This window comes from Artemia sp. Qi Xiang Cuo, chromosome 1, assembly GCF_049724085.1.
Source record: "Artemia sp. Qi Xiang Cuo chromosome 1, ASM4972408v1, whole genome shotgun sequence".
NCBI lineage: Eukaryota > Metazoa > Arthropoda > Branchiopoda > Anostraca > Artemiidae > Artemia > Artemia sp. Qi Xiang Cuo.
The window spans coordinates 91004756-91148934 of record NC_142794.1 but is presented as its reverse complement, the minus strand read 5'-3'; the positions used below and the strand labels follow the sequence as shown (position 1 = coordinate 91148934).

Here is a 144179-nt window from a genome sequence, read left to right as displayed (position 1 = left end):
TACGTAAAAAAACAAACAAAAATAAATAAAAAAAATAAATAAAGTTGAATAATTTCGAAGTCCAAAAAAATTTATTTGAAAAAAAGTGCTACTACAAACAATATTTTTCTAATAGTAAAAGTCACGACTAACATTTCTATATCATTCTCATTTTGAATTTGGAAAATATTAAATGTGATTTATTCTTATGTTGTAAGTATGTTACATGTCCATCTAAGAGATGTAAAAAAAAAGTTGAAAAAACATATCATTAAAAAAAAAGTTGGGGGGGGGGGGTGCAAAAAGTTGGGGGGGGGGAGGGGCCCCTTTGAGGTTTGGGGTATGGGGAGGCTTCTGAGGTTGAGGTCCTTGGTGGTTAATGGTGGTTACGGTACTTGATGGTTCATGCTCATAATCACCTCACTACTTGATTTCTAAGGATTTCTAAAGATTTATCTGAATTTCTATATTAAAATCTTTTCTTGGCATCTACAACTCTATTTTTATCAACTTTTTAGTATACTACAATGTTAGAGCATATTTTATATTGACAACACTGTTCAAATGGTACTTGTTTATTATACAGAACATGTTCGAGAAGTGAAGCTAGGTCAAGTCACAGTGTAATCTTGTCATCGTTAATCACCTCGTCATCAGGGTTTTTATACCCGTGTTCAAGACTAAACATAAAACAACCACGCCTAAAATATTGCTTAACAGACAGAATTTCATAGCCATTAACTTCATTCAACCATACCATTAAAACAACCATCGATGTATGCATGATATGGGAACAGCCATGACTCTATCACAAACATGAAATTTAATACCAAAATCATTGTTTCGTGAACAACACGAATTTTCATGGCATGTTGATTTTTAAGGCATGGTGATTTCTATCTGTCTGATACCATAGATTAGCACTATAAAGGAGTACTGTCCGCTTCCTTTAATTAACACTATAAAGGAGTACTGTCCGCTTGAATGGTGGGGGGACTGTCCGCTTCCTTATACTATAGCTACACTACTAATATAGGCTACTTAAAAATTAGCGATAAATAGTAATTTTGGTAAGATATCCTTGTTAATATTACTACAAAATAATTTCGGTCGGAAGAGCAGAAGTATTATTATTTGTGTGGATGGAAATTCTGTGAGAATTTTGATCTTCTACATAACTGAAGCCATCACAACCTCTAAAATAGGATTTTCTTATCGGTAAATACATTACATAGATTTGTTTAAGTACATTGAAGTACTTCATATAACTAAAAAAAGATAATAACACCATTTAAAATTGCTGAAAACGAAGTGCCTTGCAGTATTTGCCACCCCAAAGAAATTTCCTGGCGATGATGACCTGCCTTGCTATCCACCTCTGTGCTGGTAGAAATGGGAATGTAACATTTTCGCTGTATAGCGAAAAAATTTAATTAATTCCTACATCCCTTACCTCTTTCAACATTTATCTGAAGACTCGTGAAGACTAAGCAGTTTGTCCATTAAAATGTACTTTTTTAGGAATCTACCCTACCCCTACCTAAATAATGACTCACCCCCCTCATTATAACTGATCCGCAATTACAGATTGCCAAACGTAGCCTCATTTCATTACAAATAAAGCGAATCAACTTGGTTGAATCCTTTACTGCCACCGTGTGGCATTGCTTCTTTTATAACTGGAAAGCCTAAAATATAGTTATTCATACTTTTAAATCAATTAGCTTCTCAGAATTTTAAATTGATTGCAAATTCATCCTCTTTGGGGTAAAGTTGTAGTTTTGTGCCTTAAAACAGCAAGAAAACAAGACTTTCACCTGGTCCAATCTGTTTGGCCACTTAAAAAGGAGCGTTTGAATGAGCTCCCTCCCAATTATCTTTGGTGTGATAGAATCACCCCTGGAAAAAAAAACAAAACAAATAAACATCCATCGACGATGTTTCTTTTGAAAAAAAAAATTCGAAATTCAAATTTTATTATAGTGGAGATTGGACCAACTCCGGTATGTGTCTATGATATAATTTATAAAATATAGACATTTTAAATAAGATCACTTGCTTTTTTTTGGGGGGGGGACTATTTTAAAAAATAAGTCTTATGTACTCATAGTTTTGGCGGGGGGTGTGCAAAAATAAACTGAAAGAATTCTAAATATTTAGAATTAGCATAAAATTAACGAAAAAGTTTTTTGAACTTGTTCATTTTTTTGTTGAATAGGCTAATAAAAAGAAAGAGGGTCAATTTGACAGCTGGAAAGTAAGTTTAAATTTTGTTTTTCTTTCGCTATTCTATTTTTTTTTCTTAATGTATAAATATATAACGGATTTAAGTTCGAGGGGAAGATTTGTCCTGTTATGAAAGAGGTATATCTTACGAAGCCGTTATAAAATCAAAACGTGGTATCTGTGTAGGCAGGATGATTTTTGAGTATCTCTACTCCTTGTGTTAAGTATTCTAAGGCGTAGGAAATTGTATATAGGGAAGTCTACAACTGTTATAATCTACGAAAGCAATCTTTCTGTAATTTTGGTTTGAGTTTGATTTTCTTTTAAAATTAAATGCATAATAATTGAATATATTATTGATTAAACAAATTGATAATTTTCCCACAAATCCCTGCGGTTTAAAATTTACTGTATTTTGTTTCATTTTGCGGGCAATTTAGTTGTTTTTTTTTATTTGAGAGTTCTTTTCTAAAAGTATTTAAAAATAAAACCTATTCCTAAGAAAAAAAATCATGAAATATATTCCATGTCACCCAACCACCACTGATATTTTGGCGTTTGCCCCGCCCCTGGGAAATTTTCTGCCGGCACCCTTGTATTTCACAAAGCACTTTTGTGACCTAACTAGGCCAAGTTCTTCTTTAATTGCCTTTCTCTTCTTTCAAAATCTTTGACTGCAACCTAATTTGATGGAGCATTGCCATTTGCATAATATCTTGGAACATTCACTTATCATGCCAGCCGATACAAGTTGAAACCCTGACTGTTTATCACCTGAAGACTGGTATTTATACCCGCTTATTGAAACTAAATATGCAAGAGTACAGGAGTTTCTAATATAAGACTGATGGTAACAACTTTTAGTAGCAATAAATAAACTTGTGAAAATTTCTTTTTTGAATTAATTAGGAAAAACAAATTAAAAGTCAAGTTGTTCCTTTCAAAATCCTCTACAAGTCCTGTTTAATTTTATTAAACTTGTATGTACTGTTCTTTTATGAAAGTTTAAATGGCATTTTAACGAAAAAGCCTAATTTAGAAAGCCCAGAAAAACAAAATAAAAATTAGAAAACTCAGATTATGTTGCTAGATCAGGGGAACAGATAGGAACCAAAATTGATGCCTTTATGCGTCTGTTGTCGCCAGACAAGCTTAAAATATTTAACATGGAAGAGATAGCCGGGAATTTTTCTATTCAGTTCCCCCTTAAAAGAAATATTTCGGGAGCGGGCCAAATTTGTCAAATGAGTAACTAACTGTGCTGTATGAAAATTTAAGCCAATCAACTGAAATATTATGATAATAATTAAGTTTCAGGGATGTGCCTAACACTCTTCAAAGCCGGGTTTGACAGCTCTGGAGAGAAGGTAAAGAAGACCGTAAGCCGAAGGGCCAACTACACCTGGATGAAAGCAGAAGCTCATTTACTGTACTGTATATCTAACAAGAAAAATTTGTTTATTTTGAGGAGCCATACTAAGTATGTAAATTTAAGCTTAGAAAAAGAAATAAGCAAGCAAATAGATTCCTATTACTAGAATTGTGGATGGATATTTACACACTCAAGCAGTGAAGGAATCTAAGAACCAAAAAAATTATAGCCCTAAAACTAGCCTACTTCATATAAATAGAAAAAGAAAATATTACCATTTGAAATTGCCGAAAACTAAGTTCCTAGCAGTATTTGCCACCCCAAAGAAATGTACTGGCGTGGCTAATGATGACCTGCCTTGCTTTTCCCCCTATCTGTGCTGATAGATATGGGAATTTAATATTTTAGTTGTATTGAGAAACATTTTAATTAACTCCAACTCCTCTCTACCTCTTTTAACATTTATCTGAACCCTCATGAAGAGTAAGCAGTGTGTCCATTAATATGTACTTTTTAAGGAATCTACCCTATCCCCACCTAAAGAATGACTAGCCCCCCTCATTGTAGCTGATACTCAATTACATATCACCAAACATATCCTAATTTCATTACAAATAAAGCGACTCAACTTGGTTGAATCCAGTACTGCCACAGTTTGGCATTACTTCTTTTGCAACTGGGAATTATAAAATATAGTTTTTGGTACTTTTAAATCAATTAACTTCTCACAATTTTAAATTGATTGCAAATTCGTCCTCTTTGGGGTAAAGTCGTAGCTTGGGGTCATAAAATTGAAGAAAACTAGACTTTCCTCTGGCCCAACATGTATGGTCCTTTAAAAAAGAGCTTTCAATTTACGTTTGAATGAGCTCCCTCCCAATTATCTTGGACATTCGCTTTGATACAATCATCCCCTGGGAAAAAGCAAAACAAATAAACAAGCATCGGCGATGTTTCTTCTGAAAAAAAAAAATGAAAAACTCCACATTTTGAAGATTGGAGCTTGAAACCAATATCGTAGAGTAGTGTGATGTGACTTTTTTTTTAAGGGATTCTCAATAAGATCGCTCACATTTCTTGAGGTGTTCCCCTTTTTTTTCGAAAACTATGCAAATTTTCTCAAATTCTTAGTTGTGGGTGGGTAACAATAAACTAAAATAATTTTATATATTTAGAATCAGCATAAAAAGCCAATACTGTCGGTCTAGCAATTGTCAAGAGAATTTCATTTTTAGTTTTGGTGGACATTGGCCCAAGTCACTTTTTACTTCTAGTTTTTTTTTATCACAAACTATTTGAAAAGATTCTCCTGTGACAATTTTTTTTTTAACCAGTTCATTTTGTTTAGTTGAAATATTTAGTTGAATAGCCCAAATGTATTTCTAAAGTAACGAAGAGACTAACGAAAAAATCGGCGTGTTCTCGAATTTTACATAGCGTAAACCTGAGTGAGTGACGCATAACACCCAAGTACCAAAATTCCTTCCCCCTACGGAAAAAAAACTCAAATAAAATGCTCAAATTTGGAAAGCCTTATTTTCCGGGGCTCGGGGGGGGGGGTATTATCCGGGGGAGTTATTTTCCGGGGAGTATTTTTCGTGGGGGGGGGGAGGTATACGTCTAGAACTATGAAGCATAGTTCTGAATCGTGGGCACGCTGAAAAATGGAACCCGAATAACTGACCATATCTCAAACAGTTAGGTGGACGAAAAAATATGATTCAATCTCGCTTTTTAGGGCTATAATGAGAGAAAGGTTGACTTTGCTAGGTTGACTTTGACGCTAAGTGCGTTCAGTTTTGTCAAAAGGACAAATTTGCTATATCTCAGGATATAAGGCTAAGGGAATTAAGTTAAAACTGTCATTGTATGTTGAGTGGGAATTAGAATTGAATCAAAATACACTATATTCACCCATAGTTGTCATAAAGGTTTTTCTGCGATACTTCAGGAAAGATTAAGGGAATTAAGTTGAAACTTTCATTGCATTTGAAGTTTAATATTTTTCTAGACTGAAGGTTGCAACATAATAGGGTTAGAAGTCGGTTAACCCTACAGATCCCCAAACGTTATGCTTATTTACAACCCATTTATTTGAATATAACTCCCCGTTCCCGTCCATCTAAAGCAATATCGTTTAACTATTAAAAATTTTGTCCAACATATCTGAAATCTGAGTAAGCCAAGGTAAGCCAAAATCTGAATTCTTATAGTGAAAAACCAAACAAATTTAAAATATTCTTTTCTTACCCAATAAAAGAACTATGTCAATACCAACAAAAATTAATTTTATGAAAGAAATTTAATAAAAAGTTTTTAAAAGAAAATTAAAGAGCTTAACCAAAGATGAGCAGAAATAAAGTCAAATAACATCTCAAGATTAAACTGACAATCAATAAAAATCAATAAATAAAAGAAACCCAATACCAATATAAATTTCAGTAAATAATGAGGTTAAATTTAAAACGAGAAAAACAACCACAAAGAGGATCAGAGATTGCGCCCTCCGTGCCTTCTAAAGATCAGAACATAACTCGCACTTTACTGAAAACAAAATACATTTTAAACGTTTTCCTTTTATAACTTTAAGAATATCAGCATATGTTAGACTACCAATCCATTTTCATGTGATATTTTTAGCAGGGGCGAAGCTAAGGGAGGGGGATGGGGTGTCGGCGCCGACTCCTTGGAATTTATTTGCTTTTAGTTTTATTTAGATTATGTGTCAGCATTTGTTGTCACACAGAACGATTTTGTCGGCATATTCTTTATACTCCGTCCCCAAACTCGAAACCAAAGCTGCGCCCATGCTTTTCAGTAATCTTGGTTATTGTGGTCATTATTCAGTAATCACAGAGCCTGAAATAAAAGTTATTTAATGAGCAACTGATATGCATTCAAAATTCCAAAATTTCTTTTCGCACACTCCTTCATCCCAGCCTTTTTAAACCCTCCCTCTTTTCACTCTCCCGAGAAGTTTGAGTTTCCTTTAAATCCTGTCTACAAATCTCCTCCCTCCCCCCCCTTCGGGGACAGGCTGGGATTGGGTGGGCGACGTATTATGATTTTCAGATTTAATTGTCAGAATGCAATCCGTCAAATAACGAGTCATTTCAATTCAGCTGGGGTAAAACGAAAAATAAGACGTTCTTAAATAAGATGAGAAGACATTGCCCGATATTGCACGACAATTATCGGCTTCTGGAATCATATGCTTTGGTACTACGTTACAATTTTAGTAGTTGTAATAGCGTCAAATTTAGTATTTCTCCACAAGCATAGATAGTTCTACGCTTCAAGAGAACTTATTCAAGTTCCCTCATACACTATTTTTAGCTAAAAGATTACTGCCTCACCGTTGCAAAAAAGAAACGAAACATGATGGTAAGCAAAAAGATTCGTGTTATTTTAAAATCAACTGCTTAATGAGAAATGAAAATGTAATAATAAAAAAAGATCATATCGAAAAAACAGTAAATTACTCATAATATCAAGTGCTTGCTGACGAGTATGATAAACGTACATATTTGATATAATATAAGTGCAATAATGAGGGGAAATTTAAAAAAAAAGTCAAATCCTTAAAAAACGTAACCATCCAATATTGTTGTTTAGATTAACTGAACCCTTTTTAACAAAGGAAAAAAATCACTATTTGTGTTGTTATTTACAATTATAACATTAAAAAATTTTCCCACAATTTATAAGAAATGCATTCCTTGCGGCGCGAGGGATTGAACCTAGAAGCCTCTGAACGAGAAGCTTGGTCTCATCCCATGTGCTACCGCAAGGTATTTTCATATTTAGTTTTCAGTTTAGAAGGTAAATCTGAAGAACTACCTAAGAGCACTTTTTTCTTAAATTAAAAAAAAAAAAAATTCCAAAAAATAATTTTTTCAAATAAAAGTAAAGGCCATTTTAAACTTAAGCTCAGCAGATACAAATACCTTTTAAAATTCAAACTCAAAACGACCAGAAATTACTATTATAGAATAAATGAAACCCAAAACGAATAGAAATTAAGTAAACAATCATAGCAAAAACATACAACAATTAATAATATAAATGAATAAATAGATCTTAAAGCGAGTAATTCTTAGATTGAATATGAAAATCAAGCTTAAAACGAAAAAAAAGAAATTCCTATTGAAGTATAAATGATACTTAAAAGGAACAGAAATTAAATAAACAATCAATGCAAACAAACATACAATAGATATTAAATTAAAATATAAATTTTAAAACGAGTGAAACTTAAACTGAATATGCAAATCAAGCTTGAAAAGAACAAAAATCAGCCCAAACAAGAGTTTGGGTATGACCTCCTTCTCTCACTGTAAAAGTCTACAACCTACTGCGTCATTGGTGCTTTAATGAAAACCAATTTTATGACAAATATTTTCTTTTGCGCTTAATATTGAAAATAAACATTAAAATTAAAGTAACATTTTGAACTGATGAGCTTTCAGCAATTAATATCATTATTCATCAAATAGTCAGTTTCATTGATTAGATCTTTTTAAATTTGTTAAAGGCAAATATAGTTTCACTGCAAACAAGTGTTTGTATAGTTCCTCCTTTCCTAACTGTAAATAAAAACCAAAGCCTACTGCGCCAATGGCTCTGAACAGAAAACGGATTATACTGAAAATATCTTCTTTTCGAGTTCTTGAAGCATTAAATATAAACAAAAAATTAAAGTGAAATAAATTCTTGAACTAATGGATATTTAATAATTTGATATAATTATAAATAAAATATTCAATTTGATGTTTTTTATACTTTCCAGGACTGTTCAAGACGCATGTAGTTTTCAGTAAAGCGCCAATGACGTTGTAGGTTTTAGGCTTTTACAGTGAGAGAAGGAGGTCATACCCAAACTCTTGTTTGGCTGATTTTTGTTCTTTTCAAGCTTTATTTGCATATTAAATTTAAGTTACACTCGTTTTAAGATTTATTTATTAATTTACATTAATATCTATTGTATGTTTGTTTGCATTGATTGTTTATTTAATTTATGGTAGTGTTAGGTTTCATTTATACTTCAAAAGGAATTTTTTTTTATTTTTAAGATTTATTTTTATATTACATATAAGCAGTACTCGCTTTAAGATATATTTATTAATTTATATTATTAATTTTTTTATGTTTTTGCTATGATTGTTTATTTAATTTCTGTTCGTTTTGGGATTCATTTGTTCTTTAAGAGTAATTTCTGGTCTTTTTGAGATTGAATTTTAAAAGGTATTTGTATCTGCTGAGCTTAAGTTTAAAATGGGCTTTACTTTTCATTAAAAAACTTATTTTTCGGAAAGTTTTTTTAATTATTTTTTGTTCGTTTTTATTTAAAAAAATTTAAATTTTTTAAAAATTCATTATTAAAAAATAAAACTAAAAAAAAAAACGAAATATTCATCAAAGTATCAAATCTGATATCAAAGTAACAATATCAAAGTGAAAAAATGGGTTTGTGTCAACCTCGGAGTTTTTATTATCTGGTGTTTGAACTATTTTAAACAAAATTGCTATCTCAGAATTCTTATCGGAAGGGTTTGGGGAAAAAGGGCGTTGGGGGACTAGATTAAGCTTCGGTCTCTTGTGACTCTTTAAAACTGAACTCGAACTTTCTATTTTCAATCCACTTAGCCCTCTCTGAAGTTTATACGAGTATCACTTCTATAAGAACCCTAGATCTCCCCAGAGTATAACTCACACCGCCGGCCCCCGTGCCAGGGGGGGGGGTGTAGACCGTCGATGTGTAATCTCGTTTGTTTGATATCTTTTTAACAAAAGAGTCACCTGAATTTTTTATGGGATGTGTTTATTTCTCTGATACACACAAAGGCGGGGTGGGCGGGAAGGGCTAGTTGCCCTCTGATCTTTTTTCACTCTGAGAAAATGAACTACAGCTGCTTAGGCCCATTCAACTGAACCCTCTCTCAAGTTTATACGCGCTACCCGTCCATCAGAAAAACAGCTTACACCCGAGAAAAAATTACACAGCCGTCCCTGGGCCTGGGGGGGGGTGTGTCGACACAGGAGTTTTTATTATCTCACCGTTGAAATATTTTAACCGAACTGACCAACCTTAATGGAGTTTTTGTTAAATTAAATTTTAACAATTTTTGACCAAAATAGTTACATCAAATTTTTTATCATATGTATGGGGGGACCAATGGCTTGGGGGGGGCAGTTACCCTCTGATCACTTTTGACTCTTAAAAAGGGCACTAGAACTCGGGCACTAGGATTCTCGATTTGCGAGAATATAATGGGAGAAAGATTGACATGGCAAAGACAAGTTGTGCAGATGAAGGATGACAGATTGCGGAAGATTGTCCTTGTAGACCAATTGTCTAAGGCCAAACGAAAAGCAGATCGTACCCGAATGGGACAAAAGGATGTCGCAAGGAAAGATGTAAGGAAAATGGTTTCTTCTTGGAGGGTGTAAAGAGGAAGACTTTGAATAGATTAGGGTGGAGGAGGAGTATGCGTAGCTATGGTGGCCTCAGGTGTTCTGGTGATGCAGTTAGTTGTTAATAGTATTAGTAGTAGTAGATTCAGGGAGCTTTGAAGGAGTTGTTTAGCTAAATAGGGTTATTAAAAGGGCGTGTCCACAATATCTCTGGAATTTTAAACGTTCAAAAAAATTTAAGTGAGATGAAAACTAAATCACAAGAAACTATTTGTATCCAGATCAAACAGTTCGTGGTAACGAACTGTAAGTAAGGAGCGACCCGGCTCAATGGTAACCGAAACTCTAAAAAACGGGATTTTGATACCAATAGATACATCAAAAGAATCAGATTTTAATTCTTATTTCAAATATATAAGTTTCATTAAGTTTAATCTTACCCATCAAAATTTACGTGCCTGAGAAAATTTTGCTGATTTTTGAAAAAAGGGTGAAAGACCCCCTAAATATTCTAGAACCTTAATGAAAACCACACCATCATATTCAGCGTATCAGAGAACCCTACTGTAGAGGTTTCAAGCTCCTATCTACAAAAATTTGGAATTTTCCATTTTTTGCCAGAAGAAAGATCACGGATGCGTGTTTATTTGTTTGTTTGTTTTTGTTTTTTTCCCCAGGGTTGATCGTATCGACCCCGTGGTCCTAGAATATCATGGGAGGGCTCATTGGAACGGAAATTAAAAGTTCTAGTGCCCTTTTAAAGTAACCAAAAAAATTGAGGGCAACTAGGCCCCTCCCACGCTCATTTTTTTCCCAAAGTCACCCGATCAAAATTTTGAGATATCCATTTTGTTCAGCATGGTCGAAAATATGATAAAAATGTCTTTTAGGATGACTTTATCCCCCACAGTCCCCGGGGGGAGGGCTGAAAGTTATGAACTTTACTCAATGTTAAAATATAGTTTTGTTTATTGGTAAGTATCCAGACTTTGTCCGAGGAGTTGTGGTCGGGGTGGTGGGGGCAGGCGAGGGTCGGGGGCTATATGGAAGGATCTTTCCATGAAGGAAGTTGTCATGGGGGAAGGGACATTGCTATGAAGGGGGCGCCGGATTTCCCAGCATTATTAAAGAAAAAGATCAGGAATTAAATATAAAAAAAACAAGTTTTTCAACTGATCAACTGATTGTGATTAAGAGGTCGTTTTTAAATAACTGGAAAAAAAAATTCGAACTATAGTTTAAAGAGAAGGGTATTGACTAGGGGGCAAACCCCCTAACATACGTGTTAAAAATTTATGAATATAGAATTTTGTTACGTAAGTTAATTCTTAGTTATGTATATTTATTACTAATAAAAACGTTCGTAAATAAAATTAAACAAGTTTCTAGAAAGCCATTTAACCAAATATAATATGCAAATTTTGTTTGAATTATTCATGTACGGTGAGCCAAAATCAAAACCTGCATTAATTCAAAAACGTTCAAAAATTAAATAAAAAAAAACAAGTTTTTTAACTGAAAGTAAGGAACGACATTAAAACTTAAAACGAACAGAAATTATTCCGTATATGAAGGGGCTGTCCCCTCCTCAACGCCTCGCTCTTTACGCTAAAGTTTGACTTTCTCACAACTCTATTTTTTAAACAATAAAAAAACTTTAGCGTAAAGAGCGAGGCGTTGAGGAGGGGACAGCCCCCTTCATATACGGAATAATTTCTGTTCGTTTTAAGTTTTAACGTCGTTCCTTACTTTCAGTTAAAAAACTTGTTTTTTTTTATTTAATAGTCAAAAGGATATATGCAATACCTCAGCAAAAGCTAAGGGTAGCCTATTACGCTTAACATCGAGGTATGTTGTTGGGGATATTGAAGTGATTCAAAAGACGCTAAGTGCGTTCGATTTTGTCAAAAGGACAAATTTGCTGTATCTCAGGATATAAGGCTAAAGGAATTATGTTAAAACTGTCAGTGTATGTTGAGTGGGAATTTGAACTAAATCACAATTCACTATATTCATCCATAGTTGTAACAAGGGTTTTTCTGCAATACTTCAGGAAAGATTAAGGGAATTAAGTTGAAACTTTCATTGCATTTGAAGTTAAATATTTTTCTAGATTCAAGGTTGCAACATAATGCGGTTAAACGTCGGTTAGTCCTACAGATCCCCAAACGTTATGCATATTTTCAACCCATTTATTTGAATATTACTCCCTGTTCCCGTCCATTTAAAGCAATATAGTACAACTATTAAAAATTTTGTCCAACATATCTGAAATCATTTCTAAAATCTCAGTAAGCCAAAATCTGAATTCTTATAGAAAAAAACCAAACAAATTTAAAATATTATTTTCTTAACAAATAAAAGAACTATGTCAATTAAATACCAACAAAAATTAGTTTTATGAAATAAATTTAATAAAAAGTTTTTAAAGAAAAATTAAAGAGCTTAACCAAAGATGAGCAGAAATAAAGTCAAATAACATCTTAAGCTTAAAACGACAATTAATCAAAATCAAGAAATAAACGAAACCCAATACCGACAGAAATTACAGTAAATACTGAGTTTAAATTTAAAACGAGCAAAACAACCACAAAGAGGATCAGAGAGTGCGCCCTCCGTGCCTTCTAAAGATCAGAACATAACTCGCAATTTACTTAAAACAAACTACATTTTAAACGTTTTCCTTTTATAACTTGAAGAATATCAGCATATGTTAGACTACCAATTCATATTCATGTGATCTTTTTAGCCGAGGCTTTCAATTTTTATTGCACAACAATTATCCGCTTCTGGAATCATATGCTTTGGTACTACGATACGATTTTAGTAGTTGTAATAGCGTCAAATTTAGTATTTCTCCACAAGCGTATTTAGCTCTACGATTAAATGGAAATTATTCATTTTATTTAATAAACTTTTTTTAGATAAAATATTACGGCCTCTTTTTTGCGAAAAAAAAACACGAAACATGATGGTAAGCAAAAAGATTCGTGTTATTTCAAAATCAACTGCTTAATTAGAAATAAAAATGTAATAATAAAAAAATCATACCGAAAAAACAGTAAATTGATGGAATTTGACATAATATAAGTACAATAATGGGGGAAAATTTCAAGTAAAATGTCAAATCCTTAAAAAAGGTAACCACCCAATATTGTTGTTTACATTGACGAGAACCATTTTTAAAAAGGGCAAAAAAAATCTCCATTTTTACTGTTAATTACATTAAGTTACGATAAAAAAAATTAATTAGCTCTAAAGTACAATATATTTACTTTCGGCACTCGCGATTGAACTCCAAACTTCGAATCGGGAACCTTGGTTTCGTCCCCTGTGCTACCGCACGGTAATCTTCTATTTGGTTTTTAATTTAATAGGTAAATCTGAAGAACTACCTAAAGGTAAAATATACAAATAAACACAGATAGCTGTAACTTTTACAGCGTCAGCTGCTTACCGGGGGGTAGCCTATACAAAATAACCGTGGATAAAATGACACTAATACTTAACAATTCTTTCGGTATAGATAATCACAAAAAAAGGAGGACCGTCCTTTTAAAATATTAAATAAAAAAACAAGTTTTTTTAACTGAAAGTAAGGAACGACGTTAAAACTTAAAACGAACAGAAATTATTCCGTATATGAAGGGGGCTGTCCCCTCCTCAACGCCTCGCTCTTTACGCTAAAGTTTTTTATTGTTTAAAAAAAAATAGTTGTGAGAAAGTCAAACTTTAGCGTAAAGAGCGAGGCGTTGAGGAGGGGACAGCCCCGTTCATATACGGAATAATTTCTGTTCGTTTTAAGTTTTAACGTCGTTCCTTACTTTCAGTTAAAAAACTTGTTTTTTTTATTTAATTTTTGAACGTTTTTGAATTAATGCAGGTTTTGATTTTGGCTCACCGTACATGAATAATTAAAACAAAATTTGCATATTATATTTGGTTAAATGGCTTTCTCAAAACTTGTTTAATTTTATTTACGAACGTTTTTATTAGTAATAAATATATGTAACTTAGAATTAACTTACGTAACGAACTTCTATATTCATAAATTTTTAACACGTATGTTAGGGGGTTCGCCCCCTAGTCAATACCCTGCTCTTTAAACTATAGTTCGAATTTTTTTTCCAGTTCTTTAAAAATGACCTCTTAATCACAATCAGTTGATCAGTTGAAAAACTTGTTTTTTTTTTTATTTAATTCCTGATCTTTTTCTTTAATAATGCTGGGAAATCCGGCGCCCCCTTCATAGCAATGTCCCTTCCCCCATGAAAACTTCCTTCATGGCCAGATCCTTCCATATAGCCCCCGACCCTCTCCTTCCCCCACCAACCAGAAAAAATCTCCTCTGAAAAAGTCTGTAAACGTCCCAATAAACAATACTAGGCTATATGTTAACATTGAGTAAAGTTCATAACTTTCAGCGCTCCCCTTGGAGACTTTGGGGGATCAAGTCATCCTAAAAGACATTTTTATCATATTTTCGACCATGCTGAACAAAATGGCTATCTCAAAATTTTGATCGGGTGACTTTGGGAAAAAAATGAGCGTGGGAGGGGGCCTAGTTGCCCTCCATTTTTTTTGGTCACTTAAAAAGGGCACTAGAACTTTTAATTTCCGTTCCAATGAGCCCTCCCACGATATTCTAGGACCACTGGGTCGATGCGATCACCCATGGGGAAAAAAAAACAAAACAAACAAACAAATAAACACGCATCCGTGATCTTTCTTCTGGCAAAAAATGGACAATTCCACATTTTTGTAGATAGCATCTTGAAACCTCTACAGTAGAGTTCTCTAATACGCTCAATATGATGGTGTAATTTTCATTAAGGTTCTATAACTTTTAAGGGGTCTTTCCCCCTTTTTTCGAAAATCAGCCAAATTTTTTCATGCGCGTAACTTTTGATGGGTAAAATTAAACTTAATGAAAATTATATATTTGAAATCAAAATTAAAATCTGTTTCTTTTGATGTATCTATTGGTATCAAAATCCCGTTTTTTAGAGTTTCGGTTACCATTGAGCCGGGTCGCTCCTTACTTACAGTTCGTTACCACGAACTGTTTGATATTCCAGGAATTTCAACGCTTAAATGCTAACTCTTTAATGTTCAATGCTTAACTTTTGCTTCAGAGACGCAGATTAAACTTTTGAAAATGTGTACATTCAAGCGACACGCAATCAGTTGCGGTTCTGGCCTCTCTTGAGCCCGAAATAAAATCTTGATTAGCGATACCTCCCCTCCCCCCCCCACCCACCGGGTAGTATAAAATTTTTTTACACAATTTAAAAAAAATTTAAATTATCAAAAAAAAATTTGAAAAAAACAAATCACACAAAAAAAACATGAAAATTAGTTAAACTAGGTCTACTTAATTTTATTTTCCAGAAATGATTAAGACGATATGAATGAAAATTAAAATTCTCGTAGTTAATTTGCTTAAACTCACTACCAACTGAGCCCTCTATCTCACTTTAACAAATATAATATTTAAAAAATTATAAAATGATAATAACTTTTATAATATTTATTTGAAATTTTAAGGCCCTGTTTTTTCGGCGCGTGAGGACAGGGGCCCTAGTTGGCCCCCCCCCCCCCCAAAAAAAAAACACCTCTGCATACATGGGAACACATAATAAATTTATATTTTGCTAATACAGCTATTAACTTGGTTTATTAAAAAAAACCACGACCAGGGATAAAAATAATGAGTTTATTTTAAAATATTATCGGGCAGTTTGTACCGAGTCTTGATCAAATAGTTTATAAAAGAGACAGCGAGGCCATGGCTGTTTAATGTAAGCAGACGAGGAAGGAAAGTCCACACATGTGATTTTCGTTTCAAGTGGATTTCGAATGACATTATTTGTTAACCTGAAGGAGCGTAAATCCGGTGTAACTATTAACGAATGTTAGTTCTTATATACTACTAAAAACTCACTGCAGCACCAAGCTGTCTGAGTTCAACACAGCTACACACGCTCCTCCTCTATCCCAATATATTCTAAGCCTCCCTCTTTACACCCTCCCAAGAAGTTCCAATTTTCCTTAAATCGTTCTTTACGGCATCCACACACCCCACCCTCGAACGACCTGCTTTCTGTTCAGCCCGACACGGTTGGCCAAAAAGGACAATCCTTAGAAATTTATCATCGACAGAACGTGACAAAGCCATCTCCCCCTTTTTCTCATTATAGCCATAGAAAGTGGGACTGAACCACGATTTTTGTGCAGCCTACTGTTTGAAATACGGTCATTCAGCTGGGTACCCAAAACAATCCTTAAAAAATTTTTCTGGAAAACAACTAGCAAATCTTCCCTTGTTTTTCGGAGCTCCCGTGCTTCAGAACCATATTTGACCTCTGTCCTCTTTGTAGCTTTCAACTTTCTAATCTTGGTACATAGACTTAACTTCCTGTTCTTCAAAACTTTTTCAACTCTGAAAAATACCCTGATCCCTGGCTATTCTACTTTTTACATTGCAACGGCGCCCACCGTCTTCACTAATAATACTACAAAAGTAAGCTAAGCTGTCCACTCGATCTATTCGTTACCCAATGTCACCTTTTCATCTTCACTTATTCCTAAACTTAGCAGCTTAGTCTTCTTAACATTAGTTTTCAAACATATTCTATCACCCTGAACTCGCAAAACCTCTAAAAGTTCACTCATTTTACTCACACTTTCATCTAGGATGCTTAAATCATTAGAATAATCTAAGTCCAGGAAAAGTTTTTTTCCCTATTTGATACCGTGTTCTCCGATTACCTTTCCTGTCCTCCTTAGGACAAAATCCATTAAAATGATCCATATAAATAGGGATAGAACACAGCCCAGCTTAACTCCTCATTTAATACGAAACCAGCTACTAAACTCATTTCCTACATTAGCCACAGCAGTGCTATTCTCGTAAACAGCACTAAACGCTTTAATGTATTTGTCTGGTATACCATACAAGGATAAGACTTTCGATAAAGCTCTTCAGTCAGCTGAATTAAACGCTTGCTCACAACCTATAAATCTGAGGACTAAAGATGTTCGATGACTCATGAACCTCTCAATTATTAATCTAAGAGTGAAAATTTGGTCGACACATCCTCTACCATTTCCTAAACCGCACTGTTCTTCTCTTAAAACGTTGTCTACAGCCTCTCTAAATGCATAAAGTATCTTTATACTAAGTAATTTGTTACCTACAGAAACCAGGCTAACGCCTCTGTAACTACCACACTCACTCTTATCACCTTTCTTATACAGGTGTTTAAAATTTTAAAAATCATATAAAATATGAGTTTCAGAGATATTCTTAATCCTCATTGGGCAATGAAAAAAAGTACCCAGATGTCTAATTGCCTTATTTTGAATTATCTGAAGAGGTTGCAGATGGACCCCAAATGTGTTTAGATAGATTACAGGGCAATAATTTAGATATGATTCAATTACAGAGTGGTATAAAATTTTAAGGATGGAAAAAGGAAACACATGTTTCAATCTATGAAGACGACCTAAGTTATGGGCAACTTTCAATCTCAAATAATTAGAATGTTTACGGAAGGATAAAAGCTCATCGAGAATAATCTCAAGGTAACAAAACGAATTTACTATTTTATCCTACTTTGATTTACAATTAACTCTTCTATGGTAATTTTATTTATTGTCCGCTGTGACCACCCAAAAATCACGAATTCAGTTTTAGAAAAATTTGGAGCTAGGTAGTTGCAAACATTTATTCAAAGATTTCATTGCTATCACCATTTTCTCAACCAAGCACAATATCGACGGTCAAGGGATTGAATGTAAGTCAAAGCAATTAAAACAAGCTGCTTAAGACTACTTTTGACCTACTCGACTTACTAGACTTAAGTTGCCACTTGTTTTGTATCCTAAACAGGCAAACAAGACACCGATGGGGATATAAGTAGATTTGGTGAAATACAAGTAGCTTAGCTTTAATAAAAACCCTAAGGCTTGGGAATTTATATTTAGAAAAGAACTGCGAAACCGATTCTTGCACTCTTGTAAAGCTTGCTGAGCTTAGAAAAATATCAAATATATTCTGGCAAAATTTGCCAGCTGTAAGAAAAACTTTTTTCGCGGGAGGTGGTGGAAGGGAAATAATAAGCTTTTCCCGGAAGAGAGACAATAACAAAAAATAGATTTTGTAACATAATTTGAATAAGAAGTATCCAAAAATTCAAGGAAATTTAAGACCTTGCCCGTGGGGGATGGGTGAATAGTGAGAAGATAACAAAGAAAAATGGAAAAAAGAACTTGACTTGCACGATCCTAGTTGTAAACAATAGCCATCCAGTGATTTTGGCGCTTACCACTTCCTTACGAATAAGTAATCTTACCAAATATTAAAAAACTGATCTTACCAAAATGTGTTATGACCAATGATGATGACCAGATGTTATGACCAATCCTGACTTGAAAAACTTATGAATAAGGGAAGTCCATTAATAAGGGACTATAAAACAGACTCACTTTCAAGCACAACCTCAGATGGTGAGTGAAAAAACGATTGACTGAAATAACCCTTTCAGGTAACTAAGAACCGAACCAAGCACCAGCATTCCCTCCCAAGGAATCACCCCATTTTGAGGCAGTTTAAAGTGTAGTATTTGGTAGGACAGGGAATCAAAAACTGTTTGGACGTCCAAGATTATAATGGCTGAACTGAGGCCAAAATCAAGAGCCAAAAAAGTTAAAAGGGTAAGAGGTTTAAAAGGGTAGCTCAAGCGTGCTCAGTTGAGTGCTTTGCTCGGAATCCAAACTGAAAATCTTTTACTTCAATAAGAAAATAAACAGGAAAGCATAGTCTTTTGAAAATTTTTACTAAATACAGACAATAAAGATATCCGCCTATAATTAGCTTGATCACTTCCAAGTCCACCTTTATATAAAACAATCATTGAGTTCCCTTAATTTAACTGGGAAAAATTTTTGAAAGATAGATTTACAAGTCATGTTAAGAAAGCGATAATTGAAGGAAGAATCAATTTCATCACCTTGGTGGATATACGATCAGGATCAGAAGACGCTGAATCTCTAACCCATTAACAGGTCTACTTATTTCAACCTCAAAACAAGTTCCAGGGCAATCGACTTCAAGCAAGCTGAACCAAGGTATAATTTAACAATCGGGCTTAATGAGGAAGCAGTTCTTTTTCAAAATTTTGTAACATAAGGGGTAAATACCTGTTGAACATTAAGGTCACCCTGAACAACCGAGCCATCGGCCATCAAACTTGGAGGGATACAAGAAGGTGGAGACAAAGGCTTAAAACAGAATTAATCACTTGTTCGATCATTGTCTCCTTGATTCAAAAATTCCTGAAAAAAATAAAGGTGTTTTTCCCTTCCGAATCAAATAATTATAAGCATTCCTATAGTTTGTAAAACCTTTACAGTGAGAAGCAGCTGTACTTAACGATGACATTGTTGACTGGTAATATACCAAAGTTTTTTTTCCTCTCCAGCTACTGAGAAGGCCTTGGGACATCCTTGAAATAAAGGGAAAAAATCTTTTAGATTTGGAACTACCAGTGGATGTATTATAAACATTGACAATAGAAGTTTTTACAAATTCGTAAAAGGAATCTAACTGTGAGCAAAACGCCATAGCTCTGTTAGATATATTCCATGGCGTCTCTGCTAACCGGGATCTAAGAAGGGTTGCCTCATTTCGACCATCTTTAAAGGCAGCCGAGTTCAGACTAGGTTTACTCTGACTCATCATCTTCTTGACATTGAATACATAAAGAACCATGAAAATTTTCCGCTTGATCATTTACTGGTACAAAATCATGCACCAAATTTAGGGAGAATAAAATGTCTTCCATCAAGGATGCCATATTCATAGTTACGTGTGTCTGAATAAAACTACCGATAAGGTTCCAGCTGGTAGCAGAGCCGATAGCGAATCTATCGTCAGTAAAGATGCCAGATCAAACAAGTTAATGTTTAGCTCACATGAACGACTTCGTGTTGTATTAAAAAGCCTTCCAAGTGTCTGTTGAAATACAAGGATGGCTCAACTAGGAGATCGGAGATCCTTTTATTCAAAATAGTTCAAATATCATATAACAAGGCTTTAGAGGTTGATACAAACCGCCGTAGCCTGAGGGCAAGGGTTGTAAGTTATGTCCTTGGGTCATTTAAGGCTCTTATGAAAAGGATGGTTGTATAAGCTTTAGAGGTGGCTCATTTGTTAGAAATTCAAAATTCTAGTTCCCTTTTAAGAGTCAATAGTGACGAAGGTCGAGTAGCACCCCCCTCACCCAACTACACTGCTTTTTGCCAAATGCATCTGATTGAAATTGTGCAACAGTAATTTTGTTTATTGTAGTCCAAAGAACATATAAGAATGCTTCCATGGTTGGCACGACCCCCCAGAGTCCTGGGGCAAGGGCTTTAAATTATGCCCTGGGGGCATATAAGGTTCTTATGGGTGGTCGTATTAAATTCAGATGGGTCTCATTTGATTTTAAATTGGAAGTTTTAGTGCCCTTTTTAAGACTCAAAGTGATTTGAGAGAAACCTCCCCCCCCCCCATGCACATCATGTCCCATAACAAACATCCAAACGGTTCAGTAGATTATGCGTAGCAATAGTTGTAGTAGCAATAGTAGCAGAATGCAAATAGCATCACTTTTTTTAACATCCGCTTCAGCACATGATGAAACCGGTCCCGAAGAATTGCTGATGCGTCCTCTTGACAATCTATATGGGCATAGTGTGTTTCGATTTATTTCAATACAGTTACAATATTGCCCAAAATTTTTGCCTCAATATTCTTATGTTTTTATTAGCTATAGTAGTAGCACCAGTAAACATAGTAGTAGCAGTAGGAGTACAGTTAATAGAAATAGCCTTAGTTTTAGTAGCAGTAGTTGTAGGAGTAGAAGCATTGGTGTTATGATTCAAATATTGTCTTTTGGTCAGTTCGACATCCCCCCCAACAAGCATTGTAAGTTTTAATATCGCATACGAAACTGTTCCTAAGATATTGCTGATAGGCCCTATGCAGGTTTATAGATGACACTTAAGACCCTAAATTTGGGGGCTTTTCAAAAATAATTTAGGGAAACTATGGGGCTTTATTGTAAGCAAAAATCATAAGTTCCATTAAATAAATCTTGAATTAAGTTGGCATGATGCCAAAACCTTTCATACGGATGCCAGATTGTCATCCGTATAACAGAAAAATTCTCCGAAAATTTCACCTTCATACCTTCATAGGTTGGGGATTTTGAGCTAGCCAGAAGACACTGTGTATATTCATTTAATGCTGCTTCTACGGTTACTGTGACTAACGACACTAATGGCATTAAGTTGAAAATTTTAGAGAAAGTTTAGGAGGAGTTTCAATTAAACGAAAAGCCTATATGCATGCAGGTATTAAAAGGGCATATAAGCACTATAGGGTATATAAGGACATAGGCAGAGATGCTCTATCATAGCTAGTAGTATTATTGATATTTTAAAGGAGCTAATTTAATTGAAAACTAAAAGCTCTAGTGCCCTCCTAGGAGTCAAAAGTGATTGGAGGGAAATCAGCCCTCCTCTTTAGCTCATAATTTTCCAGACACTTCCAAATCAAAATTTTAAGACAGCCATTTTGTTCAGCATAGCTGAATGGTCTTGTAACTATATCTTTAGGGTTATTGTGCAGGTCAACCTCCCACAGCTATGTAATTTGCATATTATGCTTAAAAATTAAATGTTGCTCTAAAATTAAATCAAAAGACACTGTTCGTATGCTGATTGCCAATAAGACATCTCAGCAATATACCCAGAACAAATGAGGGTTCGTTCTGGTTCGAAAGTTCAAATTTTGGGGCTACTTCTATTACTACTTCTGCTCTTAAAATGTTACTAAATCAAAAGAGTGTAAGTATATCCAGGTTGTGAAAGAGCATAGACACAATTTTTTGGGAATGGTATTAAGTTTTGTTTATCAGGTCAACTAGAGGATGTATATGACTTAATTAAACACAACTATTTGTGTCATGATTTTTAAAAGAGTTTATGTTGTTAAAAATTTCTGAAAAACTTTCCCCAGCACATAGATAGCAGGTCAAACTATAAATTCTTAAAGGAAAACCTGAAAGACTAAAACTATTATTTTCTGTTTCCCTGAAAAAGACTATGTCAATATAAAACAAACAGAAATTAATTTAAAAAACTTTTTCCACAAAATAAGCTTTTAAAAAAAAAATAAAGAACTCCATTAAACCAAAAATAAGCAAAATTAAAATCAAATAATCTACCGAGCATACAACTATCACAAATAATAAATGAAACCCAAAACAAACAAAAATTAAAATATGTAACAGTCAAACTCAAAATGAGCAGAAAGTAATATGAGTAGGGTCCAAAACCCCTATGCTTTCTAAAAGCCAGATTATAATTTGTACTTTCCTGAATTTTTTTTTTAAGTGTTTTCACTTTTATAACTTTAAAAAATCAAAAATTAATTAAGACTTTAAGGAATAAATATCAGCATATGTATATTAAACTGATAATGCACATTTTTTCAGTAAATTCATTTGATTTTCTTTTCATATTTTTCCATCTTTTTTCCAAAGAACTTTTTTCCATATTTTTCTTGTGCATTGGAGTCCCTTATAGCCAAAAGACGTAAAAATATACTTTTTAACCCGAACAAAAAAAATTGGGACCACATATAAGAGAGTAGGAATAGCCGGAGCTTATTTGAATGCGTAAGTTACCTCTGGCCCTAAGGGCTTACGAATCTAAGTTTCAAATTAACCCCAACCAAATTTTTTTCGGTCCATTTCCAGACCTTCTAACCTTTCCTCCTCCTTTTTGTCGTAACTTTTGCGGTTCCATAAACAATGGTGACATGCCGGTTTCACTGCTAATTTGTTTATTTTATTGTCGGATTTGATGTATTTGTTGGGCCTTCAAGATTACCTCTGCTGGGAGGCTATTCCAGGTGACAGCGGATCGGCAGGGGAAGCTCGATAGAAATCGAAAGTAATTCTGTTTAACATAGTTTTCACATGTTAGAGCAAATCTCAGAGCAAACTTACTATAACTGTTTCTACAATTAGTACTGCTATAATTCTAATCCATTTGAAAAAAAAATTTCAACTTGATAATTTCAATTCAAAAGCTCCTTACTTTCAGTTAAAAAAACTTGCTTTTTTTATTTAATTTCTGAACGTTTTTAAATTAATTGAATTGAAGTTATCAAGTATTTTGCAGTAGGTTGTATAGGTTGCATCAAGACATGGCTAATTGTAGACAGAGAAAAGCCAAGACAGATAGTCCAAGAAATTGAGAGCAACATTAAAACTTAAAACGAACAGAAATTATTCCGTATACGAAAGGTTCCCTCCTCAACGCCTCGCTCTCTACGCTAAAGTTTAATGTTTAAAAATGTTTAAATAGCAGGGGCACGGGTAGATGGTGGGAGTAAGCATGACTCTTTATTGGATACATACTTGTTTGTTAGATTTTGGCAAGGCACGCCTGCCTAGAGTCTCAGGCATGTTGACCAAGAATTTAAAATTGACATAAGACCGTTAGATTGTCTGTAATGAGAGGCAGACAAGGCAAGCCCGCCTTGTATTAATTTAATTTAATTTTAGTTAATTTCATTAATTTTACGACTCTTATCAGTTACCCATACTCTTTGCTCTGTACCTCCATTTGGAATTCTCGCTTGGGGGACGAACTGCTGTGTTTGTGTTCCATTAAGCAAATCTTTGCACTCTGACCTGTTATTTTGCAGATATAGTACCAGTATTTTCGCCTCTGGTACCTTTGAAACTCTGTTGATACCTCTTCGGTCTGTCTGAGGCTGTAATCCATGTTGAAGGGACTACTCGGACATCTAAATTGCGCTGAAGGTGTGCCAAACTTTTCATTTTTCAATTTGTTGAACGGTATTGGTTTTATTATAAGTTGGATTCACACAGAAGTTCTTGTGTTATCTTGCATACAATCATGGGCTATGAAGTATCATCAGAATCGCAGGATTTTGACACGATTCTTAAACGACGAAAGGATTCTTATAAGGTTTTCTTGAAAATGTGACAACATTTTTTTTTTTCTTAAAACGAACAGAAATTATTCCGTATACGAAAGGTTCCCTCCTCAACGCCTCGCTCTTTACGATAAAGTTTGAATCTTTCTCAAAACTCTGTTTTTAAAACAATAAAAAACTTTAGCGTAAAGAGCGAGGCGTTGAGGAGGGGACAGCGCCTTTCATATACGGAATAAGTTCGTTTAAGTTTTAATAGCGCTCCTTACTTTCAGTTAAAAAACTTGTTTTTTTAATTTAATTTTTTCAAACAGAACTGGATAAATGATATGATAATGATATATGCCTAACTTAATTTGTATGTTTATAGCATTTAGAGATGAAATCTCTGTGTACGTAATAAATTACCCGTTCTGGTTGTCTTTCAACATTTAATTTAAGTCAGTAGGCTTATGCAGGCTGAACAAAGTAGGCCTAGATTAAAACTGGTAGGCCTACTAGTTAAATAGGTCTTGGCTCTCTGTCCTCACCTGCATTTCAACTGCCTAAAAAGGCAAGTATTTGGTTGTTTAGCGTAGGCTAGTCTACTGTTTAAAAGACATATACTAGGCCTAGCCTTATAATTTCGTCAGATTCTAGATGATGCTGGTGATATTTCAGCACTAGTGTGAGAATCTGCTCTTATCAGCTACCCATACTCTTTGGTGCAGAGTCTTACTAAGGTGTTCGTCAAGGACTCAGCACGGAGTTTTTACTTCTGCAGGGTAATCTGACTGTAAAGTGTTTTGTGTGTTTGCCGCATTGGCTTGACAAACGCAGTACAAGGAGAAATAGCTCGTCGGAGCCGAGGGTGATGGGTGTACTTACAAAAACAGCCAATGATGCTACATCAAATCTCTCACTTAGGAGTTGCAAAGGTGCCCGATCAATGCTATTGTGCACGATGTTCAGACCCGATTGAAAGGCCTGCATCAAAGTAGGGCCACATCTCGAATTTTCGCCCCTTGAGAAAGGGATACAAAAATCTTTTTGGGGTGGGGGAATAAAAAGTGGAGAATCAGGGGCAAACTTACCATGGAATCGGTCCAATGATCTCAATTTTTTGCTTTTTACCTGCAGTTTTCCGACCAGTTTATGAGTCGGAGAAAAACTTTTTATCGTATTTAATTTTTAGGAGATTTGTTTTCTTTACCTGTATTTTTGGGGCCAATTTAAGAGTTAAAGCTTATCAGGAAAATAAGAAATTCTGCATTTTCTTAGATTGATGTTTGAAGCCTCTATTAAATAATTTTTTGATATGCTAAATTGGGATGAGTAATGTTTGTCAGGGTCATTGGTCTTTTTGAGGTTTTTCTTCCCTTTTTCTGATGATTAAGTAAATTTTCTAAGACTTGTAACTTTTGTTTAGTAGCTTTAAACTTAACGATTTTTATATATCTAGAACAATAATTAAGACTGTATTCTTTTGCTGTATATATTGTTGTCAAAGCTGATTTTTTTAGAGTTTTGGCTACTATTAGCAGGAGCCGCTCCTTACCTACAGTTTGATACCACGAATTGTGCGATTTGGTGCCCTGAGTTCGATCCCTACTGAGTTCGATTTTAATTATTTTTTTATAAAAGGGACACTGATTTACTGTTTAATAATTCAGTGTTTTATTGATATGTAAATTATCATTAAAATTATATCAATCATAGAGTAGCTCTGTTAAAAAGATTGTTGAATTCGAATTTATGTTTCTTTTACAGTTTTTGAATTTGGAAAAATATTCAATACAACGACGATATACTTGGTTCACTTCATGTATTTTTTCTAGGTCCGCCTCTTCTATTGACCTCGCAAACACTGAATGTTTACCTAAATCCAGAAACTTTCGATGGAATGAATGACTATCGCCTCTCCGCATGGCTTGGAAGACAAGAAGATCAACACAGGATTGTACTCTATCTTTGCGACAAAGAAATGTCTTCATGGACGCAGACATGCATAAGGCAGGCAGATTGTATCCTCATAGTATGCCTCGCTGACGCTGAACCAACTGTTGCCAAGGTAGCAATTTTATTTTTCGTTATATTCCTTCATTTCCATGATGATCTTATCAGGCTTTTTAATGTCCTTTCATTTTTCTTTGCAAAAACCAAACATGAAAGAAACTTAAGAGGCTCATTTGGTCCATTTTAAATGCCCTGTTTTTGGACTAAGGCTGGCTGGAGGGCCAAATTTTACCCCTGCAACAACCCGTATGCCCTTGGGTACCCAAAAACCCTACACATTGTCTAATCTTAGTTTCAAGTTATATATTTTAGCCAAATACTCGGAACGTCTTAAGATACATCTTGGAAAAAGGGACAAGTGCCCCTCGCTCCTCATGCCCCAGTGCCTTGACGCCTCTTCTTTCATTCCTTGGAGAGTTTGTCAACTAATTCAATAATATGGATGTTGTGGGATGATGGCTCCCTTCTTGATGCACGAAATAAAATTTGTTGAAATCGTTCATTGTTATGCTTATCGGCGCGGATGATGGAAAGGCATGAGGTATTATGAGTGCCATCGGGAAATTTCCCTAAAGGATTCCAGTAATGACCCCCCGGTTCCCTTATTGGCGTCTATTGGAGCCATTCATAAAACATTGTTAGAAGAACTTGCATTGTAACCTTTATAAATGATAACCTTATGAATAGTTTTTGATATCGCAGACCCATTCTGCTCCTACTAAAATCAGAAGTAAGCCCTTTTGGGGGATTATTATCATTCACGAAGGATTTTTAAACGAATACTAAACTAAAGTTTACAAATAGGGGCGGAAAGAAACGGTTCGTTGTAAAAAAATAAAAAAAAATATTAAAGAGCAGCGCTTTTCAATAGAAACCGAAACTCTAAAGAACTGAGTCCTGATTAAAATCTATGCGACAACAAGATCTATTTTTCATGGGGATTCTGAAAGTTTCTCATCGAAATCTATTAAAATTTCAGTTTGGATAATTAACTACGGTATCAAGCTCCACGCTACCGTGGTATGAAACTCCACGGTATCAACTCAGATATCAAATTCTACCTGTTATCTAAAACAAGTTAAAAATAATAATATTAATAATAATAAAAACAATCACTACTGAGAATAAAAATCGAATTCACACAACATAAGTTTAGAAAAGCAGACATATTCTATTTTAAAAAAAATTCTGGATATTTTTGTTTCGACAAATGTTTAACAAAAATTAATGAATTACAAATGCAAGTATTCATTCTTTTTACTCGGGTATTTTAAACCATAATATATATCAAATACTATTACCATTTTTAAGTGTTAATTATAAGGAACAGTGAACTAATAAAAAATGTTTCTTGATTGTTACTGAGGTATGCAGAGGCGGTTTTAGGGGGGCAAAAGAGGGACCCTTGCTCCGGGCGCAGACATTCCAAGTCCGTAAAATTTCAAATATATAATCTAACTGTTATAATCATTTTATAATTTTTGAAATCTTATCTTTATTAAAGGGAGGTAGAGGGATCAATTAGCAGTGAGTTTAAGCAAATCGACTACGAGAATTTTCACTTTTATTCATATCTTCATCATCATTTCTTGAAAATAAAAGTAAGTAGACCGAATATAATTAATTTTAATGTTTTTTTTGTGATATTTTGTGTCCAAATTTTGTTTATAAATCAAAGTTTTGTTAGAATTTGTCCCGAAAATTTATGAGACACAGAGGGGGGTTGGCTCGCTAATCAAGATTTGTGCCGGGCGCAAGAGGGGCCAGAACCGCAACTGATTGTGTGTCACTTGTACACAAAAATGTACACATTTTCAAAAGTTTAATCTGCGTCTCTGAAGCAAAAGTTAAGCATTGAACATTAAAGAGTTAGCATTTAAGCGTTGAAATTCATGGATTATATTTTAAAAGGACGGTCCTACTTGTGATATGATTATCTATACCGAAGTAATTGTTAAGTATTAGAGTTATTTTATCCACGGTTATTTTGTATAGACTACCCCCAGTAATTAGCTGACACTGTAAAAGTTACAGTTATCTAGGTTTATTTGTATATTGCTTGAATGATCATATGACCCTGTGTTCTTTGGTGCAATTTAACATATTAAGATGAAAATGAGCGTCATGGATTTCCAATGCTAGGAAAAGCATGGAACTACCTCCCAAAGTATTTGATGTAATGGATATATGATGATATAACCTATTACCCCATCCATAGGTAAATTTCTTGATCCAATACTTTCAGGAAGTACTCGAGTTAAAATTCCATCTTGAATTTTGAAAATTCTACGAAAAATTTGCTGAATTTCGTTGTTATTAAATCTCGTCATTGTGAATTGGCCTTGACTAAAAGTAAAAACCCCTTTAAATTAGTAGTCATTCAAGTGTAAAAATGAAAAAAAACATGATTCGATTATATTTGCTAAGCTGTAGAAAGCTAAGTCCACATAATTTAGGAGGATGGGTCAAATAATGAAGAGAGGGGCTTATGCAGTCCCTTCTAAACGTAGATCATTCTGATGATATAGGCATAAGCATCCTAGATGAAAGTGGTAGCAAAATGAATGAACTTTTATAGATTTTGTAACTTTAAAGTGCAAAAATAGGTTTGAAAAATAATGTTAGGAAGACTAAGTCGCAAACCCTTGGATCAAATGAAGGTGAAAGGAGGATGCTCGGTAGCAAGGAGATTGATCAAGTGACAGTGTCACTCGCTTTTTAGGGCTATACTGGGAGAAAGGTTGACATGGCTAGCACAAGTTCTGCAGACGAAGAATGACATATTGTGGAAGATCGTCCTTGTTGGCCAATCGTCTAAGGACTAACGAAAAGCAGATCGTCCCCGAATGGAACGAGAGGATGACGCAAGGAAAGATGTAAGGGAAATGGTTGCTTCTTGGAGGGTGTAAAGAGGAAGACTTTGAATAGATTGGGGTGGAGAAGGAGCATCCGTAGCTATGGTGGCCTTAGGTGGTCTGGTGCTGCAGTTAGTTGTTAATAGTAGTAGTAGTAGTTTCAGGGAACTTTGAAGGAGACGTTCAACTAAATAGGGTTGTTAAAAGGGTGTATCCACAATATCTCTGGAATCGCTAAACATGTAAGGAATGGAATAGTGCGTTAAATTGAAGCTTTAAAATAAGGTTAAATGAGATGAAAACTAAATCAAAAGCAACTATGTGTATCCAGATCACAGTTTATATAATTATCCAGTAAGTTTACCGCAGATGATTTCTGGCTCTTCATTCTCGGTGCGAACAAAAAGCTCCTCCCACTTATTTGTGCACTTATTTTCCACTTATTGGTTGAGCCGGCCAAGTGGTTTTGTCAGTACTTGTTCCGTAGGTGATTATTCTTTGTCTACCCGTGAAAAGATCTAATGCCGCTTATGTTTATAGGTTCTCTGGAGCACTCGCACCTCGGTCCGGGTTTTTATAATGGGTGAGATAGGGAAAGATCATACTGCTAATTATATAAACTGTGATCCAGATTGTCAAAAAAACGTCTATGCAATACCTGAGGACAAACTAAGGGTATTACGGTGGAACATCAAGGCATGTTATTAGGGATGTTGAATTAATTCAACAGACGTTAAGTGCGTTCAATTTTGTCAAAAGGAAAAATTTGCTATATCTCAGGATATAAGGCTAAGGGTAAACTGTTAAAAATGTTAAAACTGTCACTGTATGTTGAGTGGGAAATTGAATTAAATCATAATTCACTATATTCACCCATAGTTGTCATAAAGGCTATTTCGGGAAAGATTAAGGGAATTAAACTGAAATTTTCATTGTATTTGAACTTTAATATTTTTCTAGATTCAAGGTTGCAACATAATGCGGTTAGAAGTCGGTTAACCCTACAGATCCCCAAACATTATGCATATTTTCAACCCATTTATTTGAATATTATTCCCCGTACCCGTCCATTTAAAGCAGTTATTGATACTTTTAAATCAATCAGCTTCTCAGGATTTTAAATTGATTGCAAATCCGTCCTCTTCAGGGTAAAGTTGTAGTTTGGAGCCCTAAACCACTTAAACTGTCACCCAACCACCGCTGCTTTTTTGGAGTCTGCCCCCCTGGAAAATTCTCTGCCGGTGCCCTTGTTGTCCCCAAGGTCGTTTATGAACTTCAAGAAAAGAGTTGGCCCAAGGATACTTGCTTGGAGTACTCCTTATAAAACTGGGTGTTCTTTTTATATGAAGCCGTCGAAGACAAATTGTAATGAATGTTGACGAAAAAAGTCATCAAGCACCTCAAATAGTCAACCATCAACTCCATAGGCTTTCAGTTTACAAAGAAGTCCCTTGTTCCATACACGATCAAAGGCTGTTGCGATGTCAAAGGAGAGAAGACCAATATCGTGCCCCTGAGAAAGAAACTCAACCTACTCTTATACTGCGTAATTAGACCGTCCAATGTAGATCGTTTTCTACGAAAATTGTATTGCGTTTCTGCCAACAACAGATGTGACTCTAGGTATTAAAAGGGTCTTATTAACGACGCTTTCATAAACTTTACCTAGGCAGGACAGCATACTTATTGGATGATACGATCCTACATTAGTAAGCTCGGACTCTGCCTTTCGAACAGGGACTATATGAGCTATTTTCCAGGATTTCAAAAATGATCCCATCGTTGAGCATTTTCTATACAGAGCGGCAAAGGGACCAGCAAGTTCAGGGGCACATCTTTTGAGGATGAAATCGGGAACCGTGACAGGTCCTCAAGCTTTGTTGACATCCAGCTGGATTAGTGTTCTGAGCACTTTCCTAGTAGTTATGTTATACCACCCCTGAAAAAATCAAATGTTGCTTATGTTTATACTTGTTTAAATGTTCTCCGGAGCACTTGCATCTCAATCCGGCTTTCTACCTCGTATAATGGTTGAGATAGGGAATGATCATACTGTATTATATTCATATACAGTGCTTCAACATGAAGTGAGTTCACATGGAACATGAGAGATATCATGATTTAATGAACTCATGGTTTTAAGAACATTGAAATGGTGTGGTATTAATCAACGCCAAAATGTCTATTTATCTTTGAATAGCAAACTCGTCGTCATAACCCTTGAAACGGGACTGAAATTAAAAGATTAATTATTTTTACACACAACGAGAAGTAGTAAAAAAAAAATCCAGTAGCAACAAAAAGGTGAAATTACAAAAATAGTTGCAAAAAGAAAGTTCACAGAAGAAGATCACAACTTTGTTTAATGAATGTCATGAGATCATTTATGCTAAAGGCCCTAAAGTAGAAAAAAAATATTATACATTATTTTAGAAGCTCCATGGTTGACAATTATTTTCTTGTTCCGAAATATATATATATATATATATATATATATATATATATATATATATATATATATATATATATATATATATATATATATATATATATATATATATATATATATATATATATATATATATATATATATATATATATATATATATATATATATATATATATATATATATATATATATATATATATATATATATATATATATATTATATAGATTTGACACAAAGTGAGAAACTTTAAATGAACATATTTAAAGTTTCGAACTAAACATTTTTTAGAACAAGTATCTTTTGAAACGCATGCAATAGCTATGTTTCACTAACAATCTATCATTTCAATTTCTGTTTCATCATTCATTATACAGACGTGTTTTTTTTCTTCTTTTTTTTTAACTGAAAATGGACAAAAATCATTACTTTTCAGCATATGACATGTATATATATACAACACTAGCCAAACAAACAGATGCATGATGTTTCCCTTTTTTATTGTTTGAGACTGATGAGAGCTTCATAAAGCGATTTTTTAATTTCTGCAACGCAGCAAAGATGTTTACTGCGTTTCAGAAACCCAGCGAAATTCTAGTTCGTAGAATTCCTCAAATTTCACAAAATCTTATAGAGTAATCGTTTAGCACTTTGTTTTCGAGAAAATAGCACATCATGGATAAGAGTTTAAGGGCTGGGCACACGTAGCTGATTTCGAAAACTGGTTTCAGCATCAGTGGACAAACTATAGCGGCAAAAAAAAATGTTGAAAAAACAATTTTTTGCGCAAGATTTTCAAAACAAAAAATCATTGACACAAATAGTCAACTGAAGTTTATTAATAGTTGCATGATTGATCTCAGCTTAGTTTTCAGTTTAGTCCTCAGCTCAGTAGTGGGGTTTTTCACCACAGATATCTCTGGCTGACTATTTATTTGTATCCCTATTTTTTTTGTGATGATCATGATAAAATCAGCGCTGATTTTGTAAGTCGGTGCCGAAAACTAGAAAATTTTTCAAGCTCAAATTGACGCCGATTTCTTTTAAAATCGGCGCTGATTTGGAAATCAGTTCCTGAAATCAGCTACGTGTGCCCAGCCCTTTTCTCACAATCTTTTTTCAAGGTTAAGCTGCAAGGAATGCGGTAGCCTACCTAGGATACTCTTTACCTGTTCTGGTTTAAACCCAAGTTAGCGTAATTTACTTCATATTGGAGGAATTCACAATTTTTTCTTCAATTTTTCTTTTTGCAAGCGATAAACTTATATTTGTCAACAGCAAATAAGTCGAGAGAAAAAGTAGTAATTTTCTTCTTATCTCTAAGATTAGATGAGCCACAAAGCATTTGTGCGACGACGCATTTGTCTTCCAAGTGAATCAGTACAAATGCGCCCTTAAAATCACCCCAAGAAATAATTCCGGAATTCAGGAGTTTTAGAACTCCTTAAATTAAAAGCTTTTTTTTCAACACCCTTTCTGAGGTTTATACGCAGTAGGGTTACTGAATTCCCTATATTGCTTATCCCTCATGTTCATCAAATCTCATTTTAATTAGTTAAAAATAAAATAAAATAAAATTGTTTAATTTTTTCTACCACGAGGCACTTTATGATGGAATTACTGAGAAGAATTTATAAGAGGTCCACTGGCAAAGGTAACACCTTTGAAATGAGTCAATAAAAATCCCTGCGATTTTGCGGTAGCCTTCTAGCCCCAGCAGAATGAAGAAATCAGTTAGTGTCACATGGGCCCCGAAAACGAACTCCTATTTTTAAAGGGAAAGAAAGATTTGTTACGCAAATCAACAGAGTATCTAGAATGATTGCAGGATATTTTGAATCGGAGTAAAAGCTGTAAAAAAATCGGGTAGAAGCTTTCTTAATCAAATCACCCTATCCGCTGGGGCGTGTCGAGACTCATTTCATTGAGGGGGCGATCTTTGTAAATTTTACCGAATCGATGATGCCGAACCTGATTTATGCCGAATTTTCTGAAGAAATCAAGAATTTTGCTAAATTTCGGGCAATTTTGCAAAATTCCTACCGAATGCCAAAACCATTGGAGGGGTGGCGCCCCCCCCCCCTCGGGCCGCCCTTGCCTGTCCGTAATTCTAAACCCGAAGACTGAAGAGACCTGGAATGCTTAACAAGCTCTAACAAGTGGTAACAAGCTGAGAAACAAATCTGGATGTACTGGTTTGTGACTTTCTATTTTGACGTTATCGAAATTCTATTATTTTGGTTGCATTGAATTGTAACACGAAAAGATTCTTTTAATAAAACCATGAACTAAGGAACGTTTCTTTCCTTAGTTTCATTCATCCTCTACAGGATGAATGAAAATTGATATGAATAGCGGTTGGGCTCTAGCGTTTACCCTCCCCCCGGAAAATACTCGCTGCAGAAAATATCCCCTCGCAGAAAATACCCCCTTGCAGAAAATACCCATTCGCTAAAAATACGCCTCCCCCTTCGAAAAATACCCCCCTGCGGAAAATAGGGTTTTCCAAATTTGAAAATTTTATTTCAGTTGTGTGTGTGTGTGTTTTTTTTTTTGTTTCGTTGAGAAGTGCTAAGGAGAGGGAAAAAGAGGAATTTACACACCATAAATATCTTAAAAAATTAGGGGGGAAAATCCCAAATCCATTTTTGTTAGAAAGACTTCCATATGAACTTCTGTAATTTTTGGCAGTAGTGGAGGCCAAATAAAAAAAATGATGAAAAAAAATGTAGGCGAAAAATCACCAAAGTTAAGCTAAAAACCTATGGCACCAAAAGTTTCAGAAGGTTTTGCTTTCCATTGAAAACATAGTTTGTTTTGGGAACCAACACATTCTTATTTGTTCAAGTTTTTATGGATGAAAGCCTTGTCAAATTCTACGAGTTAGTTTTTCTTATCTTCCAAGTGTAAAAACTACCACAGGTCATCATTATTAAATAAATGAAACCCGAATCGAACAGAAATTACAATACATATCCTTGTCAAACTCAAAACTAGCAAAACATAAAGGGTTGGGCTGACAACCCCCATGTCTTCTCAAAACCAGAACATAATTTGCACTTTACTAACAATAAAAAAAAATAGCCGTGGATTGTCAGTTTAGTACGCATATTCTGATATTCATTCCTTAAAGTCTTAATGCTTCTTTATTTATGAAAACCAAAAAAGTGAAAGCATTTAAAATGTATTTTTTTTTCATTAAAGCGCAAATTGTATTCTGGTCTTGAGAAGGCGTAGGGGTTGTCAGCCCTACTCATATTAATTTTGCTCGTTTTGAGTTTGACTCAGTTATTTATTGTAATTTCTGTTCGTTTTGGGTTTAGTTTATTTATTGATAGCGATTTGTAGTAGTTTTAGGCGTAGAAAATTATTTGAAATTATTTCTACTCATTTTTGGCTTAATGGAGCTCTTAACTTTTTTTAATATACTTGTTTTGTCAAAAGTTTTTAAATTAAAAAGATCCCCCCTCAGACAATTCCACTCTAGCTGAAAATTCCACCCAGAAAATTTCTTGCGGACTATCTCGGGTGAAAAATTTTTCATAGTGCACTTTCATTTAAAACCGACTTTAATTTCCGATTGTTTTTAAAATAATGCCGGTAATCCCCTCCACTATGGACGTTTCCAAGCAAAGTCTCCCCCCTGCCACCCATCCCCTAGTAGAAAGTTACTCCCACAGAAAGTTCCCTCTGAAAGATATATCCCGTGGAAAATCCCCACCCCCTACAGAAAGACACTATACCTTTTCCAACCCAGTAAAAATGTCCCTGGACGATTTCCATTAACATTTCCACATCTAAAATTGAGTCGGTAAGAAGAATAAAACATTCTCGTATAAGAGTTCTAGCACATTCCGAACGTGTAAAATTTCCCTGGTAAGTTCAGACCCCGGAAACCTCCCTCCCCACGGAAAATTCTCCCCGTGGAAGATATTCACAGCAGAAAATTCCCCCCTCCCTCGGAAAAGTATCTGTATACTTCCCAATAACAAACGCTATGCGTAAACAATGGACAAACTTCATGACTTACATACCTTTCTCCAGGGGTTGTGAGGTGTTATGTTATCCCCAAAGGCATAGTTACTGGGCTTTCATCTATGCTGAACAAAAAGTCTCCCCCCCCCTGCCACCCATCCCCTAGTAGAAAGTTATTCCCACAGAAAGTTCCCTCTGGAAGATATATCCCGTGGAAAATCCTCCACCCCCTACAGAAAGACACTATACCTTTTCCAACCCAGTAAAAATGTCCCTGGACGATTTCCATTAACATTTCCACATCTAAAATTGAGTCGGTAAGAAGAATAAAACATTCTGGTATAAGAGTTCTAGCACATTCCAAACGTGTAAAATTTCCACTGGTAAGTTCAGACCCCGGAAACCTCCCTCCCCACGGAAAATTCTCCCCGTGGAAGATATTCACAGCAGAAAATTCCCCCCTCCATCGGAAAAGTATCTGTATACTTCCCAATAACAAACGCTATGCGTAAACAATGGACAACTTTCATGACTTACACACCTTTCTCCAGGGGCTGTGAGGTGTTATGTTATTCCCAAAGGCATAGTTACTGGGCTTTCATCTATGCTGAACAAAATGGCCATCTCAAAATCTTTGGGATATCAACGCTGAATTTGAGGGTGTATTACTTGAATTCCTTCACTTTTAAGGGTTTTTTCTCCCTTTTTCGAAAAATCAGGTCTTAGGCTCGTAGTTCTTGGTGAGTAACACTAAAGTTGATTAATCTTATATATTTGGAATCAACATAATAAGCCAAATCTCTTGGTTTATCTATTAATATCAAAAATCCGTTTTTTAGAGTTGTAGTTACTATTGAGCCATGTCGCTCCTTACTTACAGTTTGTAGCCACAAACTGTTTGATGGACAAATTACAAAACTTTGGCTTAAAATCAAGGCTTAATTTTGAATTTAAATCAGGTTGCCATCAAGCCATGGCTAATTGGAGAAAAAAAGACAGATTGTCTGAGTGAGAAGATAGTCTGAGTGATAAGCCTTTTTGACAATTGTATAAAAATGATGTCATTTTTATTTGTTGATAGATAGTCTATCATCCATCCATCCTAAGGCAGAGCTAAGGTAGATAGTCATAGAACTAAGGGATGGTCAAGATTTTGAGTTGACTCATGATGGACAATGTTCACTGTACTTGTATGCAAATCAGGGGACTGAATTTGTTTGGACTCACATAGGAACAAGTGGCTTAATCCTAATAGTCCAGCCCGCGTGTAGTCTTAGGCGGATTACCATGTTTTGGGATTGACACATGACCAACAAGGCCCTGGACTCGGAGGCGAACGGGGAGACCTATAGTTTTCAAGTGTTTAGGTAAACGGCACGGGTAAATGGCCTGGGGGTAGCTATGACTCTCATTGGACGAATGCTTGTGGGTTAGTTTTCGGAGAGGCAAGCCCGATCTAGAGTCTCAGGCAGGTTGACCAAGTTTTAGAATTGATACATGACCGTTAAGTCACCTGGAATCTTGGGCTAACAAGTGTCCAGTCCAAAGCCCAATTCGGCCCCGCCCGCCTAGAGTGTCAGGCGAGGCTTAGGACCCAATTCGTAAGCTCAGATAGTTGCGCTAATAAAAAAAACAATTAAATATAGGTTGACCGACAAGCCACCTGCACTTGCCTGCACTTCGGGCGCCCATATGGGCGGCAGGGTGTGCAACTGCCCCCCTGGCTGAATGATGCTGCCTTATTTTTATATTTTTGTTCTAAGATTTCTATTATATAGCATCATAAGTGCCAATTAGACAAGGTTGCCCCCCCTGGAATTCAGCTCATGGGCGCCCATGCTGCACTTACAAACTTTGGCTACAAAATCTTTTTTAAGGCCCCCCTTATCGCAAAATATATTCACGTTGGGGAGGTTAGGCCCCATGGGGATGATTTACCTTTTTCTAAAATCTGGTTATTTGCAATGGTGTAGTTTCATGAATACCTAGGGGGTGGGGAAAAGTTGGAGCCTTTTAGTAAATATATACTAAAGAAAACTGACCCGTCTCTGTGGATACTTGAATCGTGCAGACTTCTTTTAGTTTTGACAAGATTTTTGGAGAAACTAAATTCTTGCTGGGGGTGGGCAAACTGGGGTCTGGGGGCAAACAAAATCAGGCCCATAGTAAATTACGACCATATTTAACTTTCTCAGACTCGTAGCTTTTGAGGGGATGCTTTAAACTTTTATATATTTAGAAATATCAGAAAAAGTATATTTTCTTATGCAAAAAAGTTAAAAAAAGTCTTTTTTTTGGTTTCCTGCTGTTAGACCGATTGGTCCTTACATTCAAAGCTAAGAGACCCAAAATTTCTAAAGCTAAAGAACCTATTTGATGCGTCTGCTTCAACTCGAACTAATATCTAAATGCTATCGCTGTTAAATGCCTAACAGAGTGCATTTCAATGTCCACACAAAGCAAGAGGGGCTGCCTCCTCCTCTACGGTTATCTTCCAAATAAGGAATTTTTATGTAAAGGAGATTTTTCTATAAAAATTCTCCACGGGTGGGGGTATTTCCCAGCCTGACTTGAAAAACGATCAGAAATTAAATAAAAAGAACAAGTATTTCAACTGAAAGTATGCTGTCGCATTGCAACTAGAAACGAACAGAGATTGTTCCGTATGCAAGAGGGGTTGCCTCTTGCTGGTTACAGTACAAAAAAATTGCTGGAAACGAAATTGTTCCAGCAATAAAGGACGTCGTAATTTAATACCTTTTCAAGTTCAAGCTCTTTTATTCAATAGCTATAAAAAAAACTCTACAATTCAGAAAAATTCCAAATGGTCTAGAGGCCCGTTAACTGGGAAAAGATTAACACTACATATTAACCATTTGTAGGTTATTGAAATAGGCCTAGACAAAAATAAATAAGCAGTACTACTCACACGAAGACAACAGATCTCCACATCACCTGACAACAACAACAAATCTCACTTTGTCATTGGCATTAAGAACCAACGTTAAATCATAAAAAAAACGCTCCATTAAATATAAAATTTTAAACTACAATATTTATAAGTTTTCAAAATTAACTATTCATCTCCAACAAAAATCTTTTTAGGTGTTTTTTTAAGGAACCAAGGCCAAGGCTAAGGCTATATATCTATATTTTTTTTCTCTCAGTACCTAATATCTAACTGTAAAGTTGACTATTAGTCAATCTAAGGAACGTTATGGCCAATTTTCGGGTATTGTCCTTTGTCATTGTATGGCCCAATTTACAATTAACCTAGAAACCTCAGTTGAGGAGCTTACCTGATATTTGATCTTGACTCACTTTATATTCTCTCGAATTCATCTTTGACTTTTTCTCGGCTTAACCGTGACCCCCCCCCCACACAGTCTATTAATATTCAATTGTCTTTTACCCCTGATCAACATAATTGTCATCTTTGTAATATAAATAATATTCAAATACCTTTTCAATTCAATTCAATTCAAACTTTTTATTTCCTCCGAATACGAAGAGTAAAAAAAGAAATAAATAAAAATAATAACCGCTAATCAACAGGCCATAAAATTATCTTAAACTATACAACAACAAATACGCAAAGGCCTTCAATCAAAATTACCACACAAATTAACACTTCATTCAATAGATAATAAATTAACAGTTCACAAATTAACACTTCATTCAAAAATTATATCAAATAAAATAAATTAAGCTTCGTGCGCAGCTCTATATAAATTATGATAAAAAACAATTAATTTGGATAAAAAATTCTTTTGCTTTTTTTCCAAAACATCAACAGGGTTTTTTATTTTATATACATTCATTAAAAAATTATTTTATTCTTTTTTATAAAAGCGGAAAAGTAAATTAGAAAAATTAAAAATTTTGTTTTTTACATGCTCAATATTAATAATTATAAAAAAGGGTATACGCTATTAAAAAATTAAATTTTTAATCAAAGCGACTGTATTATATACCTGAGCCAGGGATTTCCGAGAAAAAATATCGCGAAGACAAATTACTGCCCCGAAACTAGACGCTATTCTACTTTTAACTGCTTTAGAAATAGAAGCACGGCATAGAGCTAAAGTTGATCCAAAAGGCACACTAAGATATAAAAAAGATTCCAAAGGTTTTAAAATACTATCATAAATACGGAGAGAAATTTCTGAATTAACGAGATCATTAGCCTTAAGACCAAGAATTAAAAACTGACACTTTTCAGGGCGAAAACGAAGTCCATGCTCACTAAAAACCTTTGCTAAAAAATCTACATTTTGTTGAAGTGACTGAAGCGATCGACTCAAAAGGAGTAAATCATTTGCGTAAGCAATCCACGACAGAACATAACCTTTACCATAAATAAAAGTCAACTTAATTTGATCAAACAGCCCCGAAACAGTAATATTTAAAATCAAAGGAGAAATAATGCTTCCTTGTCTCAGCCCCCTACATAACTTAACATTATAATCACTAAACTGATTCTTCCACTTAATACGAATACAAGAGGAGCCATACCACTTTTTTAAAACCAAAACTACTGGTAGTGGGACATTATTCTTCAAAAGCGCAGTCATAGCCCAAGAATGGATACTTGAATCATACGCCACCGCAAAATGTAACGCAAGTGTATAAACTCTATACCATTGCTTACAAATTGATATTATCCTTGAAAGGAGGGTATCAAAAACATCCATACTTAGCCCCTTACGGAACCCTGTTTGTTTCAGGCATTGGTTACAAGGCTCCAAATACTTTAATAAAACTAACTCAAGAACTTTGCTAATCTGGCATGAAACAGTAATTGGCCTGTAATCAGAACATCGATTCGTATTCCCTCTTTTTTTTGAAAGGGGTGAATTTGTAGCACAAGAAAAGCTAGTTTGAAGAAATCCAGAAGAAAGAATAGTAGTGAAAAGAGTAGTGAGGAGAATGATTGCTTTGTGGGATGCCCATTTTATATGGTTTGAATGTATACCATCATGATCAAAATAATGCTTACATTTTAGAGCTTTAATTGCTACCGTTACATCATCAACAGAAACAGATATTTTACTATTTGGGCGGGGCTTTGAAATTTCTTCCGATAATAAAGAGTCAAGCCGTGATTCAACTGCCGCATCACCGGGTGAAAAAACTTGATTATAATGAGTTATCCAATCATCTAGTTTCAGAGAACTATTAGAATCTGGTGAACAATTATTATTACGACGTCTAGAATTAACCAAACTCCAAAGCGCATTCCTATCACTAGTAATCCTTGAACCAATTTAATCTTTAATAATTTCGTTATGCAAACACAACTCATCCCGAAAAACGCGTTTAGTTAATTTCATACCATCATAAAATGGTCCAGATCGCGGTTTTCCCGCGCAATTCCAAAGGTAACAAGCTTGAGATGCATTCTTTTGGCTTTGCTTTAAAATCGGGTTAAGGTTCCAACCTAAAACACGAGATCCACGACGGAAAGAATCAGTTCTAAATGCTTTATTAGCCCCGACTTTTAAACTATGAACAATTTCAAGGTAAAATAGATCAATATCAATTTGATCAACATCCTTAGAATAATTTACAATTATTTTAGCTAAAAGTGCATCTGATTCTTCATGATAATTGCACATTTTTTTCCGATCCCAGATCATTTTATTTACAATTTGACTAGAACGATGGATAATTTTAAAAGATGGAATTTGAATATTTAAATGAAAAGAAAGGTAAAAATGGTCACTAATAGGCATATCCAACCCAATATGAACAGGCTGTGGTAATAACGCTGCATTTGAGACCAGCACATGGTCAAGATTAGAGCAAGAACCAGAATTATGGACATACGTAAAATCCGCATCTTTTGAAACTATAGTAAAAACCGAAAACAAAGATAAAAGAGCGGAGGAGCGGACATCAGAGATAGCAATGTTGCAGTTAAAATCCCCGCAAATTAGCCACTGGAAATCTGATGAAACTTTCGCCACACCTCGCGATAATTCTAAACATGCAAAATTGAAATCAAAATCCAAATCAATAGTATGATAATTTGCTGGTAAATAGCACAAAAATACAATAATCCCTGGGATTTGAACAGCAACAAAATAACGATTAACGGCAAACACTGAAACTAGAATATTCTCTCGAATAAAAATGCAAACGCCTCCTGATGGGCGTCCACCTGTAGGTGTAGCTGGAGATAAAAAACACTTAAACTGCTGCGACAGGCTCGAAAGAAGACTAGTAGAGTGGTCCAGAAGATGATGCTCTTGCAGACACAAAATATCCAGATCGCGCAGCATAGACTGCAGTACATGTTGTTTATCCCCAAAACCATTCAGATTCAGAGATATAGTCTTTGCACTAATCATTTTTTATTCCTTACAACTTTTTCGGTTAACTGTTTGCAGCGAAAGCTAAATCCAGTATGCTCATGAGATCCACAATGGAAGCAACAAGGTTCATTCTGGCAAGGGTTGTTCCTGGAATGAGAGTGTCCACTACCAAGGTACTTGAGACAACGTTCCGCGCTAGAGCAGGCCGACAATATATGCTCTAGCAATCCGCATTTGTAGCACATTCGCGGTAAAAACCTATAATCAGTAAGCCAGAAATGTTCGTAGCCAATGTGAATCCCATGACGCAAATAATGAGACTTAGCCGTCGCCGAATGGAAGTATACACGATATGATTTCAAAACACCGATGCACTGTATCTCTTCGATACCATGGTAAGAAGCACACACACTCTCTGGGTTGATCAGGAAGTCCACTCGTGATAATAAACCGACAATTCTCGATTTGCGAACCTCAGTTTTACCAACCTTTTCATTCAAACAGGCTTTCAAGTTTTCGGCGTTTTGTCTTTTCGTATGAATGACCCATTTCTGTTGCTGGGATCCTGAGTCCTTAGAAAGTGAAATCCGCACTATACCATCAGCTCCATCCAACGATTTCAGAAAAGCTTCACGCTTTAAGGGATCATCACAATCTTGTGGTGGTGAATCTACTACAAGACCCACTGTTTCTGACTTGTTTTTCAGCGGAGGCCAGGATTTATCATTGAGTTTTTCTTTATTTATACAGCTCAAAACATCGCTCTGTACTCCGTCACAACACTCTTTCACCAAAGCAGGAGTCTCTGCTACCTTACTCGTGACGTAATCAAGTTTATCAATTATGCTAAAAAGATGTCGGTCCCAGGTTTGAATGGCACGGCTAAAGCGAGCATTTTGATCCGTATCTATCGCAGGTATCGCATCACTTGCAGTCATAACGATTTTCAGATTTGGCAAGCGAGGGGTTGCATCTTCAGAAATAAGGATGTCTAAAATATCCTGTGACAGGCTTTGCTTAGCAGAGGGGCCGTGACGTGCAAGGAGTTTATGCGTGGGGTTCACTAGAGATGTTAGGAGGCTTCTAGCTTGAACAAGATGATCATAAGAATAGAAGTTTGTACACGAAGATATACTTTCATTTGCCATTCCTGAGATACTCTGCACACCATTTTGACACCCGTAGCTACACATAATAGATTTTGATTTAGTTGTAAGTTCCCCTAAACATTCCCTGAAAGTTTCAACTCCATACCAGTAGCTATTCCTAAGATAATTGGATTCCTGATTCCTGGGATCCTTGAGACAACACCCCCCCCCACCTTTTTCTACGAATTTCAACTTAGTGCCCTTAACCGTTCTTGAAACATAGCAAATACACCATTTGGACAACTTGGATACATATAGTGTCTTTTGATTCAGTTAAGCGTCTCCCCTAGCCTTCCCTGAAATTTTCAACTTAATACCAGTATCTGTTCCTGAGATCAAAATACATATGCCCCCAGATACGAACACCTAGAAACACCTAGTGCCCAGATACGAACACCTAGAAACACCTAGTGTCTATTACTACAGTGCAACAGTCCTGTCAATATTCTCTGAAGGTTCAACTTATTACCCTTAGCAGCTCCTAAGCTGTTATAAGTACAATTATGAGCACCTATGTGCATATATGGTTTTTTGATTTAGTTTAACATCCCCGTCATTACTCTTGGATAGTTTATACTGCAAACCTTAGCCATTCCTGATATCTTGCAGAAAATCTCTTTTGGCAACCCGGATGCACTGAAAGTTTTATTATTTAGAAGTCAAGTTATGATCAAGTAGTTTTAGTCACAGTCGCAAGCAGTCACAGTTGCAAGTAGTCACATTCGCAGTCACAAGTAGTCGTAGTCGCAGATGCAATTACTCACAGTCGCAAGTCTTAGTAATCACATTCTCAAGTAATTACAGTTGCAGTCACAATAGTTGCAGTAGCGGTAGCCCAAAAAGTTTCAATTTAATACCCCTTAGCCATTCCTAAGATAATGTAAATGCACCCATTTGATAACCTGGATGCACACAATGCCCTTTGATTTAGTTCAATATTCCTCTTAATAATCCCTTGAGTTTCACCTTAATACCTACCCTTAGCCTTCTCATACACACCCAAGATCAAACATACCTTAAGAAGTTATTAAGTCAATAACAAATCCCATATGTAAACTATTGGTAGATTGCATAAGTTACAGCTATTGCATCAGAAGCCCCAGGCTTACTTAGACTTAGGTCTTCTCGCGATGGCTGATACATAAGGAGACAAGGGTGCCTCTCTACGACAACCTCTCTACGACAACCTCTCTTGTGCTTTAGACCAAAATCTTCGAGCGACGATCTGGTCTGCAAGGCATCCTTCTCAAGGCATCGGCAAAGGTTAACCCTTTGTCGTCCACCTCTTCTGATACCGGAAGGGAGTCCAACACCACATGTCATAAGGGAGGTTATCCTCACCCATCCTTACCATGTGAGCCAATAACACCATCAGTTACTTGTGATTCCATCGATCACGACACGAGTGGCTGCTTTGTCTAAAAGTAGCTTTTTCCAAACCACCTAGTGGCCGCTTTGTCTAAAACAAAATTATTTACCTAATATTAGTGACCTTTTAACTATTTCAAATAAGCTAGCTATCTCAAAATTCTGATCAGTGTTGAGGGGGGAGGTATTTAGGAAGTAAAACGTGAGAGGAGGCTGGAGTGGCTGGTTGCCCTACGATTCCTTTTTAGCATTATCCTCAACATGCCCTGTAAGTTTGAACTGACTTACTATGTTTCACTTTAATACCATAAGCCTTTATGGAGACCCAGGATCAAACACCCTTTCCCAAAAACAAACCCTGATATAAACAATGGGTGACTGGCATAAATTTCAATCCATGCTCCAGGGTCTGTAGGCATGATGTTTTCCCCAGAAGAGTAATTATTTAACCTTTACACTGTGTTTGCAGCTAAAATGGTATGGAAGGGGGGCTGGCCAAGGGTGCCCATAAGGGGGGGGGGCAAGGGGGCGCCAGCCAACCCCCCCTGGCTGAACGACAGTGTCATAGATGTGTATTAATTTAAAAACCTTTTCCTCCGAATAAGTTTCCAAAGAAAAGTAAAGAGCTCTATTAAGCCAAAAATGGGCAGAAATAGAGTCAAATAATCTTCCAAGCGTAAAACAACCACACATCACTATCCACAATTAAATTAAACTTAAAATGAAAAGAACTTATAGTAAATGGTCGAGTCACACTCAAAACGAGCAAAAATTAACATTACTAGGGCTAACAACCCCCATGCCTTCTCAAGACCAGAACATAACTTAGGCTTAACTGAAAAAAATAATAAAAACAAAAAAAATGACCGTGGATTGTCAGTTTAATCTACCTATACTGATATTTATTTCTTAAAATAAAAAAAAGGGTAAACAGAAGTGAGTAAAAAAAAAGTTTTTTACTTATTTAAGTAAAAATAGTGAAAACATTTAAAAATATTTTGTTTTCAGTAAAGCACAAATTATTTTCTGTTATTGAAAAAACTCGAGGTATATCGGCCCTACTAATGCTAGTTTTTGCTCGTTTCAAGTCTAACTTGGCGATATATTGTAATTTCTGTTCGTTTTAATTCTTATTTATTTATGGATGCTATTTGACGGCATTTCTATCCCTGAACGAGTCTTTGCCTTCATTTGTGCCCATTTTTGGCTTAATGGAGCTCTTTAGTTTTCTTTGAAAAACATATTTTGTGGAAATTTTTTTTTTAGATTAATTTCTGTTCGTTTTTTATTGACAGTTATTTTTACGAAAAAATCATTTTTATGCAACATAATTTGCTCTTTACTGAAAAAAATATAAATGTTTTTACTTTTAATAAATCAAATAATATTAATATTTTGATTACTAAATATCAGTATATGTATATTAAACTGAAAATGCGCATTCCATTTGTATTTTTTTCAGTTAAGCGCAAATTATGTTCTGGCCTTGAGAGGGCATAGAGGTTTCAAGCCCTACTCATGCTAATTTCTGTTTGTTTTGAGTTTGACTTGTTTATTTAATTTAATTTTTGTTCGTTCTGGATTTCATTTATTTATCGATGCTGATTTGTGGTAGTTTCACGCTTGGTAGATTATTTGATTTTATTTATGCTCATTTTTTGTTTAATGGAGTTCTTTACTTTTCTTTGAAAAACTTATTTTGTGGAAAAAGTTTTTTTTAATTAATTTCTGTTCATTTTATATTGACATAGTATTTTCAGAGAAAAAGAAAATAATACTTTAAATCTTTTCGTTTTTTTAAGAATTTATAGTTTGGCCTGCTATTTGTGACAAAAATTTTCAGCAATTTTTAGCAGCATTCACTCTTTTAAAAATCTGGACACAAATAGTAGTGTTTAATTTAGTTTCATACCTCCTCTAGTTGACCTGAAATGGAAAACTTGATACCATTCGCAAAAAAATCTGTTTACTTTCTCTGATAGCTTGGATACACTTACGCTATTTTGATTTTGGTTAAATTTTAAGAGCAGAAGCAGCCCTGAAAGTTTGAAATAATACCCTCAGTCGTTCTTGGGATACTGCTGAGATGCCTTAATGGGAATTAGCATTAACACAGTGCATTTTCATTTAATCTTATGGCAACGTTTAGTTTTTAAACATAAATTCAAACGAGAAGGTGGGTATTGGAGTAAGATTAATTTTCCTTTGATCATTTTTGACTGAAAAAAAGGGCACCAGTCCTTTTTATTTTCAATCAAATGAACCTTTTTCGGAGTTCTTATGGCCGCTCCTTTAACACAGAGGGTCCTGGTCTAAACAACAACAACAACAAAAAAAATAATACATTATACCCACATCGATCTTTACTATAAAAATGTCAAGCCTTCCAATCCCTTTTGACTATTAAAAAGGACACTAGGCTTTTCGATTTCCAATTGAAGGAGCCCTTTTTGAATTTCTATGACGACACTTTCTATGCACACCTTATATGCCCCCAGGGCATAAATTTCAACTCTTACCCTAAGGGCTGTGAGGGTGGTTGTCATCCTCTAAGACCTAATTTCCAGAACTTTCATCTACGTTAAAAAAAATGGCCATCTCAAAATTTTATTGGACATGTCTGGGAAAATGGTGGGCGTGAGAGGGGTATTAGTCTTTCTCCAATCACTTTCAACTATTAAAAAAGGCACTAGCCCTTTCAATTTCCAATCAAATGAGCCCTTTTGAAGTTTCTACGACAACACTTTCAATTAAAGCCTTATATGCCCCCAAGGGATAAGTTATAACCTTTCCCCTGAGGACTCGTAGGGGGGGGGTTGTCATCATAAAAGACCTAATTTAGAGAAATTTCTACTCCGTTAAACAAAATGGCTATCTGAAAATTTTGATTGGATGTGTTTGGGGGAACGGTGGGCGTGAGAGGGGGGTTAGTTACCGTCCAGTCACTCTCAACTATTAAAAAGGGCACTAGCCCTCTCAATTTCCAATTGAATGAGCCCTTTTGGAGTTTTTACGTCAACTCTATCATTAAAAACCTTAAATGCCCCCAGGGCATAACTTACAACCTTTACCCTGGGGACTCTGGGGGATTTATCATCCTTAAATCCATAATTTCCAGAACTTTCAGCTACATTGAACAAAATGGCTATCTCTAAACTTTGTTTGTATGTGTTTGGGGAAATGGTGGGCGTCAGAGGGGGGTTAATTACTCTCGAGTCACTTTCGACTATTAAAAAGGGCAATTTCAATTTCCAATCAAATGAGTCCTTTTTGAAATTTCTACAACAACTTTCTATATAAATCTTATATCCCCCCAGAGCACAACTTACAACCCTTCCATTGAGGGCTCTGATGGGGTTATCATCCTAAAAGACCTAATTTCCAGAACTTTCGCCTACGTTGAACAAAATGGATATCTCAAAAATTTTTATTGGATGTGTTTGGGGAAATGGTGGGCGTGAGAGGGGGGTCAGTTACCCTTCAATCACTTTCGACTAATAAAAGGGCACTGGCCCTTTCAATTTTCAATTGAATGAGCCCTTTTTGATGTTTTTACAACATCGCTTTCTATAAAAGCCTTACATGCTCCCAGGGTATTACTTACAACCCTTGACCTGAGGGTTTTGGGGGGGGATGTGTTGATCATCCTTAAAAACTTAATTTCCAAAACTTTCAACTGCGTTGAATAAAATGGCTATCTAAAAATTTTGATTGGATGTGTTTGGGGAAAAGGTGGGCGTGAGAGGGGGGTTAGTTGCACTCAAATCACTTTTGAATATTTAAAAAGGCACTAGCCCTTTTAATTTCCAATCAAATGAGCCCTTTTTCAAGTTTATACGACAAAGATTTCAATAAAAACATTATATGCCTCAAGGGCATAACTTATACCCCGTGCCCTGAAGACTCTGGGGGGAGTGTCCTGCTCAAGGGTATAATTTCCTGAACTTTAAACTGCGTGGAACAAAATGGCTATCTAAAAATGTTGATTGGACATGTTTGGGGAAATGGTGGGCGTGGAGCGGTGTTAGTTGCCTTCCAATCACTTTCGACTATTAAAAAGGGCACTATCCAGTTCAATTTCCAATCAAATGAGCCCTTTTTGAAGTTTCTACGACGACGCGTTCTATAAAAACCTTTTATGCCCCCAGGGGATAACTTACAACCCTTGCCCTGAGGGCTGTGGGGGAGTGTCCTCCTCAAAAACATAGTTTCTATCTTGAAATCCACAACACCGAACAAAATGCCTATCTAAGAATTTTGATTGGATGTGTTTGGGGAAAAGGTGGGCGAGAGAGGGGGCTAGTTGCCCTCAAATCACTTTTGATTATGAAAAGGGGCACTAGACCTTTGAATTTCCAATCAAATGAGCCCTTTTTCAAGTTTCTACGGCAAAGATTTCAATAGAAACTTATATGCCCCCCGGGCATAACTTATAACTCTTGTATTTTAAAGGTCGCGGTTTTAATGACTTTGCCCTTATCAAGAAGTCCATAACCAACTCTTTTCCAATGGACCGTACGAATTATGGAACTCTCGTTCCATGATTTCAATGGATGTGACGTGTCATTTCGTTTCTACTACATAATCTTATTGATGGGTACTTATCTGTTATAGCGAACCCACTGAAGAAGTGATGTTAGATTAATCTTAATTAAATATACAAAACATTATTAAATTTTAATACTTTAGAAACAAATTTGGGCTATATATTTGTACATTAGGGGGGGGGGGTAAAGTATAGCGGGTTTGTATGCAAAATGTGTCAGCTACAATTATTCTGCATATTATGAAATAAGGATTGTTTTCTAACTTCACGCTATCCAAATACTTTACCAGCCCCCCCCCCTAATATGAAAGATAGTCTGAATGAAAAGCAAAGCTAACATAACCCTTTTTCAGAATTGCTCAGTACTGATGTAGATCAGCCAGCATATACGTTTCGTGTTGCATTATTATTATTAAAAAAAAAAAAAATAAAATTTTCAAAGGAAAGTAAGCAGAAATTTTTTGGCGTAATTGTCTGTAGGAAAATCGTCTGGGGGTATCATCCGGAAAAAGAGGGGAGGGTGGGAGGTGGATTTCATGGCGCCATTGAAAAACGATCAAAAACTAAATTTTAAAAATATTTCTTCCAACTGAAAGCGAGGAGTAACATTAAAACCTAGAACAACTATAGAAGTTATTCCGTATATGAGGATTAATGCACCCTCCTCAACACCTTGCTTTTTACGCTAAAGTTTAACTTTTTGTTCCAATTACTTAAGAACGACTTTTGAAGCACAAGGGCTAATAATTTGAATAAGAATCTTTTCTAAAGTACTAAAAAACATTTTAGCGTCAAGAGCGACGGATAGAGGCGGGTAGCCCCCCTCATATAGGGTTTTACTTATGTTCGTTATAAGTTTTAATGCTGCTCCTTACTTTCAGTTGCCAAAGCGTGTTTCTTTTTATTTAGCCTAATTTAACAATAAACGATTCAAAATATATCTCGTTCCATTGAAGTCATCTGCGACTTAACTCTGGGTAGGAGTAATCTGTCATTTATTTCTCCCCCCCCCTTGATATTTTCACTTTTGGAAATTATTGTTAGTTCTAAATTTTATAGCTTTAATTATAAAATACGCTAATGTCTGCAAGTAATAAAACTTAGGATTGCTGACTGCCTTGGACGATAAGGCTTGTTTTTTTAAATTAAGCGAGTTAAATAACCTTATATTTTTTAAAAACCTCCCACATCGAAAGATTGATCCTGAAGTTCATCTAAGTCGGGATAGTAAAAAAAGTGTAAAAAAGCAAAAAATACGTATGTTGTATTGATAAATATGGGATTTATTAGGAAAGGCAAGAAAATTAAAAGGTTTCGGGAATTAGTGCTTAAACCGAAGCCACCCTCTCTAAATTCTGAATATAGAGAATTATTCAGGCTATCTGAGTGTAATACCAGGGGCGTCGTTTGGGGGTGGCAAGGGGGGGGGCAGTTGGCCCCCCCCCCCCAATAATGTGGAGAAAAAAAATATTACACATCCCATGCCCTTTGACTATCCATATATGGACCCCTCTTGCCCCCCCCCCAATAAAAATGCTGGAGAATCGCCCCTGTGTAATACTAATTGATTCTGAGATTATCTCTAATCTAACTTAGCAATTCAAAGTGTTTCCTCGTTTCTTTAATTAAATTTCGAGAAAAAAGTGTTAGAAAAATGTTCAATCTCTTTTAAAAATAAGAACTGAAAAAATATCTATTGAGAAAAACTGTATGAATTACATCACTATTTAAAATCGTTATTAAAACTTATTTGGCTAGTTCCAGTAATTTAAATATGTTGTTTAAAGTAATGATTTATATGACAATAGTTAGTGGATAGTTTAGTGGAAGAATAGAAACTTGCAAAGAATTTCAAGGGCATTTTCAGATAGTTGTCTTTGGGAAAGGGTTAACAACTCCAAAAAATACTGTATAAAAAGTTAGTATAAAGCAAGCAGTAAAGTAGATTTAGTACTGGATAAGCAGTTTTAGCACTGCTTTTGTTAAACCTGAAATTTTTTACTCATATATTTGCATAATTTCTCCCTTATTTGCCATATAATATCTCCCCTCCCGGCGCTTGTGAGTTTGTCCGTTGTACACAAGTATGACAACAATTTAGGAGGCTGGGGATAAAATTTTAGCTGAGGCCTGAAATCATGGTTAGTCAGCTTTTCAAAAATTGTTTTGAAAGATTTACGAGAGATTTACGAGATTCTTCAAATGTGAAGAGGAACAGGAAAAGACTAAATAACTATTTTTGTATAACTCATTACCTTAAACCAAATATTTAATTTAAATTATTGAAAGTAGCTAAATATGTTTTTAGAACAATCTTAAATAGTGATGTAATTCATACAATTTATTTAAAAAGCTAATTTTTATATACTTATTTTTGAAAGAGATTAAACACGTTTCTAACATATTTTCCCGAAATTTAATTAAAGAAACAAGGAAACTCACTTTGAACTGCCAAATTTGATCAGGGATAATCTCTGAATCAATGAATATTACATTCAGATAGACTGAATAATTTTCTATATTCAGATTTAGAGAGGGTGGCTTCGGTCTAAATTCTACTTCCCGAAATCTTTTAATTTTCTTGTTTTTCCTAATAAATCCTATACTTATCAATACAACATACGTGTTTTTTTTGCTTTTTTCCACTGTCTTTTCCTATCCCGACTTAGATGTACTTCAGGATCCATCTTTCGATGTGGGAGGATTTTAAACAATATTAGGCTATTTTTAAAAGTGCTAACAGCTTTAGCGTAAAGAGCAAGGTATTGAGCAGGGGGCAACCCTTCATATACGAAATAATTTCTGTTCATTTGAGTTTTAATGTTGCTCCTTACTTCCAGTTAAAAAAAAAACTTGTCTTTTTTTTTTATTTAATTCAGACACAGAGGTGCTCAGATTCATCTTGCACAAAGTCCATTTACAATGAGATTTTCAGCCAATGTGAAAATTCCATGAAAAATCTGATTGGTCCAAATTAGCAATCTCGGTATTAGTAAAAAATCAGTGTGAATGAGAATTTAATTTCACCTGTTAATCACCCTGCATAAGCTCTAGAAAATAATAAAACAAATCCTATAAAGCCCTGAGAGCAGGGCGGATCAGGATTTTTTTTAGGGGGGGGCGCAAAATAGGTTGATCCGATAAACTTGCGTTAGGGGCAAGTTTAATTAACGCAAACTTGAGTTAATTAAGTAAATTACTCTACTTTACACTACGCTAGGGGGGCATATGTGCCCCCACCCCCTGGATCCACCACTGTCTGAGGGATTCACTCTTGGTCCATTCATTTTTAAGAAAATTTCACATTTGGGACTAACGTCCTTACATGCACTCCACAAAGGACTACAGTCCTTTTATTTGAATATTTTGCCCTAAAAACATGGGCACCTACTCAAAATTTTGTCAGGGAGGGTAAGTCTGCGCAAATACCCCTGGGGTGGCCCTGAGTCAAAAAGTGAATCTCATTTTTCCCACAAAATTGTTTTTTGTCAAAAAATGCCAATGTAATTTTGGTAAGGCAAAACTCTTATTTTACCTTCAGTGGCAATGAGATTAAAATTTTAGTTGTCTGAATATGTGGTGACGCTTTCTAATTAAGTCAATTCGTTGCCTTCCAATTACTTTTGACTATTAAAAAGGGCACTACCCATTTCAATTTCTAATCGAAAGAGCCCTTTTTGAAGTCTCTACGAAAACGCGTTCAATAAAAACTTTATATGCCCCCAGGGCATAACTTACAACCCTGTTCCTGAGGGCTGTGAGGGGGTTGTCATCCTCAAAGACCTAATTTACAGAACTTAAAACTACGTTGAATAAAACGGCTATGTCAAAATTTTGATTGGATGTGTTTGGGGAAAAGGTGGGCATTAGAGGGGGGTTAGTTGCCCTCTAATCAGTTTTGACTATTAAAGAGGGACTAGCCCTTTGAATTTCCAATCAAATGAGCCTTTTTTGAAGTTTCTACGACAACACCTTCTATAAAAACCTTATGCCCCAGGGCATAACTTACAACCCTTGCCCTGAAGGCTGTGGGGGAGTTTCCTCCTCAAAAAAATAATTTCTATGTGGAAATCAACTATGCTGAACAAAATGGGTATCTCAAAATTTTGATTGTATGTGTTTGGGGGACTGAGGGGCGTGGGGGGGGTAGTTGCCGTCCAATCACTTTTGACTATTAAAAGGGGCACTATTCCTTTGAATTTCCAATCGAATAAGCCTTTTTTGAAGTTTTTACGACAACGCCTTCTATAAAAACCTTATGCCCCAGGGGCATAACTTACAACCCTTGCCCTGAAGACTGTGGGGGAGTGTCCTCCTCCAAAAATAATTTCTGTCTGGAAATCTGAAATGACCTAGCCCTTTGAATTTCCGATCGAATGAGCCTTTTTTGAAGTTTCTACGACAACACTTTCTATAAAAACCTTACATGCCTGAACTTAATTTCCTGAACTTTGAACTGCGTGGAACAAAATAGCCATCTCAAAATCTTTATTGGATGTGTTTGGGAAAATGGTGGACGTGAGAGGGGCGTTATTCGCTCTCCAATCACTTTCAACTATTAAAAAAAGGCACTAGCCCTTTCAATTTCCAATTGAATGAGCCCTTTTGAAATTTCTACGCTTTCAATAAAAACCTTTTACGCCCCCAGGGCATAACTTACAACCCCTGTCCTGAGGGCTGTGAGGGGGGGGGTTGTCATCCTCAAAGACTTAATTTCCAGAACTTAAAATACGTAGAACAAAATGGCTATCTCAAAGTTTTGATTAGATGTGTTTGGGGAAAAGGTGGGCGTGAGAGGCGGGTTAGTTGCCCTCTAATCATTTTCGACTATTAAAAAGGGCACTAGCCCTTTGAATTTCCAATCGAATGAGCCTTTTTTGAAGTTTCTATGGCAATACCTTCTATAAAAACCTTACATGCCTCCAGGGCAGAACTTACAACCCTTGCCCTGAAGGCAGTGGGGGAGTGTCCTCCTCAAAAACATAATTTCTATCTGGAAATCAACTATGCTGAACAAAATGGCATATCTCAGAAATAATAAATGATAATAAATAATAAATGTTATACTATGCCAACATCGTTCTTATATGCCCTCAGGGCATAACTTAAAACCCTTGCCCCGAGGGTTGTGGGGGAGTGTCCTCCTCAAAAATATATTTTCTATCTGGAAATCAACTACGCTGAACAAAACGCCTATCTCAAATTTTTGATTGGATGTGTTTGGGGGAATGATGGGCGTGAGGAGGGGGGGTAGTTGCCCTCCAATCACTTTCGACTATTAAAAGGGGCACTACCCCTTTGAATATCCAATCGAATTAGCCGTTTTTGAAGTTTCTACGACAATGCCCTCTATATAAACCTTATATTCCACCAGGACATAACTTAAAACCCTTTCCCCAAGGGTTGTGGGGGAGTGTCCTCCTCAAAAACATATTTTCTATCTGGAAATCAACTACGCGGAAAAAAAATGGCTATCTCAAAATTTTTATTGGATGTGTTTGGGGAAATGATGTTCGTGGGGGGGCCTAGTTGCTCTCCAATCACTTTTGACTATTAAAAAGGGCACTAGCCACTCCAATTTCCAATCAAATGAGCCCTTTTCGAAGTTTCTACGACAACTCCTTCGATACGAAGTGCCCGGGTATGGAGAAAAAAAAACACATTGTGCCAACATTGTTCTTTACTTAGGCAGGGCTATCGCGCTGTCTATGATTATATGCCTTTTTGGAAACCTGCATATATACAGTTTTTCGTTTAATTGGAACGCCCCCTAAACACCTCCTAGAAGTTTCACCTTAATACTCTTGGTGTCATTAGTTACAGTAACTATACTTGTAAAACAAAAGTACATACAAAGTGCCTTCTGGCTAGTTCAAAATCCCCCACAACTTACTCTTAAAGATCTAACTTAATAATGTAGGTTGTTCTTGAGATATTGCTTTTTCACCTTTTTGAAAGTCCACATGCTCATAGTTTTTTTTATACATAATTTCTACATAATTTCCATCTGGAAATCAACTACGCTGAACAAAATGGCTATCTAAAAATTTTGATTGGATGTGTTTGGGGAAAACGTGGGCGTGAGAAGGGGGTTAGTTGCCGTCAAATCACTTTTTTACTATTAAAAAGGGCACTAGACCTTTGAATTTCCAATCGAATGAGCCCTTTTTCAAGTTTCTACGACAAAGATTTCTATAAAAACTTATATGCCCCCAGGGCATAAATTATAACCCTTGCCCTGAAGACTGTGGGGGGAGTGTCCTGCTCAAAGGTATAATTTCCTGAACTTTAAACTACGTGGAACAAAATGGCTATCTCATAATTTTAATTGGATGTGTTTGGGGAAATGGTGGGCGTGGAAGGAGTGTTAATTTCTAATCACTTTCGACTATTAAAAAGGGTGCTAGCCACTTTAACTTCCAACCAAATGAGCCCTTTTTGAAGTTTCTACGACAACGTGTTCTATAAAAACCTTATATGCCCCTAGGGCATAACTTCCACCCCTTTCCCTGAGGACTTTGTGGAAGGGGGGGGGGGTTGTCAACAAATCATAACTGATGTCCAGATATCTCGACTACGTTGAACAAATGTTGATCATTAAGCTTTGATTGGTGAGGCCTGGAGGTAAGGTAGGCAGGGGAGGGGGGTTACCTACATGTCCATCGTTTTTGGGTCTTGAAAAAAGCATTAGCCCTTTGAATTTCTAATCGAAAGAGCCTTTTTTGAAGTTTCTGAGACAACGATTTCTATAAAAACCTTATATGTCCCCAGGGCATAACTTACAACCCTTGCCCTGAGGGCTATAGGGGATTGTCCTCCTCAAAATCAACTACGCTGAACAAAATGTCTATCTCAAAATTTTTATTGGATGTGTTTGTGGAAATGGTGGGCGTGGAAGGGGTGTTAGTTGCCTTCCAATAACTTTCGACTATTAAAAAGGGCACTAGACCTTTGAATTTCAAATCAAATGAGCCGCTTTTCAAGTTTATACGACAAATATTTCAATAAAGCCATTATGTGCCCCCTGGGCTTAATCTATAACCCATGCTCCGTCACCTGTGGGGGAGTGTCATGTTCGATGATTTATTCTCCAGAACTTGATATTGAGTGAAACAGAGTGACTGTCTCAAAATCTTTACTGGATGTGTTATGGAAAATGGTGGGCGTGAGAAGGGTGTTATTCGCTCTCCAATTACATTGAACTATTAAAAATGGCCCAAGCCCTTTCAATTTAAAATTTAATGAGCCATTTTGAAGTTTCTACGCTTTCAATAAAAACCTTATACGCCCCCAGGAAATAACTTACAAGCCTTGCCCTGAGGGATGTGGGGGGGGGCTGTCATCCTTAAAGACCTAATTTCCAAAACTTAAAATACGTAGAACAAAATGGCTATCTCAAAGTTTTGATTAGATGTGTTTGGGGAAAAGGTGGGCGTGAGAGGCGGGTTAGTTACCCTCTTATCATTTTCGACTATTAAAAACGTCACTAGCCCTTTGAACTTCCAATCAAACGAGCTTTTTTAAAGATTCTATGACAACACCTTCTATAAAAAACCTTATATGCCGCCAGGGCATAACATACAACCCTTGCCCTAAGGGCTGTGGGGAACTGTCCTCAAGAACATAATTTCTATCTGGAAATCAACTACGCTGAACAAAATGGCTACTCCAATTTCCAATCGAATGAACCCTTTTCCAAGTTTCTATGACAACTCCTTCGATACGAAGTGCCCTGGTCTAAAGGAAAAAAATAAATAATACATTCTGCCAACATCGTTCTTTACTTAGGCAGCGCGATTGCGCTGCCTATGATCAAGCAGACATTGAAAGAAAGTGGAGAGAGTTGGCATGAATTTCTTATGCATATTAAATGGAAACTAAAATAGTTGGATTAGCAATATATCGCAAGAATGTAGACAGAAGGCATGGCATTCAAAATCATTTGTTGGTACTTTTGTTTCTCTTTTGCTCATTTTTTCTTAGTATTGCTGTCGAAAGACTTTCCCGTCTTTTAAAACAGATCAGCACTAAAAAACACAATAGGTCGGCGGGTGTTACGCTGAGTTCTACTCTTCAAACGTAGTGTAGTACAAAAGGAAAAGAAGGTTGCGCCCTATTCCTTGATGCTTTGCTTATAAAGGTTTAAAACAGATCAAACCAGAGGCAATACTCTAGCGTTGCCTGTAGTAAAGACCCATAAGGCTCCAATTGGAGACTTATTTATTATTTTTCCCTAGAGTCACTTCATACGTAAGGAGTAGTCTTAGAAACTTTAGAGGGGGCTCATTCTATTTAAAATATAAGTCTTAGTGACCATATGGCAGCCTTCCCCCGTTCCACACCCTGTTTAGCTGTAAACAAAGTTTAAAGGTTAAAAAGCTACTCCTTTGGGGAAGATATGATGCCTACAGACCCTGAGCCATGGGTTGTAATCTACGCCAATCAACCATTGTTTATATACAGGGTTTGTTTTTTGGAAAGGATGTTTGATCTTGGGTCTCCAAAAAGGCTTAGAGTATTGAGGAGAAGCAAAATAAGTACGATCAAACTTACAGGGCATTTTGAGGGAAACGCTGAAAAGCAATCGTAGGGCAACCAGCCACCCCCACCTTACCTCACCTTCTACTTTCTAGATGCCTTCCCTAAACACTGATCAGAATTTTGATATAGCTATCTTATTTGCAATAGTTAAAAGGTCTAATAATTTCATTTTAGACAAAGCGGCCACATATAGTTTGGACAATTTTTTTTATAGACAAAGCAGCCCCTCGTGTCGTGACCGATAGAATCACAAGTAACTGATGGTGTTATTGGGTCACATGGTGCGGATGGGTGAGGATCACCTCCTTTATGATATGTGGTGTTGGACTCCTTTTCGGCATCAGCAGACGTGGACAACCAAGGGTTAACTCTCTGCCGATGCCTTGATAAGGATGTTTCGCCGTCCACAACGTTGCTTGAAGATCTTTTGTCTAAAGCGCAAAAAAGGTCGTCGTAGAGAGGTACCGTTGTCTCCTTATGTGCCAGCCGGCATGGGAAGACCTAAGTATAAGTAAGCCTGGGGCTTCTGGTTTAAGAGCTGTAAATTATGCAATCTGCCAATAGTTTAGACATAAGATTTTTAATTGGGTAAAAAAAGGTAAGATAAGATATTTATTTCAAAAAATGACTATCACAAGCCCCGAAGGGCCGAATTCGCATTAGTTTAAATTTAACCAGTAGTGAACGAATTAGGGTGGTGGGGTCAACCAGGTCAAAAGCTTTTTGGAAATCAACTAAGACAAGGTTCAGCCAGACATTTGGTTTATCAAGGTTACTTACGATGGTATGCATTAAGTGCACAAGGTAATGGGTGGTGGAAGTTTTCTTTAAGTTACCAAACTGCCGGGTGTCAATACGCGGACAAATTTTATCCTTAAGCCAGTCACAGAGGAAACCTTCATAAAGTTTGGAAAAATTAGAAGGGAGTGTAATAGGGAGAATGTTGGCGAAAGTCAGACTGGTCCATTTTTTAGGGACAGGTGTTATAAAACCTTGTTTCCAGCAACTTGGGAATTTACCAAATTTTGTGATGTGGTTGAAAATATTTGATAAAAGCTCAGCAATTTTGTCCGAAAAGGCTTTAATGAAGTCAACTGGGATGGCCAAGGGACTAATACTTAATTTTCTTTGCTTTAGAATTTTATTTACATTATTAAAGGGAGAAACTAGGGAAAAGGAGGCGTTTGGAGGAATGGCTGGGCTTGGCGCCAGTGAAAGGGAGGATGACTTTGAACGATGGAAGCAAGATAAAATCCAATAAGTTGGCAGTCTTATTAGGGGGTTCAGTGAGATGAAAATTAACTTCAGAAGGACTTTTTCCGCATATTTCTTAATTTTTCTGTACCATTGCTTGGGCTTGTTAGAATATAGATCTTTGACTTTATTATTATAATAATTAGAAGCTGCTTTTCTTAATTTTTTCTTTAGGAACTTCCCTAGACTATTAGCCTCAGTAATACGACCTGCTTTGAAAAAAAATTATTTTTTTTCTTATAAGTTTTTAAAAGACTCAGTAACATAAGGCTTATCTGTAGAAAACGTTTTAAATTTTTCTCAGTGAAGTGGAATTTATAATTACTCCTAAATAGATTTAAGAGGGACAAATCTATGCAGTCTATGTCATTTTTTTTATACATAGTGGACCAATTTTCAGTAGTAATCCAGGAGCCAAAATTGAAAAGTCCTGAGTCAGTGAGAGGTCTATAAGCGGTTTCAGTTATAGAAAACGACTGTTTAACTTTAGCCAGGGGAGATAGGAAAAGGCTAAAGTGGTAACTGCCCCTTAGAGGGGGCGGAGTGGAGACGGGTTTGTAAAACTTCGGATGATTAGCGCAAATTAAATCAAGAGTAGTATTGCCTTTTGTTGTAGGGACATTAACGACCTGTTTTAAATCAAAAGCGTTACATGTAGAATCAAGTCTTATATCGTTTGCGTCACCCATCAGGAAAATTCCTGCATTTGGGTATTTTGATAGTACGAAGTCAGCACTTGCATGTAATTTTTCAATAAAATTTATTTTGTCAGCGGATCTCTGATTAGGGGAGTAATAAAAGCAACAAAGGACAATTAAATTAAAAGGACACGGCAAGACTTTAGGTCGAACACACACCCTCATGACTTCATCAAAGGGAGTAAGACACGGAATTGGGATTTCACTTGGGTATAAATCATTACGGACAAAGAACAGAATTCCGCCACCTTTCTTACCCAGAGGGTGGTTTTCTGGTCTGAGTTTAATAAATTGAGAAAAATTGTTAATCTTTAACATGTGCAAATTTTGAGCTTGAACTTCAGTAAAAACAAAAGTTTGGGGAATCGAAAGCGACTTGTGAAGGTACCGTTTTTACACTTTACTTTTTTTTTATATCAAAGATGGGGTCAGGGGTTCCAGTGGAATTCTTGAGGGGGGCTAAACTCGGATAGTGAGAGCAAGGGACAGGGGTATCAAATCTATATTTTTCAAATATAATTGTATTTATTTGAGCTAGTACTAGCGGAGACTCTAAACAGCGGTAACTATTTGAAGTTTTAGAAACTCTGCATGGAGGTGTTACAAGAGGATCGTTCTGCCTGCTTACTTTTAAACCAGAGTCATACTGGTAGGGTAGCCAGGGGGGATAAAGTGCAAGGGAAGGGAGAAAGGTTTCCTGGTGATCTGGGACTAAGTCAAGTTGGGAGTGTTCTTTAAATGGGGGGGCAAGATGATGCTGAGGGAGGGAAGTATGGTGGGGGTGTCTGAGAGGGGAGGGGTTGGTTTCGGCAAATAACGGGTGGAGTCCAGACCCGGCCGGTAACTTCTTGGACGCACGGAGAAGAAAGAAGTCGAAAGGAAGTGGATTTTTAGGGGGATGGTCCAAATTGAGTGAAGTGAGTGTGGGGGTTGGACTGACTGGGCACGTGTAAGTACTTGGGGCGGAGAATTGTTTCGAGGGATGGATTCATGTGGTATACTGCTGTGTATCCGGTATGCAGGGGGATACGACTCAAAGACGACTGGAACCCGACCACGAGTAGGGGGGGTCTTGGATGCTGTTGGTATTGCCCTAAAAAACTTTTGGTTTCAAACCTCCATCGAAATACTGGAGATACACGAGCAAAAATGCACAACGTTTTAACACATTATACAAAAAACAAAAGATCAACATGGTCAAAAATACGCTTATAAGACACACAAACTCCCGAAATAAAATGACGACAAATATGTAGAAACTTGAATTGTTTGCGAAACTTGCAGAAACCACTATCAAAATGCTTTCAGATCACATTTTCCTTTCTGCTTATTTTTATATTTATTTCACTTTTATCCATCACTTTCGTAATTTTTTCAAAAATAATAAAAATGTCATCGTCTGGTAATGACTTCTCCATAACCTTGTTAATCCTTTTGTTAGTTCATTATCACCGGATAATTTATGTGAAAAACCGGAAGTCACTGGACTATTCACGAACTCAAGGGCGTCATCAGTAGTCATACTACACATAGGTATTTGCGTGCTCTCATGGGACACTTTGCAATTAATGCTGGATTTGCTGAACTCTGATAATTGATCCCCTAGTGTAGTAATAATTGCTTCGTTGTTTTTTTAAGTCCTCTTGTAATTTGGTGATTTTCGATTTAAGGGTCACTTGATTGTTTTCTAGACTGTAGAGTTCATCTTCCGTAAGGAGGCGGTGGGAATTATGGGAGTTGATATTTTCACTTAATTTTTTAATTTCAAGATCGCGATCATGGAGTATGTCGTTACCAATTTTTTGGTCGTTGAGAAAAATGTCAACTTTTGTTCTTTCAAATCTTCTATGGCTACTTCATGCTCTGGATTCTTCTCTAACTGGGAATTGTATTTATCTCGGAGATCAGCCAGCTGTTTGATATGTTTATCACAGTTAACACAAGGGGGGACTTGGCAAGCTTGATTTTTTGAAACTGATTTCGGGGTTCTAGGTTTTGTGGCAGACATAGGCGTAGAGCGTGGTTTAAAGCCAGGGGGTAGAGAAAGTGGTGTTAAAGGTGGTTCAGGGTCCTCATTCAAAGAACGGGGGGACTGGCATGTTTGTTTGGCAGGTATGTTTGACCTTGGGTGAGTCTGAGTATGCTAGGGATATTAAGGTGAAACTCAAGGGATTATTAAGAGGAATGTGGAACTAAATCAAAGGACATTGTGCGCATCCAGGTTATCAAATGCGTGCATTTACATTACCTGACATGACGTAAAAACCCTTACATTTTTAAAACAAGATAAAGACCTCATCATCACCAAAGCTGATAAAGGCAACACAATCGTCATAATGGATAGCAGTGATTATGAACAAAAAATGAAAGCAATTATCTCAGATGAGATTACTTACAAAAAACTTGGTTTTGATCCCACAGAACAATACACAAAAGAAACACGACATGAATTAGAAGTACTAAAAAACAACTTACAAATAACCCCTCAATTTTATAATAAATTTTTGCCTAGAGGTTGTTCAGCACCAAAAATGTTTGGTTTGCTTAAGATACACAAGAATAATGATCTTCGCCCTATTGTATCAATTATTCATTCACTGGTTTCTAAATTAGGAGAATGGTTGTCAACAGCATTTTGTCCGCTTTTGGGGACTCAAAGATCTTATTTGAAAAACTCAGTTGATGTTGTAAACAAATTAAGAAATCGTCACATAGACAACAATACAATTCTTTGTAGTTTTGATGTTGTATCTATGTACACAAATTGTGATGTTAACGTGAATTCATATTAAAAAATAAATAGAAAAACATTTTGAATTGAAAGATGATGTAACGCTGGTAAGCCTGGACGTCGAAGTCATTATCAAATTGGTCACGTTGGTCAACAATTATTACTTTTATTTTGGTTTTAGAGGAGAATTATATCATCAGGTCTTCGGTTTACCAATGGTTACTCCTTTAAGTCCATTCCTGACTAATCTACTTTTGGATTCGATAGAAATGTCTGCAATACAGTGTTTTCTTCTGTCTCATTGTTTCTGGGGTAGGTTTATGGACGATGTTTATGCTTTTGGGAACATGGATTTGATTCCTTAAATTTGTTTCTTGACCATTTAAACAGGGGGTGGATCCAGCCTTTCGTTCTTGGGGGGGGATTCATACCGAAAAGAGTGGGGGGAGGGTCCTTTTTGTCAGCCAGACAAGGCTGTTTTTTCGCGTTTTAAGTGTCCCTGTCGGATGCATCCTGCTGTAAATATTTGTACAAGAGATGACTTCGTCACTCTTGTACAAATATTTACTGCAGGATGCATCCCATAACCTAACATTAATTTCAAAAAATTCCGGGCTTTTAAGTTAGATGCTAACAATTTCAAATCAATGTTAAAATCTCCACACACAAAACACGGCATATTCTTACAAGTTAGAAGGTCCATTTGTTGCTCTAATAATTCTAAAAAACAATCTACACTTGCTGAAGGGGGGCGGTAACAAACAGCAATAAGAAATGGGTCACCACTCTTATCAACCTCCGCAACAAAACACTCAAAAATCATCTCTCTATTAACGGACAAATCATCCCTAACCTTCACATTCAAATCAGTTCTAATATACAGAGCAAGTCCTCCATGCTGATGGTGAGTGCGGTTCTTAACATACATATTATAATTTAAAATATCCAAAGTCAAGAATTATTATTCATTAACCATGTTTCATTAAGTGTAAGAATATGAAAATCAGATAGCATACACAGCTCCGACAAATAATCCAACGTACTATTTAACCCCTGACAATTCAGATGAAAAATGCCAAGTTTATCCGGTGCCAGTTTAGTATGTAAATCAACTGGGCACTTATAATTAACCTTCGGAAAAACATCATCTACCCCCATATCAAAATCCCTGTGAAGTACCCCTAATCCTAAATCCGAAACACTCAATGGATTATGCTCAAGCCAATCCAAACGATCATTACGAACAATTAACTTTTTATAAATATATATATATATATATATATATATATATATATATATATATATATATATATATATATATATATATATATATACATACATATATATATATATATATAAAGAAAAGGAGGGTAGTTGCAACCAAACCTAACCAACTGAATAACTTACTATAACTCGGAGGGTCCGTGGCCCCGCATCCAACGTAAGTGAAGCTCCGGAACAAACAGGATATAACCTAAAAAAATTAGAAACATATTAACAAAATGGTATAAAAAAACAAACGAATACAAAAAAGTGAAAAAATTCTCACTAACACTAGCCTGTCACAATACAGGCTTACTGGTTTCATTACTGAATTCCAGAAAATAATAATTGAAGAAAACACAATACTCTACAGGTGTCTACCACTTACACATTCTAAATTCTAACAAAAACTAAGTAAATGAAAAAAAATGGAACAACTTTTCTTTTCCATAAACACAAATACAAAACAAAACAAAAAAAGATAAAAAAAAATATCATAACAAAATCTTAATTCACCATTCATGATATAACCATCTATTGGTCACATAACTCAGGGATAGGCTCGTCCATGTGCGTAGGCAGCATATTGTCTAGGGGGGGGGCAGTTGATAGTGTGATGGAGGGCCTTTTATCAACTGTTTTTCCAACCATCTGCTTTTTCAGCCATATCTAATGTAAATTTGAAGGTCTAGGGGGGGGGGCAGCTGCCCCCCCCCCTCCTTACGCCCATGGGCGCGGCGTAACCAAATTTTGCAGCCACACCACCACGGTCGATCGGTATATATGGTGGAACTGTATTAGAAAACCATGATGAAACTCCAATAGCATTTAATTTGGATTTCTTTACATACAACTTCCTTTGAGCTTCACGAACTGATATTGGTGCATCATCGCTAACAGATACATTTCTACGGTGTCCAATAACTTTACCTTTTAATTTCTTTCCGTTCTTAAGCACACTGACCTTCGCATCTCGAGAACCAACATCAACCTTAAAATACTGTTGCTCCTTACGGACATTACCAACAACTTGAAACCTCGGGACCATGGATAGACCAAGACCCTCCAAACACATCTGTTCAAAAAACGATTTGGCTTGGGTGGTATTTTCACAGGGAGCATTCCAAACGATAAGATTCGTCTCTGTATGTCGATACTCAGATGCCATAAGCCGCCGAGACAGATCTGCACTCCCAATTTCATACTTTTTCGTTTCACTTGTCATAATTGACATTTGATTTCTTAAGCTTTGAACATCAGATTCAAGCTGTGCAACACGCGAACTCGTAGTATTAGCTTCTGATTTTAGCTCAGACTGTGTATTTTCCACTGATACCATACGATTTTCTAACACTTTTATGCTATCGTTTATAGAGTTTAGTTTTTTACCATTTTCAGTAAGTATTGTTAGCATCTTAGCAAAATCATCCGCCAGGGCCTTCAGTGAAGCGAAATTGTTATTCTCTTCGGATGAAACGGTCGAATTCAACAAACTGTTCTCAACAGACTGAGATCCTACTTGGACAGTTTTAGCAATCTTCCTTTTTCGCCCCATGCCAAGCGTAAATAAAATAAAATATATTATCTCTCTTACCTATTCTGGCACCTATTATTTATCCACGTCGATGCGGACGTGCAGTTCGCTAAGCCCCCGTTAATTAGGGCACGGCTAACACCCCTATCTCCTGCACCGACTACTTCAAACAGCGTTTGAATACCGACGCTACCTCAGGAATCTCAGCCAACTTTCAGGAATACTCTGTAGCGTTTGCAAAATTCAACTAATCAAATATTCAAATACTTGCATTTCATTCCACTCCTCAGGGCAAGCGGTAAAGGCACCTGAACTGCTACTCAATCAGAGCTTGATTCATTGGCTTTGGGCTATTTTCTTTTTTTGTCATAATTAAATGACGTAATCCAAGGTGTATAATCCCAAGGCAATTCAATGTTTCACAATATCTTCACTGTCTAACAAATACACTTTTTCAAACCAATTAAATTCAAAGTTAAATCCAATTTTTGTCCTCACAGTTCAAAGGCTAATTCAGTACTGACCAAAGATTGGGCAAATTATCATTTTGAGTACTTTTTTGGGTCTTTTAGAGCCATCTTTCAGTCGTGCTATTCTCGCACCTTCTAAATTGGAAGAACCTGTGTTTGAACAAACGAAAACGTTTCAATTTTGCTGGTTTTAACACTTACCATTGGTTGACCCTAACACGATAATTTTCAATGTAAAAGGGCTCACGGATGACGGATAAAGAAAAGTCATAAAGATGTTCATGCAGAAACAGTCCATTGCGGACGTTGAAGTGCAAAAAGTAGTATGAGTTTTAAACAGCATAGACGTAAGAATATGCTACATCAAGTTCCAGAAACCAAGAAAAAGAACATTTGAATCTCCAAAGGCTAGCTTGTATTCGCTTACGCTAACTATACCTTATTGAAACTATAAATCTTATATTCTTTACTCATTTCCCTGGAAAATATCTCCCAGGCATTGATAATTAAATATTTTTTTGCATGGGACTCATGACCTTTATCGCAAATTAATAAAAGGCTTCTGATAAATACAATTAGTTTCTCAGTTATTTCCATCGGATTCAAAAGTCGTTCAATTTAAAATGACATATGCGTTTTTTAACGGCTTGGTAGAAATATATCAACTCAGCCACAAAAACGCTATGGCGCATAACCTGCAGCAAAAAACAGATGAAATTTGACGGAGCAAGAGTTTAGAACCTGAAAACGATTTTTGTCGAATCCGCTTAAACAAGTTTGAAACACCGCGCATGAGAACGGTGCTAATTTTTATTCAAGAAAAAGAAGTGGAAAAAATCCTTTACGGCTGCTTTAAGGGATTTTTGTGGCTACAATATTGATCTTATCACATTTTGAGTTCTGTCAGTTATGATTTACGCAGCGTAGATCGCGTTTCTGAACAAAAATGACTATTATCTTATTCCTTGTTGATACTTCTGCTTCTATGAACCAAAGGTGTTATTATGGAGGTAGACCTACATTCTTAGATGTGGCAAAAAGTGCTGTTGAATTATTTGTTAAGGTAATTTTTTTATATTTAATGTTTATCTCGGCAGAGCTCCCCCTTTCATTAAATAGTTGTGATTTTCCATGTTATGCTTATTTTTAAGGTAAAGTATGGACACAGACTACTCAATGTGCTTGTGAATGTAATTTCTAGGCTAGATAAAGAAAGGGTAAATAAAGTAATTATTTATGAGATTCCATCAGTGGCAGTGGGAAAAGCTGAACAAATAATTGGTTTGTGGTTTTCAACATAATTTAGTTAGGATGAAAGTAAAAACACTGCCTAGGCTATTACCTTTTCATGCTCTTTTATAATTCAATAATTGCCTGTAGGAGATATTATATTTTGAGCCCTTAATAGGGCCTCAAAAGATAAAACAGTCCTCAGTAACCAAAAGCATAAAAATATAGCCTATTTGTTAGCCTAGAAAAATTGGTAAATTTCTACCAAATCATATTATTGAGTTAAGAATAAACTGAATACACCACTTGATACCTTTTTTTATGCTGATTACGAATATAATAATCATTTCTATTGGAAATTAAATTCAGCCCCCCCCCTATATATGCCAATTCAGGGTTAGGTTAGGTTGTAGAAATATATACCCTGAATAGGCATAGCCTATATAGGGGGGAGGGCTGAAATTACTTTCTGATAGAAATGATTACTATATTCATTGCATGAGTGGTATATTCACTATGCATAAGTCAATAATATGATTTGGTACAAAAATCTGTCTAATGAGAAAAAATTGCCATTTGTTGTCAATTCAAGAATGGTAATTATTATTTTCCTTACATTTGGGGAAAAAATTTATCTTGAAAACAAATTTGCTGGATTTTTAAAAAGAGTTTGAAACCCCTCCAAAATGATGTCATAGCAAAAGTGATGTCATTTTTTAGTGGTTTCTGGCTCTTATGAAATTTCTGCAAATTTGTTTTCAAAATAACATTCTACCATTAAGACTAAGGAAAATAATAATTAAAATTCCTGAATCAACTAAAAATGACAATTTTCTCTAACTGATCAGTTTTTTTAACATAATTTTAAACTTTGGTTCTGATCCCTTTTTGCACTTTAAGGGCTCAAAATATAATTTCTGTTAGAAGCAATAATTGAATTATAAAACAGCACAATTTCTTGTTTTTCCAAATATGATAATCAGTTCACTCACAAATAGGGTAAAGAACCAGTATCCAATTGAGTAAAATTATGTAAAATTAAAACCCTTACATCTTGTTCCTAAAGAGCACATGAGAAGAATTGTATATATCAATGAATAAATAAAAATTTGAGCTATGCATCAATATGGCTATTATTAAAATTATTTCAGATCAAAAACTTTGAATTATTAGTTTATTCACTTACCTAGAAGGACCTCTTCAGAAATACCAACTATCATATTTTGATGAAAGTATCCTTTCAGTGTTCAGTTGTATTCACATATTAACAGAAAGCTGATTGTTTTCTGATTCTAAAAATGTAACTTTTACTGGTTGATATTTATTCTATAAATCACAAATATTAAATATAATCTTTATGATGGCAAATTATTGGTGAAAATTTCACCAAGAAGGCACATAAAAGGCAGGGACCTTGTTTCTATATTCATATTGTTTCATGCTTTAGTAAAATAGTGGCTGTCCAAGAACCCATCTATATTTTTCTGGAATACCAGATAAAAGTGGTATCTCTCAAAAAGAGGTCTTGTACCCTCCCCCTCCTCCATGAATATATAAAAGCTAAAATAAAACACTAAAACAATGAAATTCTTACTTTATAATATACAGGATGTTTTGGTAGAGGTTAAAAATAGCAGGTCTTCCAAAGGAGACAAGCTTGAACAAAAATAGAGACATTTTTAAATTGCTAATTTTATGCCTATTTTCATGGTTTGATTTGCCTTTCTGACAATTCTTCTCAAGTCCCTCTCTAATGGTCTCAAATTTACTTTGACTATGTAGAAACAACTAGCATAGTAATTGATAAAAATTTATTTAAAAACCAATGAAAAGAAGAAAAACAAGGAGATATTATCCATCTCATTCAATGACATTACCATACATGTGTCTTGCTTGGAGGCTGATGCTGCTTTTCATACCCAACCATTTTGCATACTCTATACAAGGTTGCTGTTGTGCAGTGGTGTCAGCTTTGAACCCCTGGAGAACAACCTTCACAGACCATGCTTACCTTGTGGTTACTGTTACCAAATTGGCTTAAATTGTATCTCTCCAACAGACCTCTTTTATGGCATGTCACTAAGCCCTAATACAGTGACACAAATTCACCATCTTCAACATGGAGCACAGCAGACCCAGTATAGACCTTAGCTTTTCTCTAAATTGTAAATTAAAGTAATTAACACCTGCTGCATAATATAAAAAAATTGAATATTTTTTAGTGTGTTAGTTTCTTTATATAGCCTTGGGCTATATGAGACCATTAGAGGGGGCTGAAAGTAAATTGTCAAAAATGCAAACCAAACTGTAAAAAATAGCATAAAATTATCAATATAAAATAGCTGTTCTTTTTGTTCTAGCATGACTCCTTCTAAAGAGCTGCTACTTATAACATTTACTAGTGTTTACTTATTACAGGATCTTATTGCATATTCTTCCATTATTATCAACTTTAAAAATAATTTTTGCAAAGTTTTAGAATATCAGCTCTTCAGAAGGAGATATGCTAGAACAAGAAGAATGCTTTTTTGTTCATTTTATGGTTTGGCTTGGGTGTTTGACAACTAATCCCTATTCCCCCACATCCTTTAATAATCTCATATAGCTCTAGATTATGTAAACAAAACTAATAATTAATGAAAACAGATTCAAAAACAGATAGGAATGAGAAAAAACAGGAAAAATATGAATCTTTGATACTTATTGTAATTATAAAGTAAGATTATCCTCATTTTTTTGTTGGTTTTTTATTTAGCCTAGGGCTATATGAGACCATTAGACAGGGCCTGGTGACATATTGTCAAAAACCTAAATAAAACCATAAAAATAAACATAATATTAGCAATGTTAAAATGTTCTTTTTTTTGTTTTAGCATTTGTGTCCTTTTAGAGAGCTGCTATTCAAGACATTTATAACTAGTTTAATATAGCAGCTATAATAAATGACAAGATTGAAAAGTACCATAACACAGAAATACATTATTAGCCTAGGACTATATATGGGACCATCAGGGGGGAGGGGTACATTTGCAAGGGAATTATTTTAGTGCTTCCAATCTCCAGAAGAAAACAATATAAAAGTCTGGAAACTACTTTAAAGTATTGTAAAGCACTTACTTATCTCATTTCTAAATGTAGACTGCTTCATTTTACTCAATGCTCAAAATTCTAAATGTATTGATGCTCAATAATAGATCCTAATCTCAGACACAAATTTTTAGATTGAGTCTATTCCTGGGAAATTCTCTTGAGCTTTTTCATTAAAAAATTATTCTTTGCATGCATTTTAATTGGAAATTTTTTTGGTATATAATAGGTGCACACCATCAAGCCTATGTGATTCAAATCAGGAAGATAGCTAACATAAAAAAAAAAAATAGCCAGCCTAGAAATATTTGGTTCTAGGCTTTACCCCCTAGGCCCTACTACCACTACTACTAACAACTCACCACAGCACCAAGCCGCCTGAGGCCAACACAGCTACGCATGCTCCTCCTCAACTCCAATCTATTCAAAACCTCCCTTTTTACACCCACCCATGAAGTTCCCATTTCCTTTAAATCTTTCTTTATGACATCCTCCCACCCCAAACAAGGACAACCTGCTTTCAGTTTAGCCCTAGACAGTTGGTCACAGAAGAGTAATCTGTCACCCTTCATCTGCATGACGTGCCCTAGCCACCTCAACCTTTCTTTCATTATAGCCCTAGAGAGTGGTATTAAACAACATTTTTTGTATAGCCTATTGTTTGAAATGCAGTCAGTAAGCACAGGTACTCAGAACAATCCTTATGCAATTTCTCTGGAAAACATCTAGCAAATCTTCATCTGCTTTTTGGAGTGTCCATGCTTCAGAGCCATATCCCCTCCCCCATTGGAAATACCCACTCCCAGAAAATAAATCTTCATTAGAAGGACATTATTCCCAAAAGTTTACAAGTCACTGAAAATTCCCCCAGACAATCCCTCCCCTGCAAAAAATTCCCTTATGTTCCCCAATAACAAATAATGGACAAATTACAAATCTTAAAAGGGCACTTAAACTTTTATAATGGGGTTCTCTGATTGTTTTGTAGTTTGGGTGGGAGGGAGGGAGATATGTCAAATGGTACATTTTAGTACCAAAACATCCCAGCTCTCATTTAGCCATCAGATGAATACAGAATTAGTTCTACGGAGAGACAAGAAGGGGTGAGGGCAAAAATTGCTATATAATCCACAGGGCCATACCCAGGATTTTGTTAGGGGGGAGGGGTACAAATAAAGCTTAAAAGACATCAAAAACGTGAAATTGATATCTACTCCCTTATGATTTCTGGGCTAATATTTCTGGTCTATGCTGTTGTGATGAAAGTAAAGGATAACATTAAACCCAAAAATGAGCAGAATTTATTTCATATAGGAGGGGGACTGCCCCTTTCTCATCGTCACCTCCACCTCATGATCTCAGAAACTTTGAAGGGTGCTGGCAACTACTGCTGTGGTTAATCTTAGTAATAAAAGTAATTACAAAAACAAATTTGTGGAAGTTCTGAAAAACAAACTTGAAACCCCTCAAAATGGTGACAAATGGAAATGAACAGTTAACTGTTTGAATCACCATTGTTGAAATTTTATATGGAACAATTACAATCTCCCACATAGTACCAACAAGGAGAATCACTTTTTGGCATGGGCAGAACTAGTTTGTCTACTTTTTTAAACTTTTTTTTTTCTACCAATTATTGCAGGCTAGTATAATTTTGAAGAAATGTGGCTCACTTAAAGCCACTGCTATGTCATTAAAATTCCCTATCCTTCAGGAAACCAATATCAGATTAAAGCCAGGCACTGATAAAAGAAATGGAAATTTCTCCTTTTTTTGTATGTTTGTCATGCTATTTCAGTCTATTTTTAGTCTAAAAAAGGCAAATTTCAAAACTGCTACTTTTGTGATTCTACTTATTCTGTTGTTTGGAGAATGATCTAAATCTGCTTAAAGAATAAGAAATTTCTCCTATTTTTGCAGAACTAAAGTTGTTTGAACTATGAACCTAATGGTCTTGAATTTGATGTTAGAAGGTTTCAATCAGATACAAATGTTTTATTATCACAGTCAGTGAACTATAGTTGATGATTATAAATTTGTGTTTAAACTAGATTTGTTTTGGACCCTAATTGGGAAAAAACATATTGTAGCAATTAACCACACAAAAACTTGGAGTATCTGCAATAAGTATTGTGAAAGATGATTGTCTGTGCTAAATATTTTTCAATTGGATTGTTTTATACCTTAATTTTAGTTTTATACCTTAACATTACAAATACCCACTTGTCCTTTACCCTAGTGATTTTTGTTCTATAGCAAATAAAAATGAAATTAAAATTACTTTACAAAGGAGATTATCAAAACCATCTTTCTTCTCACCAAGTATTGCTTGGTCCCTTGGTACCAACTGTAATTAACTGTATAGTTTATATATATATAACTTTATAAATTTCCATTATAATGAACTTTATAACTCTCCACTTAACTGTATAGCTTATTTGTGTTTCTTGAATAGCTGAGATGTTATTTGTTTTTGTTTTTTTTTGTGAGTTGTTTCTCATTTATGGTTTCCATTTTATTTTATTTTTCTGTATTTTTGTGCTCCTGTAAGTGCATTATATGTATGTAAAGAGGGTTGAAATAAATTATTGTTATTATTAGTAAATTCTTTGAATTGTTGTACAATTCTTTACTCTATAAGGTTTGTGTAAGATTACTCCTAAGTCTGACTTTGTTTAAGTTTATTTCAATTCTTCAAAATATTCTGAAAACCCTAATTCAGAAATGCTTCTCAATAAACATTTTACTTCAGTGTGTTTTGTTTTTGCTGTTTTTTTCTTCAGGAATGTACACTTGCTAAAATTCTACAAATTGAGAAAATGATTAGATTTTGTTATGATGCAATAACCATTGCATTAGTTCCTATTTATAATTAAATAAAAAAAACAAGTTTTTTTTAGCTGAAAGTAAGGAGCGACATTAAAACTTAAAACGAACAGAAATTATTCCATATATGAAAGGGACTTTCCTCTCCTCAACGCCTCGCTCTTTACGCTAAAGTTTGACTCTGTCTCACAACTTTAATTTTTAAAACAATAAAAACTTTAGCGTAAAGAGCGAGGCGTTGAGGAGGGGAAAGCCCCTTTCATATACGGAATAATTTCTGCTCGTTTAAGTTTTAATGTTAGTCCTTACTTTCAGTTAAAAAAACTTGTTTGTTTTATTTAATTTTTGAACGTTTTTGAATAAATGCAGGTTTTGATCTTGGCTCACAGTACATGAATAATTGAAACAAAATTTTCATATTAATTTACTTTTATTTGGTTAAATAGCTTTCTCGAAACTTGTTTCATTTTATTTACGAACGTTTTTATTAGTAATAAATATACGTAAATTACGAATTAACTTACGTAACGAACTTCTATATTCATATATTTTTAATACATATATTAGGGGGTTTGCCCCCCAGTCAATAACTCGCTCTTTAAGCGAAAGTTTGGATTTTGTTCCAATTCTTTAAAAATGACTGCTTAATCATAAAGGCCGTTAATTAGAATAAATAGCTCTTATGAAAGTACTAAAAAATCTCTGGCTTAAAGAGTGAGGTATTGACTAGGGGGGAACCCAATCATATATGTAATATTTTCTGTTTGTTTGAAGTTTTGATGTTGCTGCTGTTTCAGTTGAAAAACTTGTTTTTTTATATTTAATTTCTGATCTTTTTTTAAATAATGCTGGGAAGTCCGGCGTCCCCTTCATAGCAATGGCCCTCCCCCCATGAAAAATTCCTACATGGAAAGATCCACCTACATACCCCCCCACCCCCGCCACGTACGCAGGAATTTGTTTCGGGGGGGGGGGGCCAAATCCTTAAACCCATTATTCTGTGAGAAAAATCAGAAAATTATGGGAAAATAGAAAAAATCGTGAGATTTCAGGGGGCCCGGACCCGGAGACCCCTCCCTGCGTACGTCCCTGCCCGACCCCCCCCCCCCCTCACTACCAGGAAAAATCTCCCCTGAAAATGTCTGTACTGTATACTTCCCAATAACCAATACTATATGTTAACATTGGGTAAAGTTCATAACTTTCAGTCCTCCTCCCGGGAACTTCGGGGGATTAAGTCATTCTAAAAGATATACTTATAATATGGTTGTACATGCTGAACAAAATGGCTATCTAAGAATTTTGATCAAGTGACTTTGGGAAAACAATGAGCGTGGGAGGGGGCGGAGTTGCCCTCCATTTTTTTTGGTCACTTAAAAAGGGCACTAGAACTTTTAATTTCCATTCCAATGAGCCCTCCCATGATATTCTAGGACCACTGGGTCGATACGATCACCCCTGGGGAAAAAAAAAAATAATAAACGCACCCGTGATCTTTCTTCTGGCAAAAAATGCAAAATTCCACATTTTTGTAGATGGGAGCTTCAAACCTCTACATTAGGGTTCTCTGATACGCAGAATATGATGGTGTGATTTTCATTAAGGTTTTATAACTTTTAGGGGGTCTTTCCCCCTTTTTTCGAAAATCAGCCAAATTTCCTCAGGCGCGTAACTTTTGATCGGTAGGATTAAACTTACTTATTTGAAATCAGCATTAACATCCAATTCTTTTGATGTATCTATTTGTATCAAAATACCGTTTTCTAGAGTTTCGGTTACCACTGAGCCGGGTCCCAATAACCAATACTGTATGTTAACATTGGGTAAAGTTCATAACTTTCAGCCCTCCTCCTGGGGAGCTTCGAGGGATTAAGTCATCCCAAAAGACATAGTTATAATATTTTCGATCATGCTGAACAAAATGGCTGTCTCAAAATTTTGATCGGGTGACTTTGGGAAAAAATGAGCGTGGGAGGGGGCCTAGTTGCCCTCAATTTTCTTTGGTCACTTAAAAAGGGCACTAGAACTTTTAATTTCCGTTCCAATGAGCCCTCCCACGATATTCTAAGGCCATTGGGTCGATACGATCGCCCCTGGGAAAAAAACAAACAAACATGATCTTTCTTCTTCAACGATCTTTCTTCTGGCAAAAAATGGAAAATTCCACATTTTTGTAGATAGGAGCTTGAAACCTCTTACAGTAGGTTTCTCTGATAGGCTGAATATGATGGTGTGATTTTCATTAAGGTTCTGTAACTTTTTGGGGGTATTACCACCTTTTTCCGAAAATCAGCCAAATTTTCTCAGGTATGTAGCTTTTGATGGGTAAAATTAAACTTGACGAAACTTGTACATTTGAAATCAGAATTAAAATCTGATTCTTTTGATGTATCTATTGGTATCATAATTCCGTTTTTTAGAGTTTTGGTTACCATTGAGCCAGGTTGCTCCTTACTTACAGTTCATTACCACGAACTGTTTTAAAACAAAAGATTCGAAAATTATTAATACTGCTAGATTTTCATAAAAAAAAATCACCAAAAAGGGGTTCTACTGCTATTTTTAATGGGCGATTTTCTGGTGCTGAAAAACTCCAGAACATGTTTTAAAGCAATATTGGAACACCTCTTCCACAACTGTCTTTTGTTTACCATGCAGGCGGTAAATGTTTCTGTTTATAATATTTATTATTTGTAATTTCACTGTTAAAACACATCAGAACAAATGCTGTATGTGCTGTAAGAGTAATACTTTGTTTTTTCCTTATTTTTTTTCCCTTGTGCTACTGATTTTTCTTAATTTCGAAAAATATTCAGGGTCTAACCTCCCGGGGTTTATTGTAAGTTTTGATATTGTATTATATTGAAAACCTATGGCTGATTATTGCTGGAAGTAAAAAAATATGGTCAGAGGATTAAAAAATGTGTACTTGGCCCTGGGCCTACACTGTCTGAAGTAGTTTTGTAAATTGTCTGAGAAGACTCTTATTTTGTTCCAGCTTTTGAATTATTTATTTAATTTTTATTTATTTATTTTTTTGAACCATGTTTCTACTTTGGAGTAGAGGTAACTTTTTTGAAGCAGGCAATCTTGATATTGAAGTTAGGCATTAATCTGATCTCTATAGGGGGCGAGGGGCACTTACATTCTACTCATTAGGGAACCTACCGAAACAGGTTGTTGGATCTCAACCAAACGTAGTGACAAGTAAAAGTGTCCTAGTTATCTCTTCAGAGACTGAGATTGATTCTACCTCTTTGGGGAAGGAGAGACTACGGTAAATTGTTTTTTATAAGCACAGTTAACTGTAAAAGACGTAAAAGTTTTGGAAATTTTGTTTAAAAGGGCTTGGATCATAGTCCCATCTTTTCAGGTTAAAAGGCTGTTGGAATTCATTAAGAATAACCTTGCCAATATCTATTTTTGTGCCCTTGATCTTTGTATTTGATTAGAATGGACATCTGTGATAAAAGAGCTATGTATTCATGACCTGCTAAGTTATAGGGGCCGGTTGAAACTTATTTAATATTGGTAGAGACTAGTAACTAGGACTTTTTTCATGACTTGGATCCAAGTCCAACCCAATAAAAAGTCGGCTGTATTACTCTGCAACCCCGACCTATGGGTCAAGGTCCTTCAAAACTCATGTCGATTTGAAAATGGAGGTCTAACTACAAGCACTCTTAAATAGTAGGCTATTTATTTCCTTTCAGTTTATTTATAATTGATAAAATATATTATGGGCTTAATTGACTTCTGCTATTCCTTTTATTGTTCAATAAGTGTTTTATTTTTTTAGAGCCGTCAGAAATCGCAAGAGAGTAGAGGTGACCGTTACATGCTGTTAACATTTGAAGAACCCCCATATAATATAAAGGTAATGCACAAATAAAACATCACTTTTAGTTGTCTACTGAACAGTCTATTTTAGTTATCCCATGAAAACCCGTAGATGAAATTAGGGTACTTGTTAAGTATTCAGAACACTGTCAAGAATTATGATCTGTGGATCTCTAAAAAGCGGTTTCATAGCCACAAAGACAAGTGACGGGTGACGGAATGCATTGGATTTAATTTGGGCTATATTTTGCACATTAGGGGGGGGGGGTAATGTGTGTAGACTTTGTGAAGTTAGAAAACAATTCTTGCTTCATAATATGCAGACTAATTGTAGCTAACACATTTTGCAAGCAGACCCGCTACAGACACCCCACCTCTAATGTGCAAATATATAGCCCAAGTTATTGTAAATTATATCAAATCAATATAAGGTCCAATGCATTCTGTAACTCGCCACTTGTCTTTTTGGCTATGAAACCAGTTGTCTCAGATCTTACATTCAGCTAAAATTCTTGAACTTGTTCTGAATCATTAAAAAGTACCAAAATTAGCTACGCGCTGTTAAACAATGGTAATATTGGGTAACATGTAATGTTTATCAGGACCATTTGCTTTTCACATTATTCTCATTGTCTGTTTAAGACTCCTCATCAGACTATGTATGCAAATGCTGCAGATATACTTTAAAAAATACTATCAGTTTGATCCTGTAGAAAAGGTTGAAACAGAAATCCTGTAGAAACAGAAATTCAGTTGTTGTGCATGTGGGTTGTTATATGTGCAAGCGGATGGCTTATTATTGACACATAAGATAGCAAAATTTAATAATTGGAACCTTTGATGTTTTTATCTTTTATGTCAGTTTAGTAAAATTGGTTAAATTCTTATTCCAACTTTTATTTTTACTAAAATGTAACAGTGCTATTCTTAGTTATATTTGTATGATATATAATCATTTCTATAGTGGAATAGTTGTGTGGTATGAACCAAGCGATCTTGCTTGTCGAAATTTGATGTTTGTTGGCATTAGGTTCTGTTGCTTATCTTTTGAAGGACTGAAACAGTTTAAATTATGGTTTTTACTACCATTTTATGTATAGGCTAGTTAGATGGATCAGGTAACCTTGATGTTGCCAGTATTAGGTTCATCTATGTAAATACAATGCACTCAAATTTTTGGGACTTTTTTTTTTGCAATAGAAAAACAACGCTATTGTAATAGTAAATGATAGGAGAATGTGTTGTTCCTTGAAACTACTTTTACCTTTAGTCTATGCCCATTACAGCACTATCTGTGAGTAACGCGTCACAACTTCTATTTTACTTAAACCGGGACTACTAGGGGCTTAGGATAATCTTTTCGTTGGACAAAAAATTGAGTCCTCCGTTTCTGAAGAAATAGTTAAGAAAACCATCACCCAAAAGTAAGTTTGGGCTGATCCAGCTGATCCAGGAACGTTTTGATGTTGCGTCCATGTCGGTTTTCTATAAGTACTTGTATAACCCTCCATCAGAGGAGCCATTGAAGCTCGTTCCTGATAAAGCAAAGCCCTTGGGATCAAATCGCCGAAGTACAGCTTGTCAGAACTATCTTGAGGTACTCCCCGGGGAGGTACTCCTCTGGGGAGGGTACTCCCCGCCAAGAATATGTGAAAATGAGTTTGGCCTGGCGATTGGCTGCCATTTGGAATAGATTGCCGGCAGATGTTATCCCGGAAAATCCTTCCCTTGACATGTTCAGGAGAAGCTATAATAAGTACCTCAGTGTTAGAAAATGAGGTAACTACCAGGACTAGCGGCAAATCATCATCTGTGGTGAAACCGTGAAGCCTGTAATAATAATAAAAAAACTCTGTTATTATTTGGTTATTTCTATTGTTTGTGTAAGAGATTTTGTTAAGCTAGTAAACAAGTTTTATAATGCATACTGTTAGCTACATTTATATGCCTTCCAATTCAGTTCAAATGTAGTCTCAACTGAAGTGTGAAAATGAACAACCAAAATATTGAAGACCTGTACCTTAAGGTGTTAGTGCTGTTTCATTCTTCTGAGAATTCATCTTGTAGTTAGGTCATTTAAATTTTCTCACAGTTTTTGAAATCATTTCGAAACTTTTTTTTGTATATAATATATACACTCAGTTCTAAACTTGAAACATGATTTCATTGATAGGTACAGCCTAGTAAAGAACGAACCACGGTCCATAGTAGCAAAAGAAAACAAGTTTAAAAAAGTGTCAAGTGAGAAACAATTGTTATTTGTAGTTGATTAAAAGATTTCAACTATTATTTCAATTGTTCTCAAATAATAAAAGTTTTCCACAAAAATAAATTTATGAGAAACTGTGATAAATAGCCTTAAAACCCTCTAAAATGGCGTCGCATCGAAATAAAAAGTACATTATTTGAATCAGCATTGACGAAAATTTTATACAAGGAACTTTCAGCCCTCACCTTTATCACCAAGGAAAATCACTTTCCATGGATAGCACCGATGTGTTGTTTTTTTTCTTTTTATTCATCGCTGCTACCGGGAAACTGGAGCATCATAGAGAGCTATTTTTAGGGTTCATTTGAAAGGAAAATAAAATACCTACGTGCTTTTTTGGATAACAAAACATAATATTCAAATAGTATGTAATTTTTGACAAAAAACTGCAAAACTATATGATGGCATCAGTTGCAATAACGTTGGTACTATTAAAAAAGGCCGACAGGTCAAGTCAGTGATGGAAGGTACCAAGAAAACGCTTAGAGATCTGCAAGACTGTATCACATACAATTTAGAGGGTATGCTGGGTAACAGCGATGACAACGTAGTTCATGTTTTAAATGAAATAGAGCTCCACACCATTTTAAAAAAGATAGGAATTTTTTACAGTTGGGGAAACAGTTTCTTACAGTTACTACAGAGCAACTTGATCTTTGATCCTCGTTCTCCAAAGGAGAGTTTTATAGCCGCTGTACTATACTAACTGCTGATTAAAGAAGTATTATCCTGTTTAACGCTAAAACATGTTTGAATTCGACCCAGGTGGGTTGTTTTAACACTTAAATATTACATCATACCTGACATAACATCATCTTGTTTACGAAGATATAGTTTTCGTAAAAACATATATTTTATTTAGTTAATTATGAAAGGCACTAAATATAGAAATTTTCTTTCAAATAAGCTCTTAAACAGGTCTCTATGATGTCCCAGTACCCCGCTCGCAGTGGAGAAAAAGAAAAAATGAGGAAACATCAGTGCTAGGCTGTCCATGTAAAAAAATGATTTTCCTTGTTATTCAAGCCAGGGGGCTGTAAGTATCCTATATATGGTCTTCCGTTATGGTAATTCCAGTTATGTACTTTTTTTCTGATCTGGTGTCATTTATAAGGGGTTTCAGGCTATTTTTTTATATTCCCAGAAATTTGTTTACGCAAAAAAATGTACTATTAAGACTAATCAAGATTATAGTTATCATTCCTGAATCAGCTACAAATTGCTAATTTTTTCCCACTACCCAGTTTTTTTAACCTGGTTTTTAATTTTTGGTCACCATGGGCGCTGCTACCGTTGCATCCATAATTTGTCTTTTGGTTGTTTTAGAATTTTAAATCCTTACGGTAGCACCTCATTTTCACCAGAATGATCGTGTTAGACCCTGAGAATATATAAGCAATCCAATTCTAAACTTGAACCGTAGTTGCAGCGATTGCTGTAATCTAGTAGAGAACGAACCACGGTTCATAGTAACCAAAATTTTAAAAATGCGTTAAAAATAGTGTCTAGTGAGAAAAATTGCGTTTTGTTACTGATTCAGGAATGGTAACTATTATTTTGGTTAGTCTTAATAGGAAAAGTTTTGTTGCGAAACCAAATCTATTTTTATTCCGAAAAATAGCCTGCAACCCCTTGAAAATGGCGAAAAAAGCGAAAAGTACACCAGCGGAATTTCGATTGCCGACCCCCCCCCCCCCCCAGGAAACTTACAGCCCCAACTTTGATCAACAACAAAAGTAAGTTTTTTTCTTTTGCATTGATAGAAAAACACAGTATTTTAAACAAAATGTAGTTTTTTGACAAAGAATTGGAACCCATTGATTTATAATAATTTATTATTTATTTGTTCCATATTTTTATACAAGGAAAAGATGCACGCTAGAGGAGTACATTAGAGACACTCTTGACAAGAACAATTTATTTTAGGATAGACATCAAGAGTTGGTAAGGTGCTCCGTGATAAAAAGGAATGAAACTCTTTCGGAATCTCTCGGTAACAGCGTTGATTGGCGAGCAAGTTGGGACTGCTAAGAAGATTAAGCGGAGTAGACGGGGTCTGGTGGGGTTATGAAAACTAAGAAAAATATTCTCAGTAAGGGCATTGGAAATGGCAATTGGCAAAACGCAAGCAAATGCTCTCTCTCCTTTCTTTTAAGGTGGTAAGGCGTGCGGCGTTAAGGATGAAGGAATAGGGATTTTATTCTTTTTGTAAATGGTTCTGAGTGAATGCTTCTGGAGCTCTTCAGTTTTGTTGACAAGCTTACAAGGAAGATGCGGATGCCAGACCGGACATGGGTAACAGTTCGTGGTAATGCACTATGATTAAGGAACGTATCGGCTCAATAGTAACCGAAACTCTAAGAAACAGAATCTCGATAACAATAGACACATCAAAACAATCGAATTTTGATGATTATTTAGAATATATTAAATTTGTCAAATTTAACGTTATCTATCAGTAGCTAAGAGCCTGAGAAAATTTGCCCAATTTTTGAAAAAGGGGGAAAGACCCCCAAAGCATCAATTGATCTTAATGAAAATGATCCCATCAGCCTCAGCATAACAGAGAACCCTACTACAGAGGTTTCAATCTCCTATATAGAAATATGGGATATTTTGCATTTTTCGCCAGAAGAAAGATCACGGAGGCGTGTTTATTTGTTTTTGTTTTTTTTTCGTACGTTTTCCCCAGGGGTAATCGTATGGAACCAGTGATCCTATAAGATCGGAAGAGGACTCATTTGATCGGAAATTAAAAGTTCTAGGTTAGTTCCCTTTTTAAGTGATCAAAAATAATGGAAAGCAGCTAGCCCGCCTCCCGCGCCACAAAGTCACCCAATCAAAATTTTGAGATGGCCATTTTGTTCAGCATAGTCAAAAGATCTAATAATTATGTCTTTGAGGATGACTTGACCCCCCAAAATCCCCGGGGGAAGGGTTATAAGCCATAAACTTCGCCCATTGTTTGCATATAGTATTGTTATTGTAAATATATAGAAGTTTTCGGGGAGGGGGAGGGTTACGTGGGAGGATCTTTACATGGAGGCAGTTTTTGCAGGAGAAGGGAACTTTCCATAGAGGGGGAGCCGGATTTCCCGGCATTATTTAAAAAAACGGGAATTAAATAAAAATAACAAGATTTTTCAACTGTAAGTAAGGAGCAACATTAAAACTGAAAACGAACACAAAATATTACGTAGCCTATATGAGGGGGGGGGGGTTGCTCTCTCCTCAATACGTAGCTCTTTGCGCTAAAGTTTTTTTTTTAGAACTTTTAAAAAAGCTTTAGCAAAAATTTAGGTTGAGTACTACATTTTTTTCGGGAGCCATTCTTAATTCATTGGAACAAGTCAAAGTTTAGCGTAAAGAGCGAAGTATTGAGGAGGAGAAAATCCCCTCATATACATTATAATTTCTATTCGTTTTTAGTTTTAATGTTGCTCCTTACTTTCAATTGAAAAGAAACTTGATTGTTTTATTTAATTCCAACGAAAGTTTGAAAAGGACAAGTAAACCCAGAGGGAAGGCAGCAGTGGAAATTAAATTTATTCAGAAATTGAAGCAAGGGCAGCAACACATTTGTTTGTAACTTGTTTCACTAACATTTCTCATAGTAAAGGGTTTATAAAAATGGTAGTGGGCTTAAGGAAGTTTAAACAATATAGTAAATATTGTTAAATGCTTTGACAATATAGTAAAGATTGCCATTTTAAAAAAGTGGAATGCTCATGCGGAGATGGACTTAATGGACCCTTGTTTAGTTTGATCGTCCGGAATTATCTGCCAATCTGCAAGAGAATGTTTAAAATAAACTATTATGTATATAGTATCCTTTTCTTCTTCTTTTACTAGTAAATATTGACGTCTTTATCAATATTATCTAAGTGTATTTTTTATTTTGTTGCTCTCTTCCCCTCATTTTTACCGGTTGGCACTAATTTTTCTTTTAAGATTAATATGTTTTCCTAGATTTCTAAATGGGGATTTGCCTCTTTCGAACAGTCAATAGAGAATGTTTTAAAACTTATTTGGAAGGCCTTGTGTGCTGATACCACGGAATTGAAGTCCCAACTAGGATACTTCTTCCTTTTTACAAAGAATTTCAATATGGGCTAACGGTTTACCCCTCCCCCCGGCGTTTACCCCCCGAATAATACCCCCCCCCCTGGAAAATAAGGCTTTCCAAATTTGAGAATTTTATTTGAGTTTTTTCCGTAAGGGGAAGGAATTTTGGTACTTGTGTATTATACGCCACTCACTTAAGTTTGCGCTGTGTAAAACCCGAGAACAAACCGGTTTTTTCGTTAGTTTCTTTCAGCTTAGCGTGAGACAAGACAAACAAGTGACAGAATAGATGGGAAATATATAATTTGGGCTGTATATTTGCACATAAGGGGGGGGTCAAATTATTTTGACAGTTTGAAGTCAGAAAATAATTCATACTTCATAATATGCAGAATAATTGTACCTAACACATTTTGCATGCAGACCCGCTATACTTTACCTCCCCCCCCTAATTTGCAAATTTATAACCCAAATTTGTTTATAAAGTAACGAAGGAACCGGTTTGTTCTCGAGTTTTACACATCGCAAGCTTGAGTGAGTGGCGTATGAAACACAAGTACTCGAATTTTCCATGGAGAGAAAGTCAGATTTCCCGGTATTATTTAAAAACTATCGGAAATTAAATTTAGAAAAACCAGTTTTTTCAACTGAAAGTAAGGAGCAACATCAGACCTTAAAATGAATAGAAGTATATGAAAGGGTTTGCCTCCTCCTCAAGATGTTTCTCTTTACGCTAAAGTTTTTTTTTAATTTTAAAACAAAGCTTATTATTCTAATTAAACGGCCATTGTGTTTCAGGAATCGTTCTTAAAGAATTAGGACAAAAAGTCAAAACTTTAGCGTAAAGAGCAAGGTCTTGTGAAAGGGGAAACTCCTTTCATGTACGTAGGCCTACTAATTTTTCTTCGTTTTAAGTTTTGACGTTGCTCCTTACTTTCAGTTGAAAAAAACTTGTTTTTTTTAAATTTGATTTCTAATCGTTTTTAAATAGTACCGGGAAATCCGGTACTTGTGTATTGTGCGCCACTCACTCAAGTTTACGCTGTGTAAAATTCGAGAACAAACCGGTCTCTTCTTTAGTTTCTTCTTTACTTTATAAATAAACTTGTGCTAAATATTTGCACATTAGCGGGGGGGGGTAAAGTATAGGCAGTCTGCATGCAAAATGCGTTAGGTACAATTATTTTGCATATTATGAAGTAAGAATTGTTTTCTGACTTCGAATTGTCCAAGTACTTTACCCCCCCCCCTGACTTGCAAATATATAGCCTAAATTGTATATTTTCCATCTATTCTGTCAATTGTCTTTGTCATGTCTTATGCTAAGCTGAAAGAAACTAATGAAGAAACCGGTTTGTTCGAGTTTTACACAGCATAAACTTGAGTGAGTGGCGCATAATACACAAGTACCGAAATTCTTCCCCCTACTGAACATAAAAAATAAAACTCGAATAAAATTCTCAAAATTTGGAAAGCCTTATTTTCTACGGGGGGATATTTTCCCGGGGGGTATTTTCCGCGGGGGGGGGGGGTAAACGCCGGCCACCATAGGCTAATGTGTGAAAACATTTTTCGCATGTGCATATAGTCCACATGGTTCTAAACTGACGTCTTGGAAAACATCTATATTCTTGTGAACTTTGGGCAAGTGGTGACAATTTTTTTTTGGGGGGGGAGGGATTTTGTAGAGCAGCAAAATTCGATATAAATACCATAAGATTTTTTTAAGGGATGGTCAGACAATGAATAGCAGGTAAATACACCGAAGGCCTCTGAGGAAAGGAACCCGAAAGCCCCAGGACTTTTTGATCTTTTCGTAGTACTCTGCAAATTTATTAAATCTCTAGGAAAGGGTCGTATTGTCGAATGGTTCCAGCTAGCTAAAGTCAGCTACCCAGCTGGCTCTAGCTTTCTGGAGTCGGGACATTATCTTTAGCTTTTCTAAAATTTCAGATGCAAATAATATTTCAAAGGCTCTCATATGCTCTCAAAAACGCACTGGGCCAAAGCTGGGTCAGAAGTTTTGGCTTATGACATAACTTTACAGCATGCCAAGTGGAAAGTTTTTTTCGTATAGCCTCTTCTTTAAACAGTGGTGGGTCCTTCTAATATAGAAACATCTGTGCGAACAAGGTATTGCTTAGGCGCCACTACCACAATGTATTTTTAACCTCTTTGCTAGTTTTGTAGTTAAATGGATTAATTTTTATTTTGCTTATTTCACCGTTTGTATTTCATTTTAGTGACCGACTTCTTGTTTTTTTTAGGCGGGATGGAAAGAAAACTTAGCTACTTTCATGACCGAACTGAAAAATTTGCAAGCTGTTGGTTTGACAACATTGGGTGTTGCCTTGAAGAGTGCCTTTGATCTTCTCAACATAAATAGAATGCAGACTGGTATAGACATGTATGGTCAAGGAAGATATCCGTATTATTTGGAGCCTGCAGTAATAGTCTGTATCACAGACGGTGGTAAACTATCATCAAATGCTGGTGTACAAGAAGATGTAAGTACTTCAATTACTTACAAACCCCGATTTCTAAATTTTTGTCTATGCTCTTTCATAGCTCAGTGGGGCGAGAGGTAGCTGGGGATCTTCCTTCGTGGTGAAAAGACTTAAATTGGCTTAATGCTCTTTACTGCAGTTAGTCTTCTCCATGTGTCCCTATCCAGGACTAGGAATGAGGTCTTATTTGGGTGGATTTTTTAACTTAGAAGGAGTCGGCCTATTAGACCAGCCCACCTGGTGCTTAGCCTGCATAGAGGACAATGCCAGTCATTTTGAAGGTATTGAAATCTGTGATTACCCTTCGCCAGCTAGAAAGTTGTCAATATCTCGTTGTTGCGTATCCCTCATACCATTCAAAGCCCTCAGCGTTACGTAAGCACCTAGATTGATAGACATCGACATTTCTTAGCAATGCTTGTTTGGGTAATCAGTCACTGCTCAGAAGGGTACTACATGATGCTCGACACTGTGGTGTTGTAAGTTTGTGCATTGGTATGGTGACTAATTTGCCTTGTTAGGAAAACTCCTCTTAGGAGTAGTCCAAATGTTAAGTTTGTCTTGGCTGATCTTGCGGAGATCTTAGCATCAAGTGTGTAATATGAGGATTCAATTAATTTGAGATAATTAAAATTTCCTGCACCTCAATAATGTAGCCTAAGGGTTGATCTGAACAGTTAAGTTAGAAGCCGGGGCTGTTTTATCTATGGCCCTGGTTTTTCTCTTATTCAAATTGATTTGCGGTGCTAGGCGTATTCCCCTGCCCAGAAAACCTCCTCCTGAAAATCCCCTCTCGTGAAAAACCCTCTGCCCTGGAAACCCTCGTAGAAAATTTCCCCCATATACAAAATTGAGCAGCCAAAGGAAGGTATGACAAATTAAAAAAAAAATGGAGAAAAGAAGGAATTTTGGAATATTTTACCCATAGAACATATTGTAGGCAGAACAAGCCTATATTGTGTAGAGTATCAGAGGCAACGCTATAGCGTTGCCTATAGTAAAGGCCATACGGCTCCAAATTTTTATCATATTTTTTTTTCAGAGGCACTTCATATGGAAGGGGTCGTCGCATGAACTTCGGAGGGGGCTCATTCGATTGTAAATCAAGAGTTCTACTGCCCTTTTCAAGAGTCAAAAGTGATGGGAGGGCAACTAGCCCCCCCCCCCCTCCATGCCCTTCTTTTCCCAAATGCATCCGATAAAAATTTTAAGATAGCGATTTTATTAAAAATAGTTCAACGGTCAAATAACAAAAACTCTGCGTCGACACACCCCCCCCCCCCCAGGGTCCGGGGGCAGGCTTTGTAAGTTAGGCCCTGGGGGCATATATGGTTCCTATGAAAGGAATGCTCGTATAAACTTCAGAGAGGGCTCATTTGATTGGAAATTGAAATTTCTAGTTCACTTTTTAAGATTCAAAAGATATTGGAGGGTAACCAGCCCCCCCCCCCACAGCCTTTTTTTTCCAAATGCATCTGATAGACATTTTGAGATATCCATTTCGTTAAAAATAGTTCAAAGATCATATAACAAAAGCTCCAGTGTCGACACAACCCCCGAGGTCCTGGGGGCAGGTGTTGTAAGTTATGCCCTGAGGGCATGTATGGTTCTTGTGGAAGGGATGCTCGTATAAACTTCAAAGAGGGTTCATTTGATTGGAAATTGAAAGAGCTAGTTCACTTTTTAAGAGTAAAAAAACATCGGAGGGCAACTAGCCCCCCACCTCCACATCTCTTTTCCCTCAAACCCATCCGATAAGGAGATACGAACAAAATGAAAAGCTTGAAACGAACAAAAATCACTACGAACAAGAGTTTGGGTATTTCCTGCTTCTCTCACTGTAAAAGTCTAAAACCTACTGCATCATTGGCGTTTTACTTAAAACTATATGTGTCTTGAACAGTCTTGGAAAGTACAAATAAAATAAACTGAATATTTGATATATAATGGTATTAATCGTTGAAAGATCCATCAGTTCAAAATTTTATCTTACTGTAATTTTATTTTCATTTTCAATACTGCAATAACTGAAAAAGAAAATATTTATAATATAATTCGTTTTCAGTGAAGCGCCAATGACTCACTAGGCTCTAGGTTTTTACAGTTAAGGAAGGGGGCAGTATCCAATCTCTTGTTTGTAGTGAAACTATTCGTCTTGAACAATTCTAGAAAGAACTAAGAAATGGAACTGAATATTTGATGTATAATAATATTAATTGCTGAAAGCTCATCAGATCAATATTTTACCGTAATATATATGTTTATTTTCAATACTAAGTAGAAAAGAAAATATTTGTAATACAATTCGTTTTCAAAAAAGCGCCAATGACACAGTAGGTTTTAGACTTTTACAGTGAGAGAAGGAGGCGGTACCCAAACTCTTTTTTGCAGTGATTTTTGTTCGTTTCAAGCTTGATTTGCATATTCAATTTAAGTTTCACTCGTTTTAAGATTTGTTTATTCACTTACATTAGTATCTATTGTATGTTTGTTTGCGTTGATTCTTTATTTAATTTCTGTTCGTTTTGAGTTTCATTTATTCTTTAATAGTAATTTCTGGTCTTTTTTAGTTTGAATTTTAACAGGTATTCGTATCTGCTGATCTTAAATTTAAAAGGACCTTTATCTTTTTTGAAAAGTTTTTTTTTAAATTAATCTTACGAAAAAAGAACATATGGTATAGAATATCCTACAGTATATCCTATATATCCTACAGAATATCCCACAGAGCGGTTCAATAGAATTTCAAAAATCACCAAATTTTGTAAGATGGGCTTGTTTTTCAGCCTGTCCCCTCTCTCTGTCCTTTCCTTTGTCTCTCTGCATTCAATTGAAGAATTTCGATCACTTCCAAACATTAGTGCCGTTTCCAAAAATTTTTTTCTACTATGCATTTTGAAAATAATAACTACTTAGAAACTGGGCTGTCAACGCCAGTATTTTGCTTCATCAACTTGAAGTAAGCATTTTGTCATAAATAGGTAACCTTTTAAAGTACGTTCTAGATTAGTAGTCTCGATAAATTTCTTTCTAGTTGAATGTACCAATGACAGCAACTGTACCTGGCAGCGAGCTTACGAGAGAGCCATTTCGTTGGGATCAACGTCTTTTCAGTCTTGTATTAAGGCTTGCTGGGACTCCTCCCTCCCGTGATGACGGCAATGGACTTGTACCAAGCGATAACTCACCTATTGATTCCATGTGTGAAGTAACCGGTGGTTAGTAACTTTTTTTTGCAGCAATGAATTGGAGTATAAAAAAAAGCTTGCTTACATCGATTATCTGAAAAGGTTTTTCTCTAAATCAGGCTTAATTATGTTCATTATATGTGGGCTGAATGTGTAAAACTGATAACTTTTTTCCTTTTTTTTGCATGTTTCGTGAAACTGGCTTCTCCCCGCAGGCTTTTAAAACTTGTTTGTTTAAGGTACTTAAAATCCCGTTCACGCGTGTACTTAGTTAGAAATCAATTTCTCGTCATAATCGCTTTGTTCTAATCAGGGTTGCTTATAAAAGGGGAGGCAAATTATGAATGTACTGAAATGACGATGGTTAGATATAGATGTCCCCCTAAGCGGGAATGTGGATTGGACTCAACTGACATATCACAATCATATTTTTTGGGTCTTTCGGATGTATCCTATATTACATATGCTAAAGATCTTTCGTTTTTTTTTTAATTGATTGGTTAAAATTTACTCTAAAGAAATTGGTGCTATTAATATGACGCTTTTAATAAGAAATACATCTAAGACTCAATGCTGATAAATGTGATTAATTACCATTTCGTTCTAAATCTCACGTCTCCCTTCTTTGTTGTGATTCGTCTTGTTTATGAAACTAAGAGAGGAAAGGAAATAATAAATGAAAAATAAAATCAGCAAAGGTGATAAAACGAGGATTTTATCAACCAATGGCAAAAAAAAATGTGCCACTGGCTGATAAAATCCTCGTTTTCTCACTTGTTGATCTTATTTTTCATTTATTTTTTCCTTTCCTCTCTTAGTTTCATATGTCATGTATAGCCAGTGTGGTCTTAGAGTGTATTTTCTTCTTCTTTAAATGGTACTTATATTATCTTTATTCTTTGGGTTAGTATTTTTAAATCGTGATCTTCCCTTTTTTTTACATCCGGTCACTGTGAGATATTAACTGAAACTACGGTACGTTAAAAATATATCGAACCTTGGAAGATGTAGTAGAAAAGCGCTGGCTGAACTTCAGCTTCTCTTCAGCTTCTTCAGCTACTTCAGCTTCTCTGATCACGCACTAATATTTGCGGCCGGTGTTTATATTTGGGCGGCCCCTGCGATATCAGAGATATTAAGATCACACCTTAGATATTGCAAGCGATTGTTCTACCTGCCTGGCAGATACAGTAATGGTGAAGTTGCGCATTCTTTTTAGGGGGGGGGATCCTGATATTACGAGTTGCAAAACCTGGGGCTCATAGAAAATATTTTTGCTACTTGGGGTGCTAATCACCCACTTATCCATATAGCAACCATAGTGCATTAGTTTTTCTGTGTTTATTTGTTTTTGTTGTATATTCTTTTCTGTTTCTTTCGATTTTTCGTCCCTTTCTCGTCCCCTGTGATTTTAATTTTTTCTCTTTGTTGGTACTGCATTTCTTCATTTGTATAGGGGGTGAGAAATTCAAAATTATTGTTATTGTACCAGTTACCGTTTCCTGGACACCTTAAAAGTTCATGAATTAAGAGAAATCAACAAAATTTTTGTTCGTATAAGGTGTTTGGGTTATCAATACCAAAAATAAGAAATTTCAGCTTAACCTTAAAACTTTCTTTAATTACGAAACACTCTTTGCACCAAATAGCATCTCTTCATATAATGTCTGAAAATGCTTTTGTGCACTTATTGATGGAGCTGTCTTATAAATAAGCGTTGTTTACTCCCTTTGATACTGATACTGAAGATCTCGTGACGCCTTTGGCTAAATAGTTATTTGTTTTGTTTATATTTTGTTACTATTGTGTCATTGTATGTCGATATTATTTGTTTTTATACCTTGATTCTCTCTTGGTTCGTAATTTTTATTCGTAGTATTATCGGTGATTAAAATAAAAAGATGTTTTTGTGCGCCCATTTGATAAACACAAAACCAAGGATAATTTAAATATTCTAAAAAAAACCGGATGGGTAATTTATATCAATCTCATATAGTAAGAATAATGATATAAGCCGTATTAACGTTATATATCTTTCTCTGTCTTATAGTAAGTCTCCAGAATTATCAAGAATAACTGTCTCTTTTGTCTCAGAAATCTGTGTAAGCCTTTCTATAAATTTGTTTGAACGAAATGATCTAGTGTAAAAAAAAGAAAAAAAAGAAGGGCTATATTTGCTTATAGTAAAAAGCAAATTTCTATTCCAGTCCTGATGTAGATTTTGTTTTTTATATTATAATCTCTACCTTTCGTAGGAAGATCATATGCTGTTACGTCGCAGAAAGTATTGTCACAATGTATTGACTCTCTGGTGAGCAAGATACAAAGTGGAGTCGTCATACACTTCGAAAAAATAGGCCCAGATCCTGTATTGCCTACTGAAACAAGTTAGTATAAAGTCAAACATAGCTAGTAGGGGGACATTTAGTCTTGCATGGGTGTACAGCGCCCAATCTTGTGAAGGTTTTCAGTGAATTCTTTTGCGAGAAATTTTTCTGAGGATCTAGTATCAATAGGTGATCAATAGGTCACTGATAGGTTTCAAGCATGGTCTAAGTTCAAAATTTTGGATAAATGCCAAGGTTTGTAGATGACTTAGACGTACGCTAGGAGAACTGAAAGAAAGATTAATCCGCATTTTTTTATATGGATTTATAACGATTTTTAAGGGATTTTTAAATTTTAAAATTAAGATTTTAACATAAATTAGGATGAAGATTAAGGATTAGAACTAAAATTAATTTAGGATTGGATATAAAATTTTACGATATGAATTTTTTTTAAGGTTTTGAAGTTTAAGGATTCATTTTGTATCGGTTATCCCTCTCCCCCCATCCCTGTGTGAAATTAGGCTTTGAAGACATATGTATAATTGCATGACTTGTATGAGCACATTAAAATTCTAGTAAAATTCTGCCTTATTGCTTATCCGAAATATCAAATTCCGCTTACCGTCTTTCTTGACGAAATAATACCAACATTTTGTAAAATTTATGTATGCAAAAATTTAAGAGGAAGTGATCGAAAGTTTGGACATGAAATCACCTTAAGCTGGAATATAGAACTAGGCTTTTTCCACAGTCTGCGTGTCAAATGAAACCTATTTGTTATTGATGTTATCAGTATTAATCTTCATAATAAGGTGTTATCACGTATTGTTATCATTTTAATCATATTTTATTAACATGTATTATCGTTCTGTTTTTATTGGATCACATTTTTAAGTTTTATAAACTCTAATCTCAATATCAGTGTGAGAAACCAATATTAAAAAAACAAGAAAATAAATACCCTTCGTGAGTGCAAGGGATCAAACAGTTCGAACTAACAAACTGTAAGTAAGGACCGACACGGCTCAATTCTAACCGAAACTCTAAAAAACAGAGTTTTGATGACAATAGAAACATCACAAGTTTGGCTAAGTTTGGCTTTTTGTCCCAATTGTTTAGGAACGACTCCTGAAACACAAGGGTCATTTAATTAGAATGCGAAGCTTTTTGTAAAGGTTCTGAAAAACTTTAGCGTAAAGAGCGAATTGAGAATTGAGAAATGAAGTGTATTGAAAGTATAGGTTTGATGAGATGGCTGGTTAATCTTATGAGCGATGAATGAGAGAGAAAATTCATTTTTATTAAATATCAATATTCACAAAAAAAACATATCAAACAGACCTACCACGTGAAAATCTATACAGATTTGTTTGTGGCAGGACTCACTATTTTACTGACTCATATATATATTGAAAAAAACTTACTCACATATATAATGGAAAAAAAAAATAATAATAATAATGCAATCATATAAATAAATAAGAAATAAACCTCATGGGAACCGCAAACCAATCCTTACAAAACACAGAAGACAGAATACCGCCCCCCCCCCCTCAGCCATCCTTATTCATTAAGAAATTCTTTAAACTATTTTTAAAAGAGGACACACTCTCAGCCATCCTTGTGCTTTCCAGAAGACTGTTCCAGACCGAAACACCCACATGCCTAAATACAAAACTAGACCTAGCAGTGTGTCGTCTCTCATATACTAGGTCCGCCGAATTCCTTGTATCATAAGAATGGTACGCAGAATTTAATAATAAAACATCACAAAAATAATTAGGTGCTAATTTATTTAAACACTGATGCACAAAAATACCGGTCTGATAATCCCTTAACTGCCCAACATTTAAAATATTAAAATTGGTGATAACAATCCATTGTACTTTCACAATTTTCAAAATCACCGAGCAGGGGCAGTGATTTATTCTGCAAAATTTGTATCCGTTTAAAATTTACAACAAAATTACTAGCCCACACAGAACAACCGTATACAATGTAAGGATGAATAAGTGAATTATATAAAATTTTCAAAACTGAAACAGGAAACACATGTTTAAATCTACGAATCAGCCCTAAGCCCCGCGCAACTTTCACCCATACAATTTCACTATGTTTTTTCCAATTTAAATTACAATCAATCTGAAAACCAAGATACCTTGTATCAAATATCTGCTTGATCTCTGTACCATTAAAATTAATCAAACCGAAAACATTATCAATAACTCCAGTACGACTAAAAAGCATGTAATTCGTTTTACTCACATTCACTGCTAAGCAACTAAGACTAGTAAAAATATGCAGGTCAAGTAGCACTTTATTTGCTTTTGGAACAAGCTCACTCAAAGCCTTTCCAGCAATCGTTATAGCTGTGTCATCCGCAAAGGATGTTATGGCGGCATCAGGAATGTAGAACCGTAATGTGTCAACATAAATTAAATATAAAAGCGGACCTAAAACAGAACCTTGCGGTAGTCCACATAGTACAGGACGAGGTGAACTGACAATATCCACCACTGCTACATGTATTGATCTACCATACAAATGCGAACGAAACCAATCAATCGAATTTCCTTTTATCCCTAAATGTGACATCCTATCTAACAACAGCTCAAAATCAACAGTATCAAAAGTTTTCTTAAAATCAATAAAAATAGTCAAAGGAGTAGAGCCGCTGTCGAATACATTGTTTAAAACATCAAGAAGGTGGTGCACTGCATGACTAGTAGAATGAGATTTTCGGAATCCAAATTGCGTGTCACATAAAAACCCAAGAGAATTAAGGTAGGAATATAGTTACTTATGAACAACCTTTTCAAATATTTTTGAGAACAGTGGCAGAATCGATATAGGTCTACAGTTTGACATTTCTCTTTTGTCACCACCTTTATGTAAAGGTATAATTTTTGCTTGTTTTAAATCCACTGGGAACTGACCTTTTTACATAGATAGATTCACCAAGTACAGAAGACAAGGCGAAAAGGAAACGGTGACAGCCTTAAATGCCTTAAGGCTAAGACCGTCAATTCCTGCTGAATTCGATTTTATTGTTTTCAGTGCGTCCTCGAGATCAGACTGAGTGCACTTTACGAATTTCATGGAACGACCTTCCCCACGGTCATCAATAAACAGCTCATTTTTATACCCATGGTCAGCAACATCATTTTTAACATCAATTCCAACATTTGAAAAATATTTACAGAACTCATCACTAACACCTTTCTTACCTTTAACTTGTTTTTCACCGACTACAAGTTCAAAAACTTTTACTTTGCAAAGGTTACAAATTTAGAACGATTTCTCAGGTTGGCAATATAGTACAGAAGTAGATTTTTGTAATTTTTTGTTTCTCTTTGTTTATGTTATGTAATGCTTATGTAATGTTAATTATTTAAAAATAAATTTTCTTTTTTGTTTTGTATTGCCGTGGCTTCCATAATATCTATTATGTAAGCTTACTTACATAATAGATATTATTATAAACTTTATTGATGAAATATTATAGATCAGTAGTATAGTTAAAGATCATTTGCAATTAGTTAGAATCTCAAGATCTTACAACCATTGGTAGTTCCCAACTAAGCGCTGGTAATTAAATCTCAAGCATTTGTCAACTCGTTCAATCGGATTAAATAATTTTCCGGTCAGAAAATATAGGTTAGAGATAATGCAGCCAACAGGAGTATAAGGCAAGCTATGAAATAAATTATTACTACTATTACTACTAACAACTCACTGCACAAGTGTCTTCATAATTCTTGCGTTAAGGTTCACCCCTCCTCCCTTCATCCGTCGAGCCATTCCCAAGAAATGAGCTATATCGATTATCTGGGTACGCATAGTCTCTTTTTACTTGTACCTGCCCCCTATCCCGGAATAAAATTTTGGGATCCACATAAAATTAAATCGAAAATTTTGTTAGTTTCTATTATCTTTATCAAGCTTTTTTTCTGCTGCTGACGTCGAATATTTTATCCATTTATTGTGCGCCTGTTGAAAATTTAATAATCAATTATTGTTATGACACAAGCTAGTGGTATCCCAGGTCAATTTCAGTGCCTCTTCTAGTTGACGCCTGCATTGAGCAGGCTTTCTGGTTGAAAGCCCATGAATTCACTTCGACTGCGATAGTTCTGACAGCTTATCATGTGGCAGAAATTTTGGCTGAGCTAATGGAATTTTGGCGAAGCTTGTGGAATTTTTTGTTTACAGATTAATATAGATGCTCCCCACTAAATCTAGAATTTTTAATAGGACTAATTTACTTTTGTATTATCTATTTTGGGGAAAGAAAGAATTAAAAACAAGCATAGGTTAAAGTAAAATTTTGCAGTGCTATGTGATCCAAAGGAGGTAACATCAATTTTTTCCCCAGAATCGGTTTAGGACTAATACAAACTAAAAGGGCTACGAAAATTTCAATGCACAGATGAAAAAAAACTTTTTATTTGTTTTTACAAGAAAAAAGGTGAAACACTAAAAAGAGAACCGAATTGCACCATTACTAAACATGTGCGGAAGACTTGCAGCACTTCGTATTTCAGGTCACCATTTGCAGCACTTGCAGCACTTTGTATTTCTATGAAAACTATTGAAAAGTCCTGGAAATTTTTTTAAAGGTTTCTCATGAATGCGTTGCATTAGGCTAGCTAGTCTTATCGTTTAAGGGTTGTTCTAAATGTTCTTAGAACTAGATCTAGTCACAAGAAAATAGAAAGCTTTGATAAGCTTACAATAAACAGATACGTCTCCGAAATTCGTTGGAGGCTGCTACTCATTCTAGCTCCTGCTCTTTTCGTTGAAGTTTCACTTGTGCTTAAATTACAGTAATATTTCTTGTCGACTCTCACCCTCCCCTCCCAATAATTTGAAAATACCCATACTTTCTTCTCTATTACATAGGGTTTTTAGCCAGACTGAAAGTGATTAATTTTTAGACCTGATTTTTGGAAAATTGTGACGAAGTTTGCGCTTTGACTGTAAAGTCCCTGGGCCCAAACGACCATTTGGAAGGCAAAAAGTAAATGAAGCTTTTAGGTAAAGTGAGGAAGATTGTTGCCAATCCACTCTCATTCCACCTACCTTGAAACTAAATCCTCAGTTTTTTTTTTTTTTGTTTTTTTTTTTCAGAAAAAACATACGTTTTGATTTTTTTTGTGTATTTGCGAAATACTGCAGGAAATATCCAATAATAAAATATGATCTTAAGTAATTAATCTTTGCCTGATTTCTGGTATAATCACTGCTGATTTTTGTTACATTTCATATTGAAACATGAACTCGAGTAATTAATTTACGCCTTATTCTTATTGATTGGATGTGAATGAATCTGAAAGAACTCCCAGAAATTATATACGCAAAAAAAATCGCCTGCTATGGACTATGCAGTAAATTAGACTTGAAAAATGAGCGTTCAATAATTCTATGTTTGATTGACCTGTTGGAGTTTTAAAGTTGTGTGTTGAATATGGTCAGAAGCTTAAACGATTGTTTGTTTAAAATTTCAAGTTTGCTTATTACTTTCATCAGATAAACTTCCTCCTGGAAACATTTTAAATACATCCTACATCGCTATATAGACTAAAATAACAGGGGAGGAAGGAGGTGTTGTTTCTGATTAGCTTCTGCCCTGACAGGTGATGCCAACGGCTTAGTCTGACTAAAATGTTGAGAAAGAAGAGAAACCATAAGAAAAAGATAGAATGTTGGAAATGGAGCCAGTCGAGGGTTCTGAAATCGCTAAAGCTTATGAAGTGACATTCAGAGCCGATTATGGTCTTTGTCAAAGCATTGATTTACCAGAATGTCTAGGTTTATAATTTTTACACCCAGATTGTCCTTGTCGGCCAGCCGTCTGGGGCCAAACAAAAAGTGGATCGTCCACGAATGAATTGGGAGGATGTTGCAAGGAAAGATTTAAGGATAATCGAAACTTCTTGGGAGGGTGTCAAGAGGGAGACTTTGAATAGATTGGGATGGAGGAGGAGTGTGCGTAGATTTTGGCCTCAGGTGGATTGATGCTGCAGTGAGTTGCTATTAGTAGTCGTAATTTATTTCCAAGAATTATTTCCAATCAAAATCCAGTCTGCTCTAACTAGGCCTAGTTTAGCTGGATAAATATCTTTGGATGTTAAGTTGACGTGCTATCCTTAAGCTGGTAGGTCTATTAGGCATAGAATTCTGCTTTCTTCACTCTCACGTGCATTTTCAAGTACCTGAAAAGACAGGTATGTAGCAATTTAGGTTTAAACAGAGACACCAAAAGTTAGATGGTGTTAGTGATTTTTTTTATCAACATGTGTTCATTTATTTCTGCATGTTTTTGCTTTAGGGACAATGGAAAATGGTGATGCTCCTTACGACTTAGAAAAAGACCCTGCCTCCATCCCATTGCCCGTCCTGCCAGGTCTGAATAGCCATGGATCTCGTCCTACAACACCTAGCCTAAACTGGCCACCTGGCCCACAAGTGGTTCCCACCTGGCACTCGAGTAGAAAACTAATTTATGTTCCCCGTTCTGCACAAAAAGGATTCGCTATAGGATTTTGGCCAATACCTGAGGCTTTTTGGCCGGATCTCAATGCACCTAACTTGGTAAGCTCTTGTCTACTCTTGAAATTTTTAGGGTACTCAACAAAATGTGTAGATTTGACCGTTTTCAAAAATCGTGAAAGATTCATGTCTGGCTTCGCCTTTTCCCGGTAAAGGGCTGTCAAAACCAATGTTATCAATGCTTGCTTTGTTTGGGCTAACCCTGCCCTGTTGGCTATCTATACTTTGATGAGTCATTCATTGCGATTTTACTTCATACTACTACTACTACTAACAACTCAGTGAAACACCAAGCCACCTGAGGCCGACGCACCTACGTGTATTGATGATAAACATAGAATAAGTTCTTTCTCCTTGTCAATTATATTGGAAATACAACAGAGGCTATTGCTTCAGGAAAAGACCTTGCTTGTAAGGCTGCAATTTTAAAATTAATACGTTTTATATTTTGGGGTAAGGTGTATTACAGCGTTAGCTTGAATACGCAGGACATTTCTGAAGTAACAGTATTATGAGAGTCTTATGACTAATACTACTAGTAACACTCATTGCAGCACCAAGCTACCTGATGCCGACACAACTACGCACATTTCAAATCCATTCAAAACGTTCAACTGTAGCCCCTCCCTAGATGTTTGAATTGCCTTTAAATTTTCCTTACGGACTCTTCTGACTCTATTCTTGGACGACCTGCTTTTCGTTTGGCACAAGAATGATGGCCCCAAATGACGTTCTTTGGCAATTTGTTATCCTTAGTCCGCAAAATGTGTCTCAGCCATTTTAACCTTTCTCTTGTTGTAGCCGTAAAAAGTTGGATGGAACCAAATTTTTAGCTTGTTGTTTAATATACAGTCAGTCAAACGGTTTATCCAGAACTATTCGTAGACAAATCCTCATGAAAGAAATTGATCAAATCCTCCTCCATCTTTCGAAGCGCCCGTGTTCCAGAATCATGCTTGACTACTGCCATCTCTGTACCTTCCAATATCCCAATCATGGTTCGCAGACTCATCTGTCTAAACTTCCAAACTTCTTTTCAGTTGTAAAAAAAAAAAAAAAAAAAAAAAAAAAAAAAAAAAAAAACACCCCGAGCCTTGCTTATTCTGCTTTTCACATTTTCACTACATCCACCATCTATAGTAAAAAAAACTTTTTCCATAAAAAAAAAAAAATGAAAAAAAGTAAAGAGCTACATTAAACCAAAGAATTTTCAACAATTTGGTTTGTGATTTTACACAAATTGCATAGACTAAATTTACAGTTTGCATTAATTCACGGGCCCAAGGCCATTATAAAAGGTCACGCCAACAAGAAAAAAAACTATGTAATACTATAGTAATTAGAGTTACTTATATAATAATTAACATTCGTTAATAGTTCCACTGAATTTATGCATGCCTTCATGTTTAACAAATAATATCATTCGAAATCCGCTTGAAACTGAAATCACATGGGTTAACCCTCCTTACTCGTCAGCTTACGTTAAATAGGTATTGCCTTTCTATTTTGTAAGCTTTTTCTCAATTCTCATTAAAAATAGTCTGATTATTATTATTATTTTTTAATAAAGTCATAATTTTTGTGCATGGTCGATTTTGTATTGACTACCCCAACTTACTAGCTGAAGTTGTATAGGTTAGTTGTATAGTTGTATAGGCAGAGGGGGCACTTGCTCTGGGCGTAGAAATTTTAGGGGTGTAAAATTTCCAATGAATAATATAACGGTTATAATAATTTTTTCTTAATCTTAGTTTTATTAAGATAAAATAGAGGGCTCAGTTGGCAGTAAGTTTGATTCAATTGTGTAAACAAAATTGAGTAGACCGAATTTAATTAGTTTAGTGTTTTTTTTTTTTTTTGTTATATTTTGTATTAAAATATTGTTGATAAATGAAAATTTTGTAAAAATTTGTCATCACAATTTTGCTAAAATTTGCCCCGGCAATTAATGGAAGATAGGGGATGGGGGAGGGACTAATCAAGATTTTGTCACTGGCATAATAGAAGCTAGAACCACCACTGATTGTATGTCGCTTGAATGCTCACATTTTCAAAAGTTTATTCTTCATTTCTCAAGGCAAGAGTTAAGCATTAAATAATGAAGAGTTGTTGAAATTGATCGTTGAAATTTCTGGAATATAGTTTAAAACCTCCTTGTGATTTGTGAAATGAAAAGAAGATGTGTATTAAGTCTACCGACGTAATTGTTAAGTATAAGGGGGTCATTTTATCCTTAGTTTGTACAGACTATCCCAAGTACATAGCTGACGCTGTAAAAGTTACAGTCATCTGCGTTTATTTGTGTATTCATTGAATGATCATATTAAAAAAAAAGTTATTCTTAGTTAATTCGTCAGATATACCATATATATTAAAAAACAAACTATTGATTACCTTGTGGTTGCACAAGGTAAGATTAGCACTGCAAGTACGTAACATATTTTCTTTTTAAAAGTAAAATATGTTAGTACTGAACAAACATAAGCAATATGAGCATTGTTGCATCAAGCCGAAATTGGTAAAAAGCTAAACCAAAAAATCAACAGTGAATTAAAAATATACAGTAGATAATCATATCAACTAGTCTAAATATGACAAGAGACGGTAGAACAATTAAACGACACCTTCGTTCACTGATCTTGAATTCAGATCATTCTAAATAAATGGTTCATTTACTCCGATATGCATAAATATCAGAAACAAGGAAATTGTTCAATCGCGGATTTTTTTTTACTTCATTACATAAAACAAAATGCTTAAAAGAATGGATAATAAACAGTTAAATTATTAGTAATATATGCAATATATTATCAGAGAAAAATTGACAACAAGATTGAGAAAAACCAGCATAACATAAATTGTACTCTTACGAAAAGAGACTATATCATCATTCAATTTAAATTGCAACAATTACAATGCTAACGCAAATACAGCTGATTTCATTAAACAAGCAACCGACGATAAGATTATAAAGTCCCCTAGATTTGAGGCATGAAAGGCTTTCCCCATTTTTTATTAAGTCTTTGTTTATTTATAACCTGTCTACAACAAAAGGAAAACACAGACGGAGTATAAACGAAGGAAAAAAGAAAGGACGAGGTACTAGGGCGAACAAAATTAAATGGACAGTGATTCACTGCCGTAGCAAACGGTACCGAGGGTGGGAAGAAACTTTCTCGTTGTACCGTTTAATTTGTTCAATTATAGCTGCCGTCTGGTCCACAATTTTAAAATCTTTAAAAAGGTACGAATTTCCTGTCCACGGTGGGAGCCGCAACACGACCTTCGCATACTTAAAAAACGCGGATCCGAGCTTTCCTTTCTCTGGCTCGGGAAAAATTCTCCAAAATGGGCCTAGATACAGGAAATGGGGAAGGAATACTGTGTTATAAAGTCGAGCCAGAATTAAATGGTTGAAGCGGATTTTAGATGGTACTACTCTACTGTAAGCAAAAGCCAGGCGTTTACGGACATGATCAATAAGAAGGTAGCGAGTAGTTTTGAGATCCTTTCCAGTTGGTAAACCAAGGTAATTAATTTTCGGGACAGGGGCTTCAGATAGTTCTCCCAGCCTCACAGACGAGACCTCTTCTTGGTGCCAGTTGAACAGAAGAATCTCCGACTCCTGCGGGTTAAATTCAAGAACAATATTGTGGATACGCCCTTTTTAAAACCCTATTAAGTTAAACATCCCCCTCAACATACCCTGAAACTACTATTACTACTGCTAACAACTAACTGCAGCACCAAGCTGCCTGAGACCACCACAGCTACGCACGCTCCTTCTCCATCCCATTCTATTCCGTGCTTTCTAATTGTCCTCCGTGTCTTCTGATTACAAGCGAAATGTTGAGTTTATAGTTGTTCACTTTTTCATTTCATTTCCCCATATATATGACGTATTTTCGTGATGTAAGGAAATTTACATCAAGACTTTGAATGAACTTTGTCATTGAACTTTTTCTGAAAATAATCTAGTGGATAATCCGGAAGTTCATTATTTTGTCAATGACCTGAAAAGTTATTTATTTTGTTGTGTATAAATATGCTAGTTTCAGTTGTATTATTTTAGCAATTCTACGGATGACGGTCGCCGTATATGTGAAGGAAATATCGGGACTTTTCTACTTTTTTTTTCACTGTCTAAATAAATGGATTTATCCCCATTTGAAAATTTATTTGTTCGTCATAGAACGGCAGTGTGGTCTAAGAAAAATTAGAACTAACTGCAGCACCAAGCTGCCTGAGACCATCACAGCTACCCACGTTCCTCCACCATCCCAATCTATTTTGTGCCTTCTAATTGCCTTCCGTGCCTTCTAATTGCAAACGAAATGTTGAGTTTATGGTTGTTCACTTGGTTAATCTCATTTTCCTATATATATGACGTATTTTCGTGATGTAAGGAAATTTGCATAAAGACTTTGAATGAACTCTGTCATTGAACTCTTTCTGAAAATAATCCAGTGAATAATCCGGAAGCTCATTATTTTGTGAATGACCCGAAAAGTTATCTATTTGTTGTGTATAAATATGCTAGTTTCAAATTATATTATTTTAGCAATTCTACTGATGACGATCGCTGTACATGTGATCAAAATATCTGGACTTTTGTACCTGTATTTTTTTACTGTCTAAATAAATGGATTTATCCCCATTTGAAAGTTTATTTGTTCGCCATAGAACGACAGTGTGGTCTTAGAAAAGAATACCTAATTTAAGGTGTTACGTCGGGAAAAAACTTTTACCTTTTTATTTATTTTGTATGCTATGCCTAATACATCGAAAACGATTCGTTCTACTTGTGGTACTGCTGTGACTCCCGGCCAAAATACTTAATATGTTACTAGCCCAACCTATTTTCTTGTATTTTTATTTTATTCATTTGTTTTATTTTCTCGATCTGTAATGTAGACCTGTAGCAATAATTTTTTTGACAAATTAAATATTTCATGGTTTTACTAGATTTTGTAATCTTTAAAAGAAAAGTATATGACGCTCTAATTGCCATAAAGCTTCTTTGGTCAAGTTCTTTGCCACTCTAATTTCCTTGGTAAATATCAGTATTCGGTTTGATTGCTGTAAATTGGTGAATAGTATGGTATTTTAAAAGGTTACATGCTGTTCATGATAATATATATATATAATTCCAAAATCCTTGGGCACGTCCCTTGAGTTCTCATTGTATATTATAAGACGCACATTCAAATTTTTATGCAGGGACTATATTTCTTAGGTTTAGTGTCAGAGATAATAAGAAAGTGAGTCATAAGATTTCCTAACCTTTAATTTTTAACAATAAATTTTCAATATTATTTTAATAAATTTATATTATCATTTTATTATTAAATTATTTTATAATTTTGTAATTAAATTATGTTCGTAGTGCTAGCTACCGCTGGCACCACGGTTCGTGGTGTTTTGTCACCAGTGTTGTACTGGTAGGCCACAACTCCACTGGTGTGGTAATATACAGGTGTCACCACTTATTGAAGGGTATAGTCCCGGCCCCAAATTATAATTCTATGCCCGGGTCTACCACACCGGTTCTGCAAATATCGGGTTTGGTACTACCCGATTTACAGTATACCCTGTCCCAGGGTACGATAACGCGGTCGAGTGGTCCAATGGCCACTTTCTAAAGCCAAATGTACCCGCCTTGGGTTACGGCTAGAAAATCTCTTAACTCTCTTCTTGGAGGTAACAAACCTCCCTGTCAATATAATAATGATGGTACCTCGTAGTTCTATTCCTACCCTGCCTGGGTTACGGAAAATAGTACACAGTTTGTAGAGAATACCTTACTTGTATTCTTCCAAAAGGGTCACACGTAACAACAGAAATATCCTTCCCCAAACGGGGTCAAAACGCAGACTCTTTCCCCAAACTGGGTCAAAACATAGACTAAAAAATAATAATAATCTTTACACAACTGTTCATATGGGTGGACCTCCGCTTGGCCCAGCCAATCAGCTACATCTCCATTCAAAACCCAATTCAACTTCTTAGATTTATTTTTCAATGACTCCCAAACCAGGAAGTATAAAAATAAACTTGACTCAAAGCTTCCCTATTGCAAAACCACTATCGCTTAGTAACGGGAATTTAACCTGTCTTTTGAAATTATACTATAAGCAAATGTAATTAAGAAACAGAAAACAGGTCATTTATCTGAAAGGAAAGAAACAGGGGTGGAACCCCAACAAATTATTTTAATATTATTGTAATAAATTCGTATGATTTTAAATATTTTTATTACTTTTTAATAATATTTTTATAATTTGTGTCTTCTTTCTTTTAGTCCCCGAGAACTGCGCATCCATTGGTAAAATTCAGTTGTGTGAACTCAGATCCACTTGTAATTGAGAATTTGCCATTTGACAAATACGAGGTGGAGCCTAGTCCTTTGACCCAGTTTATCCTTGCTAGACGCCAACCTACATTCTGCTGGCAAGTATTTGTGCCGCATAGTTCAAAAGGTTTGGAATTGGGTTACCCATTTGGATACCTTAAAGCCAGCACAAATCTACAGACTGTGAACATGTTTGTTATGCCTTACAACTATCCAGTGTTGTTACCGCTTTTGGATGATTTGTTTAAGGTTCACAGGGGTAAACCTCCCGTTGAATGGCGACAAGCGTTTGCAGCTTATTTGAGAACTATGCCTCCGTATTATGCAGCGGTAATTAATTTTATTCATGTTTTATGACTTCATTTTTTAGATCTGCTTTATTCTCAAAATTTTGAACGAAACAATTCTGAAAGAAAAGCCGTATAAAAAGCTATTTGAAACTGACTGAACGTATTTTTAAATATCAAATACTCGTATAGGCATCAAAATTTAAAATATCGCATTCACAACTTGGCAGCAGTCTAAAAGCAGCTATGAGTGTCAACTTGTTTCTGCCTTGTTGTGTAAAAATTGTCTTTGTTGAGGTCACATGTTAAGAAGTCAAAGTTCTTCAGCGGTTATTCCATATCGAATTCGGAGTGAAAGTTGAGACTTGACGATGAATATTCTACAATACTTACTGATCTAAAGGATAGAATCAACATTTTTAAAAGTTCTTTTCTAAACTTCTTAATAGTCATATCCTCTTTAATGTCTTTCCTCTGCTCTATATGGTTATATATCTTTCTTTTTTGTTTTTTTTTATTCTTTTTTATTTATCAGTATTTTTATTAGGCATTTGGAGTTTTTTTTTTATTAATTGGAAATAGGTTTTCAAGTTGACGATTGATTTAATTGTTTTTAAAATTGCCTTCATATTTTTCATGCCTAGGACTTAAAATTAGCTATTCTTTTGGTCCACCGCCCCGTTGCGTCCACCCTGGGAAAAATATGAATTTTCCCTTAAAGTCCTGACTTATTTAGATCATTCTTGTGACCTGAAATGTCAATGATGTTAATATATATTATAATTATTAATCTTATAATTAATTTTTAAAAAACAGAAACATAACTCTAAAAATAAGACGTTTTGTTGGCAGTTGTTAGGGCTTCCTTCCATACTTCATTATATGTTCGTCGTTTATTTTCGGGGTTAGCAAAACTTTAAAGCTACGTTGCTTTTTAACACGAAAAAATGCCACGTATAATATACCATGATTAAAAACAGGAGAACTAACGTTGACACCAACAAAATCAAAAGTTTGGCCTTGCGATTTATGTATAGTCATAGTAAATGCGGCTCAAAGTGGAAATTGATGTCGTTGAACAGTATATCCAAGTTGACCTTTACTAGAGTGCAAACTTTCGCTTTTTGGGCCTTTATATTGACATTATGCAACTGGATGTGTTCAGTGGTTACTTTCCACGTTGCTAGTCAGTTTTATCTAACAAAAAATCAAACTAATTTTAAAATTTTCAGGTATTTTTCATGTTTGAACTAAAACATTAAAATTATTGCTTAGGGGAACGGGATTTTATTTTTGTTTTAGAATAACAACATTTGCAGACGTGTTTTTTTTTAACTTCGAATTTTTTCAAGGACTATGAAATGAAAATAGTATGACGTGGCACTCCGCGTCAACTAAGCTTCAAACTTTTGGTTTCCTTTTTTAAGATTTTTGAATTGTTGTAATCCTTTGTCAAAATATATACAAATATTTTTGCAATTACAGTTTTTTGCTCTTTAAGCAATGTAATGTAAACTTTTCTATACATGAACATCTTCAATTTTTCCAGATAAGTGTGACAAGTTTGATAACGTCATTGCAATACTGATGTATATAAAAATAACGTCACTCGCATAACGTCACCTCGCATAACTTGCATAACTTCTAAAATTAAGACTCTCAACGAATTTTCTCAAACTTCTGACCTGTCTAGATCGCTTATTTAGGCCAGAATATCTCAGGATACCAAATCTAAGCATTCATAAATGTACACAGGGATATGCATTACAATATAAAAGATTTTGTATTATTTATCGAGTCAAATAGCCTTCAATCTAATTTACCTAAGGGAAATACGATGTTTTGATTACACGTCAAACTGGAAACATGCATATTGTGGTCCTATTTTACGCTGCTCTCTTCTTTTGTTTTAAATTTAAAGCCTCGTTCTTCAGGCCTATTTTGGTTAGTTATTTTGGGTTCAACTGTAGCTCTTTCTGCAACTAAATTTGTTCTGACAGCTGAATTCCATTCAATATGTTAAAATATTAATTATAACTTAAATAATACAAATTAAAATGAGTCAAACGATTTAGCTGTTAGTTTATTTGTTTTTTCACCATTCCGAAAAGCTCTACAAAGAATGGGTGCAAAAAAAAACATTGCAAATAAACAGAATAAAACATATTAAGTTGGATCGAAAGATTTAGCTCTTAGTTCATTGGTATTTAGCCACTCAGAAAATCTCTACAGAGAATGGGTGCAAATAAACATATAAACAATGAGTGCAAATAAACATAGAGAATGGGTGCAAATAAACTGAGAATAAACATATTAAGGTGTGTTGAACGATTTAGCTGTTAGTTTATTTGTATTTTAGCCACTCAGAAAAGCTCTACAGAGAATGGGTGCTCCTCAAAACTTAACGCAAAACCTCATACCAGAGAGTTTGGACACGAGTTTGAGCTACAGTGTACTAAACTACTTGAAACGGCTGAAGAATCTAGCCAAAGTAGAATTTGAAAAGCTGTGCTCTGAAATAAATTCGAAGAAGCTGCCAGTCCCTGATTCGATTCGAGTTGCTCAAAAGTCTGCGTTGACTAAGAAGCTTTTTTCCAATGAACTTATTAATGGTATTCTTCTTTTCACTTTTTTTTTATTTCATATGCCTTTCTTTCTTTTTTCGTCTATGACACACAGGTTTGGGTTTACAATTTTTTTTTTCAAGACTCCAGAAAAAAGTATTTGTATTGTTTCTCCTTTTTATGAAGTATGTCATAAAACGGTATGATATAGAATCAGTCTGTTACGCAAGAAGTTTGGAAAAATGGAAAAAAATCACATTTTTAGATTTGTTTAAACAGGTTTGTATTTTTCAAGTGTGATTTACTGTATTATTGGACTTATTTCACAAATTCAGCTGAAATATTGGTTTATTCTGAAGCTTTGTTCTTGGAACATGAAACAACAGGGAAACATTTGAAAGCATCATTTCGCGTTATTTCAAACTAAGAAAATTTTTGATCATTAAAAGACAAGGTTTTCTCTAGTTTTGAGACGTATGGTGACGAAATAGTGGAAATTGAAATCAGATAAATTAATAGGATATCAATTGCGGTAATAAATAACGGCCGGACCTGAATTGGCTGTCTCCTACGTTTCGTAGCTAAAGCATTTCCAGTATATTTGAAGAAAAATGGCCGTTATCATTTTATTGTTCCATAGGTGTCTTCCAAAGAGGGACGTTTTGTGGGTTTAAGAAGGAATAAAGAACCTGAAAAATTAATCAACATCAATAAAGTTTTAATCACTACTATAATCAACAATTAAGGATCGGCACTATTTCTCTTTTTAAGAAAAACAATGAAAAAAAAAAACAGAAACCGGTCCATCCAAAGACGGTGACTTGTTTCTGCTTTCTGTTCTGTTTTTTTTTTTTTTGGAAAAATAGAAAACAGCTGTTTTGTAGAAAAAAACACCTGTTTTTTTCGTTTATCTTCCTCTTTTTTAAGATTAAAAAACTAAAAAAAAACTTTTTCTACAAAATAAGTTTTTCAAAGAAAAGTAAAGAACTCCATTAAACAAAAAATGAGCAAAAATAAAATCAAATAATCTACCAAGCGTGAAACTACCACAAATCAGCATCTATAAATAAATAAAACCCAAAAAGAACAGAAATTAGAATGAATAACCGAGTCAAACTCAAAACGAGCAGAAATTAACATAAGTTGGGTTCAAAACCCCTATGCCTTCCCAAGACCAGAACATAATTTGTACTTTACTGAAAATATAGCTCTGGGGGGTTTGTCATTCTTAACTACATAATTTCCAGAGCTTTTAACTATGTTGAACAAAATGGCTATCTCCAAACTTTGATTGAATGTTTTTGGGGAAATGGTGGCGTGAAAAGGTTAATTACTCTCCACTGACTTTCGACTATTATAAAGGGCAATTTCAATTTCCAATCAAATGAGCCCTTTTTGAAATTTCTATAGTAACTTTCTATGTAAACCTTATATGCCCCCAGGGCATAACTTACAACCCTTGCACTGAGGGCTCTGAGGGGGTTATCATCCTAAAAGACCTAATTTCTTGAACTTTCATCTACGTTGAACAAAATGAATATCTCAAAATTTTGATTGGGCGTGTTTAGGAAAATGGTGGGCGTGAGAGGGGGGTTAGTTGCCGTTCAATCCCTTTCGACTATTAAAAAGGACACTAGCCCTTTCAATTTCCAATTGAATGAGCCGTTTTTGAAGTTTCTTCAACATCGCTTTCTATAAAAACCTTATATACCCCCAGGGCATAACTTACAACCCTTGCCCAGAGGGCTGTGGGGGGGGAAGGGTTGTCATCCTTAAAGACCTAATTTCCACACCTTTCAACTACGTTGAATAAAATGGCTATCTAAAAATTTCGATTGGATGTGTTTGAGGAAAAGGTGGGCGTGAGAGGTGGGTTAGTTGACCTCAAATCACTTTCGACTATTAAAAAGGGTACTAGCCCTTTGAATTTCCAATCCAATGAGGCCTTTTTCAAGTTTCTACGACAATGATTTCATTAAAAACCTTATATGTCCCCAGGGCATAACTTATAACCCTTGCCATGAAGACTGTGCGGGGGGGGGGGTGTCCTACTCAAAGATATAAATTTCTGAAATTTAAACTGCGTGGAGCAAAATGGCTGTCTCAAAATTTTGATTGGATGTGTTCGGGGAAATGGTGAGCGTGAAAGGGGTGTTAGTTGCCTTCCAATCACTTTCGACTATTAAAAAGGGCACTAGCCATTTCAATTTCCAATGGAATGAGCCCTTTTTGAAGTTTCTACGACAACGCTTTCTATAAAGAACCTTATATGCCCTCAGGGAATAATTTTCAATCCTTACCCCGAGGGCTGTGGAGGGGGGGGGGTTGTCATCCTCAAAGACCTAATTTCCGGAACTTAAAACTACGTTGAACAAAATGGCTATCTAAAAATTTTGATTGGATGTGTTTGGGGAAAAGGTGGGCGTGAGAGGGGGGCTAGTTGCCCTCCAATCACTTTCGACTATTAAAAAGGGCACCAGCCATTTCAATTTCCATTCGAATGAGCCTATTTTTGAAGTTTCTACGACAACGCTTTCTATAAAAACCTTATATGCCCCCAGGACATAACCTAAAATTCTTGCCCTGAGAGCTGTGGGGGAGTGTCCTCCTCAAAAACAGAATTTCTGTCTGGAAATCAACTACGCTGAACAAAATGGCTATATCAAAATTTGATTGGATGTGTTTGGGGAATTGGTGGGCGTGGAAGTGGTGTTAGTATCCTTCCAATCACTTTCGATTGTTAAAAAGGGCGCAAGCCACTCTAATTTCCAATTGAATGAGTCCTTTTCGAAGTTTCTATGACAACTTCTTCAATACGAAGTGCCCTGGTCTAAAGGAAAAATGTAATAAATATTACTTTGTGCCAACATCGTTCTAATATGCCCCCAGGGCATAATTTAAAACCCTTGCCCTGAGGGTTGTTGTGGGGGGGGCGTTCTCCTCAAAAATATATTTTATATCTGCAACTCAACTACGCTGAACAAAATGGCCATCTCAAAATTTGATTGGATGTGTTTGGGGAAATGGTGGGCTTGAAAGGGGTGTTAGTTGCCTTCCAATCACTTTCGACTATTAAAAAGGGCACTAGCCATTTCAATTTCCAATCGAATGAGCCCTTTTTGAAGTTTCTACGACAACGCGTTCTATAAAGAACCTTATATGCCCTCAGGGCATAATTTTCAATCCTTACCCCGAGGGCTGTGGGGGGGTTGTCATCCTCAAAGACCTAATTTCCAGAACTTAAAACTACGTTGAACAAAATGGCTATCTTAAAATTTTGATTGAATGTGTTTGGGGAAAAGGTGGGCGTAAGAGGGGGGCTAGTTGCCCTCCAATCACTTTCGACTATTAAAAGGGGCACCAGCCATTTCAATTTCCTATCGAATGAGCCTATTTTTGAAGTTTCTACGACAACGCGGTATATAAAAACCTCAAATGCCCCCAGGACAAAACTTACAACCACTGCCCTGAGGGTTGTGGGGAGGTGACCTCCTGAAAAGCATAATTTCTATCTGGAAATCAACTATGCTGAACAAAAAGGCTATCTAAAAATTTGATTGGATGTGTTTGGGGAATTGGTGGGCGTGGAAGTGGTGTTAGTATCCTTCCAATCACTTTCGATTGTTAAAAAGGGCGCAAGCCACTCTAATTTCCAATTGAATGAGTCCTTTTCGAAGTTTCTATGACAACTTCTTCAATACGAAGTGCCCTGGTATAAAGGAAAAATATAATAAATAATACTTTGTGCCAACATCGTTCTAATATGCCCCCAGGGCATAATTTAAAACCCTTGCCCTGAGGGTTGTGGGGGGGGGGTGTTCTCCTCAAAACATAATTTCTATGTGGAAATCAACTACGCTGAACAAAATGGCCATCTCAAAATTTGATTGGATGTGTTTGGGGAAATGGTGGGCTTGAAAGGGGTGTTAGTTGCCTTCCAATCACTTTCGACTATTAAAAAGGACACAAGCCACTCCAATCTCCAATTGATTGAGCCCTTTTCGAAGTTTCGACGACAACTCCTTCGATATGATACGAACCTAACCTAAAGAAAAAAAAATATAATAGAATGTGCCAACATCGTTCTTTACTTAGGCAGCGTGATTGCGCTGCCATGATGTTGCATCCTGTCATCTATAATGGGCGAGTTATACGCTGTAATTCCCAAGCTTGCATAAAAAAACCCACCTTGAAACCATTCCAAATCCACTAATCTATCTTTCTTTTAATCAACTACATGCGCATACAATATGACCCCAACTGCACAGGCGATTCTAAAACCTATTAGAGGACCCGGGCATAGCACGATTTCGTTCTTGCCACCTCAAGATGTTGAAGGTTCAAGGCTCTTTATTAAAATAGCAATAAAATACAGAATATTACACATTTTTCCCGTTGGTGGGGAGCAGAGCTCGTATACCAACGAGAAAAAAACAAAAAACAATACATCATATTACTGAAATAAACACAACTATTCTTGACTCTATTTATTATTAAAGAATCTTACCGCCAAACACAAATTCATTCGATACAATATTAACTTAATAATACCAATTATCAGGCTTACATTGAGCAGGGAGTGCAAAAAGATCATATCCAAACAATCACAAAATAAAAAAAATAATAAATACAAGACACCATTCTGGACCAAAAAAAGTTTTTAATTTTTAAAGCATTGAATGAGCAACGTTCGGAGCCAAGATCTAATGGCAGTACGGGACAACGTTACATCTATAGATACTACAAACTTAGACCAAATCAAGGAACCATATACCGCACTGTAAATCTAGACTTCTCACATTTTGGCAAAGGGATTAACAGATGAGGCCCAGATCGAGTGGAAATGGATATTTTGGGACATACGGAACGCAGGTTCATTTCAAAATAATATCTAGGAAGATCTCCACGGTCGAATTTGACTTTTAACAAAAATATGGAAGACTGGACACTAAGACTCATGGGGAGCATAACCACAATATTAAATAACTGTTCTGTAATTGATTTATTTGGCACAAGGGAAGTAGAACAACAGACTCTGAACAACAGAGTATGATATTCAAATTTTAAACTTGTAATTTAGAAACACTCTTGTTTCGAGCGTTCCATCAGTTGTTCTTGCACATTGGATTGCTTGCACCACCCATGCTAAAATACGAATTTCTTTGGTTTTTGAGGTGGGGACTGTATACCTCCGGTTAGGGGCTTTTGACCATGGCGATTTAAAAGCTGTACTTTTATTTCGATCCAATGCCATTTTCGAGAGGTGTCGGGCTATTTTTTGAAAATAAGGGAAATTTGTTTTTGAGCTAAAATTAACATTGAAGTTTAATGGAGGTAATAACCAACATTGCTGAATCAGCATCAAATACTTTTTTGCATAGAATGGTTTTTCTAAAAACACATTTTTTTTTGTTACTATAGGCTGTGATTTGCTCTTTACTAGGTTGCTGCTACTGATGCATCCATGGTGTCAAAAATTCGTTGAATATAAACAATGATAAATCACTAGAGCCACCTTTTCTACTGACTTGTACTGTAAAGCCCTTTCCACTTCTTTGCAAACTGCCCAACCTTACTTATTTTGTTCTAATATCTAAGGTAACAGTACTGCAAGCTTCTGGCTCTGTTTTGGACCAGCTTTAAAGACAATATTGAGCTACATGCTCTCAATCTCTGGAGGATGTCTTATAGTTAGACTCTTAGCTGAAAAAGCATTAGTTACAAGAGCTAGCTAAATAAAACAAAATAAAAACTCTGTCTCTAGTGCTGCCTCCAGAGTCAGGTGTGATTTCAGCTCACTCATCACATGCACTTCCTTTATCCAACTTGTCAGGGTCATCCATATCAGACGGAGTATTAGTAATATGATCATCTATGACATTGGGTAGATCATCTTCTTCTGAATCAATCTCCTGCTCTCTACTTGAACCTTCTTCCAGTTCATCCTCATTGTCATCAGATTCACATTCAACAAACCGCTTTACATTAGTTTCTCCCCAGAACTTGAGAGCATTGGTTACACAAAGGTGAAGGAGGTTACCAAAGCATGAAGACATTTCAATCCCCCAAAATAGCTAGCTTTAACAATAGCGTAAGCGCAAGCATTTGTTTCAACGAATAAAAAAAGACAGAAAACAGGTAAAAAATAAAAAAGCAGAAACGGGAAAAACACGTTAACAAAAAACAGAACAGAAACAGTGCCGATGCTTAATCCATAACTTGTCAACAAAATTTCTAAAACACAAAACAACAAAAATCATAATAATTTTGAAATTCAAATTGATTTTTGGTGACATTCTTATGGTTAGATAATAAACATTAGATTAACTTTCAGTAGAAAGTTATCGAAAAGAAAGTAATCTGAAAAATTTCTGTATAGATTTGTTTTACCTAAAAAGGCACATACTACTTGGCCTTTGGATTACCCGGCCAAGCAATTTTGCAGGAGATGCCAGGAGTGGTATTTGGTCCCGTGTCCCCAGAAATGTCGAATATTTTTAGGATTCCTATAAGTTTCCCTTTTGTTTATTTCTTCTGTAATTTTTAAACGATTCACCTGACTGTAGTTTCTTCAAGTTCCTCCCTCCGCCACCTCCTGAATCAAACTCCAGTAGATGTACCTGAATATGATCTACTTATAATATGTAGGTAGTTTGTTTTCCTGAACAGTTGATTTTGCTTGTTCGCCAACGGTTAAACGCTTTGTCACCCCCTTGGTAATGTTTAAAATGGAGTGTCCCTAGAAGAATTTTGTCTTCCAGGTGAAAAATATATATATGTTTATTAAAAACATGTATGGTAAGTATACCTTAACAAACCCTAAGGGCGGCCTCATCCTCATGATGTGGGCAAAGCCTACTCGAGGGATTCTCAGTATATAGGTTTAACATAGCTCTAATCGAATCTCAGACCTAGGGTTAATTGAGCTTGGAACTATCCAGCCTAAATTGATTACAATGCAAAGCATAGGAACTGCCTCGGATAGCCAATCAGTCAGCCAATCAGATTGCCCAGCAATACTTCGAAAATTGTTCCTCCTGATTTAGCCTTTGTCGTGTTTACAGTTTTTCTTTTTTTTCAGATGCCTTTTCAGGATCTTTTTTTATTCTTTGAGTAACAAAGGTTTTAGTTTGACAAATGAATTTTACGCTCGTATGTTGGTGTATATCATTAATATTGTGCCTATATCTTCTAAACCTTTGGCACCACATGGTAACCTTTTTCAATTCCAAGTGCTGAAGGTCGTATAACAGGTTTGCTACCTGTCCCTGTAAAAGAGACCCAGCAACTGAAAAACTCATTCTACGCCCTAAGTACTATCAATGGGTCTTGAGGATCTTTATCACTTTTGTCATTATCCATATTTTCATAACTCTCTATTGTATTTTTCTTCTTTTTTCAGAGAAGTTTCTCTATCTTCATGAGCAGATTGCAGACTTTTCCAACTTTGTAGTGCCACTAAGATCAGGAAGAGAGACTCGTGTACCACAGATATACAGAAATCCATTTGACATATCAAGAGAAAACATCTTAGATAACCTTGCTAGAATGCGAAGAAACTTTTTAAAGTCTTCCCTGTCGCTGATGCAACTTGTTGATGAGGGTAAACCGATTTATTTTATTTATTTCGTATGTTTATTATTGCTATTCATTATTTTATGTTTTTATGCTTATGTTTATTGATTATGTTTATTTCATTTACTTATTATAAGCCGTGGCTTCCTGCTTAGAAAAAAAGGAAAAAAGAAAGAAAATCCCAATGCTAAAATGACATTACTGATCCAGGCTAAAATAATAATAAAACAACTTATCTTCAACATTGCTTAGTTGAACCTTTTAGCTCTGTCTTTTCGTTCTATATAATATATTACTCCTATGACTTTGCTATTGTGTTGCATGTTTTTATCATTTTTTCCCGCACCTTCACTTTGGAAAACTTATTTTCCTGGTCCCTCTTTCATTGGCTAAGGTGCTTTATTCTCCTTATTTTGGGATAACTATTTGCCTATTCTCCCCTATTCCTAAAATTAAATTGCATTAGAAGTTGAACTTGAAGCAAAGGATAAATAAGTTTGAATAAAAAATTCCTTACAAAGAATAAACTACATATGTGTTACTTGGGTAACGTGAAGCGTTGTAGAAACGCTTATTTGGGCTGGCTGAGTATTAGAAAAGTACCGCGTTGGTTTTATAAACCCTTAAACGCTCTACTCGTTGACCGTCCGCCACTTTTAAAATTGTAAATCCAAAGAATAATTGTTCTTCAGATAAAATTGTAATGATGCGGTCCTTAAAGAATGTCTCAGCTTTATTTTCTGTTTTTCGCCGTTATATCAAGGTTTTTCTTTAAAATGCACCATGCATAGAAGCTTGTGATTACTTTTTAGCCCAAAAAATGAGCCATAAAACCCGAGAATAAACATGACACCAAATCTTATTGCTATTTCAAAAAATTCAGCATATGTAATCCAAGACTTATTGCTATTGCTATTTCAAAAAATTCAGCATATGTAATGTAAGACTGCGTCACTTTACCTCAAAACAAAACACCTATTGTTTGATTCCTATAAATTTGAGGCTAAAAATAATTTAATCTGGCTTTTTTTTCAGAGCTATTGTTACATAAACGCTTTGCTAAAAACCGCACTTGTCATTGCATTGCACTACAGTGGTGGCTTGCGTGGCTTGGTGGCTACAGTGGTGGCCACTTGCATAAAGACGAATTTTAGCAGCGTAAAATGATTCTAAAACCAATATAAGATAGATAAATTAGCACATTTGTGTAACCTTTTGCCCCTAATGAAGATGGACATGCTCTACCATTTCTGCTTATAGTTAATCCTTAATAGAGAAGAAATTCTTGGACAAATAAACTTAACGCCAGGGGTGTGAAGGGCAATTGTATAAATTTTTCCTGTTTTAATTTTCTTGGTTGCTGGTACATGTCTCCCAAATTAGTTTTCAAAATAAAATTTGTCAAAGTATAAAACTACTACTTCAACGAAAAACAAGTTACAGCGTAGTGCCATCTGAGACTAAGATAGCTATCCACGCTCCTTCGGCCCAAACTGCTCAAGGCCTTACTCTTCACCTCTTCTTGCAATTTTCGATTTCCTTTGGACTCTTTTTTATGACCTCTTCATACCCTATTTGGGGAAGATACAAACTGAACGCTCCAATTCCGAACCTAGGTGAAAATCTATTCCCTCAGTCCCTTTAACCCAATTTACTTGTTCCGATTAGTTTTAAGTCGATTTGAGCACTTACGTGCCAAATTCGGAGAAGTGGAGTGTACCTCTGAACAACTATTATATTCTGCTAGTCTAATGTACTTGACCAAAAATCTTCCATGCTATCGGTGATAAAGGCCCCTTAGGAGCAACCTAGAAAAGGATGAACTCTAGTCTATGGTAATCGGAAGTTTGAAAACGTCTCTTTCACATATCATGTCAGAAAAAAAACTGTCATATGAGGAAGAATCACCATTTAAAGCTAATAGAAGGATAGTAACTATTATTCCAATTAACCTTATTGATAAAAGCTAATTAGAGAAGCAGTCTGTAACTACAAAAATGGTGTTGGATCGAAATTAAATCTACAACGTTGGAATCGCCCTAGCCGAACAGCCCATTTAGGAGAATTAGTCTTTTTTCTTTTTTTATCAGTCAATGCTACTGGGGCACCAAAACATCATAGAGAGGTGTTTCGGGGCTCGTTTGCAAGGAAATTGTCATATCTAGTACCTTTTCTAAGTATTAAAAAATTTAATGGGGGAAAAAAAATTCAATTTTTGACCAAAACTGCATCTTCACATACAAGATGATGTATCACACATTTTTTATGTCATATTTGAGTGGCACAGCTGCCTCATTCGCCGTGTTTCGTTATTTACTATTCCAAGATAGGAAAAAGCCTTCAGCTTTTTTCTGTGGGAAATATGTATCTTCTGCACATATATCTCATAAAATTCTACTTTCACTGTGGGCTACGTACAAGAAAAGCCGTCTTTTTTGTCCCCAGGCCAAAAAAAATTATACAGAACCTGTCAAAATATTGTGCCATGTTCATCAATCTGGCCTAAGATTGCAACTTTCCAAATATATTGGTTAGGCTATACCCTTACCACTTTTTGGCGATAAACTGAAACCGGTGAACCAGGGGAAAAAAGCTGTAAAGTGTTTGAGCTAATATTAGTTATTAACTTTCGTTTTTGTGAAGTGGCCAAAAATTTACATTTATTTTGTAAGCAGCAGCAATATATTCCTCCTTCATTCTCCCCAAATCTAACTCCTTCGAATTTTTTCTTAGATCAGCAGGAAATTACAGTTTTTTCTGACTTGCCAGTTTTTTTTAGCGTGTTTTTTAATTTTTGGTTACCTGTGGTTCGTCCTTTACTAGGTTACAGTTGCCGCTGCAACCCTGCTCATGCTGTTGACTTCTTTCTGTGTTGGGGGGCGAAAACTTACTCTTCGTGGGCTCCAAAGCGTGCGGAAATATTTAGTTATGTCTTAAGTATAAAAAATGTGTTAAGTATTGACCATATTTATGGAATTGGGACAAAGCGGGAAAATATTTTTAAACGTTTAGGCTCGCTTTTTTCTAGGTTGTTATGAATTCAGCATTGTCTGAAAGATAGATGACCTCACTGAGCAAATATCAAACAAGGGAGAAAAACGTAGAAATATATTAATCCAAGAACATGAAAGGGGGAAAATGTCTCAACTTCCTAAGGATCCAGATTCTTACAAAAATGCTGCAAGAAACTAAGAGACTCGTGTTTTACTATGTCAAATTAATCCACAGAGGTTATGAGATCCAACACTAAGCTCTTTTAACCAAGAATAGTAAATTGGCGATTGGGACAGTATTATTCTTATAATTTAGCTACGAATGATTAACATTCATTCACTTTTCGTTCTTCTTCATTGTATCCCCTGTACTTTCTGCTCCTACTGCCATCTTAATAAAATAAGCCGCAATTAAAGTGAGAGCTTGAATAACGTCCTTGATTAACGATTGCTTTGGATATTGTATTTCAGCACGAAGCCACCAAAGTATCGGCTTTCCCAGAAAATTCCCAATCCACCTGATCCCAGAAAATTAAATCTTAAACGTGTAACAACGATCTGACTGAAAAACTGAAATTTTATGTTAGAAAATATTGTAATTAATTATTCAAAAGTGAATATCAGAAATAATATAGTTTCAGTTCTGTCAATAAAGAATTGAATTACAAGCTCAACTAATTTATATTGAATCATTCCGAGTAAAATTTTAAGACTATCATATTTACAAAAAAAAAAAAAATATATATATTACCTCCCATGAAATAAAACCACAAGCTATAGTACTCATCATTCCAAGTTGAAATATCGCCCTAAAAAATAATGTTTTGTAGGTAAAGCATACTCAAGGCAGTAACAACTCTCCAAAACAGGTAACACTAGTTAAGGTATTTATGCCAAAACCTAGTATCTGCCCAAGCGTTTTAATTTGAGTTAAGGATGAATCCATCCTAATCTTGACATGGTGAGATCATTAGCGCGGTCAATCCATCTGCTGTTCTTTCTGAGAAACGACTTATTGTCACCTAGGTTAAAAAAAGAGAAGGATTAAAAGGTTTTCCATGACCAAAACATAGTACATACGCCTATTCAAAAACGGAGTGGCGAAAACCAGAAAAAAACGGACTTTAAAAACCTATTAATGAAATTACCTATTGCTTTTCCCATGTCCTCCATTCCAAAAAAAATAGAAAATATTGTTATTTCGTGATTTTTTCAGGAACTTTAAATTGAAGATAAATGGTTATGGCAGAGGACATGCGATTTATATAATGTTTAACAGTGTCCTTACATATTAGCAATTTTTTCTAGATTTGACTCATAGTATGCCGGTTAGTCAAATGGGAAATTATCAAGAGTACTTGAAGAGGGCACCATCTCCTTTGCGAGAAATTGACTCAACTCCCATGCGGCAGCACATGTTTGGAAATCCTTTTAAAATTGACAAGGTAACTTTTTATGCGGGATTTCTTAAATGTAGAGATCTGAAATGTCTTATTTATATGAAGGTAGTCTGTTCAGTTACTGTCATTCATCTTAAAGCTGTTGGACAGACATCTTCGAATTACATATACAGAAAAGTCCATATTTTCAAGTTAAACTTATTATTTCAGACTATTAGCGACATTTTGACTAATTAAATTGGAAATTTTGACCAGAAAATCAGGAGTCGCGAGAGAAAAAAAGTTTGTTCTTAAATCCATCTCTGACAACATTCAGCTTTCCTTCGAGCTGATTGGATTGCAAGAAACGGAGCCATTCACTTTTATTCCCTTTTATTCCAGTTTTATTTTTATTTCAGATTATTAAATACTAGGCAAAAAGCTTTTTAGATTATTGGGAAAAAATTTGAAAACTAGAAAAAAACTCTCTCTTCCTAAAATTCCTAGCCAAGTCCCTCGCAGAGCCATGAGTGAGCTCCGTCTCCGTAAATAAAAACTTCTTCTGGATGCTCCAACTCGCTCCCCTGACCATGAGAGAAACAGAGTATACTTACCAAATTATTCGTACATAAATCGTATAGTTTTCAGATTAGCTGAAAACTGTATATATATTTCATAGTTTTCAGACTAGCTGTTGGCTGATAGAATCTAGTCGATAGTCACCTATATCTGGGCTAACGCCCTAGCGTTGCCTGTAGCAAAGAGCCATAAGCCATTATTATTTATTTTTTCTCAGAGCTATTTTGTATGGTAGGGGTAGTCTTAGAAACTTTGAAAGGGGCTGAATCGATTGAAAATGAAATTGCTAGTGTCCTTTTTGCGAGTCAAAAGTGATGGCAGAGCAACCAACCCCCTCTCGCTCCCTTTTTAGCTGACCTCCCTCCAAGGACATCTGATCAAATTCTTAGATAGCTATTTTGTTCAAAATAGTCTGACGGTCAAATAACTATACCTTCAGGGACGCCATGACCTCTAGCAGCCCCTGGGGCAAGAGCTATAAGTTGTGCATAGATCTATTATTAGGAAAGGGGGAATGTTTGATCCTGGTTGGATCAAAAAACTCTAAGGATATCAAGATGAAACTTGAGGGAATGTTGAGGATGATGTTCAACAAAATTAAAATATACTATGTGCATGCTAGTTGTCAAAATGTGTATCAGCAATATATCAGGATCGGCTGAGGGTATGAAGCGACAACTTTCAGAGCATTTTGAAAAGTTATCAGGGGGTATTCAGCCCCTCTCCACTCTAACCCTTTTTAGATACATTTTTCCTCAATATTGATCAAAATTTTAAGATAGCCATCTTGTTCAGAATAATCAGAAGATCCAACAACTATGCTTTTTGGGATGGTATGACCCCCCCCCCCTTTTTTTATCAACTTTTTTTCAACATTTTTCAACTTGCCTCTTGGTTCCGTAGAGGGTTTATTATTAGGAACGGGGTGAAGTATTTATCCTGGGTGTGACAGAAACGACTAAGGATGTTGAAATTAAGGATATTCGGAAGGTGAAACTTCTGAAAATGTTGAGGGGGCTGTTGAACTCAATCCAAAAACATTATATGCATCCAGATTACCAAATAGACGTATCTGCAGTATCTATGGAACAGCGATAGGGGTATTGACTTGAAGCTTTTAGGCCTACTTCTACTTTGAATTCAACTGCCACCACTGGTAACTCTGGCTACTTGTGACTGATACTACGACTAATTGCGACTACTTGTGACTGCTTACGACTGTGACTACTTGGATACATGCCACTGTGACTTCTTGTGACTGTGATTACTTATGACTGTAATTGCGACTACTTGTAACTGTGACTTTGACTACTTGTGTCTGTAACTGCGATTGCGACTACTAAGACTGTGACTGCCACTACTTGCAATTGTGATTACGTGTGACTGCTTCTGCGACTACTTGCGACTGTGACTACAATTATGAATACTGCTACAACCTACTACTATGTCCAGTGCTATGAATGAGTATCAAACTAGGAGATCCATGAGCGAAGTAGGCAACAGTACCCAGTCTCGGAAATAGTAAAGAATCGTCGGCTCGTGCTGCTGGGCCATTGTCTACGCTTTGAAGACTACTGATGCATCTCGAAGTTCGCTATTACAGCACCGCTGCTTGAAAATTAGAAACGTCGACCTTGAGACCAGAAAAAAATTGGTGGTCAGTGATGAGAAATGACGTAGAGCCGCTTGGAGGCTTCCGCCCCTTTTGTCAGCTTTGGGACAGTGATTGACTGTACCATGTCGAATCCCGTGTCTCATGGAGAACTTCTATTGGAGAAAATATGGATGCCGGGTGAGACGGAGCAGCTTCTGGTTCCCACCAAAAGTAAAGTAAGTACTACTACAGCCACTCCAAATGCGAATGTGATTGTCACTGTTACTACTACTTTTACTGCAAGTAATATTGCTACTATTTAACTAAATCAAAAGACTAAATCATTTAAGTGTATCCAGGCTGTCAAAAAGATTTATCCGCAATATCTCTTGAATGGCTAAGATTATTAAGTTTAGAATTTCATGAAATGTTTAGGTGAATGTTGAACTATACCGAAAGACTTCATGTGCACCCATATGGTCAAAAGGCCGTATCTGCATTGTCTCAGGAACTACTAAGGGTAACAAGTTGAAACTTTAAAGTAGAGACGAAATCACAATTATGAATTCTGTATTTACAAATATTACCAAAATTTTTAATCACCATGTATGGAAATTTGATTTACCTAGAATTATCACAAATATTTTGTATCGGTGAATTTTACCGTTGATATATGTTGTATTTTCGCTCTTCAAGCACCAGAAGGTGCAGGGTGTTATTTTTGCTTTGCTGAAAACAAAACAAATACCTTGAATCAACTCTTTAGACTAGTCATTTAGTTCTCTGTTGATTTGAAAACAGGAATCAGCTTCTGGAAGTCATCTATACTCCTAAAGAAGAAAAACCTTATACTGCAAGCTTAAATGTCATATTTTAGCTGTTACTTTTCATAATGCTACGAGGATCGTATTTATGTGTGTTTGCTTTAACTAATAAAATGTTGGTTCAGATTTTTTAAAAGGCAGGCGGTAAATAAATACTTGCGATTTCTAGCTTTCAAGGAAACACTTTTCAGAAGTAAGCCTAAAGAATATGGTGCTAGAGAACTGCGGTCCCCTTCACTTATAGCGTGGAATGATTGTCGTGTCATAAGATCAGTACTGTTTTGCCATTCTCTTATGCCATTGTTTTCTTTCTTTCGAGGAAAACTGGTTTGCGGTTCTGGCTTGGTCATTGAAACACGCAAGAGCCAAGGTTCTTTTAAGAAGTTCGGGATTCATGTCAAATCGATGAGTCTAGAATCATATTTTGGAATGCTGTAGATAACTCTTACTTAAGAAACAGCTGACGATTTTATTGATCCATAAGTCTACAGTCTAGCGTATGACTTAAAATAGAATATTATAGTTTATGTTAAAGAAGCTGCAATATTCCAAGACTGCAAGACTGCATATTCGAAAAATTTTGGTTTTGAATCACTTACGGATATTCTTCTTGATCTTGGCTAAGGGTGTGCTTTGCTTTGTTTTTTCTTTTTGGCGTCGTCCGAAAGATGTTGTAGATATATTAATGTTAGATTTCCTTCGTGAAGTCGTTATTGGTTCGCCCGAGGCACGTTATTGTTTCGTTACACTTTCGCCTGAGGCACTTGCCCCACGAGTTTAAAGGTAATCTGAGAGCTTTTGTACAGATTCTACAAAAGAACTAATGAGAATCATAGGAACCGTTTTCATGTCTCGTTGACTCCAACAGATTACCTTCATAGGCTTCAAAGTTCAGGAAATACACGAACTTTTGTCTATATCTCTGCGACAAGTTGGCGTCAGAGATGGTGCCGGAGGGACCAGTAATCTACTTTACACCTCTAATACCAGGGATTGGAAATCAAAGTCTGGTTAGGGTTTTAATAGCGATGCCACATCTCTACTAAAAAGTTGGCAGGTAGGGTACACACCAGCATATATTGGTCCTAACATCGTTAGGATTGAAAATCTTCTATACTTATACAGATTTGAAACTGTTGCAAGGTTCAAAGGAGGTGCGCTCCTACCTTTGAGCTAGAAGCTTGGCAGGTCGAGAGGTATGTGCTTTTTATGGGGGCCACTGATTCTATTTGCTACACAAATTACATAAACTGAAAATCCTTGCCAGACTCCACTCCAAACAATTAGCAAAATTTCTTTCTTTGAAATAAAAGATTGGCAATTTGAGGGACAAAGTCTGTTGAAGGGGTTAACAACTTATTTTACCTTTTTAATCATACAGATAAAAAAAAAGCTTTATATGTTTCCAATTCAAATTAGCAGAAATATCGCTTTGCTTAAAAAATAGAAAATGTCGAAATAAAAGGGCAGAGGGTATCTACTTGGGGTCACTTAGCAAATTTATAATTCTATAATAAAGACTAACACTACTTTGTTGATACAGGGCAAAACATCCACCTATCTGCTAAGTAGTTAGCAGGGCGAGTGAGGGCGGGGGGCAACTACAAGCTTTAACACCAATATTACATGAATCTAGTTCGAACAAAGGGCAAGATGACTAGCTTTCTCATAAAACGTTGGCATGGAAGGAGTATCGGCATTAAATCGTTCATCTTGTTTCTATAATCACACAGGTTGAATCAACGGACCCACATTTCTGCTAAACAGTTGGTAAGTTGCAGGGGTAGGGGGAGAACAAGGTGAGTTACAGAAAAGTGTGCGCTAAAACGGGCACTGGGTAAAAACTGAAAAATGAACATTGGGAAGGGCGGGATTACAGGGGACAATTTCTCAACTTATTTCTCAGATCAAGCAGATAGAAAATCCCAATTCCACTTCAAACAAGGATCAAAATGTATAGCTTTTTACTAAATAGCTGGCAGTAAAGGAGGCAGAGCCGTTGGAGGAGCCGTGGACCTAATTTACGGTTCTAAACGTACAGATTGAAAACCATTGCACGAGTCTACTTAAGCAGTGTCCCACATATTCTTCTACTAAAAGTTAGAGGTATGAGGAGGGGGAGAGAGGAAGTTGGTAGAGCCATGGACCTAATCTAGGCTTCTAATAATGTAGATTGAAAATCACTTCGTAAATACCCTTCAAACGTTGCAACACATCTACATTTGTGCCAAAAGTTAGAAATGCGGACCGTTGAAGTCTCCCACCAATAGGGAGGGATGGAGGGGGACACAATCCCATCTTTATACTAAAAATTGGCAATGAAAGGGGACGGTCCGATGTTTTGGAGAGGCCATGTTTTTATGTTGGTATGTGATCATACATAATTTATATTTTTGCAGTATTCAATTTCAAACAAACTGCAACATGAATACCCTTCATATTAAATGTTGGAATGGGAGGGGGGATGGGAATATATAAGCCAGTAGCACAATTTGCCTCAGTCAGAGCTTAAATAGTTTGTGAATCAAACCAAAAACTAGCTAGTTTGCACCAAATCACAATTTGACTCATTTTTACACAGGGTCATTGTGCTATTTCTTTTCCTTGTCAATATTAATGTTAACAATACAGTTCCTAGCCCCTAAGATTTCTCCAGCTGGTATATCGAATGAATGATTTTTTCTAAAACGAAACAAATATCATATACTTTGATTAGTTTATTATAGATTGTAATTCAGCGTAAAGGAAAGGAAAATACCTTGGTTCAAAAGCTCAATTTCTTGCCATAGGATAACTTTCTAATACCACTACTAAGAAAGGAGCAAATTATACGTTCAAATTTCTTTATCAATTAGGGATTTTTTTATTTTTTTTAGGGAACAATTAAAGCTTATAGTAATTTTTAACACAATTTATCTGTAACAGTTTTGGATTTAGAAACAATATGAGATCCCGAATCTCGAATACAAAACTATAAGAGAATAGAACTTTCGGATCTATGTCAAAGTGTTTCTTTTTTTTGGATATATAAATTATTTCAGTAACAACTACAGGAAAACATTTTAATGATGGGGCAATGAAACGACCAACTTATGAACTCTTAGATTTTAGTGTAACATCAACTTGAAATTTCTGCTTTGTTTGATTACCTACTTCGGCCAAAGATACGAGAACTCCTGAACAAGATCAGACAGTCTACTCAACATAAACCACAAAATTCAACTTTAAATCATACACTAGACTGTAGACTTATGGATCAATAAAATCGTCAGCTGTTTCCTAAGTAAGAGTTATCTACAGCATTCCAAAATACGATTCTAGACTCATCGATCTGACATGAATCCAGAACTTCTTAAAACAATCGTGGCTCTTGCGTGTTGCAAGGACCAAGCCAGAACCGCAAACCAATTTTTCTCGAAAAAAAAGAAAACAGTGGTATTAATAAGAACAACTTATGAATTCTTATGAACTCTTAGATTTATACCCTAACCAGATTTTTAAGCCTATTATTAAAACCCTAACCAGACTTTGATTTTCTATCCCTAGTATTGGAGGTGTAAAGTAGATTATTGGTCCCTCCGGCACCATATCTGACGCCAATTTGTCGCAGAGATATAGACAAAAGTTCGTATATTTACTGAAGCTTGAAGCTTATGAAGGTATGATGTTGGAGTCAATGAGACATGAAAATGATTCCTATGATTCTCATTGGTTCTTTTGTAGAATCTGTACAAAAATTCTCAGATTACCTTTAAACTGGTGGGGCAAATGCCTTGGGCGAAAGTTGAGAAGGAATGGAAACTCAGAGTCATAATCAATTTATCAGTCCCACCTATCTTCTGTGGAAGACATCTTTTGTTCGAAGATTTGCATGAAATTCGTCTGGGACATAGCTGTCGCCAATAAGATTGCTTTAAAAACATCTAAATTACTAACCCTTACAACCCAGGTGCGAAATTGCTTAAAAAATGTACAAGTACTACGCTAAGCTTTTAAAATTATTTGATAGTGTCAGACGGGATTTGCCGTGTTGACAATTTCCCTTTTATATGTTTGATTTTTCCACCAATCACCATTTTAGGGTTTACTGTATAGCGTTTCGTTGGTATTCGTTTTGTGTTTTCGAGTGAAAGTCTGCTGATAAATCATGACCATTATTCGTGATGATCGGCTTGCAGCTTTTGAGACCTATTATCTGTATTTTGTACGGATTCCGGGCTAAGAAACATTTGTTTTCATCTAAATCCCATTTTGTCTCTAAGACAAGGGAGAGGAGTTAGATACTTGTTGAATGCCCGTGTTGATGAATCCTGTTGTGCCTCAATAGCTTATACGAGGTGTGTTTTGTTTTTAAAGTTTGATAGGGTAAAGTTGGTTTCAAGCAGAAAAGCTTTATTTTAAGACTGTATTTAACAAAGTGCCTTTTTTTGGACATAATCATTTTAGCAGAGTCGGGGTTATGACGAAGAATCAAATTAATATTAAAGAAACAAATCAACATATCGAAAACTTTTGTCGGTAAACCTGAACAAAAGATGTTGCAACTCTTTATATTGTTTGCTCAGCCTATATTTAGTTCATATATGCTTTTATTTCACATTGCTCTGTACTTTAATTTCAAGAACTGCTGTTTTTGTTTTTAAATTTAATGAAAAAATACTACCGTGGTTAAATAATGCACTTAATAAAGAAAGTTGTTCATTTTTTATGCTCAATCAAGCGATTGTATCACATCGTTTGTCCAAGAAAGGTGTTGCATTTGTAATTGAATTTGCTGACCTTTCGTCACTTCTAATTTGTATGTTGGCTTTTTGCCAATTTTTGTTGAGTCAGGAATTAATTTGTCTTTCTTGAATCTCTTGTCTCAATTTGAAAAATTAGCAATTGATTTTTGTGAAAAGATTACAACGCCTCGTTTGACCAACTCATGGGTTAAAGAGCTTAATGGAATTGTATCTAAAGAAGCAGTTTCGGTATGAATTTGCTGGAAATTCTTCCATGTCAAAGCTGGAATTTGGAAATATCGAAACTTTTAATTGCTGTTTTTATCAGAAATGCAATGCAAGCATTGCTGTCCAGCCATCCAGTGATTTTGGACGAGCCCTAGCCAAACGTTATAATATCAATAATACGGGTGACGTTACTTTTAACAACAACAACGCTACTTTTCAAATAAAGTTAAGCCTAATCACCTAATCCTTGTAACTGCAAATATAATCTTTGAATCAAGTTAGGTCGATCAATAGGTCGTTTTATAGTCAGTTCAGTCCACAAACGTTTTATTGCAGAAAAAAAATGAGTTGGAACCTTATTGTTCTTTTTAAAATTTCCCTTTCAAACTGAATAAAAAGAGGACTGGATTTGATAGTTTTTATTCTAGAATGTTTTATTTCATCAGTGAATATTTTAAATATTTAGAACCTTTTCATGTATATGTTTATATAGAGAATGATGATAGACGAAGCTGACATTGACAATCTTGGGAGCACAAGTACGGGTTCACAAGGTAGAGGCGTTAAGCGACCACAAATTCCGACAGATTCGCTGTCTTCTAGACCTGGAAGACAGGCGCGAAAACCTGGCCCTTTATCCAAGGATTTTGTCTACAAAAGAAGAGCCATTGAAACAATGCATGAAGAAGGGGATCTGAGCTTACCTTACATTGATTTTCCTCAATACTTTGAAAAAGGTAACATAGAGTTTCAATGCAACGTCGATTTGTCTGTGTTTTATTGCATTTTTCTTTATTTCCTATTGCATTATGTCATAGTTTTTTATTTTTTTATTACGTTTTATACCGATACAACGTCTCCTGTTGGCCTCATCATTGACTGCTTTTAATACTCTAATATAAAATGAATATTTATTTACATTTTTAATCGTTGAGCTTAGGCAATTAATAGCCTTTAAGAGCTTTTTATTTTATTTTGTGTGAAAAAAAAAAAAAAAAATTAAAACCGTCGTGTGTTTAATAAAAGTTATAATATAAAAATAGTAGTATGTAAGGTAATAAAAAAAGAAATATATGTCTATATAGCTGGTTATAAAATCAAAAATTTCGTCCAAACGTTTCCATTTTCTTTTTTTCGATTTTAAACATAAAGTTTTAAGGCCACGTGGATTTGTCTGTGTTTTATTGCATTGTTCTTTAGTTCCTATTGCATTATCTCATAGTTTTTTATTTTTTATTACGTTTTATACTGTTACAACGTCTCCTATTGGCACCTGCCTGCCAACTTTGAACTCCTTTTTTTTGTTTGTTTTTCTTTGAAAAATTGCCGAAATTTTCTTCAAAGGTCAAAATGAGCGCCTCACTCAAATGTCTAATTTTTCAGGGGGGGGGGGGAATGTTATAACCGAATGGTCCACCAAAAAGAATGGTTTTCGCTTATCCTTTAGTCAGAGCCTAGGTGCGATCTAAGTTGAATTTTTATAGTCTATACCAAATGGGATTATCTGAAGTTATGAAGCTTCTGCTTTCGAGTGGAAATTTCATTCCATATACAGACAGGAAAAGCTGGCAGCAGTTTCAAAGTGTTTTTAATTATTTCTAATTAAAAAAAAAGCTGGAGCGGACAAAAGATTTTTCGGTATTAATGCACAATCGACTATTGAGAAGGAAACATGGTAAGAAAACAATTCATAATTCAAAAAAATTGTATTAAACACATTTTGAAGCCAGAAAAGAAAAATGAAAGAAAAATAGTTTCAGATTGACAAAGAAAAAATAAAATCCTCGTTTGGTTAATAAACGTTATAATCTAAACATTGTAGTATGCAAGGTAATAAAAAAAGAAATACAGTCTCCACAATTCATGATTAAATGTTGTAATAAGACTGGATAGTTTTCAAGATGTTGCATTAAATTAGAATTTAAAAATATGCAGTAGATGAACTAGAATTTCGTGTAAAAGCTCTACTTTCGATTCAATTGTTCAGACCTCAAATTCTTGCGAAATTCCTGTCCTTTTTTGATGTTTTTTGATGGTTATTTTGATGTAAGTTAATTTTAGGCTTAGATTACATTGTTATAATTCATGCTATCAATTAGTGGGATTTGGGATGATCGCTGGAAAGTTTTTCGAAGGTACTTTATAGCACTTGCTTGAATCACTGGATGGAACACTCGGCTCTATTCACTCTAAAATTAATTCCAGATGTATTCAAGGGAGTTGTTATTAATCGTGGAATTTTTAGCAAGCATAGAACGACCTACCAGAATTGTTTGGCTTATCTGTACAATTAGAAAGCTATGTTGATTGACAGATAAAGAGGGGAGAAGCGTTTGCACTAGATTTACCAAAATGCTCATTACCCCCAATTAGTAATTCAAATAAATGTCATCTCAATGGAGGATGTTGAGATGATATCATTATTTTGAAAATCCTTTTTTTTTGCAAGTTGAAGCTGATTCAGGAATGAGTATTATTATTTCGATTAATGTTAATGATAGAAGATCGTTGTGAAAACAAAGAATTCCGAAAAATAACCTGAAACTTCACAAAATGATGTCGAAAATCGTACCATTTGAATCATCATTGCATAAAATCCGATATAGGAGGATCACAGTTTCAAATCTTGAGTAACAAGGAAAATCCCTTTCACACGGGACGCGGTGATCTGTCTCCTTTTTTTCTTTGCTTTTTTTTCGTTGTCCGAAGAATCAACAAAACTGGTATTTTATGCGTAAATGCTTTAAGTTGGAGGTAAGGTATATCGGAAAAGGCTTCAAAATGTGTTAACTACAATTTTTTTGAATTAAGAATCGTTTTCTTACCATGTTTCCTTTTCAATAGTCAATTGTGCATTAATACCAAAATATGTTTTAACAGACAAGAATGATGAAAATAAATAGTATCTTCTATGGCAAACAATTTGGTCGGGTTTCAGCAAGTCCATCTGTGATAATGGTATTAGCATTTGGTTATTAAGAATTTCCCCTAGACTTTCATCTAGAGGTACAAATATATACACTAACTAGTTACATGACAAGACGAGTTATTGGCGAATCAGCAAGGAGTTGCACGCTGCGGCGGCTAGCTCTTGCTTTAATTTCACCAATTTTTGTCACTGGATCAATGATCCCTTAACGACTACTGACGTAACTATTCGAGAACCATAAAGGTAAACGCAACAGAAATTTTGCCAGCTTGTAGTAATCGGTTCGCAGCTATCTTTTTTGGGTAACTTTTAGTGAGTTATCCATTCCTTTTCACTGACTATGGACTTACGGTTAGAATCACGAAATTTACTTTTGTATACTTTCCATAACTTTTTCGGATTACGCTGAAATTCTTTCGATTGATTTTCTATCGTGTCTCAGCTTCGGCCTTTTTAACACAAAATACGAATTGCATTTTTTTGCTAGTCGGTGGTAATGGAATACATGCCCAGAGTGAGATACGTTATTTTGCACTCTTAGTATCGGGGTTATTCCAGCCATGTTTTCTTGCTCTTGACAATGCGGGATGTTGGGACAGCACTTTTCTGGGCAAACTTCAAGGTGTGAATCAGTTCGCAAGTATATATTTCTAGGGCAATCCTATCTTTTGTTGAATTCTCTTCTAGCAGTTGGGAAGGAACTCTAATTTTGGCTAATAGCTCATTGGGTAACATGAACCGGCACGGCAAATTTAGGCTAATTCCCTAGGTGGTCACTTATGGTGCATTCGTCGTGCACGGGCTGCAAGCGTATCAAAATCCGGAGAACGGATGTTCGAAACAAAATGATCTTAGCATTGGGCTATTAAGACTTTATTATGGCTGTCCCCTCCTCAACGCCTCGCACTTTACGCTAAAGTTTTAATCTTTCTTAAAACTTCATTTTTTAAAACAATAAAAAACTTTAGCGTAAAGAACGAGGCGTTGAGGAGGGGACAGCTCCTTTCATATACGGAATAATTTCTATTCGTTTTAAGTTTTAACGTCGTTCCTTACTTTTAGTTAAAAAAAACTAGTTTTTTTATTTTATTTAATAACTTCAAAAAGCAAGATACAAGTCATTGAATATATATCATGACCATCAGTTACAAAATCACATTACAAAAATAACACTCCTGATAACAGTAAAACTAAATTTGCAATAAATAAAAAGGGCAATAAGCGAGAATTGGATACCTGGGTATTGATTGATACCATTAATAATAAATGAATCCCACAGGCTTAAAACATTACAGAAATAAGCTAATACATCAGAATATACAAGGGAACAAATTCATGGCCCTCTTCTTAGTGGCACTAAGCAAAACATACCATGCTAAGATCATAAATATTGTGGTTCTTTATACTGCCTTTTGTAAAAAGAGGTCCCAACCAAAGTTGTTTTAAAAGCTATAAAAATATTTGTTGAAACAGCATGATCAGGCTACATGTTACATGATTTAATGGACCAATTTACAACCTAACCTTGTCCAACCTTTGTTGGTAAAATCTTGTTGGTAACCTTGAAACCCTTTGTTGGTAAAATCTTGATGAGTTCTGCCATGTGGGTAAATAATGGCTGAACTGAAAAAATCAATCCAAGATAAATTACCAACACCTTTAACATTTTCGGATAATTCTACTTTGTTCGTGAATATCCCTTAAATCACACATTGTAACTTAATATAGGATAAATATACATGGAAGTGATATCTGGGTGTTTTTCGTGTGTTTGGAAGCTTTCTGCAAGTCTAAACTTTCACTCTGTCTTTGGGGTTCTATGCGTTCTATAGAGCCAAACAAATTTTAACTTAAACTTTAGTTTGGCATTAATAAACATAAGAATGATTCTGCTTATAATATTTGGTTGTGTGGGTAAGATATTTTTTGTACTGCTACAACGCTCCAAATATCACACTGTAATCTAAAATTATACATAAACAAAATTTTATGTCGACGTAATATTACCTGTTACATTGTCCTTTTTTCTTAAATATATTGATGCATTATAGCTTGGACGCTTACTTTAGACATGAAAATTCACATTTTAACTTGGATTTTTCCAAAAGTCAGGATTTAACTTTTGACATCGATTCGTTTATAGCTTGCTATATATTGTTCTTGAATGCTTTCTCTAAAGCTAGAATGCTGAATTGCGCAGTATATAGCGGAATAATTGAATTTAAGAGTATGGTATCTTTTGGCTGGTTTTTCTTCAATTAAAAAAAAAAAATGATTCGTATGCTCGTTGGTTGCCAAAAATCAAAGCGGTATTGCTTCTGACAAGACTCAGGTTGAAGCTATCTTAGTGTGTTATTAATATTTGGCTTATTGGAAATGATGATCCATAGAAAGTGTTCAATATAGCACAGATCGAAAAGGAGACTTCTGGTGACTTCTCAGACTTCACAAGTCGATACAATAGACCTGATATACGCTGTAACGAAATCATAAAACATTAGCACATTGTTGTGATTTTTAACAGTAAACCTATTATCCACCTAAAACAAGAAATAAGTCGACACTTATGATCGATCTGTATGTATCTGCGTTTTAAAAGTTTTTTTTTTTTTGTCCTAGGACTCCCGAGTCCAGCTCCGTTCACGCCACCAGCTTCGCCTGCTTTAATTCATTTAGACGATGAAGAAAATGAGCTGAGTATATTTGAGGAAGATATTACCGACCCAGAAATAGAAAATTTTCGCAATGGTTTCAATGCTGCGATAACTAATGGCTACGAAGGTAGGTTTTATTCTCTTTTTTCATTTTTATAATACATTTTTTTCCAAAATTTCAAGTTCAAGGTTGTTATGAGTGCTAGTGTCGCAGGGAAGATCTTTTTTAAATGCTTACGGAGGACAAAGTTCCAAAATTAAGCAACAAAAAAAAACAAAAAAAATAGCAAATAATTTACCTAATGCGAAAACTTTTAGTGTATTTTCATCTTAAATAAAAAAATCACTATTACAATGCTATATTTTAGTTCCTAAGCCAAAAATTATGTTTATGTTTCGGATGCAAAATATTTATTATATTATTTTTGTAGTTGTAGTTATTGTAGTATAATAACTTACACTTTTCCTTGTTCTCTTCAATTGGAATTAAATGTGTATTCAAAAGTTGGTTTGTCATTGTGAAATTTCAGAACAAAATTTTTTCGGGTTTATCAAAACTTCCCTACATATTGGAAGGTTTAAAAAAAATATATAATGGGGAGGTTGTCTCATGTCGATATCCTTTTTCTCCCGCTTCCAAATATGGAAGCTACATACTGGGTTGTCTGTAAGATTGGTCTGGTCCTTTTTAAGTGTTTTAAACTTATTTAAAAACTACCTCCAGCACTTACATTCTTATGCCAAAATAATCCTTAGTTGCAATAGCCATTTTTTTAAACTAAGATTAGAGAATAATTAATGCTTTTGATGTCAGTTTTCATAACTTTCTATGTGACTAATACCAATTCAGTTACAATTTTCACCAATTTTAAAACTAACACAAGAAAGTACAAAAACAATGAATCATCTTTTATAGATTTGAAATTAATCCGAGACAAAAATTTGTGTGTCAAAAGCCTTTACCAACTTAATTTCAACCTACAGGACCCACTTGAACTTACCACTAATAACCTGATCATGTCCCTGGCTTTCTCTTCTTTTTCTTCTTATAAACTCGCTCAGTGATTTTCGGACAAATGGAAATTTGTCGATGACAAAGTGGTCTCTGAAACATACTATAAATTTTTAAAGAAAAACTATGAGCATCCTCAGCAGCATTTTACGTTATCCTTGGACCTAATTATGATCTACCGTATTCTGTTCCTGAGATATTGCATCTTTCTCATTTTGACAGCCCAGATGCTCTTAAAATCTTTTTGTTTATTTCAGTAGTTATAGTAGTAGTCTTAGTAATAGTAGACACGTGTTAGTGGTTGTAGTCGTTTTAGTAGTAGTTTGAGTAGTAATAGTAATAATTGTCATAGTAGTACTAGTAATGATAGAAGTACTCTTAGTAGCGGTAGTTGTAGTTGTAGCATACGTAGTAGTAATTGTAGTATTAATTATAGTAGTAGACTTAGCTGTATAGTCGTAGTTGTAGAAGTGATAGTAGTAGTTGCAGTAGTAGTAAGGGTAGCTGTAAAATTACCTGTCATAGTTATTATAGTCGTAGCCGTAGTAAGTATTCGTAGTCTTAGCAGTAGTAGTCGTGGTAGTTGTAGTGGTACTATGTGCATAGTGTATTGTGGTTAATTCAAGTTTCAAGTTTCACCTTAATAACCTTAGCCTTTATGGATACACAGGATAGAAAAAAACGACTATGTTAAAATTTTGATAGAATGTCTCCGATGGATGGCAGCTAAAAGGGTAAATCACTTGATTCTTAAAAAAGGCACTAGAATTTTCAATTTCCAGTCGAATGAGCCCCCACTTTGAATTTTCTAAGACAACTTCTTCCATAGGATCATTCCTGCGAAAAAATAAATTTGTATACATTGAAGTCTTATCGTTCTTAATGTGGCAGCGCTATATCCATCCAAAAAATTACTATGTGAATATTTTTTTAAGATGGTTTAGTCCAGCACTCTCTGCTTCTAAAAAAGAAGCTAGTTGAGAAACGCTTGAGTGCAAGATATCTGCGCTTTGCCTCTCTCCTTCTAAAAATGTGCCGCTAAACTTTTTTTTTATGACAATATTCATTGCAGCAGGGCACTAATAATTTAGGATCTCATGTGCCATTAGTCAAACATCTATCTATGTTTCCCCTAAAAAGTGGTATGTTGAACTTGCTTTTACAACATTAACCAACGGTTTATCAGGGATAATATTTCTTGAAGAGATCATTCCAAATGGAGGTGCAAAAAAAAACCATTGCACGGAAGATATTTTCCCCAGAGACCTTCCCTATCCAGACTCCCCCTCCCCTGCTTTTTCCCAGATTATCCCTATCTATATATCCCTATATCGCTATCATTGGCTGCTTTACTTCGAGATATAAAAAAATTAGCTTGTATATTTTATGAAAGAATCAATATACCCCCTTAATAGCTTCCCTCCTCCTCATTTATCTATACCATTTATCGTATTCACTCATTTTTGGAAATTTTACCAATCTTTTTATATTTTTTATAATCTTTAGTAGTTTTATGTGATTTGATTTTTTGTTCTTGTAATTCTTGAGTTTTTATTCTTTGTTAATGTGTTCTTTCTTTATTTTATATTAATCTTCGTCTTAAATATTTTCGTGTTTTGATGTCAAATTTTATTTCTTTTCTGCTCAATCTATTTTATTTTTATTTTGGTATTGGAGTTCGGCCCATCTAGGCTTGTAACAAGTATTTTCTTCTATTAAATATCTTGCCATAATGGCCGGTCCAGGAAGAAAATAATTAGATTTTGCTTATGTAATCGAGAAAATTCAAAACTAATAATAATTTACTGTTAAGTAAAATTTACTGTTATTTGAACAGTAATTAGTAATTTTAACTGGTTTTTAGCAATTTCAGTTTTTCCTATTAAATCAAATCCTATAAAATGAATGAATATGTGAAGGATAGACAGGAAGGAGGAACTGAATTCACTCCAAAAATTTCTTAATTCATTACAAATTGCTGATTTGCCACCTCGTGACTTATAACTAAAGAATAATTATGCTAATGCGTAATTTGAGAGTCACATATACTAGCCTGTCGAGTGCCAGGGCCCGAGTGGTGCTCGGGCTCCTGGTACTGTATATATACATAAACTATTTCCCCCCCCCCACTTTGAGTGTATTAGTTTTTCAAGCTTAAATATGACCAAGTTGTACTACCAAGATCAGTGGCGCCGACTTGGGAATCTTTATCAGTCAATTGGCTTTTGAATCGACTTTTAATGGGTGGGATCCTGACTTATGAAAGCCAGCCAGCCATAAGATTTATTTTAACAACTTTTCAGACTTTGTGCCGCCACAAGAGATACCGGCCAATGAGGTTAAGCGACAAGAGCCGTTACTTCCGTCAAATGGAATATTGGAACATAAAGAAACTTTGTCACCTTTGGCAAAGGAAAAGTTGCCATTGGCAAACGGCTTAATAAATCAGTCCAAACCAGATACAATGGATGGAGAAGCAGTCCTTCATAACAAAGACATTCGATCGCGAATCTTCAGGGAAATTAGAAAGCCCGGAAAAAGTAAGTCTAGATTATCCATTTCGGCCTTTATTATTGTTGCACTACTGAGAAGAATGACTACCTGAAAAGTTCTTGTAAATCATACACTTTCTTTTTTTTTTTTTTTTTCTTTTTTACTGATATCTTAGAACGTCATTTAGGAAAGTAAATCAGATTTTTGAAAAATTTGGGGTTAATTGTCTCCCAGAACTTAATCTAATAGTTAATCTAACTAGAAGAGGAGAAGAGTAGAATAGAAGAATTTTATTTTAAAAATTACTATCACAGCATTATCGCCGCATTTGAATTTTACATAAAAAAAGCACTATATACATCTCAAAAGCACTATACATATATATATATATATATATATATATATATATATATATATATATATATATATATATATATATATATATATATATATATATATATATATATATATATATATATATATATATATATATATTTATATATATATATATATATATATATATATATATATATATATATATATATATATATATATATATATATATATATATATATATATATATATTATCATCTTCAGGACGTAACGTTCACGTCAAACATAATTCATTGTAAAAAATACATTAAAAAAAAATTACACTTAGTTAAAAAGTCAAAATTAAAAATAAATAGAAAACAATAAAACTAATGAAATTACATAAAAAATATAATGGTCAAAATTTAGAAATTTTTGTTGTAAATATTTACGAAACTAGGTATAAAACTTCGCTGACCTGTGATGGGCACAGCGTACCGGCTGAAGTTGAAACTATTCTAACTGTAATAACTATCTAACTATAATAGTTAACCTAATGGTCGCCCTGCTGCGAATCTGCTCGGTTTTCCCTAAAGGCAAAACTGTTGTGTTAGAAAATATCTCGGATCCCAGTTTTGCCTAAAGGTCCAGTGGACCTCATCCGTCATGATTCAACCCAAAAATCTCGGTCACTCACACTGCAATTCCAGTGGGCTTTCCCAGTAGGCAAAGGTCATAAAATATGAAGAATCTCAGTCAACCACTTGCCTGCAAGTCTTGTGGACATGGTCGGCAGTCTTTAAATCATTTTTTGGTCTCTAATTGCCTTCAAATGGCTCACAGAACAGATGTGCCTTGACAGGTCTGTCTTGGCTTTACTCTAATTAGCCATGGCTCTATAGTCTTACAAATTCTTAATAGTCAGTGCTGTCCCTCGAATAGAAGAATATAAGTCGGCTCTCTTTTTCCGTCATAAAAATTTTCGAACTATTCAATTAGCTTTTTTAGTGAAGTTAAAGTCTATAAGAACACTGGTTTTTCACCTCACTATTTTTTTACTCTTTCCACTGCCTTGTTCCCAGGGATTTTAAAAGTCAAAAACGTTTCGAAGAATAGAGTAAAATGGAAAATGATACTTTCGATTTAAATTTAAAAATTTGAATTCTACCGAGCATTGTGTTTCTTTCCTTGCTAAAATAGTATTTTAGTGATGAAGAAAATGCAGGTTTTATAAATACCATTTCTCGATTTTCAGATGCTAAGAATCGGGAAAATAAGACATTAGGGTAAAGATACCATACTAAATGCCCTGTGGATTCCGTCCTTATTCATTATGAGATAGAAAACTATTTGGCAAATATTCAGTAGAACTAAAAGAAATTTTGAAGTCAATGGTAGAAGTGCTATCTTCTTGAGAATAAACTCCAGGAAGTTGTACCATATCAAAAACACCAACAGTCTTAGCAGCATTTAGCCACAACCCTAACGGGTTGGCTCCACAACTCAAGTCTATGGCTCTGGCTACGTCTCTGGCTCCACAAATCAATTACATGTTGATTTTGCTATGATTCTGTTAATATTTAAATAGAACTTAACCTTTCATTCATTCAAATCGACGGTCTATTATCGTGTTATCAGGTAAATCTGTTAGTTTGTATATATATATCTATATATATATATATATATATACTATATATATATATGCACATATATATATATATATACATATATATATACACATATATATATACTATATATATATATATATATATATATATATATATATATATATATATATATCATATATATATATATATATATATATATATATTACTTAACTATATTACTTAATTACGCAGATGATATTTTTAATTTAAGTAGATGTTTGTCTCGTATTGAAGAAAATTTTCAGATTCTAGATGATGCTTATAGAGAGATTGGCCTATCTTTTAATGCAAGTAAAAGCGAGATTGTTGCTTTCAATAGGAGAAATGCAGATTGTATAGATCTTACTGTCATATTTGGTGCTCAAGAGGTTCCACTGTCTGACTCCATAATGTACTTAGGAATGCCTATAGGTCATAACATGGCATCTACACGTGCTCGCCAAATAAGTATTTCGCAGAAAAGGCACGTAAGGCTTACGGGGCGCTATCTTCAACTAAAGCGAAATATAATCGACAAATTCGAGCTAGGCTATATAATGCACTGGTGATCCCACACTTTCTGGCTTTATCACCGTTTTGGCATATATTTAGTGTTAGTGATAAAAGAAACCTTCGATCACTTTTTTACAAATATGCAAAATTTCTTTTAAATACCCCACCGTGGGTTAAAAATTCCAAGATGTCTGCAAGGTTCGGTATCACAGATCCGATTGCTGCTGTGACGAAACGTCGTTCTGAATTTTTGGGGTCGCTTGGGCCTAGTAGTCTGGCCATTGAAATTAGTACTTTGTGTTTTTTTGTAATTTTGTCTTTATTTATTTGCGGTTTATAGTTACGTTTGTTTTTGTTTTTTCAGTTTAGTGTTTTTTTTTTTTTTTTTTTTTTTTTTCTTCTTCTTTATACTCCATTCGTGTCATTTGTGGTTTTGTATCGAGTGGGTGATTAAAATTATCTATCTATCTATCTATATATATTGCAGTTACTGCTACAGTAACTGCAAATGCTCCTCCCATAATTCACGTATGTAATTTCATAAAAAGAGACAAAAATATGGATACCCCTCCCCCCAACCAAAAGTTTTGCTACCTGTCCCTATCAAAAACGACCCAGCTACTGCAATCTTGATTCGATGCCTTGCATGTTTGTAATAGCTCTGGAGGATTTTGATCTTTTTTATCCACCCCAAAACGGGGCCAGAAAAAGGGCCAAACGCCATTTATTTTTCCTGACCAATTTGCATGGAAGAGGTGGTCGTAGAAGCTTGGGAATGGATTATTTGATAAGAAATTAAAGGTTATAGTGCCCTTTTGTTAGTGGCGTCAGTTCAAAGACATTTAGGGGGAGGGGTTATTTGTTTTCAATTTTTTCAATGGAGATGCAAAAAAGGGGCAATTTTCAAAGGAAATACCCCTAAAAACTTATTTTCAAAATATAGAAGAGGGAAAAAACAATCTGAAGAGTTTCCCCCCCCCCCTTACCTTACCCAAATTTACACCGTGCCTCTTCAAGAGCCGGAAGTCACTGGAGGTCAACCACCCTTCCTCCCTTGCTCTTTTATGGAGGCAAGGGGACTTCATATTTTTGTTTAGAGGGAGGGGACTTTGGGTTCAACAAACATATTTCTCCGATGTACCGGAAAGCTTTGAATCTGCTAGCCCTAACGGAACCTTAAATCCATTCACGGTGAAGTAGTTAGTTAAATTGAAAGACATTATATATACCCAGGCAAAAATCAAGATAGTGTATCTGTAATACTTGAGAACAGATAGGGAATCGAGTTAAAACTCTCAGGGAGTGTTCGTGAGCTTAAAATATTGTGCTAAAGGAAAAGGTTATGATTGGCAAAACAAATATTGATTCTTCTGGAAAAGGACTGATAATTTTTTATTGAAATCATAAAACTTATATTCGTAAGTGACTGGGTCAAGAAAAAAGAATGTTCGGCACAGACATAAGTTCGAAAAAATTTCATGATCAGCTCGGACTCGTTACTGTTTCATTTAGCCCAGTTTCTCGATTTTGAATACTTTTTTATTATTTCAAAACAAGAGACTAAAAGATTAAGGACGCTCAGAAATTTTGTCTCTCTCATCGACTAGAAAACCCTATTTTTAAGTTTTTGGCCAGTTGGGCCTCTGCAGAAAATAAATTTGATACTTTTTTTTTGGTTGTGTCAGTTTTTGAGGCCGAAAATTATCCCAAAATAACAAATTTTGTTTCTTTGTATTGGTTTGAATTTCAGGGGCATGTAAACAGAGACAAGGGGACTTCAATGAAGACAAACTTTCTTGGACATGAATAGTGGGCCATATACACCTGAACAAAGAAAATATGTTAATAAAATAGGTTTAATTGAATTGTGGAATTTTCCTCAGATTGACGTGCAACTTTCGGGGTAAGCAGACCGGATCAAGCATAAAGAGAGCAAAATTTTGACTATGTCTAATATCTGCGCCCAAGAAAAAGTCAGCTTTTTACGTTGATCTGATCCGAAGCTTCAACATGCAAACCTTCATTAAATTTGCGGATTAACGTAATTCAATTGAAAACATGTACTTCAAGGGAAAGTGCGGTTTTACTGTTTTATAACGCTTTTTCCCCTTTTTTTAGACAACTCAGCAGAACGTCTTTTAATGCATTATCTTCATATGGATTGATTTAAACAAACAGCTACAGCGAAATATGACATCAAAGATTCTTTCAACCAAATGTTGGATTAAGATTCTTGTATATTCTAAGGCATATACAGGCTTGCTGTCAGAATGGCTTCAGCTCTACTGAAGACAAAAATTACGTAGACTTTATTTCTGACCGTCTTAGATTATCGTATATAATGGGACTCCTTGACATTCTTCAAAAAGTTCTTCTTTGTAAAACGTTTTTTTTTTTTTTAATTAACTGCATAAAAAGACGAAAGAAACTGAATTTGGGATTTCAAGGTTGACTCTTCAAGAACTATTTTCTGGAAATCTTGAAGAGGTACAGAATTCGGATCTTCGGTTCTCCAAGAGATAATCTAATGATTCATATGATTCTTTTGTTTGTTTCTTAGTTAACTAGAACATCATGATTTTTTTCTGTTTTTAGATTTTTGGCAATTATGAAACTTCAAAAGATATTTGATTTCTGTTTTTTGGTCACAGTGATCATAATAAAAAAACAAGCCCTCTCTAAAAAATATGAACGGCCCTCTCTCTTTCTCTTTTTCTCTCTCTCTCTCTCTCTCTCTCTCTCTCTCTCTCTCTCTCTCTCTCTCTCTCTCTCTCTCTCTCTCTCTCTCCTTCCTTATTTCTCTCTATCATCTCGGTTCCTATCTTTTCTTTCTTTCCCACTGCATTTTAGATTGTTTCTTGGTGTCGACAAAGAGCGTTGAAAGAGGTAGTTGATAGTGTGGTCGAATTTTTGGAGCGCGTTGTAACATTAGTTAGTATTACGCTTGCTTAATGATGAGTATGGTTGCGCTTTCACCGTGTCAATAAACGTTTTTCTTCTTTTCTTATAGATTTCAAGCCCATATTAAGCCATTTAAAAGCAGGTAAAAGGACCCAAAATAGTCCGAGAAGCTATTTTAGATCAAGTTGTTCAAGAGGCTTTGAGGTTTAAGAGACATGACCTCGTTTTGTTCGTTAGACAAACTTTTTGCTCTTAGTTTTCTGACTTGTAGAAGTTCACTGATATTTTTATTTTATGGGGAAATGATATGTATTAACGATTTCTATTTTGTATTTTATTCTCGTTTCTTTTTCGTATTTTCTTTTAAGCTCACTAAATGCTTGAGGTGTAAAAATCTTTGTGGTAACTATTTAGAGTATCACCTGCTTTTATATACTGTTTTGTTAACATGTTGAATATAACAAGTTTTTCCCCATTTGGGGAAAAGGAGAGAATGCTATTGAATCTGTGCAATTTTCTAAAAAAAAAAAAATTCTGTCAAACCTGTTTTTTTTACGTTATGATGGCTTTTGCCATTTCATTTTGCATTCAAATTTAATTTAACTTTACTATAGGCTTATGCACAAGAGTTTTGCAAGAGAGAAGTCTAGAAACAATGAATTATATGAAACTTATGTGAATTATTGAAAAATCAGGGAGGTAATTAATAAGGGAGATTTACTGGTCGTTTACAATTTACTCGTATTATCTTTAACAATAAGGATTAGTTGATCTCTATTCAAATCAACTACATTGTGCATGAATTAAAGTTTTTTAAATATGCATAGAGCAATAAGTTTTGAAAGACTAGATTATCTTTAAGTCATGATAATTTTTTTTTTATATAGTTAAAAAAAAAATCAGTTTTTCTTTCTTCCTTTTTACCACTTTCACAATTGGAATCTTTTTCATGATGAATAAACTGTATTTTTTTATGAATTTGAAGTTTCTTTTAAAATGTCTTCCATGTTTCTTTTTTTTCGCTGCCTCGTGTGGGAAGGTGTCATCAAAACTTAGGAGGGGCTAAATTGGTCGAAAACTAAAAGTTTTAGTGTTTTTCTTATGGCCGAAAGTATTTTTGGGGGCAACCAAAGCCCATCTCGGCCTTTTTTTTTCCTTGGCACAAAGTAACTTCATGGGTGTCAGGCTGTTTTCACTTTGTTTTCACTTTTCACTGTGTTTTCACTTTGTATTTTTCACAAACTTTAAAAGGCTGGTAGAAAAGCCTTGGAAATTTCATTTTCAAAACCAATCTATTTAAATAAACCCCATTATCTGATTTCTTTCCAAATCCCTGGTAAAACCTTAAATGGGAGCTTGACGGAGCCTTAAAAGCTCCCATCGGCTCTAAATGAGGAACTTGGAGAATTTTTGGTATTTCGAAACACCATAAAAGATATATAATTTGACGTATATATTGTTAAAAAAATTCTTTTTCTTAGATTTTAGGTTGCTTTATGGCCAGGCTACTCCTTACTCACAGTTCGTTGCTACATCCTGGTAGGTTAAATTTGAAGGGATACCATTAATGAAAGTAGTTGATTATTAGACATATTGGGGATGTATTTGTTGATTAATTTAAATTGTTTTGGTCCTGTTTTAAGGCACATATAGTATCCAGAACAACGCCTGGAAGAAGGTGCATTCAACAAAACAGGCTTTTAGACATATGAAACATCTTTTATACTATAGAAACATCTATTAAAAAAAAAAAAAAAAAAAAAAAAATCTGAAAAACTCTAAAAATGTCCTTAATATTAATCAATAATAAAACTTTGGCCAAAAAAGTGAGCAGAGATTATTTTTTTTTAAATTTACTTTCTAAGAAAAGTAAAGAGCAATCTTATAACTTAAGACTAGCGGAAAAAAGTCACAATGATTCAAACTTAAAACAACCAGAAATAAATATAAAAGAATATATGAAACCTGAAATGAACAGAAATTCAAATAACAATGTCATCAAAGATAACAGATATTGATAGAGATGAATAAATAAATCTTAAAACACACAAAAATTAAACTGCATTTTTTAAGTTAAACTTAAAATGAACAGATAATTTCGGAGACCACACTGCCTTTCCATGACGATAAACAAAAGTTCAAACGGGGATAAAATCCTTTTAATAGACAGTGATGATGATATCAGTGATAGAAATTCACAAAAATAACAGATATTTCGGTCATATATACAGCGGCCATCATCAGTAGTAAAACTAAACTAAAACACTTTAAAACAATAGTTTTCGTACTAAATAAAAAAAAACTACATATTGTTTAAATGTCTAATTCTTTTCAAAGCAAAGGCGGAAGCTAGCCTCTTTGACCTTCTTGGATTCGGTTCATTAGTGTCAATGATATAACATTTGGACAAAGGTCAACTACATTGGGTGAATTGAACTTTACTCTGTCAGGTTTTATTAAATTATCGTAGAAACAATTTTGCCCAAATTCACCTGCGTCACGATTCAAAGCAATGTTCTTGAATAAGATTTTCTTTATTTCAAGAGTTTTACGAAAAAATTTTGCTTTAAACCCCGATCCCTAGAAATCAAAGAAACATTATCGAACAAAATAAAATGATCTGGAAAAAGGAAAATATGTTCTTAAAGGGCTGAAGTAAAATCTTCAGACTTAAAATCTTGCTTTAAAGCCGAAGAAATAGAATCTTTATGCTGTAATAATCTCATTTCCAAATTCTGGTTATTGCGTCCCACATATGAGCTTCCGCAAGTACGTGGGATCTGATAGACCCCACTTTGTTTCCCCAATGAAGTTAGATCCTTCCCAAAATTTAGAAAACTACCCAAAGTATTATTACTCTTTAAAGCTACCTTTAGACCATTATTCTGTAAAATTCTTTTAAGTTTTTCACTTGGCCCGGGTACATATGGTAAGGAACAAAAAACATCCTTCTCCGGAGTTGTTTCCAAGACTTCCTTAGAAATCTCTAGAAACGTTTTTTCTTCTCTTTGAAAAAGTCTGGTTAATTAACCACTCTGGATACATGTTGTTTATTAGTATTTTTCTTAGAAAAGACAGCTCATCGAAAAATTTTGGAGAGCAGATACTAAAAATCCGGTCAGTTAAAGAAATGACCTAGCCAAGTTTTACTTGGCGAGCGTGACCGGAACTATAAGATAAAAATCTATTGTTATTTGTCGGTTTTCTGTGACTTTTATATCCAGATTATTTTCATTTTTTAAAAGAAGAACATCAAGAAAAGGAATTTTCCCATCCTCATCTAATTCAACAGTAAACCAGTTTCGGAAGACTTCCTTAGAAATCTCTAGAAACGTTTTTTCTTCTCATTGAAAAAGTCTGGTTAATTAACCACTCTGGATACATGTTGTTTATTAGTATTTTTCTTAGAAAAGACAGCTCCTCGAAAAATTTTGGAGAGCAGATACTAAAGATCCGGTCAGTTAAAGGAATGACCAAGCCAAGTTTTACTTGGCGAGCGTGACCGGAACTATAAGATAAAAATCTATTGTTATTTGTCGGTTTTCTGTGACTTTTATATCCAGATTATTTTCA

General features: G+C 35.3%; 1 protein-coding gene across 1 annotated transcript; it reads left to right on the top strand.

The window, feature by feature from the left end:
• Positions 1 to 65980: 65980 nt before the first annotated feature.
• LOC148956910 (integrator complex subunit 6-like) lies at positions 65981 to 141587 on the top strand. Its single transcript, XM_089096845.1, has 14 exons — positions 65981 to 66216; positions 76096 to 76173; positions 84738 to 84977; positions 88012 to 88195; positions 90421 to 90552; positions 96827 to 97089; positions 103349 to 103729; positions 106046 to 106298; positions 113653 to 113853; positions 118127 to 118263; positions 126640 to 126883; positions 131695 to 131856; positions 135045 to 135281; positions 140716 to 141587. The coding sequence occupies exons 1-14, from the start codon at positions 66100 to 66102 to the stop codon at positions 140814 to 140816; spliced, it is 2730 nt and encodes a 909-aa protein (XP_088952971.1). The 5' UTR covers positions 65981 to 66099; the 3' UTR covers positions 140817 to 141587.
• Positions 141588 to 144179: the final 2592 nt, after the last annotated feature.

Bases quoted from the DNA above. Each gene is read 5' to 3' on its own strand.
- LOC148956910 (XM_089096845.1), top strand. From the start codon at position 66,100: ATGACTATTATCTTATTCCTTGTTGATACTTCTGCTTCTATGAACCAA. The intron at 66,217-76,095 runs GTAATTTTTTTA...TTATTTTTTTAG, and splicing joins CTGTTGAATTATTTGTTAAG to AGCCGTCAGAAATCGCAAGA. The intron at 135,282-140,715 runs GTAAGTCTAGAT...CTTTTCTTATAG, and splicing joins AATTAGAAAGCCCGGAAAAA to ATTTCAAGCCCATATTAAGC.